The sequence below is a fragment of the Cetorhinus maximus genome, chromosome 15 (genome assembly GCF_964194155.1).
Source record: "Cetorhinus maximus chromosome 15, sCetMax3.hap1.1, whole genome shotgun sequence".
Classification (NCBI taxonomy): Eukaryota; Metazoa; Chordata; class Chondrichthyes; order Lamniformes; family Cetorhinidae; genus Cetorhinus; species Cetorhinus maximus.
Window position 1 is genome coordinate 82,362,088 of NC_135893.1, and position 144,179 is coordinate 82,506,266.

Here is a 144,179-nt window from a genome sequence, read left to right on the forward strand (position 1 = left end):
ACCTCTGTGTGCAGCATTGGCACTGACTCGCCTGTGCCACCGCCACCCAAGCCGGAGTGGTAAGACTGATAGGCCTTCTGCGGCCAGAGCAGCAGGTTGAGGATATCATGGCAGGCCTCCTCAGCGTCCAGAAGGCATCCCAGGGATGCGTCACTGAATTGGGGGGGGGCTGCACAATGGGCCAAATGGCCTCCTTCTGCACCGTAACAATTCTGTGATAAACGTATTGTTTCTGATGACTCCCTTCGTTCTGCCATTGAAAGCTGTTCTCTTCAGCTACCTGGTTTTTGGAGTTCCAGCTCTCTTATATTTTGCACACTTTGGCTTGCCATACACGTATAACGAGATGCTCAGATAGGGTGTGACCTGACATCAACGTAAAGGCTGTCGCCATTCATGCCCTGCAAGGAACAGCCTTGACACCCACCTCTGACCAAACTTCTGGTCGCCCCTCCTAATGTCTACTTCTTTGGTTCGGTGTAGACTTTTATTTGGTTAGTTTCTGTAGGACAGTGGAATCTTTCCCTATGTCACAGGCGCTATATTGTTATCAAGAAGGCAGCCGTTGTTGTGAAATCCTGCGGCCTGAGCCACATAAGGAAGCCACAGCAAGGCAGTGTTTGACGACATCTCAATGATATTTTCTTTAACACAGTCTGAAGTTGAATGGAACAGTCGAGTTGCGTTTAAAAAAGCTGTGGTGATGCAGCGCTCCAGCGGGGGCACTGCAGGGGGAGGACCAGACCGCGGCGGAGCCTCTTGCCTTCACTCCGAGCTCGTTATTTAACCGCTGTCTGAGGCGCGAGTAGGGCGAGTTTAAATAATGAAGGTGAAGGAGGCAATCGCGGCTCTGTGTAAAGTGTTGGTCGGGGTATGGGCAGGAGATGGGGCGGCTCCTGCTGCTCTCAGCCCGGAGATATTCCGTAAGGCCAAGTTCAACCGAAATGAAGCGGTGAGAGACTGTGCGGAAGGGCAGAGCCATGATTATTGATTGATGGCGGCAGTGACCAATTAGATCGTGAACCTGGTCACGGTTTTCTGTCTATCAAAGAGGGAAACCAATCAGCTTGGAGAGGGCGGGGCTTCTTATCTTGTATCAATGATATTGGAGCGATGCTGTCTGACTGCTGCTTATTAAAAGGGGCTTTTACAACCAGACCTGTCATGGAGGGGGGATCACGGAGGTGGGGAGGAGGGGGGAATCACGGGGGGAGGAGGGGGGAATCGCGGGGGAAGGAGGGGGGGATCGCGGGGGGAGGAGGGGGGAATCGCGGGGAGAGGAGGGGGGAATCGCGGGGAGAGGAGGGGGGAATCACGGGGGGAGGAGGGGGGAATCACGGGGGGAGGAGGGGGAATCATGGGGAAAGGAGGGGAGGATCGAGGAGGAGGAGGATCGAGGAGGGGGGAGGGGGGGATCGAGGAGGGGGGAGGGGGGGATCGAGGAGGGGGGAGGGGGGGATCGGGGAGGGGGGAGGGGGGGGATCGAGGAGGGGGGAGGGGGGGATCGAGGAGGGGGGAGGGGGGGGATCGAGGAGGGGGGAGGGGGGGGATCGAGGAGGGGGGAGGGGGGGATCGAGGAGGGGGGAGGGGGGGGATCGAGGAGGGGGGAGGGGGGGGATCGAGGAGGGGGGAGGGGGGGGATCGAGGAGGGGGGAGGGGGGGGATCGAGGAGGGGGGAGGGGGGGATCGAGGAGGGGGATCGAGGAGGGGGGAGGGGGGGGATCGAGGAGGGGGGGATCGAGGAGGGGGAGGGGGGGATCGAGGAGGGGGGAGGGGGGAGGGGGGGATCGAGGAGGGGGGAGGGGGGGGATCGAGGAGGGGGGGGGATCGGGAGGGGAGGATCCAGGGGGAGGGGGGATCGAGGGGAGATGGGGGAGGATCCAGGGGAGGGGGGGGATCCAGGGGGAGGGGGGATCAGGGGATGGGGGGGAATCGAGATGGGAGGGGGAGGGGCAAGGGGGGTGACGTGGGGGGGCGGGGGAGATCACGGGGGAGGGGAGAGGGGGATCATGGAGGTGGGGAAAGGGGAATCACGTAGGAAGGGAGGAGCATCATGGAGTGGGAGGGGATCACAGATGGGGGAGGGGGATTACAAAGGAAGGGAGGATCAGCAAGGTTGGGATAGGTGACAGGGGTCACACTGGTGAGGTGGGGGGGGAAACCATGGACCGAAGGGGAGGGGGAGGCAACCACGTAAGGGGAGAGGGGATCACGGAGGGTAGGGAGGAATCACGAAGTGGGGGAGTGAATCACAGAGGTGGGCGGAGGGATGTGGAAGCGGGGCTGGGAATCACAGAGTGGGGAGGGGGAATCAGGGAGAGGGGCAAGTGCAGGGGGTTGACGGAGGGTGGATCACCAAGGTGAGGAGAGGGGGGAATTGGAGTGGGGGAGGGGATCAGGGAGTGGGTTGGGGGATGGGGAGAGGGGGAATTGGCCGGGTGAGGAGAGGGTATGGGGGATGATGGAGGTGGGGAGGGGGGATCACGGAGGAGGAGAGGGGGATCACGGAGGTGGGGATAGGGGAGGGGGGGATCATGAAGGTTGGGAGAGGAGAGGGGGGATTACAGAGGAGGGAAAGGGAGATCGCGGAGTTGGGCAGGGGGGATCACAGAGGGGGTAAGGGGGCAATCAGGGAGGCAGGGTGGAGCGTAGGGGGAATCACGGAGGTGGGGAGGGGGATCCCGGAGTTGGTGAAGGGGGAGGAGCAATCACGGAGAGGAGAGTTGTGATCATGGAAGTGGGGAGAGGGGAGGGGGATCACTGAGCCGGGGAGAGGGAAGGGGGGACCACGGAGGCAGGGTGGAGTGATTCATGGAGGTGGGTAGGGGAGAGAGAGGATCCCGGAGGCAGAGAGGGGGATCCAGGAGGCAGGGGAGGGGGGCTCTCGAAAAGGGGGGAATCGCAGGGCCAGGGAGAAGGGAAGGGGAAGTCACGGGGTGGGGGAAGGGGGAGTCACGGATGGTGGGGGGGGAAATCACGAGATTGGGGGAAGGGGAATCATGGCGATTGGGGGAGAGGAATCAGAGGCGGTGATGGGGGAGGGGAAATCGGAGTTGGGAATGGGGGAGGAGGGGGAATCACCGATACGGGTAGGGGGGAGGGGGTGATCCCGGAGTTGGTGAGAGGGGAGGGGATATCCCCAAGGCGGATAGAGGGGAGGGGAGGGGGAACCCGGGGCGAGGAGGGATCACCAGGGGTGGTCACAGGGGAGAGAGAGGGAATCACGGAGGTGAGAGGAGGGGGAATCATGGACAGGAAGGGAGGGAGAGTCTTGGACGAGAGGGGAGAGGGCTTCATGGAGGGGGGATCACGCAAGGGTGGAGAGGGGATCATGGAAGGGAGGAGGATCGTGGAGAGGGTAGGGGTCAACAGAGGGCTCATGAATGTGAGCAACGGGGGGTCTCAGAGGGGGAGAGAGGGGTGTCATGGTGGGGTTAGGGACGAGAGGGATAACTGGGAGAATGTAGAGGGGGTCACGGGAGAGAGAAGGGGACATGGGGATGGTGGTGGGAGCACAGGTCACACAGGATGGAATGTGGGTCACACTAGTTTCTGTTTTTTTTTTTGCAGACTGCTGAGTTCTGGAAGTTGCTGTATTGGCTCCTGAAGCTGGTCAATGAGGACAGGCCCTGTGAGGTCACGGATTTGGGTAAGAAATAGTCCTTCTTTACAGTATTTTTTAACCTAGCAGAGACCTGAGAAATATTTATGGTGCAATTTGCATCTTTATTGCAAAAGAACTTCTCTAAATCCCCATCCCATGGCATTCATCCTTCCAATGCCACTCTCTCATCATGCAGCTCTCTTGTCTTCTTTTCTGGCAATAATGTCAGCGGTGATGATAATTCTTCAGTGTCTTTTCCATAAAGTTGCCTATTTCAGCTTCTCAAACTTGAATATATTAAAGAAAGACATACATGTGTGTAATGTCTTTCATGACTTCAGGATGTCCTAATAATGCACTTTTGAAGTGTAGTCACTGTAGGAAATAAAGAGGATTCGTACACATTCCACTCCCACATCTGGACCCAATGTTATACTTATCGACTATTATGTCCTTGCTGCTACTACAGCTTCCTGCTATTATCTGATTGCAAACTCTTGTGCTTAAAACTATTACTCTGATCATTTCACTGAACCCAACTGTTGTCTGTTGCTCTCCTAATCCTGATAACAGATACTGTGAAATAATCTGCTCGGGGTGGAAATTGGCCCTTTTTGTGGCCATTTTCTGGGTGGAAAATGTGTGGGGAAGGGAGAGAAAAAGGACCAAATTCAGGTGAAATGTTCAGTTCCCAATCTGGATCTGCTTTTACGGCAGTGTCATATTGGTAAAGGCGGCTTTTCAGACACCTTGGGAGGCTACCTAACATGGTCGTTAGGCATTACATCTACCTGAAGCCTTTTCAAGGTCCCATAACTGAAAGCATTTGGCCATCTGCGAAGCAGATGCTCATTCCAGTGACAGTAACACTTTCACTGACTTCTAACCATTTGGGAGTGTTAGAGGGGGTACAGGCTTGATTCTCCAGACTTGGGCTTAGACGGTTAGATAATGAGGCCAGGGTTTGTGTATTCTTTAAATTTAAGGATTGAGGGTGAATTGATGGAGCTTTTAAAACGATAAAGGGATTTGATGGGACAGATAGAGAGAAAATATTTCCTCTGGTGTGGGAATCCACAGCAAGAGACATAAATGTTAAAATTAGAACTGGGTTGTATAGGTGTAAAATTAGGAAACACTTTTTCGTAGAAAGGCTAGTGGAAATCTGGAACTTGTTCCAAGGCTGTGGACGCTGGGAGCAAATTGAATCTTTCAAGACTGAGGTTGATAGATTGATTTGTATTGGCTCAGAGTGTCAAGGGATTTAGTTTAAAGGTGAGTGGATAGAGCTTAAGACACTGGTCAGCAATTATCTAATGGAATGATGGAACAGGCTTTAGGAGCTGAATGGTCCTAACTAATGGAATGTTGGAACAGCTCGGGCTGAGTGGCCTTTTCCAGAGTCATTTACAAATTCAGGAAAAGGTTTGCATAGTATACCTGTAGAGTAGAGGCAGATCTGAAACCAAGGTTTGTTTAAACGATGCCAGCAATTAAGTGAAGGAGTGTACTGTGCAACAAGCTGCCTTTGATGGTTTGTTTTTCTCTCTCTCTCCCCCGCCTCGGCCTGGTACAGCTGAACAGATTGAATATGTGAAGGCTGCAGTTTGCTACTATGGTTATGGATTTATGGATTTCTACCAGCTGCCTGCAGACGGCACTCGGGGTAGCCAGGATCTTCTCCTGGCTTTCTCCTGGCTACTACAGAGAATCCACCTGTTGGAACAGCTGCTAAATCTGCAGAGGCTGCACGTGGAAGATGAGGCATCACTTTGCACGGTAAGGAGACCATGCATTACACAGCAGTGCACTCCTTAGTGGCAATGTTTACAGATATTGCCACTTGTTCTGTATCGATGGCGAGCATTTATCTATTTTTATTAAAGACTGGGACATGCCCAGGAATCACAGGAGATTATCTCTGTGTAAACAACACCTTTAACGTAATGAAATGTCCCAAGGTGCTTCACAGGAACATTCTATAACAAAGTACAACAATGAGCCATAAAAGGAGATATTGAGTCAGATGATCGAAGGCTTGGTCAAAAGGACAGATATTAAGAAGTGTTTTAAAGGAGGAAAGCAAGGTAGAGATGGGGAGAGGTGTAGGGAGGGAATTCCAGAGCTTGGGGCCTAGGCAACTGAAGTCACGGCTACCAATGGTAGAGCAATTATGATTGGAAATGCACAAGAGGCCAGAAGGAACGCAGATATCTCTGAGGGGTGTGGGGTTGGAGGAGATTACAGAGGTAGGGAGAGGCAAGGCTACTTCTGCAAACACCCATTGTCATTCTCTCTCTCACTCCCTTTGTCTCCATGCCTGTGGCTCTCTTTGCCTCTGCCCATCTCTCTGTTTCTGTCTCTTTCTTAGGCAGTCTTTGCTGTTTTCTTGCTTTCTCTTTCGGGTGCTTCCTTAAACACTCTCTCCCACACTATCTTTTGTGCTTTCCCTCTTGCATTGGTTTATACTGCTTCACTCTTCACTTTTTCTTGCGCGCTCTCTCACATTGTTTCTCTATATCTTGTGTCCTTGTTTTCTTGTGCTTACTGTTGCTTTCTCTGCCTGATTTCTGCTGCACATTCCCTTTTGCTGTCTCTGTCTCAATCAGGTGCTCTTTGACTTGCACTATCTCTAGCTCTTGCTTTCTCTCGCTCTCTTTTGCTTGCTGTTTCTCTCTTTCTCTCCCTCCATCTACTCTTCAATGAAAATATTCTTCAGAAAGATGGGATATTATTTTGGTTTGCTGTTTTTTAAGAACAGAAGGAGGCCATTTAGCCGCTCAAACCATTTAACGCGATCATGACTGATCTGCAACCTAACTCCATATGTCTTTGCCCCATATCCCTTATTATCTTAGGAGAACAAAAATCTATCAATCTCAGAACTAAAATTTACAACTGATTCAGTATCAATTGCTGTTTGTGGAAAAGAGTTCCAAACTTCTACCACCCTTTGTTTGTACAGCTATTCCCAAAATGCACCCTTGAAAAGTCTGGCTCTAATTTTCTCCAACCATCAGAATTTGTTTTTCTCTGTCTACCCTATCTGTTCCTCTTAATATTGAGCCATTACAGCACACAAGGAGGCCACTAGCCCCATCGAGTCCATGAAATCTTTGATAAAATCACCCTCCAACCTTCTAAATTCCAGGAAATACAATCCTAGTTTGTGTAATCCTCCTTATAATTTAACCATTGGAGTCCAGGTATCATTCTGGTGAATCTAGTGTGCAGTCCCTCCAAGGCCAATATATCCTTCCCAAGATGTAGTGCCCAGAACTGCTCACAGGTGTGATCTAAGCAGGGCTTTGTACAGTTGAAGCATGATTTGGATCCCCTGTTACTCTAGTACTGTAGATATAAAGGCCAGTCTTTTTAATTATTTTCTGTACCTGGACCTTGAAGACTCTTTGAACCTCCACTGTTTCTACTTGTTCAGCATTTAGAAAGTATGCTGTTCTATCTCTTTTAGGTTCAGATTGGGTGACCTGACATCTGCCTACATTGAAATTCATTTGCCACAGTTTTGCTCATTCACTTGAAAATTATCAACATGTCTGTAATCTTATGCTTGCATCCACACTACTTACGTAGGAACATAGGAGTAGGCCACCCAGCCTGATGAGCCTGCTCCGCCATTCAATTAGATCATGGCTGATCATCTACCCCAACAACACTTCCCTGCGCTATCCCCATATCCCTTGATGTCATTAGTATTCAGAAATCTATTGATTTCTGTCTTGAACATGCTCAATGATTGAGCTTCCATAGCCCTCTGGTGTAGAGAATTCCAAAGATTCACCACCTTCTGAGTGAAAAAATTCTCCATCTCAGTTCTAAATTGCCTAGAGGGATTGCAACGGAGTGCAATTTTCTAATGAGGAGAGGTTGCCTACCTTTTATTCTGAGAATGTGTACTCTGGTTCTAGCCTCCCAGCCAGAGAAAACATCCTTCCTACATTCTACCCTGTCACGCCCTGTAATAATTTTGTAAGTCTCAATGAGATCACCTCTCATTCTTTGACAATCTAGAGAACACAAATCCAGTTTCCTCGATCTCCCTACGTAAGGCAAATCCTGCTAACCCAGGATTAGTCTGGTGAACCTCCATTGCATTACCTCTATAGCAGGTATATCCTTCCCTAGATAAAGAGACCAGAACTGCACACAATACTCCAGGCGCAGTCTCACCAAGGCTCTATACAATTGCAGCAAGACATATTTACTCCTGTACTCAAATCCCCTTGCAATGAATGCCAACATACCATTTGCCTTCCTAATTGCTTTCTGCACCTGCAAGCTAGTTTTTAGTGACTCATGAATAAGGACACTCAGGTCCCTTTGGACGTCAACATTTCCCAACATCTCACTATTTAAGAAATACACTACCTTTTTGTTTTTTCTACCAAAGTGGATAACTTCACACTTATTCACATTATATTCCATCTGCCATGTTCTTGTCCATTCACTTAGCTTGTCCAAGTCTCCTTGCATGCTCTTCACAACTTATACTCCCACCTATTTTATGTCATTAGCAAATATGGAAATATTACAATTGGTCCCCACACCCAAATCATTTATATAGATTATGAACAGCTGTGGCCTCAGCACTGATCTTTGTGGTACCCCACTAGTAACAGCCTGCCATCCTGAAAATTACAATGTTGACTATCTTTTTGTCATCAGCAAACTTGACATGTGGTTTCCTATCCTATTATCCAAGTTGTTGCTAAATAGGGTGAATGGTTGAGCACCCTATATGATCCTTGTATGGCACCACGAGTCACAATTAGGGTACCTGCCATTATCCCTATTCTCTGTCTCTTGTCACTCTGCCAATTTCTTAAACAAGGTCAATAGTTTGTATTTAGTACCATGAGCCTGAACGTTAGCTCGCAGCTTCTAATGAGGGACTTTATCAAGTGCCTTCTGGAAATACATATATGATAAATAATATCCATAGACATTCCCCTGTCCACTAATTTAGTCGGCACTTCAAAATATTCAATCAGGTTTGTCAGGCATGTCTATCCTTTACAAATTCATGCTGGCTCTCTCTGACCAACTGAAAATTTTTAAGATGTTCAGTTGCTCTATCTTTAATTTTAGACTCTAGTAATTTCCTGACAACAAATGTTAGACCAACTGGTCTATAGTTCCCTGGCTCCCCTCTCTTACTTAAAGAACAGAGTTAACATGTGCAATTTTCCAATCTAAAAGAACAGATCCTGAAGCAAAAGAACTTTAGGACATCTGCAATGTTCTCACCTACTTCTTTTAAAACCCTGGCATGGAAACATTGGTCCTGATGATTTGTCATTCTTTAGGACCATTCTTCATTACTCTTATTTTGTTTTTGTTAATTTTGGTGTGCCCCTGTCCCTGATTCAATATTAGTTTTTCTAGGATGTCTGGCATGCTTTTTCTACTGTAAATACTGACACAAAGTAATTATTCAGCATGTACGCCATTTCCTTATTGACAGTCTCACTGATATCAGTTGTCATGGGGCCCACATTATTCCTGAATTGCTATTGATTGTAATAATTTTAAATGGCATTTCTAAAGTAATGCTTCAACATGCAGAAGCACAGGACAAACAGTGTTTGTGGCAATCTCAACAGCAATCACACCCAAGCCTGGCTATTAGTAAAGCATGATGGTTAGAGCGCACAGGTCCAATGTACTAAAACTATTTCAGCATTTCAAAGCAATCTCACAATAAGAACTTGTTTTTTTTAAAATCTGATATAGCATTGTGATAGAATGCTTGGACTGCATTGGCCAGCAGTAATTGTGATGGCAACTTTTGCTTTCAGTGCAGACAGACTATACCTGTCAGCTCCATGGAGAGATTGGATATTCAGGATAGCAGGCACCCAGTGGGAATGGATGTGCGATACCTGCAGTGTTTACAAGGGAAGCTACGGTTCCGCTGGCGAAGTCTTTACAGTGCTCAGCAGGAGAGGTGTTCAGCCCTCTACAAGGTACACAATACTAACCTTTATATTGGCATCACTCCCAACCCCTTCACCAGCATTAGGACCCACTGGGCCTGAGTTGTGCTCCATCAGATAAAGTGCAGGCTGAAGTCTGTAAGACAGTGACACATTGAGGTTTGATTAATGCTGTGAACCAAGCCATTGCAGATTATCGGTGCTGCCTCAACCCAGACGAGTGTTTATAGTATGTGCATTGTCAAGGTGTTATTCAGGGTGGCCAGGCTCCCACAATCAAATCTGCAATTTGAATTAATATGATAAATAATTCACTGCCTATTGGAAGGGAGGGGAGCTGGTTAGTTCAGTTGACTAGATGGCTAGCATGTGGTTCAGAATAATGCCACCAGTGGAGGTTCAATTCCCATTCTAGCTGAGGAAGACTTCGGACATACTCCCTTGTCCTGTCTCTGAGAGTGCAAGGCAATGGCAAACCACCATTGACAAAAACTGCCAAGAAAACAGCTTAGGATGAAGCATCAGCAGACAACGAACCAAGGATCTGCCTTTGAGCAGAGCACATATGATGATAATTGGAAGGGAACAGCAGTTAATAATCTTGTTCGTCCTCAAGGAGAAGATGACCATGTTCATCATCTAGGGTGCGTAGCATTCTGGTAAATACGTAAGTGACTGCTAAGGCTAATTTGCATCTGGAAGGTTCTGCTGCAAATAGGACAGGATACCACAGACGATTGGGCTTTGGACAAGCTGCTGGCTTAGGATTTCCTCTTCTTGAGTTTTCTCTCTTTCTCTGATCCTTGCTTGCTTACGAAGGAGGCTACACTGGGTGACCGCTTTGTGGAACACCTTTGGTCTGTTCGCAAGCATGACCCAGACCTCCCTGTCGCTTGCCATTTCAACACATCACCCTGCTCTCATGCCCACATGTCCGTCCTTGGCCTGCTGCAATGTTCCAGTGAAGCTCAACGCAAACTGGAGGAACAGCACCTCATCTTCTGACTAGGCACTTTACAGCCTTCCAGACTGAATATTGAGTTCATGAAGTCCCTCCTCCATCCCCACCCCCTTTCCGACCCCCCTTTTTCCAATAATTTATAATTTTTTTACACTACATTTTTTTCTTTTCCCTCCTATGTTTAAATTTATTTCGATCTATTGTTTCATCTCCACCTTTTAGCCCATTTTGATCCCCCCCCCCCCCCCACTCCCACTAGGGCCATCTGCCACTAGCTTGCATCCTTTAATGTCCCCATTAGCACATCCTTTAGATAATATCACCACCGTCAACACCCCTTTGTCCTTTTGTCTATGACATCTTTGGCAGTCTCTTCTTGGCCTCCACCTATCACTGGCCCTCTATCGAGCTCTCCTGTCCCACCCACTTCTACCAGCTTATATTTCATCTCATTTCTATATGTCTTAGTTCTGATGAAGTGTCATACGGACTCGAAACGTCAACTGTATGCCTCTCCACAGATGCTGTCAGATCTGCTGAGTTTTTCCAGGTATTTTTGTTTTTGTTCTACACTGTTTTTATTTGGTTGCATCAAGTGCAGCAATCCTGGGCAAGCTTCTCCCAGGGCTCAGGGTTGATATGAAAACTCCAAAGTGAAGCCTGCAGAGTATCCTTGTAGGCTTGCTTTGACTGCCATGAGACCGCATCCCAGACTCACTTGGAAGACTCACTTTGGTAAGTGAGTGTCAGGCATTCTGGCTACATGATCAGCCCAACTCAATTGTGACTGTCTCAATATGGTGTGGCTGCTTGGCATGCCAGCTCGGGTGAGCTCCTTGGTATCTGGTATTTTGTCCTGCCATCTCTGTTCAGAAGCTTCCGAAGGCAGCTCAAGTGAAAGTGGTTGAGCTTCTTGGCTTGACGCTGGTACACAGTCCAAGACTCTCGTGCGCAGAGCATAGCGGGCAGGACTATTGCTCTATAGACTTACAGTTTGGTAGGCAACAATTAGAAAACCCTGGGTGTAGCACAAAATCATACTCTGTTCCAGCACAGAAATGGGCTATACTGCCTATTGGGCCTGTGCCAATGTCTTTCTTCACATGAGCCACCTGGTTTCGGGGAGAATGCAGGAGAATGGGATTGTGTAAATTCGTCCTGGGAGAGGCTTAAATTCAGTGCAGGCAGCAAGGGACAAATGACCATCTCCTGTGTTGAAGCTTGTTTCTGTTTACAAGTCCATTACAAGGCTAGTGAAACAAATCTTATTCTGATCTGTGATGTTGGATTTCAGATCCATTTGTACACCAGAGGATGCGGCAGCAGCCAGAGCTTTGATCATTTGTCTGCGACTGAAATACGTCTGATCCAAGATCCCAAACAGTGTACTGAGGTGAGCTGGTTGTGGCCCAGACTGCATAAAACTCACCCTTTCTGAAGGAGTGGTACAGCGTAATCCTGTGACTTTCTTTTTATAGTTTGTTACAGTTGAGATGCAAATGCCTAGAACCTGGTCCCAGATAACTGACTGCCAGTGCTTTCTATATTCAGTTGATAATAACTGCCAAGCCAAGACTTTCCTTTACTCCATGAATGCAACTCACATCAGTTAGTGAACCTGTTACCATTGCTGCTCTCCGATGCTGAGTGGTAGCTACATTCTACACCACGTTGAGATGATTGTTCTTCAGGCATTGCACTGCCATTGAATGCCAACTCCTGAGGGTGTTGACTCTCTCTGATGGAGAATTCCATGGGAACAGTCTGGTAATTCACCCACCCAACCGTTCACACAGGAACACAAGAAATTGGCACTGGAAGGATATTTTAGTGTGGAAACATCACAACTGAGGCTGATTTTGGCCTCAACTAGCTTATGTACAGGGTACTTCAGCAGGGATGGCTGGATAGTGATAGGAGATGGAAATCCTGGACAGTTTTCCACTCTCTAACACGGATCTGAGGCCAGTTCTAACGGCTCTGTAGCCTCCCTGGCTAAGATCAATGAACAGCCCATACTAGGGCTCAAACCTAAGATAACTTTGTTTTTGTGGTGCAGTAACTCACTGCCTTAACCACCTGAAGCACTGGGGAATGCTGCTCAGACTATTAATCCAGTAGTGTTAATGCAGAATATAAAGATCCAGCAACTAGATTGTATCTTACAGCAATGGACAAACAATTTCTCCTGATTAGCTGTTTTTTTAGATCTCTCTTAATCGAATTTCTGATTTGCCTCCTCACTTTATGACATCTGCTAACTGTACCTGACTGTGTTATCTATGAGAATTCAGTTCATTTTGTCATTTAAGCAGTTCTGTCTTCTTTGCCTGCTATTCTCATACCCTACAGATATAACCACTGCTTCAAGTTATCAAAACAAGTCTCAGTCTCTTTCTGTTTCTTTGCTAATGTCATTTTCGATGCTTTAGTTTGTGCAGCACCTGGAGCTTGAGAACATGCAATTAGAGGCATACCTGGAGTGGAAGCAGCTGGAGCCCTTATACTGGCAGTGGATGGTAAGAGAACAATAGTGTTACTGAGCAGTGCAGGCAGAAACATTACTAATGCTAAATCCTGCACAGTATGCTCGTTGCAACAATACAGGCACAGTGTAACTCTGTGTTGTTGCACTTGTAGTTGAAATGAGTTTGTGTAGGTTTGCCCCACTGTATTAAAAATCAAAGGGCTGATTTGACTCAATTGATTTGAATGGTCAGAAGTTCATTGGGAGAGTGCCCAAGATTTCCTGACTATGAGCTCGCAGTGAGTGAGGTTCCTCGCCAGGAGCTCAAGTGTTCCAAAATCAACCCTGAACATATCCTGAGTAAGTTGGCAGGCTGTACAGAACTGTATGAGTAACCTGTAGAGAAGGGACAAAATTCACCCTCTGTTTTAAAGCTTGAAAGGCAGAGCAGCCATGTTTCACCTGCCATGTACCCCACACTATAGCTGTACCTGATGATGTAGAACCTGCACAAAGTACCAGCCACAATCTTGCAGACCCAGTCCTGCTGGAACCCACATTGAGGCTAAGGCTCATCACAAATGATATCTTCAAATGGAGGGCATTGCCTACACAATCAGGCCAACCAACGTTTCCACTATCAGCAGGAGTCCTATACAGGGGATCCCTATTGCTGCTTCTCTGCCCTTTTCCAGGAATTCCCAATACTTCTCTTGACAGAGAAAGTGAGAGATTGCTATGTAATTAGAATGCTCCCAGCATTCACAGTGATAGTAAATGTCCTCCATTAATATTACTGGGCTATGGTTTTAAGGGAGGACCTTTGGGACAGCGGGATTAATGGTCTCTTTAGCTTGGTCTTCTAGTGTAGAGGAAAGGATGAGATCAGATACACAGATTGAGATTAATAACGGATGTCTGTTCCTTCTCAGCAAAGTGTACTGTCTGCCAAGTTGCAGGATACCCAGGACCTGCTGAATGTAAATGTTGTAACAGTCACTGGTCACTCATTGGGCCAGAGAGGGAATTGCAGACAACCTGATACTTTCAGAGAAACAGACAAACTCTACGGTGAGCTGCTGAAGCTTCAGTTGGAGCTGCAGGACCGAAGAATGGCAAAAGATGAAAGGGTAACCATTTGTTGTACTTCGGAGTGAAACACTGCACCTGATTGTGTTTGGAGAGTCACCTCCAGTCAGGTGTATTGTCACCACAGCCAGATAACTCAGAGCAGCTGAAAAACTAACATAAATTCATGGTGTGATGAACACAAAGAAAATTTTATAAGTTTGTCGTAGGGAAGCGGGTAATGACCTCTGCCTTGACTGCTCCCGATGACAAAGCATCCTGCATTCCAATAACCTGTGTATAGAAGTGCTCCTAACCTTTCTCCTCACTTTTTTTAATGACAGTTTAAATTGATGACCCACATCACTGACTCTCAGACCAGAGGAAATAACCTGTTCCCCTTCACTCTATCAAAACTCGTCATTCTTATAAAATTCTTTATTGGGTTTCCTCTCAGCCTTATTTGCCACTAGAAATAGCTCCAGAATCTCAAGTTTCCCCTTGCACCAAGGTTTCTCTTCCTGGTGTAATCTTGGGGGTGAATCTATGCCCTGCTTTCTATAATAGGGGCTACACAATGTCAGCAGTTACAATATTCCACTCTTGGCCCTGAACCATCAAGCATTCAGATCCCAAACAATGCCTTCAGCCTCCTGCTACATCAGCAGGTTTAAATGAGTGACATGATTGCTTTCAGTGGGTTATGTGGTATGTCATTGTGCCTCAGGGTGGGACCCAGTCCCTTGTCGAGGCCTAAAACTATTTGCCTGTTAATAACTATGGTCAGTATGGCACCAACACTCTCTGCTCATTTTAACTTTGCCATGGAGGGTATGCAGTGTTGGAAGCCTAGGAATTCAAAACATTGACCCACTTACATCACTGGACAGTCAACAACTCCTCTTTTCACACAAGGAACAGGGCAAGTCAGTGTATGATCATTTCTTTCCTTTAGAAAAGAAGGTCTCTCCACAATTCTGCTGATCTTCAGGCTGCAACAGATCAAAACAGATAGGATGAAGGTTGTTCCAAAGTCAAGGAAGGGCACAAGATACAGGCACAAGCTGAAATACAGTAACAAGGGTTTTCTGCTCAATTACTGGACACAATACAAGTTAGATGCCAGCCTTGGCTCAGTTTCTGCTCTGAGCCAGAAGGTTGTTGGTTCAAGTCCCACCTCAGATTTGGGGACAAAATCCAAGCTGAAGGAGCGCGGCACTGCCAGGGTGGGGTTCGGTACTGAGGAAGCGCTGTACTTTTGATGCGGGTCAGTACTGAGGGAGCGCTGCATTGTCGGAGAGTCAGTACTGAGGGACTGCTGATCTAGTGGGACCTTTGAATTGAAGTCTACTTAACTGTGACGTATTGAGATTTGCATTGCAAATTCTGACATCTAGCTGCCTGCATTTCTGCAGATGAATGACCAGGAGCGAGGTATGGGAGATCCTACGGGACAACATGAAGCAGTGTTCCTGACGCAGCATGATCTGGAGCAGAAACTGGCAGAAGTGCAGGCCAGAGTGAACCATGGGAGAAGACAACACGGCCACGTCAGACTGGCATTGAGAGCCAACTCCACTCCCGTCAGGATTAAACCTCGCTCTGCCCAACAACACAACAGCTCTGGAAGTCTCACAGCATTAGAAGTGATCACACAACTAAAAGCTGAAGCAGTCACTTTAAAGAAAGAACTCCAAGAACTGCAGCAACTTTCCAAGGAGGCTCTTGGAGAAATTTTGGAAAGGCTGGATGGAGTGATATGTCTTCCTCCAATGCAACGATGAGACTGTGGGTATTTATGGACTGGTTGGTGACAGTAAAATGACTAATTGGGCAGGCCATTGTCATACGGGCCAATCCTGCTTACTGCAGTCATTCACTTATTTATTCTGTACAGTGAGTGACAAGGTTTGTCTAGTGAGATGTAATATCCATGAACATCTATCTGATCTTAGCTGTGCTATTGAGAAGGTGCTAAGAGGCAGAGAACAAGGTTACACTCTCACACCTCCTAGTGGCCTACCATATAGTGTTATTGATGATGGTCTGAGAGTGGATTGTCAGCCTGAATTCTGTTCAGGGGATATTGTGGAGCATGGGAGACCAGAGAGGGGACGACTTGTGCAATTTTCACTGTTTTAAAAGGTCAGATCAAGCATCCGTCAGTTATGGTGTGATTTTTAATCTCTCATTCACCCTAATGCATTGTTGAGGGAAGGTGTAATGATCTGCATGTTATCTACTGGGTGAATGGTCCTGGGTTTCTTTGCCTCCATTGTGTTAAGAATAAGAGGAGGCCTTTCAACCCCTCAAGCCTGTCCCACCATTGAATTAGATCTTGGCTGATTTGTACCTTAACTTCCTTTACCCAGCTTGGTTCGTAACCCTTAATACCCTTGGTTGGAAAATATCTATCCATCTCAGTTTTGAAATTTTTAATTGACCCCCAGCCTCAATGGACTTTGAGCGAGAGAGTTCCAGAATTCCACTACCCTAATGTGAAGAACTGCTTCTTGACATCACTTTGAATACCTTAGCTCTAATTTAAATGTTATGACCCCTCGTTCTGGACTTCTCCCATCAAAGGAAATATTTTTCTCCATACTGAATCCTTGAACCATCTTACAAAAATACACATTGGTTAACAATTTTATCTCCCTAATGGTTCTCAGTACAATGGAGTAGGTGTGGACTGTAAAGTTTTGTGGGCCCATAGAAGTTTTGATCCCTAGTTTCCACTAATTCCTGGATTGCTCCGGCCACTAATACGAACAGATCTGGTTGATATGGTTTGGAATTTATCCATCAATGAAGCAATAGAGCAGATAGAAGCTCCTTCCCAAATCTCCAGTCAGAAATGTAAGCACAAACAGGATCTCATTGCCTGGGTTTATGGATTTTGGATTGCCTGACCCAGGGGTTCCAGATCAGAGATGTCCCTCCTTCCCCTCCCCCCACAATACCCCGGCTCCCGTCCCACAACACTGCAGCCCTGTCTCGCCATACTGCTGGTCACCACTTCGGCATGGTTTTCATTCTGAGTCAATGTTGTCAAATCTTGAATTTTGTTCTGATTATTATTTTTTCTTTTGTTGATTCTGTACTTGTTAAATGTCACTAAATACAATGAAGATTCTTGACCAGGTGTCAGGTGAAAATCAATAAATATACTGTTGAAAAATAAATATATGTGATTCATATGTGTGATGTGCAACTGGCATAATTTGTTGCATCACAAGTCCACTTGTAAAAAACTCCTATTATTAAAAAAAAACCTTTCTCCAGTGCCTGCTTCATTTTTTTAGGGTCAGTTAAATGCCTTAATATGCTCATCATTAACCCACTGAACAGAACCTAAAGGATTTGAAGTGGTGTAAATCAGGCAAAGAGGAAGCTGCCTGCACTCACCATATAATGACCCTGATGAGCCTTAGCTTTCCTGATGCTGGTGTTATATATTCATGATCTAGACCTTGGTGTGCAGGATGCAATTTCAAAATTTGCATACGATATAAAACTTGGAAGTATTGTGAACTGTGAGGAGAATAGTGTAGAACGTCAAGAAGACATAGACAGGTTGATGGAATGGGTGAACAAGCAGCAGATTAAATTTAATACAGAGAAGGGCTCTGAAGAAGGGTCATACAGACTCGAAACATTAACTCTGTTTCTCTCTCCACAGATGCTGTTAGACCTGCTGAGTTTTTCCAGCATTTTCTGTTTTTGTTTATTAATAAGGGCATAGAGTACTAAAACAAGAAGGTTATGTTAAACTTATATAGAATAGCGGTACAGGGCTTTAAAAAAATCACAACTCCTGCTGTCAGTCAATGAGAGCAGGAATTGACTGCAGAGCTGTGATTGGAGGAGCAGTGAGTTTGAGAAAGACAATCTATGAAGAGCTGATCCTCCAGTCACAGTTTCTGTCCCCATGCTGGCTGCTTCAGCTCCTCCAATTAAAGGTTTCTTTTCTCCCTCCCTTGCTGTGCCAACAAACATAGATTCTGTCTCTGGAGAAATGGCAAGAACGGGAGGGAGGGAACCTGTGATTGGAGGAGCTGAAGCAGTTATTCTGGCTAGTCCCACTGCTACCATGCAGGAAACTTTAAGTTACACCAGGAGATCAAGGAGAAAAAGCAGAAAGTGAAAGGGTGGGGGAGTCTCTGCCAGTAATGAGGCCAGAGCAGGCCTGGGGGAGCCATTGCTCAGCCTCACGCCAGGCCCGACCTGGCTGCCGTCCACGTCCACAGCTTGAGCCACTCCCAGGGAACTGGAGAGCACTAATTTGGTCCCCTTCGCTTCTAGTGATATTGTGTTAAGCTACTGGTGAGTTATCATGAGCATGGTAAGTGCTGTGTTAATGTGAGGGGCAATTGAGAGCGGTCAAAAGGAGGACCCAGAGGCAGTAACCACCACCTAGAAGAGCTATCCAATCTAGTCCAGTCTGTGGCTGCAAGTGGAGTGGCCATGATCTGAGGGAAGTGTGACATCACAGGAAAACAGATAAGTGATTGGTTGGTGAATATTTTGCTTGTTTATCTTCAAAACCCATATAATTTATTAGTAATTGTAAGGTTATATTGGTTGTAGTAAGGTTTACTAGCAGTAGTAAAGGTTTTTGGGAGCAGCAGTGTTTTATTAATGTATTTATTATTTTATAGTTAATTAGCACACAAATAAAGATGGCAGGGCAGGTGATGTGTGGCGACTGCAGATAAGAGAGTTACTGCACATCAGGGTGATCCAAAGCAAACACGTCCGCATAAGTGTCTGTGGCTTGAGAAGCTTTGGCTCAGGGTCATTGAGCTGAAGGCTGGGCTGCAGACACTGCATTGCATCAGGGAGGGGAAAAGTTACCTGGACACTTTGTACCAGGAGGCAGTCACACCCCTTAGAATAGGGTCTTCTGATTTGGTCAGTGGTCAGGGACAGGAGGGTCTGACTGAGTGAGGCAGGTATGGGGACCAGAAGGTAGAATTGGAGGAGCCTCCTTTGCAATTGTCCAGCAGGTTTGAGTTTCTTGCAGCCTGTATGGTTTGAAGTGGTGGCTGCAGCGTGAATGAGCAAACTGACCATAGCACCATGGTACAGGAAGCTGTTCAAATGGGGGGAGTTAATAGGAATGTAGTGGTAGTTGGGGACAGTACAATTGTGGGGGGGGGTGGATAGACACAGTTCTCTGCAGCTGAGATCAGGAGTCCAGACAGCAGTGTGGCCTGCCTGGTGCTAGGGTTTGGGATATCTGCTCTGGGAGGAGGCAGATCCATTGATCGTGGTCCACATAGGTACCAACGACATAGGTAGAACAAGGAAAGAGGTTCTGCTGAGGGAGTATGAGCAGCTAGGGGCTAAATTAAAAAGCAGAACCTCAAAGGTAATAATCTCTGGATTATTACCTGAGCCACAAGCAAATTGACATAGGGTAAATCAAATTAGAAAGTTAAATTCATGACTCAAAGACTGGTGTGGGAGAAATGGGTTTTGATTCATGGGGCACTGGCACCACCACTGGGGAAAGTGGGAGCTGTATCCTTGGGACGGTCTTCACCTGAACCATGCTGGAACGACGGTTCTGGTGACTCGTATAATAGCTAGAGTGGTAGGGAGGGCTTTAAATTAAATAGTGTGGGGTAAGAGATCAAGTTTGGGAAGATGTGATAAATTAAGTAGAAAAGACAAGGCAAAAGAGCAAATTAGGAATAAGGAAAATGATGATCAGAGCATGGCAGGAAGGGACAGAGTGTACAAACCTAAGAGCGCACTAGCAGATAAGGCCAGAGGTTACCAAAAAAAGTAAAAAGACAGAACTAAAGGCTCTGTACCTGAATGGATGCAGCATCTGTAACAAAACAGATGAATTGACAGCACAAATAGAAATAAATATGTATGATCTGATAGCCATTACAGAAACATGACTACAGGATGACAAAAGTTGGGTACTGCATATTCAATGATACATGGCATTTAGGAAATACGGGAAGGTCAGAAAAGGTGGAGGGGTATCTCTGTTCATTAAGAATGTCATTGGTGCAATAGAGAGAGATGACCTTAATTCTGGAGATCAAGATGCAGAATCAGTTTGGGTAGAGATGAGAAATAGTAAAGATAAGTCACTTGTGGGAGGGGTTTATAGGCCCCCTAACAGTAACCACACTGTAGGATGGGATACCCAGGAAGAAATAATGGAGGTTTGTGAGAAAGGTACAACAATAATCATGGGTGATTTTAATCTACATAAATAAATCAGATTGGCAGAGGTAGCTCGGATGATGAGTTCATAGTGTTTTTGGGACTGTTTCTTGGAGCAGCATGTTTTAGCAACAACCAGAAAGCAGGCTATACAAGATCTGGTAATGTGCAATAAGACAGGACTAATTAATGACCTCATAGTGAAGGCTACCCCTAAGTAGCAGTGATCATAAAATGATTGGATTTCACATTCCGTTTGAGGGAGAGAGCAGTGGATGCAAGACTAGGGTTTTAAACTTAAATAAGGACAATTATCAGGGCATGAAGTTAGAGCTGACTAACAGGCATTTAAAAAGAAAAGAGTAACTGAAGTGAGCGTTGGTCCTCCAGAAAATAAGAATGGGGAATTAATAATGGCAATTAAGGAAGTGGCGGATGAATTGAACAGATATTTTGTGTCTGTCTTCACTGTAGAGGATACAAATAACATCCCAGAAATAATTGTGAATCAGGAAGTGAAAGGGAGGGAGGAGCTTAAGACAATTACATACACCAGGAAAAGGGTACTGAGAAAATTGTTAGAACTAAAAGCTGATAAGTCGACAGATCCTGATGGACTTCATCCTTGGGTCTTAGAAGAAGTGATTGCTGAGTTAATGCATTGGTTTAATTTTCCAAACTTCCCTAGATTCTGGAAAGGTCCCATCAGATTGGAAAATAGCGAAAGTGACTCGTCTATTCAAGAAAGGAAGGAAAGAGAAAGCAGGAAACTATAGGCCACTAAGCTTAACATCTGCCATTGGAAAATTGCTGGAGGGCAAAATCTTCCATGCCCACTGGTGTTGGTGTGCTCAGTGGTGTGAGTGGACAATATGGTGAGAAGGCCAAAAATCAGTTTCATAACGTCGTGACACTAGTTTGTGGTTGTCCACTCAGCCCATCGATGGCGGGCCATGTTTACATCTGCATATCATTTTAAGGCCGGCCCGCCACAAACATTTCCCACGTCGATCATCCGCCTATGTCGGTGTGATTGCAAGCCGACGTGTTTCACAACAGCTTATATAAGGCGTGCACTTGGTGAGCTGTACTTTGAGGGGAACTCGGAGGTGAGCACACAGTAATGTTGTGCAGCGCTCGCCCGTGTTTCCTGTTAGACTTCAAGGTTTGGGTGTGTTGGAGGCGTGGGGGCAAGGGCCGCCCTGCGGTTGAAGCAACTTGGGGGTGGTGGCAAGGGCTGCCCTGCGGATGAGGCAACTTGGGGGTGGGGGCAAGGGTTGCCCTGCGGATTAGGTGACTTGGGGGTGAGGGCAATTTGGGGGTGGGGCAAGGGCTGCCCTGTGGTTGAGGTGCGTTTGGGGGAAGGGGGGGGCAAGGACTGCCCTGCGGTTGAAGGTAGTGCACAAGCACATGCAGGGTGGTGGGGAGGGAAGCGGTCACACATTAGGGTGACCATTCACCTGTACCTAAGACAGTTGAGATACAGCCACATTGCTATGTGTGGAGTTGGGCCTCTTGCTTATCTGCCCATTCAAGCAACACAGAGGCATGCAAGTGCCACCAACTGCTCCAGAGCTTTTCACCCCTTGGGCACAGACTGCAAACTAATGAGCACCCTAGTGGACTGCGGAACAGTTGGACAATTGGGCACATTGTACAATCTTCTTGCTACAATCTCCTTGCTAAAACTGGTCATGGAGCAGTCACTGATGGAGGCGCTCACAGCCCCTTGCAATGTCATCATCCCGGTTTGGACCAGATTCAAGCGAACAGTGCAGACTTGCAGAGTGGTTTAGGAGAATGCCTGTGCCTAAGCTGAGAGCACAGCATGTAGTCCAATGGGCAGGGCTCCCACCAATTGGTCAGGTGGAGTGGGTTGGGGTTTCGGGCAGCCATGCAGTGCACTAAACTCTGGCCATCCAAATGGTGGCCAGAATTCTCCGGGATGCATTAAGGAACCTTCAGACTTAACCAAGAGAGGTTCTTAGTATAGCCAATCGTGTTTCTCTTTCATCCTGCAGGAGGAGTACATCAGGAGGAGCATGGAACCTGGTGAACTAGCTGTATGCCTCGTGGCGTACAGAGAGCCAAGATGACGGAGAAGAGAGTAACGGAAGGGCCTGAATGCAGAGGGAGGAGTAGCATCCTCAGGAAAAGGGGCGGCTGGGGCTCCTGCACACACTGTTGAAGTGCCACAGCAAGCCATCATTGGTAGGTGCCTAGGTAGACTCAATGTCTATAGATGCCGTCTTTCATTCCTGCAGATGACCAAGAACCAGTGTTGCCGAAGATTGCGTATGTCTAGGGAACTGATCGGTCATCTACCAGCTACTGCAGGATTTGGCGTCATGGGGACATGGAGGGCATCCACTGCCAGTGGCCATGAGAGTGACTGCAGTGCTCAATTTTTATGCAAGTGGCTCCTTTCAGGGCTCCACAGGTGACCTCTGTGGGATATCACAAGCCTCCACCTACAAATGCAACCATGAGGTCACGAATGCCATCTTCAGAAGGGCACTCAACTTTGTGCATTTCACCCGGGACCAAGAGAGCCAGGAAGCAAGAGCGATTGGATTTGCCCAGGTCTCAAGTTTTCCATAGGTGCAGGGTGCAATCGACTGCACTCACGTGGCGCTCAGATCTCCGTTGCAACAAGGGGTCAACTATGTCAACTGCAAGGGCTTCCATTCACTGAATGTGCAGCTGGTGTGTGACCACCACAAAGACACCCTGTAGGTCTGCGCACGTTTTCCAGGGAGTGTCCACAACTCCTACATTCTCAGTCGGTCACAGATATCTGACGTCTTCCAGGATCCACAGAGGCTGCAGGGTTGGCTCCTAGGGGACAAGGGCCACCCTCAGAGGACATGGCTGATGACACCCATACGACGGCCTCAGACTGCAGCAGACCGAAGGTATAACGAGGCTTATGCGACAACTCACAACTTGGTGGAGCAAACCATCGGGATGCTGAAAATGAGGTTCCGGTGCCTGGACCGGTCTGGTGGAGCCCTGCAATATAGGCCACAGCGTGTGTCATGCATTGTCGTCGCCTGCTTTGCCCCTCACAACTTGGCGCTGCAATGGGTAGAGGAGCTGGCTGAAGAGGAGATGCAGGAGCTGGAGGTCTCCTTCAATGAGGGTGACGTCAACGACAATGTGGGTGAGGAGGTCCCCTAAGGCGACGATGATGGCGATAGGGCCCTCGCACTAGCCAGACAAGGCAGGCACGCTCGGGAGGCCCTCATAGTTACTAGATTTGTGGAGGATGATGACGACATACAGTGAGGAGACACCATAGATCCTCACATTGCATTTGTGAATGTTTGACTCCAGTCTGGCTTATGGCAGCGCATATACCCTCTATGATAATGCTCCTGTCATGGAGACACAGTGGAGGTCCTAATAGTTATTCAATTGCAGGAGGATGATGACGACATGTAGTGAGGACACTCCATAGATCTCCCACTCCATAGTCTCTGAGGATGTCTGACTCCTGTCTGGCCAAGGACAGCTCGCTTGCACTCTATAATTAGGATTAGATAGAGACGCAGCGTTAAAACTTTAAAAGCATCTGATCCTTTGTCCGACTTCACCTGACTCTCTTCAGGAGCACAGCGTCACTGGTCACAGATGCTGAAGAGATAGGGGCCAGCCCCACCTTAAAAGTGCTGAGAGCACACAGAGAGAATGACGGAACTCTGTGACGCCTGCTCACGACATTCTGGCAACAATGACGAGCACTATCGAGATGCAGGCATCACTAATTTGTCCAGGGAGTGTGAGGCCGGACCATCACTTTGGTCTGAAGGCTGCACAGGGAAGAGTCCCTGGACTGAGACACCTGCCTTTAATTTGTGCAGAGAGGTTTCACATCTGAGTGACACGAACACTGCTCATCAGAACAAGGAGCCATAGCCAGGGAGACATTCTTGGAAGTTTATTTGCAATAGTGAACAGTATGTACAAGTGATTAACACCAGTGGCCAGGTTGTGCAACTGCACCTTCTTAACTGTCCTAACTCTGTCACTACATCTTGGTGCCCCTCAGACATCCACTGTGGAGGTGGAGGCAGCCTGCTGACTGCTAGGTCCAGTCTGTGATGACCTTGGCAGGCATCTTCCGGAGGGCTGAGACCTGGAGGGCCCTGGCCTGCTTTCGAGGTCCTGCTGTGTGCTAGTGGCATCCTCCTCGGCCCATGGAGCTGGAGTTGCTGAGGTCACAGGAAGAGGGGATTTGGATGGGCTGGACACTCCCGAGGTCACCTGGATTGATGGCCCAAATGATACACCTGCTGATCCTCCTCTTTGTGAGTGCCCAAGTGCCTCTGGCTCACTCCTTGAGGAGAAGGGGTAGCTGGAGTGAGGTTGGGCTGCCCCACACCCTTCTCATTTATGCACTGTTGGACTCCAACTATGGCATCGGAAATGGAGTTCAGCCCGCGCAGCAGTGCTGGAACGATGTCCTGGACCAAGGTCTCCATGGTGGCTGCCATCCTACTGGTGTTGACCTTGGTGCATTGGCATGCCGACACTATCACAGCCTGAAGATGGACGGACTCTTCCATCATGCCTTGCAATCTGAGGAGGGCAGCGGACATCCCTTCCTGATGTTCCCGAGCTTGCCTTTGCAACTGCAGCAATCGTGACATGACCGAGTCCAGAGGCTCGTCATCTGACTCAGAGTCAGCAAATTTCTGGCCTCCAGCAGTTCTCTGAATGCCTTCACCTGGGAAGTTCCTGCCACCGTCTGCTGTGGATCAGAAAGTGCGATGTGCTCACCAGATTGTGATCCCGAGGCAACTCGAAAGCTAGGTCCCATTGAGGTGTTTGTCTCTGTGCTGGTGGAGGGTGTCAGTGAACGCTGTGAAGAGTCTTCGGTGGGAGGGGGTTTCAGCGGATTCCTCTTCAGAGCTTCCCTCAGGGCTTGATTGGAGGCCCTGGGCCGTGGACTTTCTTGGCAGTTTCCCAGATGTGCCTGCGAAAGCAAGGAGAGATAATTAGTGGATGGCAGGGGCCTGTGAAACAAGACACATCACTCACAGCATGGTTGTCTGATGAATGTTGCACTGCTGGATCCTCACTTGGTAGAGCACCGCCAACCTCACCGTCAGCACAGGAACGGTCCAGATTCTCGCCGGCCAGCTGGATGGCTCATTTTCAAAGTCAATGAGGACCATGATTTCAGGCATTCCTCCACCAATCTGCGACCTCTCCCTCTTGTTGTGTGCCAGCTTGACCTGCATGAATAGAGATGGAGACAGAGTAAGCAGGATGTCTGCCAGACCAGATGATAAGTATGCCTGGTATGTGTGGGTGATGGATGGTCCCGTGGATGGGATGAGGACAAAGAAGGTATGTGTGAGAGAATGAATGGTGATGTCCCTTGAACTGACAGTGAGTGAGATCCCTGTGGATGTGTGATGAATTTGTGAGTGCGTGAGTTTATAGTGATGAGAAGAGTGACTTAACCTGGCGGAACGGAGGAGAGCATTCATCCTCATGTGGCACTGGGTGGCTGTCCTCCTTTTGAAGGGCATTGCGTTGACCACCGCTGTCACCGCCTCCCAAGCCGGAATAGTGGTGTTACTGCCTATCCTGCGGCCAGAGCGGGGATAGAGGATATCACGGCCACCTCCACTGCGTCCAAAAGGCGCTCGAGGGATTTGTCATTGAACCTGGGCGCTGCAGTCTCCTTGCTTTTTGGGGCCATGTGTTCTGTGCAGCAGTCCTAGGCTGGAATCACTAAGAGGTGTGCATGCAGCTGCACTTTAAATATGGTGGCCAGCGTGATGAAGCGGCGAGGTGATGGCGTGGAGGGTGAACAAGAGCCCGCCCGCCATGGAAACGGCGTGCTTCCTGGGAATACATAATTTAATGCAGCAGGTTTGGGACGATACGGCGTGAAAAGTTGCCGTTGCAGCTGGGACAATTCCACCTGGAATCTATTATTAAGGAGGTTATAGCTGGCACTTAAAAAATCTCAGTGCAATCAAGCAGAGTCAACATGGCTTTGTGAACGGGAAATCATGTTTGACTATTGGAGTTCTTTGGGGAAGTAACAAGCAACATGGATAAAGGAGAACCTGTGGATGTGCATAGACTTCCAGAAGGCATTTGACAAGTTGCCGCATCAAAGGTTATTATGCAAAATCAGAGCTCAAGGTGGAGGGGGTAACATATGACTATGGATAGAGGATTGGTTAGCTAAGGGGAAACAGAGAGTAGGGTAAGTGGGTCTTTTTCAGATTGGCAAGATGTGACGAGTGCCACAGGGATTAGTACTGGGACCTCAACTATTTACAATTTATATCAATGACTTGGATAAAGGGCCTGAATGAGTGGATACTAAATTTCCTCATGACACAAAGATGGGTAGGAAAGTAAGTTGTGAATAGGTCATAAGGAGTCTCCCATTTAAGACAGAGATGAGAAGAAATTTTTTTCTCTAAAAGGGTTGTGAATCTTTGGATAACTCTTCTACAGGAAGCAGAGGTAGATAGATCCTTGACTAACAAAGGGGAGGGGGTTGACGGAATGTGGAGTTGAGACCACAATCAGATCAGCCATGATCTTATTGCTGGTGGAGCAGGCTTGAGGGGCCAAATGGCCTACTCCTGCTTCTACTTCCTATGTTCGTATTCACAGCTTAATACAGGGTCAGCCATGTAGACTTGGGGTGGGGGTGGTGGGGAGCAATGGGAGGAAGGGTGTTGTTTTTCCCAACTCTATTCTGTAAATTACTCTTTTTTTTGCAAAAATATACTTTATTCATAAAATATTTAAAAGAGCAGAACCAAACATATCAAAATGGTCATTACAGAAGGTGCAATGATGTTCAAATTTTCTACATAGTTCATGTTGCACTCTGATGTGCTCCAATACAATTTTGATTTTTTTTTCTTTCATGGGATGTGGGCATCACTGGCAAGACCAGAATTTGTTGCCCATCCCAATTGCACCTGAACTGTGTGGCTTGCTAGGCCATTTCAGAGGGTGGTTGAGAGTCAACCACATTGCTGTGGGTCTGGAGTCACATGCAGGCCAGACCAGGTAAGGTTGGCAGATTTCCTTCCCTAAAGGGTATTAATGAACCAGATGGGTGTTTACAACAAAAAATGATAGTTTCATGGTCACCATTACTGAGACTAGCTTTATATTCCAGATTTATTAATTGAATTCAAATTCTACCAGCTGCCTCACTGGGATTTGAACTGATGTCCCCAGAGCATTAGCTGGGTCTTTAGATTATGAGTCAAGCAACATTACCACTATACCACCATATCCCCTGATACATGTAATGTTTACTGTACACATTTAATGTGTCATACAGCCCGAGGGGTTCGATACAATTTCCAGAACCTTGGTGCATTATAGATGAAAGGCCTTAGACAGTGACCTTTCACCATTGAGCCTTTGCGGTGGCTGCCCCAAGCTTTAGTCCGTCCCTCAGCACGTAGTCCTGGACCTTGGAATGTGCTAGTCTGCAACACTCAATCTTTGCAATGGAGAACCAACAAGATTTGGGCAGACCAAAGAGCATCTTTCACTGAGTTGATGATTCCACTGCCGCAATTGATGTTTGTCTTGGTGTGTATTCCTGGAAACAGCCAGTAGAGCACAGAGGCCTGTGTCACAGAGCTGCTCGGGTTGAACCTTGACAAAAACCACTGCATCTCTTTCCAGACCTTCTTTGCAAAGGTACATTCCAGAAGGAGGTGGACAATAGTCTCTTTCCCACCACAGCAACCTCGAGGGTGACAAACGGAGCGGGTGAGACTCTGGGTCTGTAGTAAGTATCTGATGGGGAGGGCCTTTCTCACTAACAGCCAAGCTACACCTTGATACTTGTTGGAAAGTTCTAGCAAAGCGGCATTCTGCCAAATGGTTTCGACAGTCTGCTCAGGGAACCATCGGACAGGATCCACCATCTCCTTTTCCTGCGGGGCCTCTAGGACATTATGTGCAGATCTCTACCTGAACTTGTGCTCAAAGGTGTTTTCTGCATAAACTACTTGGAGGAGTCCGCGGCAACATAGCCACTTCACAACACCGGGTACAGGTAGAACCTCAGCACGTAGTGACACTTGGCATTTGCGTACTGAGGGTCCACGCATAGCTTGATGCAGCTACATACAAAGGTGGTCATCAGGATGAGGGCAGTGTTGGGCACATGTCTTTGCACCCTTTATCTACATGTTTGTATATCGTGTCCCTGTGAACACAGTCCATTTTCAACCTTCAGATAAAACGGAAGATGGCTCAGGTATGCCATGACACGGGTGAGGAATGGGCCAGACCTGTGCCATGTACAGCAATGCCGAGAGCATCTCACACCTGATGACCAGGTTCTTACTTGCAATGGAGAGGGAGCTCCCACATACCCGGTTTTTGTTTAACTAAAGCTAATCACTCATTCCAGTTTCTAGCGCATGCCCTGGTCCCTCTGAATCATATCCCCAGCACCTGCAGCCAGTGTGACCTGATGGTAAAGGGGACAAAGGATCGATCAGCCCAGTTCCCAAAGAAAGTGGCTTTGCTCTTTCTGCGATTTACTTTGGCTGCCGGGCCCAGTTCAAACTGGTTGCAGATGCTAATCAGTCTGCCCACTGTGGATCTGAGCAGAAGATGGCGATGTTGTACAGGGAGGCTTTGAGCTGAGTGCTTCCACTGCCTGGGATCGTCAGTCCTCTTGTGTCCGGATCTTTCCGGAAGGATTCAACAAAGGGTTCTATGCAACACACGAAATAAACTCTGCTGTTTCTCCTAAATATGCTAAGGCAGGACCAACCTAACGGCCTTCCCGAAGCACATCCTACTTTAATTTTACCATGGAATGGATTGCTAGCGGGTATAAAGTAGACAATGGCCACGATAATAACTGTGAGGCAGGGTGCAAGATTTAGTGTCTCCAAAGTTTCCTCGAGGTTCTGCAGAATTTAACAGTAGGGCCCGATTTAATTTTTTATATATTGGTTTCCCAGCTTCAGACAAATAGATTGTGATATCGAAGTAAAACGAAAGCAAAATACAACAAATGCTGGAAATTTGATGTAAGAACAGAAAGTCCTGGAAATAGATAGCAGGGCAGACAGAGGTGTCCAGAGCTGCTGAGTATTTCCAGCATTCTCTGTTCTTATTTGACGTTTGAAGTGATTTGCTGTCACCGGAGCAATGGCAGCTGCCGGAAGTGTGCCATGGACGTCATTGGAAAGTGGTCTATCACCGGCACTGGGGGGATGAGGCCAGCGGCGGACACGGACAGACTTCCGGCGGTGGCTGCGTGGGAACACAGACCGTGAGGAATATTTGGGGGGAGGGAAGGTAAAAGAGGAATATTTTGGGGGGTAAAAGAGGAATATTTGGGGGGAGGGTATGAGGAATATTTGGTGGGGAGAGGGTATATGAGGAATATTTGGTGGGGAGAGGGTATATGAGGAATATTTGGTGGGGAGAGGGTATATCAGGAATATTTGGTGGGGGGAGGGTATAAGAGGAATATTTGGTGGGGGGAGGGTATAAGAGGAATATTTGGGGGGGAGGATATCAGAGGAATATTTGGGGGGGAGGATATCAGAGGAATATTTGGGGGGGAGGGTAAAAGGAATATTTGGGGGAGAGGGTAAAAGAGGAATATTTGGGGGGGGAGGGTAAAAGAGGAATATTGGGGGGGAGGGTATAAGAGGAATATTTGGGGGGAGGGTAAAAGAGGAATATTTGGAGGGGAGGGTAAAAAGGGAATATTTGGGGGAGGGTAAAAGAGGAATATTTGGAGGGGAGGGTAAAAAGGGAATATTTGGGGGAGGGTAAAAGAGGAATATTTGGGGGGGGAGGGTAAAAGAGGAATATTTGGAGGAAGGGTATAAGAGGAATATTTGGGGGGAGGGTAAAAGAGGAATATTTGGAGAGGAGGGTAAAAGGGGAATATTCGGGGGGGAGGGTAAAAGAGGAATATTTGGAGGGAGGGTATAAGAGGAATATTGGGGGGAGGGTATAAGAGGAATATTTGGGGGGAGGGTAAAAGAGGAATATTTGGGGGGAGGGTAAAAGAGGAATATTTGGAGGGGAGGGTAAAAGGGGAATATTTGGGGGGAGGGTAAAAGGGGAATATTTGGGGTGGATGGTAAAAGGGGAATATTTGGGGGGGAGGGTAAAAGAGGAACATTTGGGGGGGTAAAAGAGGAACATTTGGGGGGGTAAAAGAGGAACATTTGAGAGCGGATTTTAGTAAAATAAGGCAGGATCTGGCCAAGATAGACTGGGAACAGCTACTTGTGGCGAAATCTACAGAGAAACAGCGGGGGGGGGCATTCAAAAAGGAAATGGGGAGGGTACAGGCTCAACATGTTCCCTCTAGGGTGATAGGAAGGAGTAACATGACCAGAGATATTCAGGATACGATGAGAAGGAAGAGAGAGGCTTTTAGCAGGTACAAGGGAAGTAAATCAGCAGAGGCATTAATGGAGTACAGAAAGTGCAGGGTGGAGCTTAAGAAAGCAATTAGGAGAGCAAAGAGGGGATATGAGAAAGCTCTGGCTGGTAAAAGTAGGGAAAATTCCAAGATATTCTATTAGTATATCAATGGGAACAGGATAACCAGGGAAAGAGTAGGGCCCATAAGGGTCCAAGGTGGGCAATCTATGGGTGGAGCCAGAGGACATCACTAGAGTGTTGAACGAATACTTCAGATCCATCTTCACCCAAGAGAATGAGGCTGAAGGTATTGAACTCGGGGAGAGAGACTGCGAGGTTCTTAAGCAAATTGATATAGGGAGTGACAAGGTATTGGAGGTGTTGGCAGGCTTAAGAGTGGACAAATCTCCAGGTCCGGATAATTTGTGTCCCAGACTGCTGAAGGAGGCAAGGGAGGAGATCGCAGGGGCTCTGACCCAAATTTTTAATTCCTCTCTGGCCACGGGGGAGGTGCCAGAGGACTGGAGAACAGCTAATGTGGTTCCGCTATTTAAGAAGGGATGTAGAGCTAAGCCACGGAACTACAAGCCAGTGAGTCTCACGTCAGTGGTAGGGAAACTTGGAAAAAATTTTGATGGAGAGAATCCCTCTCCACTCGGAGAGGCAAGGTTTGATCAGGGATAGTCAGCATGGCTTTTTCAGAGGGAGGTCATGCCTAACAAATTTGATTGAATTTTTTGAGGAGGTGACCAGGTGTGTAGATGAGGGTAGTGCAGTTGATGTAGTTTATATGGATTTCAGCAAAGCCTTTGACAAGGACTGAGGGGTGACCTGATCAAGGTGTACAAGATTATGAGGGGCATGGACAGGGTGGCTAGGGAGCAACTGATCCCTTTAGTTGAAGGGTCAGTCACAAGGGGACATAAGTTCAAGGCGAGGGGCAGGAGGTTTAGGGGGGATGTGCGGAAAAGCTTTTTTACCCAGAAGGTGGTGACGGTCTGGAATGTGCTGCCTGGGAGGGTGGTGGAGGCGGGTTGCCTCACATCCTTTAAAAAGTACCTGGATGAGCACTTGGCACATTCAAGGTATGGGCCAAGTGCTGGTAAATGGGATTAGGTAGGTGGGTCAGGCGTTTCTTATGTGTCGGTGCAGACTCGATGGGCCGAAGGGCCTCTTCTGCACTGTGAGATTCTGTGATTCTGTAGGGGGGGGGGAGTGTAAAAGAGGAATATTTGAGGGGGGAGGGTAAAAGAGGAATATTTGGCGGGGGGGGGGAGGGTAAAAGAGGAATGTTTGGGGGAGGATAAAAGAGGAATATTTGGGGGAGGGTAAAAGAGGAATATTTGGGGGAGGGTAAAAGAGGAATATGGGGGGCAGGGTAAAAGAGGATATGGGGGGAGTGTAAAAGGAATTTGGGGGGAGGGTATAAGAGGAGTGGAAGAGGAATGTGGAAGGGGTAAAAGAATGGGGGAGGGGTGGAAGAGGAATGGTGGAGGGGTGGAAAGGAATGGGGGAATGGTAGGGGTAGAGGGTCTGGGTGGTAGGAGTAGGGGTGGCGAGGGGGGAGAGGATGGGGGTAGGGGGAGAGGTTGTAGGGTAGGGGTAGGGGGAGAGGGTGTAGGGTAGGGGTGGGGGGAGAGGTGGTGGGGTTGGGGTGGCAGGAGGGAGAGGTGGGGGGGGAGGGAAGAATGGAAGAGGGAGATAAGAGGAACGGCTGAGATGCAAAAAAGGAATGGGGTAGGGATGGTGGGCGAGGGGGTAGGGGTGACGGGGTGGGGGTGGCATGGGTTGGTGGGGTAGGGGTGGCAGGGGGAGGGTGTGGGGATAGGGGTGGCAGGGGAGAGGGTGGGGGTAGGTAGGAGACAGGGTGTGGAGAGGGCTGGGGGTGGGAGGGGATAGGTGGGGTGTGGGGGTAGGTAGGAGACAGGGTCAGGAGAGGGCTAGGGGGAGGGGATTGGTGAGGGGGGGTGGGACATTCCTCTTCCCGCTCTCAGCTTCCCCCTCTCAGCTTCCCTCGCACCTTCCTGTCTGCCAATTTCCATTCCCTTCCCCTGACCCCTCCCCTCCCTTCCCCTCCCCTGACCCCTCCCTTCCCCTCCCCTGACCCCTCCCTTCCCCTCCCCTGACCCCTCCCTTCCCCTCCCCAGACCCCACCCTTCCCCTCTTCTGACCCCCCCACACCTCCTCCATCTTTCCCCTTCTCTCTTCTCCCCCTCCCTCTTCCCCCACCCTCTTCCCCCCATCTGGCCTGCCCCCTCCCCCTCCCGACATGCCACCTCCTCCCCCTCAAGGCCCGCCTCCTCCCCCTCCCAACCCACCGCTTCCTCCCCCTCCTGGCCCACCATCTCTCTCCTGAACCCTTGTGTGAGCGAGGCGTTCAAGATAGGGAATTGGGAAGGCAAGTGGGAGGAAGTAAGCAAGGTGGCAAGGGGGCGCTTCCAGTCGAAGAGAGAAAAGCGGCAAATGGGAGGCTTGGGAGAGGGAAGTGGGAAGCAGACGAGGGGGAGGTCAGGAGAGAGAAGTGGCAAGTGGGTGGGTTGGGAGAGGTAAGTGGCAAGCGGGCGACAGCAAGTGAGAGGGAATTGGTGAGCAGGAGGTAAGTTGCGAGTGGTAAGTAGGAAGAAGATTTTTGGGCCAGTTAGATTCAAGGCAGCCAATAGATTTTTAATGTAAAAATTACAGGTCAGGAACATAACCCACTGTATTTACTTTCTTATGGGAAAGTGATTTTTGTTTAGCACACCATTTAGGAACATATTAGGAGTGTTAAATGAGGGATAGTTTTATTCTAAGGTCACAGCACACAGATTATGTTTACCATTACTGATTGCTCAGGTTGAATGTCGGTTGTGATTTTTAAAAAGTCCTTTAGGATGTGGGTATCGCTCGCGAGGCCAGCATTTGTTGCTCATCCCTAATTGCCCTTGAGCTCATTGACTTGCTAGGCCATTCCAGAGGGCAGTTAAGAGTCAACCACATTGCCGTGGGTCTGGGGTCACATGTAGGCCAGACCCAGATGGCAGAATTTCTTCCCTAAAAGACATAAGTGAACCCGATGGGTTTTCGTGACAATTGATGAAAGTTTCATGGTCACCATTACTGAGACTAGCTTTCAATTCCAGATTTTATTCATTGAATTTAAAGTCCACCAGCTTCCAAATCCCCAGGGCATTAGTCTTTCTCTGGATGTCCAGTGACATTACCACTACACCATCATCTCCTGATGTGATGTTATGCCTCTGACATTACGCATTCACGGCCCAATACTAACCATCTGTGGGTAATGGGTTAGGCCTTTCACCCAGGACCTGTGGTCATATCCAGCCCAGCATGATGGGAGGAAATCTCCCCAGGCCATAATGATCCTTTGTGAAATGAGTTTGCAGAGTCACAGTCAAATGCCCATGGGTAGGAGTCTGGCTCTCACTAGCTCTCTCTCTTGCCAGTTCTCCTATGGGTCCCGCAAAGCTGCTGCTCAGGTTGGTGAGAGTAACTGAGGTGAACAGTCTCTCCTTTCAGCTCCATTCTACTTGTTGCCCACAGCTTGGTTTGCTAAAGCTTTTCTGTCTGTTACAGGCCCTCAACAGGACCATGCAGGAGGAGCTGGATTGCGGTGTCCAGCAGATGCAGACTGGGGTCTTCCAGCTCAAATTGTCACCAGGACAAGGTAAGCAGTCAGGGCCGTGGGCCTGGCATACAGCCCAGGGCTAGTGAGTGGTGAGAGGGCCTTGGCATTGATACTTCAGCAACAGATCCTGTTCATGGGGTGTGTCATTGATCACCTACCTGCCCTTCTTCAATTCCACCTACACCCCCTCCCCCATTAACCTCAACCCCTGGCACGATCCTGGATGTTGTCTCTTGTGTAAGATCTGTGCTAAAATCTTGTGACGTTGCAGCAGGTGAACAGTACAATATGGTATGGAGGAGATCCAATCTTTAGAATTTTGTGTTGCTTTCACCTGCTGTATGCACTTTGGACAATCATTTTAGTGTTGGATTCTCTGTCTCGAATGCAGTGGAAGAAATGAGTGAGATTCCGCAGTCTAGGAACGTACCGGCAATGCAGAAAAGACAGATGACCAAGCATGTGTTTGGTGATTACCATAATGAGAGAGTGAATAAACAGGAGACGCTACAGGCAACAGGTACATGGTGAGAAGTAGCGGTATGGCCACTGGGAAGGAATCTCCCAGAGAGTAGGTGAGGGACATAGCTGGCTACTGAGAGACCAGAGGCTCTACCCTGAGTACAGGGCTCCTCGTGTTGTTCATCACTCTCTGCATCGCAGTATTTCCCCATTTGTCCTCGTGAGTTCTGTTCCCCCCCGCCCCAAGTCCACCCTTGCGTGTTCCATTTCCTCCCCCTTCACCAGATCCGCCCTGGCGCGTTCTGTCCCCCTCCGGTCCACCCTCGCGTGCCCCGTTCCGCCCTCGCACACTCTGTTCCCCTCCAGACCACCCTCTTGTGCCCCTTTCCCCCCCCTGCCCAACACCCTGGTCCACCCTCGTGCACCCTATCCCCTCGGTCCACCCTTGTGCACCCTGTTCCCTCCCAGTCCATCCTCAGGTGCCCTGTTCCCCCCCCGAACCCGGTCCGCCCTCCGTGCCTCCCTGGTCTGCCCTCCGTTCTTCCCCCCCCAGTCGGCCCTTGTGTTGCCCCACCCGGTCCAGCTTCGCATCCCCCCGTTCACCCTCATGGGGGGGGGGGGGGGGGGGTGCGGGTGAAGAGCAGGATCAGCCATTCAGCCCATCAATCCTGTACTGCCATTCACAAAGTTCATGGCTGATCTGACTGTGGCCTTAACACCACTTTTCCTGCCTGACCCTTATAACCCTTGACTCCCTTGTCAATTAAGAATCTATCTAACTCAGCTTGAATATGTTCATTGAACCAGCCTTCACTGCTCTCTGTGGAAGAGAATTCCAAACACGTAATGTTCCTTTTCGAAATATTGAAGGGAATTGAAAAAGCTCATCGAGGGAGAGGGCGTATTCCCTCTGCTGGAGGGTTTAACCACGGGGTGGATTTTAATAAATCGGGAACTCGGAATATTATTTCACAAAAAATGTGTTAGACAAATGGAGTAATTTACTAGAAAATGAGATTTAGAGATAATTGAAAATAAATGCAGGATAAATGTGGCATTGTTTCTGGGACAAGTTTTCCTTTTTAAAATATCTTGTAGCTAAATGACCAATTGTTTTTATTACAACAGCTCTGAACCTGACCCCAGCAGCAATTCAGCAAACTAATTCCACAGACTGTGGGCACGTAGCACATGAGGAATGTTCCAGGAGCTTCAATCAGTCACAGAGTTTCACTGTACCCAAGGGAATGAGTGATGATCCCACTGAAAAACATCCAGTTTGTGGCCACCTGAATTTTGACACCTCCAACTCCAGCCGTCAGCCACAAGCTGGGAGTGGTGATGTTGTAAATGAAGATTCTGATCGCGTTGTGGAGAAGGAGAAGCTAAAAATCTTTGCAGGAGCTAAAAGCCAAGAGTCTGATTTTAAGTTTAATTTTGCAATCCCTGAGGCAGACGCTGAACTGCAGCAGGCAAACTGTACAGGACGACCTGTGTCTGTAGTTCAGAATGCAGAGGCAAAGGCAGATCCCATCCTGCTAAGCCATCAAAAGGCCAAACAGGTCATGGCTTCCAAACCCTCACAGAGAAAAAAAAATAAAGTGCGGAGCAGTAAACACACAGCTGAACCTGTGAGAGGTGGAGAGAGGCAGAGCGGGGAGAGCGATGGAAGAGAGAGGAACTCTGCAGCTCATGGAGAAGGACAGTGCCTGGTAAGGAGAGACAGGCAACTCTGGGGGAACACTGATCATTGATAGGCCAAGGGTTACAGGTTGTGGGGAGGGAGGCACATTCTGATTTCCAGGTTGAAATCACATACTGAACAATCAGATCAGTGAGTTAGTTCAGCATGGCCTGAGCCTATTGCTTCATAGAACAGAAGCCCCACAGCGTAAAATAGCTCCTCAACAGGCATTCTCATTTTGTTGTGAGAAATGTTAGTACAATAGGGGTACTTCTTGACTAGAGTTCAGATGGATTGATGGGACAGTGTAGAGGGAGCCACCTGTATCTAACCTATGCTGTATCTTCCCTGGGAGTGTTTGATGGATAAGCTCATAAGAAATAGGAGCAGGATTAGGCCATTCGGCCTATTGAGCCTGCCGCACCATTCAATAAGATCATGGCTGATCTGATTGTGGCCATAACTCTACTTTCCTGCCTGCTCCCCATAACCCTTGACTTCCCTAAAGTTCTAAAATCTGTCTTAACTCAGCCTTGAATATATTCAATGACTCAGCCTCCACTGCTCTCTGTGGAAGAGAATTCCAAAGACTAACAACTCTGAGATAAGAAGCCTACCTATATCCCTTTGTAGACTTTGTATCCTCATAACTTGCTCTCCTACCTATCTTTGCATCATCAGCAAATTTGGGTACAATACATCTGGTCCCCTCGTCCAAGTCAGTAATATAGATTGTAAATAGTTGAGACCCGAGCACTAATCCCAATTGCACTCTACTCATTACAGTTTGTCAACCTGAAAATTAGCCCGACTCTATTACCTGTCAGTTAACCAATCCATTATCCATGCTAATAAACCACACCCAACGCCATGAGCTCTTATCTTGTGCAGTAACCTTTAAGTTGCACCTTATTGAATGCCTTTTGAAAATCCAAATACACTACATCTACTGGTATCCCTTTATCCACCCTGCTTGTTAAATCCTGAGAACTCTAATAAATTTGTCAAAGACGATTTCGCTTTCACAAAACCATGTTGACTCTGATTGTATTATCATTTTCTAAATGTCCTGCTCCCACCTCCTTAATGATGGATTCTAGCATTTTCTCAATGACAGATGTTAAGCTAACTGACCCATAGTTTCCTGCTTTCTGTCTCCTTTTCTTGAATAGAGGTGTTGCATTTGCAGTTTTCCAATCCATTGGGACCTTTTCAGAATCTAGGAAATTTTTGATAGTGTAGACAGAGCTTTACTCTGTACCTGCCCTGGGAGTGTTTGGTGCAGTGTAGAGAGTGTTTTTTTACCATTCTTTCATGGAATGTGGGTGTTACTGGCAAGGCCAGCATTTGTTGCCCATCCCTATTTGCCCTTGAGAAGGTAGTGGTAAGCCGTCTTCTTGAATTGCTACAGTCCATGTGGTGCAAATATGTCAACAACGCTGTTAGAGTTTAGGATTTTGATCCAGTGACAGTGAAGGAACAGTGATACCGTTCCAAGTCAGGGATGATATGTGGCTTGGAGGGGAACCTGCAGATGATGGTGTTCCCATGCATCTGTTGCCCTTGTTTTTCTAGGTGGTAGAGGTTCCAGATTTGGAAGGTGCTGATGAAGGAAGCTTGGCTAGTTGCTGCAGTGCGTCTTGAATATGATATACACTTTTGCCACTGTGCATCGGTGGTGGAGGGCATGAATGTTTAAGGTGTGATGGGGTGCTGATCATGCGGGTTGCTTTGCCTGGATGGTGTTGAACTTCTTGAGTTTTGTTGGAGCCACACTCATCCAGGCAAGTGGAGAGGATTTGATCACATTTCTGACTTGTGCCTTATGGTGGACAGACTTTGGGGAGGTGAGTTACTCAATGCAAGACTCCTAGCCTCTGACCTGCTCTTGTAGCCACAGTATTTATATAGCTGGTCCAGCTCAGTTTCTGGTCAGTGGTAACCCCAGGATGTTGATTGTGGGGGGTTCAGCAATGTTAATGCCATTGAATGTCAAGGGGAGATGTTTAGATTCCCTCTTTTTGTTGATGGCCATTACCTGGCACTTGTGGCATGAATGTTACTTGCCACTTATCAGCAAATATTGATCAGGTCTTGCTACATGTGGACCTGGACTGCTTCAGTATCTGAGGAGTTGTGAATGGTACCGAACATTATATGCAATCATTAGTGAGCAACCCCACTCTGACCTTTGTGGAGGGAACATGGACAAAAGAGCTGAACTCCAGAGGTGAGGTAAGAGTGGCTGTCCATGACATCAGGGAGCATTTGACCAAGTGTAACATCAAGGAGCCCTAGCAAAACTGGAGTCAATGGGAATTAGGGGGAAACCTCTCCACTGGTTTGAGTCATACCTAGCACAAAGGAAGATGGTTGTGGTTGCTGGAGGTCAATCATCTCAGTTCCAGGACATCACTGCAGGAGTTCTTCATGGTAGTGTCCTAGGCCCAACCATCAACTGCATCATCAATGACCTTGCTTCCATCATAAGGTCAGAAGTGGAAATGTTTGCTGGTGATCGCACATTGTTCAGCACATTCATGACTCCTCAGATACTGAAGCAGTCCATGTCCAAATGCAGCAAGACCAGGACAATATCCAGGCTTGGATTGACAAGTGGCAGTAACATTCGTGCCACACAAGTGCCAGGCAATGACCATTTCCAACAAAAGAGAACCTAACAATCACCCCTTGACATTCAATGGCATTACCATCACTGAACCCCCACTCTCAACAGCCTGGGGATTACCATTGACCAGAAACTGAACTGGACTAGCCATATAACTACTGTGGCTACAAGAGCAGGTAAGAGGCTAGGAATCTTGTGGCAAGTAAGTCACCTCCTGACTCCCCAAAGCCTGTCCACCATCTACAAGGCACAAGTCAGGAGTGGGATGGAATGCTCTCCATTTGCTTGAATGAGTACAGCTCCAACAACACTCAAGTACTCAAAAAGCTTAACACCATCCAGGATAAAGCAGTCTGCTTGATTGACACCCTTTCCACAAACATTCACTCCCTCCACCACTGACGGACAATGACAGCAGTGTGTACCATCTACGAGATGCACTTCAGAAACTCACCAAGGCTCCTTAGGCATCATGTTCCAAACCCAGGACTACTACCTTCTAGAAGGACAAGGGGAGCAAACATAGGGGAACACCACCATCTGGAAGTTCCCCTCCAAGTAACTCACCATCCTGACTTGGAAATATATCACCGTCCCTTCACTGTCACTGGGTCAAAATCCTGGAACTCTCTTCCTAACAGCACTATGGGCGTACCTACACCACAGGGACAGCAGTGGTTCAAGAAGGCAGCTCACCACCACTTCTCAAGGGCAATTAGGGATGTACAATAAGTGCTGACCTAGCCAGCGAAGCCCACATCCTGTAAATGAATAAAAAAAAGTAATTGAAGCAGCTGAAGATGCTGGGGCCTAGGACACTACTGAGGAACTCCTGAGGGAATGACCTGGGATTGAGATGATTGGCCTCCAACAGACATAACAATCTTCCTTTGTGCTAGGTATGACCCCAGGCAGTGGAGAGTTTTCCCCCTAACTCCCATTTACTTCAATTTTGCTAGGGCTCCTTGATGTGTCACTCGGTCAAATGATGCTGCCTTGATGTCAAGAGGAGAAACTCCCACCTCACCTCATGACGTCAACTCTTTTGACCATGTTTGGACTAAGGCTGTAATGAGGTCAGGAGCCAAGTGCCCTGGCAGAACCTAAACTGAGCATCATTGAGTGTGTTATTGCTGTACCAAATGATAGCACAGTCAACGACACCTTCCATCACTTTGCTGATCATCGAGAGTAGACTGATGGGGTGGCAATTAGCTGGATTGGATTTGTCCTTTTTGTGGACAGGTCTTACCTGAGCGATTTTCCACATTGTGGGCTAGATGCCAATGTTGTAGCTGGAACAGCTGTAACAAGACCTGATCAATATTTGGGCTTGAGCTGATAAGTGGCAAGCATAAGTCTTCAGTGCTGTTGCGGGGGATGTTGCCACAGCCCCTAGCTTTTGCTGTATCCAGTGCTTTCAGCCGTTTCATTACTCTGGATCTAACATGCGGGAGAGGAACAGCTACCAGGAGTTCAGAGCCGGTGCAGTGGATAAAAGAAGCACTCTGGTATCTCACACAACCTTTGCCACACAGTGACTTTGCTCCATATGTAGGTTGTACCATTTGTCTTGACGTACATGCTTATTGGCGCATTCCTTGTTAGGATGTCTCAGCCTGAGTTCAGTGTGTCGCTTTAACTTGCTAATATCTTCTCCTCCAGTCTTCAGAAGAACAACTGCGGCGGGAAGTGGATTGGTGCGTTGAGCAGCTGGAACTTGGGCTGCGCACTCAGAAAGTCAAACAGAAACAAGGTGTGTTGTAGGGGCTGCAGTACTCTGAATGGGATTTTGGTGTCAGTGGCCTTTTCCAATTCCTTTCTTCATCTGTAAACTGCCCTCTAAGGGGTGAGGTATCCAACTAAAATCATGTACATTACCCAACAGTACAGGCTGTTACTGACATGCAGCAGGATAGATACAATAATGCAATGATACAGCACAGAAAGAGGCCATTTGGCCCATCAAGTCTACACCAACTTTCAAAGAGCAACCCCTCCCTCTCCATATCTACAATTCTTTCTCCTTCCAGTATTTATCCAATTTCCTTTTGATGGTTACTATTGAATCTGTTTCCATCACCCTATCAGTCTGCATTCTGAAATTAACCACTCGTTGCATAAAAAAGTTTCTCATGTCGCCTCTGGTTCTTTCGCCAATCACCTTAAATTTGTGCCCTATGGATATTGGAACTTCAGCTATTGGAAACATTTTCACTTTATTTACTCTACCTAAACTCTTCATCATTTTAAACACCGCTGTCAAAACTCCTCTTAGCCTTCTCTGCTCTATGTGTAATACTGGGTTTATTCCTCTTTCAAATGCTCCTGTCATGATAGAGAGCAATTTCTCATTGTTAGTGGAGCCTTCAGATAAAGGATACCAGATAGCAAGGGTTCCATGTTGGAGAGAGGTACACAGCCACCTTGCCTGTTGACCAGTCAAAGAACAACACAGATAGCAGTTGTATACAAATCATCCTTTAGCTTGGTCACTTCCTCATTCCTTTCTGCTGCTCTCATTCTCCAAAGGTGCAACACAGAGTAAAAATTAGACTGATGATTTGTCAGGTAACCATCTGCATCACAGGCCGCTTATTGTACTGGGTAGAATAGACAATGGTGATGTGTATGGGCAGAGAATGGATACTGTGATGCTTTTTGTATTACAGCTGATGGGGCCCTTCACGCACTGAGAACTCTCCGCAGTGAGAAAGCACCACTTGTGAAGAAGCGGCAGGTGATGAGGTCCATCTTTGGAGACTACAGGAAAAAGATGGAGGAGGAGAGGCAGAAACAGTTCAGATTGATGCTTGCAGGTCAGAGGGGCTACCCAGGTGCAGTCAGGAGATGTGGTCACACAGCTCCAATGGGAAGGGTAATGAGTAAGTGGGAGAAATGAGCAGATTTGTGCGGGCCAGGGAGTGGGGGGTGGGGGGGGTGCTAATGGTTGAGTTGGATTGCATGTGCTGTGTGTATGAGACCGACCGTGGATTGCATAGTGTGATGGTATTGACTGAGATTGAGGGATAGGATTGACTATGATTGGGCTGTTCATTGGGCTAATAGTAACTTGCTTTTCTCACTTCTTCCAGCTACAAAATCTGCCAAAATCAAACCAGTTGGAAGGCAGACAAAGAGCAAAATCTTCCGAAAATCAATGAGCAAATTGACGAAGGATGGGGATTTCCCTGAATCTGACTCCATGAATTTGGAGAGGAGCACAATTCAATGTGTGAGCGAGTGTGACCAAGACCACCAAAATCACTTCCGATTTAATTTCTTCTGAGTCATGGTATGGTATTTGAAGTGTGAGTGATGAAAATCTCTGCGTCACGGACCTGGGCTGGGAAGCCTGCACCTGAGTATCCCTTTCATGGAGTTTTCTGCTCAAACCTCGGGCTGAAAACTCTCCTCGCAAATGGACACATCTATTCCCCTTTGTCAGATGCTCTTGGGCTGCAGATTTGGGTAGGTCCAGGAATCTGATTGTGTGGCTTTGAACTGATCAATCTCTAGTTAGCAAATGACGTGTTGGGATATTGCCACTCTCCCAGTTAAGCAGCCTTGTTAAAAGCTTTGATGAATGGGTTCCGCCTCAGTTTCTGCCAGATCACTTAAATGAGAGTTAGGGGATGTATTTGGAAACTGGTCTTTCCGGACAGTGTCTCTCCTGACCCCCACTCTCCTTAAGCTCCAAGTGCTGTCCAGTCTAAGCTACTGTCACCATTTATATTTAGAGAGAATTAGTGAGGGTAGGGGTGTTGAGAAGGTTGCTGTAGAACCCAGGTTTACTGTTCATTTTCTCCACATGCTGCCATTGCTGTTGATTTCCATTTGCTCTGTTAACAGTTACCACATTCTCAGTGTTAAGGAGCAGGTTTAACAGGCAGGAATGTGACTGTTTCTGCAATAAAGTGAACTCAAGCTGGAACCTTGTTTTAACCATATAGCTGTAGTAAGGACATAAAAGGATGTTGCACTTGAAGCCCTTATTTTTAAGTTGTTTTGAGTTGAGCGGTGTGTTCACTCCTGTGGCAGCCCAGAAGCCTCTGCCTGTCTGTATTTATGTGCTAAAGATGAATAAATGAACATTTTTTGTCCTGTAAAGTTAATTCCGGTGCATTCACTGCACTCCATCTTATGCGTGGCACAAATCTGAGCAGCCAAATCTGAAGCACTGCAACCTTGTGGATCAGATGCTTATCACCTTTAACATAGGGCATCACCCACTCCCAGGGCACCAACAGCACAGGTTAGATACACAATAAAGCTCCCACTGTACTGTCCCATAAAACACTCAGCGTGGGTTACATACAGAGTGAAGCTCTCTCTACATCAGCGGTGGACAAACTTTTCGGTTCGAGGGCCACATCTGAATATGGAAATTGTACAGGGGAAGAGTGGCTATAAACACTCAAGAAACCAACAATTATAAAGATAAATTTTGGTACAAATAAGCATATACCTTTATTCTAATTATGCCATCATAATGATACAATACAATCACAAAACCAAACTCTTGCACCCTTTCTTGGCTTAATGTGAACAATGCAGTTGGTCATCCCTCTTTACAAGGGCATCAAAGTCCAATTCATTCTTTTTCTCTCTCCATAGATGCTGCCTGACCGGAGTGCTCCCAGCATTTTCTGTTTTTAGTTCAGATTTCCAGTATCTGGAGTTTTAAAAAATTCGTTTATGGGATGTGGGCATTGCTGCCTAGACTGGCATTTATTGCCCATCCCTAACTGCCCTTGTTTAGAGGGCATTTAAGAATCAACCACATTGCTGTGGGTCTAGAGTCACATGCAGGCTAGGTAAGGATGGCACATTAGTGAACCAGATGGCAGTGGTTTCATGGTCATCATCAGACTTTTAATTCCAGATTTTTATTGAATTCAGATCTGACCATCTGCCATGGTGGGATTGAAACCTGGATCCCCAGAACATTACCCTGGGTCTCTGGAATACTGGTCCAGTGACGACAACACAATGTCACCGCCTCCCTGCATTTGCTTTTGATTTGCTAATGAGGCTGCTGCAGAAACCGGGTTTACTGTTCACTTTCTCCACATGCTATTGATTTCCATTTGCTCTGTTATCAGTTACATTTTCATATTCTCACTGATAAGGAGGATGTTAGTGAGATAGTTATGCTTTGGCTTTAATTTTCCAAAATTCCCTAGATTTGAGGAAAATAGTGAATGGAACTACTTTATTCAAAAATGGAGACAGAAAGCAGGAAACTACAGGCCAGTTAGCTTAACATCTGTCATAAGGAAAATGTTAGAAGTTATTATTAAAGATGTTATGGCAGGCCACTTAGAAAAATTCAAGGCAATCAGGCAGAGTCAACATGGTTTTGTGAAAGGGAAATCACGTTTAAACAATTTAATGGAGTTTTTTGAAGGAGTCACACGTGCTGTGGATAAAGGGCAACCGATGGATGTACTGTACTTAGATTTCCAGAAGGCATTTGATAAGGTGCCACATCAAAGATTATTGCAGAAGATAAAAGCTCATGGTGTAGGGGTTAACTTATTGGCATGGGTAGAAGATTGGCTAGCTAACAGGAAACAGTAGGTATAACTGGGTCTTTTACTGGTTGGCAGGATATAATGAGTGATGTGTCACAGGAATCACTGCTGGGGCCTCAACTTTCACAATTTATAGAAATGACTTTGATGAAGGGACCGAAGTTATGGTTGCTAAATTTGCTGATGACACAAAGATAAGTAGGAAAGTAAGTTGTGAAGAGTACATAAAGAGGCTACAAAGGTTAAGTGAATGGACAAAGATCTGGCAAATGTAATATAATGTGAAATTGTCCATTTTGGCAGGAAGAATAAAAAAGCATATTATCTAAATCGTGAATGATTGCAGAGCTCTGGGATTCAGAGGGATCTGGGTGTCCTAGTGCATGAATCACAAAAGGCTAGTATGCAGGTACAGCAAATAATTAGGAAAACAAACAGAATTTTATTGTTTATTGCGATGGGAGTTGAATACAAAAGTAGGGAGGTTATGCTTCAGTTGCACAGGGCACTGCTAAGACCACATCTGGAGTACTGTGTACAGTATTGGTCTCCTTATTTAAGGAAGGATGTAAATGCATTAGAAGTAGTTCAGAGAAAGTTTACTAGACTAATACCAGGAACGGGTGGGTTGTCTTATGAGGAAAGGTTGGACAGGCTAGACTTCTATCCACTGGAGTTTAGAAGAATAAGAGATGACTTGACTGAGACCTTTAAAATCCTGAGGGGTCTTGACAGGATGGATGTAGAGAGGATGTTTCCTCTTGTGGGAGAATCTAGACCTAGGGGTTACGAATTTGCTGGGTTACAAATTTGTTACCATCTGGTTCTTTTGCCAGTTACCTTAAATCTGTATCCTCTAGTTAACAAACCTTCTGCACCAGAAACAGTTTCTTCTTATTTACCTAATCAATACCCTTCAAGATTTTGAACACCTCTAAAACAAAACCAGCTATTCTCATCTCCCCATTTAACTGAAAGTCCACCTCTCTGGTACCAATATATGGCTATAGGAATTCATAGTGTAAAAAGTTGAAAGGACATACACACGGATGCAAATTTTCTCAATAAATTATAGATATATAACTATTCTAATGGGTGAAAGCACTCTTCAGTGTATTACTATGCCAGTGCACACCTGAAGGTTCCTAGGTTCAAATCCTGGACTGCCAGCACCCATGACACCAGACCTTAGCAAGGATCAGTCCCTTCAGTGAGGGAATGAGAAAAATGGGGAAACAAAACAATATGAGTTGACTTGACTTTTCATAAAGTGTATTAATACTTAATTGTAAAATAATTTGAAGTTCAGAAATTAGTGTACATACTTGCAAATCCAAAATGAAAATAAAAACTGCAGTAATCTAATAGTACCTTTAATGCTCACTTACCTTGTGTTGCTCTCATTGCTGCTGCATGTACCTTCGTCTATCTTAGCATGGCGGCCACACATGCTCCCCAAGAAAAGCCTGCCTCCGGCCTCCAGTCCATTGGCCAACTCCAACTTACCCTGAAGTACTCTCATTGTCCTTGAGGACGTCCCTTGAAGCTCTGCAGGATCTGCAACTCCTGGTGCCAGGAAGTTGCACATGTGCACTCAGCTCACACTGTGTACCTTGTGTGCTTTCCCTGGCGCAGCTGCAGTGGGCTGTGTGTTATTGTTTGCCCCGGTCTGTTCTACACCATCTCTATCGAGGGATAGAGTAAAGCTCCTTCTGAAATGTTTCGTCAAACATTCCCAGGAGAGGTACAGACCAGTATCCACCCAGCCAACCACCCAGAGATCAAAAGCTGCTTAAAAGAAAAGACTGGGTAAACACTTGATTTTTTTTTTTATTTCCTTTCAGATTAATCATCCATCTTGATTTATTTTTACACATACACAGGCTCAGAAGAGATGCAAGTTCACTTTTAAGAGTCACACCTGGACTGTGGTTTGGTCACGCTCTGTCCTCTGGCTTCCATTCAGGACAGGGCGAGTTTTCAAACACTGGACCTCTCTCCAGAGTTCTGTCTCATTCAGTTCACTGATTTAACCATTGCAATCCTTCCCTTTTCCAACCTTTAGTTATGGTGTAAGAAAATAGAACTCATTGCATAGTTAGAAAAACATTAATGACACACTGCTCAGCTTGCTATGAGGATGATTCAGTCACCCAGCCAAATCCCCACACTGACCCTGTACACACTGAATAGAGTTCTTAACAAAGGCATCAGGTCAGTACCCCACCTACTGTGGCAGTGGAAGATTTAGAATTCATTTGATCTTCTGTCCACCTTGACAAAAATTAAAACTAGGTGCAATCTTCATCTGTTGCCACGTTATGTTATGTCCTAAGAAGGGTATCTAATCCTTTTCCCTATGGATGCCCAGTCCCTCTACACCTCCATCCTCCACCACGATGGTCTAAGCCTTTCTGCTTCTTCCTTGAACAGAGGCCGCCTGCCTGAACTTGTTCTCTCATTGAACAATTTTTCCTTTAACTTGTCTCACTTTCTCCAAATGAAAGCTGTGGCTATAGATACCTGCATGGGTCCCAGTTATGCCTGTCTTTTTGTGGATTATGTGGAACATTCCTAGTTCTAGTCCTACTCAGGCCCCCTCCCACAACACTCTTTTCAGTACATCAATGACTGTATCAGTGCTGCTTCATGCTCTTGTCTGGACCTGGACAAATTTGTCGATTTTGCTTCCAATTTCCACACACCGTTTATCTTCACATGGTCCATCTCTGACACTCCCTTCGTTGACACCAATGTCTCCATTTCTGGTGATACTGTAACCAATATCCATTACAATCCCACCGACTCCCACAGCTTCCTTGACCACAGCTCCTCACACCCTGCTTCCTGTAAGGACCCCATCCCATTCTCCCAGTTCCTCCACCTCCATTGCATCCGTTCCAATGATGCTAACTTCCAGAACAGTGCTTCTGACATGTCTTCCATTTTCCTTAACTGAGGTTTTCCCCCCACTGTGGTTGACAGGATCTTCAACCGTGTCCGACCCATCTCCCGCACCTCTGCCCTCACCCCTTCCCCTCCCAGAACCACGATAGGGTCCCCCTTGTCCTCACTTTTCACCCTACCAGCCTTCGCATTGCAAGGATCATGCTCTGCCAACTCCAGCATGATGCCACCATCAAACACACCCTCCCCTTCATCCTCCCTCCACCCCCGTCCCATCAGCATTCTGTAGGGATCACTCCCTTTGTGACACCCTGGTCCACTCCTCATTCCCTTCCCACAACACCTTCCCATGCAATCACAGAGGGTGTAACACCTGCCCTTTTAACTCCTCCCTCCTCACCTTCCAAGGCCCCAAACACTCCTTTTAGATGAAGCAACACTCAGTTTGGTCTACTGTATTCGCTGTTCTCAATGCAGTCTCCTCTACATTGGGGAGACCAAATGCAGACTGAGTGACCGCTTTGCGGAACACCTTCGCTCAGTCTGCAAGCATGACCCAGACTTTCCTGTCGCTTGCCATGTCAACACACCATCTTGCTCTGATGCCCACATGTCCATCCTTGGCCTGCTGTAATGTTCCAGTGAAGCCCAACGCAAACTGGAGGAACAGCACCTCATCTTCCGATTAGGCACTTTACAGCCTTCTGGACTTAACATTGAGTTCAACAACTTTAGACCATGAACTCTGTCCTCCATCTTTATCCTTTTTTTAATCCAATTTTAAAAGTTTTATTTTTTAAATATTTTTTATTTTTTTAAAAATCCTTTTTCCCCAAACAGGACCATCTGTTACTTGTTTCTAAGTTGTGCTTTCACAGTGTTGACCCTTGTTCTGCTATTAACACATTCTGCTATCTTACCTTTATGCCACTATCAGCACCTTCTTTAGTCATTAACACTCCCTTTGTCTTGTGTCCATGACATCTTTGTCAATCTCTGAGCTGTCACCTATCCCTGACCTATTTTGCTCCACCTGCTGTACCCCCTCTTAGACAGTATTAAATTAATCACATTTCTACATCTCTTTAGCTATGAAGAGATATATGGACTCGAAACGTTAACTCTCTCTCCACAGATGCTGCCAGGCCTGCTGACTTTTTCCAACATTTTCTGTTTGTGTCCAATCCGACATGGTTAAGGGAACACCATCCATCCCACAGACACATTTAAGGGATCCTGTACTGTATTTGACAGAGCATCTATTAAGCAAATGAAAATCCCAATTAAAATGATGCCCTGTTTCTTTTGTGAAGAGATATCTCATCACACCGTAGTGTGGACAAGTGGTAACATGGGGGGTTTCTGCATCATTTTCTACAGTTTAGCTCCTTTGGTTCAGAGCTGGGATTCTTCCTGTTAGGCAGCCCAGTGCCAGGAATGCTAAAGGCAACAGGCCATACATCCCAGTTAATGATCATCTCATAGGGCAGTGGTGATGAAGCAAAACCCTGAACTGAACCCAGCTGAAGTGGATTAGTGTCATTGGTGTGGGCTGGGGCTGTGCATTCAACCCCAGGCTTTAAAGGCAAAACTTCAGGGCTGGAAACAGAGATGTCAAAGAAATTGAATAGCTTGACTAGGATTCTAGAAAAATCACACTCATTCCCCCAGCACAGCAGAGCACCCCATTGGAGGTTGTTTTAGAAAGTGAAAATGTAAATATTATCTAAACAGAGGCCTGCTTGCAGCTACTTTCTGTTCAATCAGGAAGACTACAGAAATAAAGCAGGAGGCTAATGGAAGGAAAGCAAGAAACATCCTGAGGAGGTGGCATTACTTGGGGTAAGCGGGCTGTTTAAATATTCTCTTTGTTAAGTACAACATGCTAAGAAGCTCATCAGGCCCATATGCAAGGGGACATCTAAAATCTAAAAATAAACCCCCTATGGGTGGGGCTGAGCCACCACTTCCCTTGATTGGTCTGCAGTCTAATGAATGCTATCAGAAAGCCATGTTGTGATTGGTAGTTTGAAGTGCTGGTCGAGCTGTCTACCCAGAATGCTGTCTGTCATTGGCTCCTCATTGGGCATTAAGGCAGGGGTGAATAAGGTGATATTAGTACATCAAAAAGTGTTTGCCACAGCAGGTGCCTTTTACCACCCTCATTTACTAACATTGGAACTCCCAGAATACTGTAAACATCTCCCAAATATAGCTTCAGTTGCGTGGAGCAACTGAATAATCAACTTAAATCTGTACATTAAAATGAAGGAAAAGTGAGACCTGAGAGAGACCAAGATCTGATTAAGCTCATACTGCACTAGATAATGGATGATCTGTCTGCATTTACAATCAGCAACAAACTGACACTGCCTCGTTAACTGAGGCTTCAAGAGTTTTAACATTCCTAAATAGTTTCTGACGAGTCCACCAGTGCTTCTGAATCATTTTATCAATGATAGGTGTCCTTTTAAACAGCCCCTGCCTGTCTGCTCAGTGTCACCCACCCTCTGCATAGCAAGTGCCAGCACCACACAGGACAAAACCCTCCTATCTGATAATGCTCTTCCTGTATCATCAGGAATAATAAGGTGGCCCCCCCATTCTTGCCCCCAGCGGGGGCCTTGTTTGAATACAGATCCTTGTGAAGAACAGGTACCTGTTCGAGTGTGTGCTGTTCACTAATGCTTCTTGATGCTTCTTACAAGCATGCAAAAGGCCTGCTTATAGCTCACATTTGAGACCCGTTCGAGGGTGACTACTAACTGACTGACAGCTACTTCTATATGGACTGGCATTGGAGAGGTTAACCACCACCCCCCATCCCCAACCCTCCACCCTGGAGACAGACAGGTCCTTCTGCTCCCCCCTCCCCATAGACACTGCCCCCAAGGAATTGAGGTGACAGAAGAAGGTTGTTCTGCTGGAGCAGGGATGAAGGGTGACCAACTGCCACTACTTCAATTCCAGTCCTCAACGTCTTGATAACAAGATAGTAGTGAGAGAGGAGTGTGAAACCCCTTGTCACAGAGGAAGCTGTTACCATGGCAAGGGTGGGCTGCAAATCTGCTCTCACCTCTGTAGCGACACAGGCAGTGTGTTTAAAACCACCTGATGCTCGCTGAATGTGTATTGGGGGAGGGGGTGACAGGAGAAGTAAACATGATTCATTCAAAACACTTCCCATTTCAAAACCACTCTAAACTGTAGCATAAGCAAAACTGGCATTTCTTGCTTGCTGCTGATAGCATAAAACAGGTTGGAAAATGAAAACTAAATTCCTGTAGAGGAAGGATGAATTTTAGTGGCATGTCGTCTCCTTGGGGGAGGGGTGTAGTTTTTAAGTAGCTGCTGTTCCTTGATCTGCCCTGAGTGGGATGGGAGCATGCATTCCCAATCAAGGGCCCCTGTGAGATAACCAATTAATGGCCCCGGGCACGTTTTTTTGGTGCTTTTCTCCATTCCACTCAAGTCACAAGGTGAGTAGCTGTAACTTGGGCCTAGATACTCCAGGATGTCATTCGATGTATGCTGGTACAGACAGAGCACATAATGACCCTTTAAGAATAAAATGAGAAAAATCTTCTGAAACATTATGTAAAGACATTTCTGGTGGTCTTGCTTACAGACTTGCTGCTTTATTGCTCAAAGGTGAGAGAATTTCATCCATTCGAAGCTGAGAAGTCAAAGGTCAACGGTCACTGTAGAGAGTCCCAGTTGATCCAGATTTTACAAAAAAATGTCTTCACTGTGCACGAATCACAGAGTAGGGAGAGATCTGAAGAAGTCCGAGTGTTAACTGGCTGCTGACGATCTGCCCTGTAAAAGGAGGCCGTTCCTGACTGACTTTAGGACGAGTTCTGGATATTGGCCAAGAACTGCTTTGCCCACCACTCTTCGAGATCGATCGGGACAAAGTCTGGGAAACAAAGCGGGCAACATTTTAACGCAGAGCACCTCCTGAAACAGTGCAGGGATCCCAGGAGACTTCTGTGCACAAGTAACCCCTCACTTACACTTTCATGATATTTTTTCATTTATATCAACACTCCCAGGGCAGGTACAGCACGGATTAGATAGCAGCGCTCTGATCACTAATAATTCATCACAATCACCATTCTTCACTTGTAAGCTCCATGGGTCATCAATTCAGCGAATTGCCCACAGAGGGCAGCAAAGCCACACCTGATTCAGTGCAGTGGCTTTGCACATGCGCACTCCCAGCCAGGGCCACTATCACGATCAGGATTGATTACCCTAACCAGCATTTACCCTCTCCACCCCAGAGGCAATTGAAGCCTCTACTGCAACCCCAGCTCAGATCAACTAATTCAGCACAGACTGCAGACTTCAACCAGGGTGGTCCTGGGCTATGTTTCAGCTACAGGCTGGATAAACTAGCTGAGCTAAGGGGCCACTAACTCTCAATGGAATTATTCCTCAAGATTTTATTACATGACCTCATCTTGTTATTTAAGCTGTCTCCAATAGTTTTATAACTAATAAACATTAAGTGTTAAAACAAATTGGAATAAAACACAATCCATTTTAATTCTTGTGCCAGTCATGGCCCAATGGGTAGCACTCTCATCCGAGTCAGAAGGTTGTATTCAAGTCCCACTCTCGACATTTGAGCCCATAATCCAGGCTGACACTTCCAGTGCAGTACTGAAGGAGTCCTGCACTGTTGGAGGTGCCGTCTTTAGATCAGATGTTAGGGACCAGGAGATGAATCTTTAAAGGACCGCCACCTGCAAGTTTCCCTCCAAGTCACACACCACGCTGACTTGGAACTATATCGCCATTCCTTCACTGTCGCTGGGTCAAAATCCTGGAACTCCTGCCCTAACAGCACAGTGGGTGTAGCTGCACCACATGGACCGCAGCAATTCAAGGCAGCAGCTCGCCGCCACCACCACCTCAGGGGAAATTAGAGATCAGTGATAAATGCTGGCCTTACCAGTGATGCTCACAATGCTCAGGAATATTTTTATAAACCCTGGATATTCCAGGACCATCCTGGAGGGTTGGCAAAGCCTAGACCAACATCCACCCCCTCTATAAAAAGGTCTATATATTCAAAGTTACCACTAGAACCTACTCTTCAAGTTCTGGTTTGGTGTTTTCTCCACGTACTGCACCGGCCCATGAGCGCACTGCCCATTCTCCAGTTGCTGGCTGGCTCCAAGCTCCTCTTCCACCTGCTGCCATGCTGGGAAAAAGAAAAAGACAGATTTCAATCACTAAGAATTACGCACAAATGGTAGGAGGCAATATTACTGGAAACAGAAGTGGGATATCTATATACCCAGGATACATGACATAGCTGTGATCCACAGGACAAAGAAAGGAAGAAAAAAAACTTGGATTTAAATAGCACCCTTCACCATCCCAAAGACTTTAGAGCTAATTAAGTAGTTTTTGAGGTGCAGTCACTGTTGCAGGAGCCAATTTTCACACACAAAGCTCCACAAACAGCAACAAGATAAGCATTCTGATTTCATGATGTTGGCTGAGGGATAAATATAGGTCAAAGCACCATGGAGAACTTCCCTGCTGTTTTTTTAAATATTGCCATGGGATCTTTTTCATCCATCTGAAAGGGAAGATGGGACTTTGGTTTAACGTCTCATCCAAAAAACGGCACTTTTAGGCAGTGTAGCATTCTCTTCGTACCGCACTGAAGTATCCGCGTCGATTTGATGCTCATGTGAGTGTTACTGACTGAGCCAAGGCTGACACTGAAGTAAAGCACCGAGGAGAGAGGACGGGAGAGAGAGAGAGAGAGAGAGACTGACTTGAGCACTCTCAAATCAGAGCAGCTCCCAAAAATGACAACCATGCAAATGTCCAGATAATTAGAATGACACAGCAGAGGAGGCCATTCAGCCCATCATGCCAGCTCTTTGGCAGATCTATTCAGCTAGTCCCACTCTCCCAATAGTCCTGCAAGTTCCACAGGCTCTGTTTATTTCTCACTTGTGCATTCAAGTCTCCTAACTGTAATGTCTTTTAGTGATATCTGGAACCTTCCAATGTTGTAAAAGATCCTTCAAGGACAGCCAACTTCTGGGACTTTTGAGAATCAGACTTCCAAGGGCAGTGCACCACACCTTAGTAAGGATATATTGGCATTGAAAGCGTGGCACAGGTTTACCAGAATGATATCTGGATTCCAAGGGTTAAATTATGAGAAGAGATTTTACAATATAGGGTCGTATTCCTTGGAATTTATAAGGTTAAGAGGTGATTTGGTAAATTTTCAAGATATTGAAGGGGAACTGTTAGGGTGGATAGGAACTATTTCTGCTGGTTGGGGAATCTAGGACCAGGGCACACAAGTCTAAAAATTGGAGCCAGATCATTCAGGAGTGAAATTTGGAAAGACTTCTACACACAAAGGGTGATAGAAGTTTGGAACACTCTTCTGCAAATGGCAATGGATGATGATCAATTGTAAATTTCAATCTGAGATTGATAGACTTTTGTTATTCAAAGGTATCAGAGGATACGAGGCAAAGGCGTGCACATGGAGTTGGAATGCAGGTCAGCCATGATCTCACCAAATGGCGGAGAGGCTTGAGGGGTTAATTGGCCTCTTCCTGTTGCTATGTCCCAGTCTGTTCTGAATTTGCTGCTCCGGTTGCAATAACCAGAGATGCTCCCAAATACTTGGACTCCTCCCTATCAGTGAGCTGTTCAGGACAGGTAGCCCCAGGCTGGCTCTGTAACAGAGAATTTTTTAAGTCAGTATTTTCATATCTATCTTCCAGTATAAAACAATCAGCACTCTAAACGAAAAAAACCCACATGACTTTCCTCTACTGATAAAGCTTAGAATCACAAGTGACCTATTAAACTTCTAAATAAAATTATTTATTGCTCAAGGTTTAATAATTAAACTGAGAATCTGTAATTAATGACACAGGTGCTCTAGTTCAATTGCTTGACTGTAAATTTTTCTTAAATCAAATGTTCTCCTCAAGTTCAGCGTCACTGATCACTCCCATAAGCAGACCTCATGTCCCTTACAAACCTGCCCAATATCCAATTGGTCAGTCCAGGAATCAGACAGAGAAACCTTGTCATAAAAACAGAAAATGCTGGAAAAACCCAGCAGGCCTGACAGGCCTCTTGGGTGTGACTTCCTATTGAATGAACCATAATGTTGTTAACCAGCCTCTTATGTGGTACTTTGTCAAATGCTTTCTTAAAATCTATAGAGACAACATCCATCACATTTCCTTTATCAACCTTTTCTGTTACTTCAAAAAATTCAATTAGATCGTGCTTGATAAATCTGGCCTTTTCAAATCCGTGCTGGCTATCCTTAATTAATCAAACTTCTCTAAGTGCCTGTTGATTTTTTCCCCGATTATTGTTTCTAAACTTTATCCACCACGTAAAAGCGGTGCCAGCAGCAAGAATGAGAAAGACCAACCAACAGGGAGGATAAAAGAGCACTGACATAGAAACTAGGAGCAGCAGTAGGCCATTCGGCCCTTCGAACCTGCTCCCCCATTCAATATGATCATGGCTGATCCTCTATCTCAATGCTATATTCCCACTTTCTCTCTATACCCCCTGATGCCCCTAATATCCAAAAATTTATCAATTTCTTTCTTGAATATACTCAGTGACCCAGCCTCCACAGCCTTCTGTGGCAGAGAATTTCACCCTCTGAGTGAAGAAATTTTTCCTCATCTCATTCCTAAATGGCCTGCCCCATATCCTGAGACTGTGGCCCTTGGTTCTAGACTCCTCAACCAGTGGAAACATCCTCCCTGCATCCAGTCTGTCTAGCCCTGTTAGAATTTTATACGTTTCAATCAGATCCCCTCTCATTCTTCTGAACTCTAGTGAATACAGGCCCAGCTGAACCAATCTCTCCTCATATGACAGTCTTGCCATTCCCAGTATCGGTCTAGCGAACCTTCGCTGCACTCCCTATCTGGCAAGTATATCCTTTCTTAGGTAGGGAGACTAAAACTGCATGCAGTACTCCAGGTGTGGTCTCATCAAGGCCCTGTATAACTGCAGTAAGACATCCCTACTTCTGAACTCAAATCCTCTCGCAATGAAGGCCAACATACCATTTGCCTTCCTAATTGCTTGCTGCACCTGCCTATTTACTTTCATTGACTGGTGTACAAGGACACCCAGATCCCTTTGTACATCCACATTTCCCAATATATCACCATTTGAATAATACTCTGCCTTTCTGTTTTTCACACCGAAGCATATAACTTCACATTTATCCACGTTATAGTGCATCTGCCATTTGTTTGCCCCCACATACAATTTGTCTAAATCATCCTGAAGCTTTCTTGCATCCTCCTCACAACCCTGCCCAGTTTTGTGTCATCAGCAAACTTGGAAATATTTGGTTCCCTCATCCAAGTCATTTATATATATCATGAATAGCTGGGGCCCAAGCACTGATCCCTGCGGTACATCACTAGTCACTGCCTGCCACCGGGAAAAAGACTCATTTATTCCCACTCTGTGTTTCTGGTCTGTCAACCAATTCTCAATCCATGTCAGTATATTACCCCCAATCCTCTGTGCTTTAATTTTGCCCACTAGCCTCTTATGTGGGACCTTATCAAAAGCCTTCTTGAAATCCAAATACACCACATCCACTGGTTCTCCCTTATCTATTCTACTAGTTACATCCTCAAAAAACTCCAGTAGATTAGTTAAGCATGATTTCCCTTTCATAAACCCATGCTGACTTTGTCTAATCCCGTTAATGCTTTCCAAATGTTCTATTACCACGTCTTTTATTATAGACTCTAGCATTTTCCTCACTACTGATGTTAGGCTAACTGGTCTGTAATTCTCTGTTTTTTCTCTCCGTCCTTTTTTAAATAGTGAGGTTACATTTGCCACCCTCCAATTTGTAGGAACTGCTCCAGAGTCTATAGAATTTTGGAAGATAACCACCAATGCATCCAATATTTCCAGGGCCACTTCCTTTAGTATTCTGGGATGTAGATTATCAGGCCCTGGGGATTTTTCAGCCTTTAATTTCTCTAGCACCATGTTTTTTTCCTAATACTGATTTTCTTCAACTCCTCCCTCTCACTAGACCCTTGGTTCCCTAACATTTCTGGGAAATTATTTGTGTCCTCTTTTGTGAAGACAGAACCAAAATATGTGTTCAATTCTTCTGCCGTTTCTTTGTTCCCCATTATAATTTCCCCTGTTTCTGACTGTAAGGGACCTACATTTGTCTTTGCTAATCTTTTTCTCTTCACATATTTATAGAAGCTTTACAGTCAGTTTTTATGTTCCCTGCAAGCTTACTCTCATACTCCATTTTCCCCCTCTTGATCAATCTATATGTCCACTTTTGCTGAATACTAAATTGCTTCCAATCCTCAGACTTGCTGCTTTTTCTGGCAATTTTATATGTCTCTTCTTTGGATCTAATACCATCCCTAATTTCTTTTGTAAGCCAAGGTTGAGCCACCTTTCCTGTTTTATTTTTGCGCCAGACAGGAATGAATAATTGTTGTAATTCATGCATACGTTCCTTAAATATTGGCCATTGCCTATCCACTGTCAACCCTTTTAGTAGGGTTCCCCAATCCATCATTGCCAACTTGTACCTCATACCCTCGAAGTTCCCTTTATTTAGATTTAGAACCCTAGTTTCGGATTCAACTTCTTCACTCCCCATCCTAATGAACAATTCTATCATTTTATGGTCGCTCTTCCTCAAGGGACCCTGCACAACACGACTGTAATTAATCCTTTCTCATTGCACAATACCCAGTCTAGGATAGCCTGCTCTCCAGTTGGTTCCTCAACGTATTGGTCTAAGAAACCATCACGTATACACTCCAGGAAATCCTCCCCCACAGTATTATTGCTATTTTGGTTTGTCCAATTAATATGTAGATTAAAGTTTGTACTGGTCCCACCTTCCCCAGAACTGGTCCCAATGTCCCAGAAATCTGAATCCCTCCCCGCTACACCATTGCTTCAGCCACATATTCATCTGATATATCCTATTGTTTCTACTCCCACTCGCATGTGGCACTAGTAGTAATCCTGAGATTACTACCTTTGATTTCCTACTTTTTAATCTATGTCCTAACTCCTTACATTCAGCTCCTAGGACCTCATCCTTTTTTTTTACCTATGTTGTTGTACCAATATGTACCACGACCACCGACTGTTCACCCTTTCCCTTCAGAATGCCCTGCAGCCTCTCTGAGACATCCTTGACCCTAACACCAGGAAGGCAACATACCATCCTGGAGTCTCTTTTGCGGCTGCAGAAACGCCTCTCTGTTCCCCTAACTATTTAGTCCCCTATCACTATAGCCCTGCCACTCTTCTTCCTCCCCTCTTGTGCAGCAGAGCCACCAGTAGTGCCATGGACTTGGCTCCTGCTGTTTTCCCCCCGAGAAGTTGGCTTCCCCCAACAGTATCCAATACGGTATATCTGTTAGAGAGGGGGACGGCCACAGGGAGCTCCTGTCTTGCCTGCCTTCCTCTACTCTGCCTGGTGGTCACCCTTCTGCCTGTTCAGTCTTTACCTGCGATGTGACCACCTCATTGAATGTGCTGTCGACGATAATATCAGCATCGCAGATGCTCCACTGTGAATCCACCCACAGCTTCAGCTCCGAAATGCGGTTATCCAGTAGCTGCAGCTGGACACACTTCCTGCACACATGGTCGCCAGTAACACTGGAACTGTCCATGACTTCCCACATAGCACAGGAGGAGCATATAATGGGTGCGAGCTCTGCTTCCATGACTTTTCTTTAGATTAAGCTCGTTAGTTACTCCCTTTAAAGAATACTAATTACGCTATGGGTCTTATTCCACTCCAAACACTCCCACTACAGTCCTAAGTCCTCACCTTATGTTGTTTAAGCTAATGGACTGCAGCAATTTAATTAGTAGAAAAAATAGTAGTAGAAGTACTCACCTGACCCTACTTACCAATCAGCTGCCTCCCCTGCATCACGTCACTTTTTGAACCGTGACGTCTTCGCACCACTTTCAGCCCCTAGCCCAGCTCCCGCTCTTTTTAAATCTCCACTCTGACTTTCAGCTCCCGCTCTTTTTAAATCTTACCAAGGCCGCCGCTCCTCTCACACTGCCTCCCGGTCCCGCTCTGGGGGACCACTGGGCGACAGCAGGTGCGCAGGTTTGGAGCCCACTGGCTGCGTTCGAAAAAATCTTAATGCGACGCCAAAGTAGGTAAATGATTGGTTGGTGAGCATTTTTCTCTTTACTCTCTCTAAATTAAGTATTCATTCAAATTAGGTGCCAGGAGATTAAAAATATTCAGTCAGGGTTCATATAACAGTAAGTAAATTAATAAGTGTATAAACATCGAGTAGGTCTAGAGGTATTCATTAAAATTAAGAGTTTATGCAGGGTACTAACTAGGAACAGAGTTTATTTTAAACATCATGGATGGGCATCTGAGACCTATTGCTTGAGATTCCTGTGCCATGTGGGAACTTCAGGACACTTGATGCCTCTTGCTCCAGTTGCTCCAGCACAAGCTCAGAATTTCCAAGCTTGAAGGGAAGATGCAGTCACTGCAGAACATCAGGGATGTTACGCTGATGACTTTTACCCAAATGTTCCCCCACAGAAATTTGGTCCAACCTCGTTTCCCAGCATCAGATCCAGCAGTGCTCCTTTCTAGTTGGCCAAGAACGTACTAATCTAGGAAGTTCTCCTTTACACATTTCACAAATTCTTCTCCCTCCTTACCCTTTACTCTAACATTATCTCAAATCGATATTTGAGGAGGAGTGGGTCCTATTAGGGAAAAAGAGGGTGATATATGCTTAGGGGCACAGGGCTAGGCTAGAATACTTATCGGCACTTACTAAGGAAGAGGGTTCTGACAAAATATTGGTAGAAGCAGAGATAGTGGAGGCAATTAATAATGTAAGAAATTGAAAGGGAGGAGGTAAGGCTGGCTATGCATAAGGTAGATATGTCACCTGGTCTGGATGACTCGCATTCCCAGTTGCTAAAAGAAGTGGGGGTGGAAATAGCGGAATGCCTTGAATTTGTGTTTCAATCTTCCCCAGATATGGGGGAGGTGCCAGAGGATTTGAGTGTGGTAAATATGTAACCCTTATTCAAGAAAGGGACAGTCCCAGCAACTACAGGCCGGTTAGTTTATCAGTGGTGGGTAAGGCTTTGGAAACTATAATCAGGGAAAAATCAATCAGCACTTGGAGAGGTTTGATTAGAGAGACAGCATGGATTTAAAAAAGGCAGATTGTGCTTGACAAATATAATTGATTTATTTGTTGCAGTAACAGAAGGTTGAAGGGAATACAGTGGATGCCAACTCTGTGGATTTTAGGAAAGTGACAAAGTACCACATAAAAGGCTGGTTAATAAAACTGAAGTTTATGGAATAGGAGGGTCAGTATCCAATTGGATAAAAAATTGGCTTAAGGGTAGAAAACGGTGAGTCGTGATAGATGGTTGCTTTTTGGACTGCATGGTGGTAGACAGCAGTGTTCCCCAGGGGTCAATACTAGGACTACTGCTTTTTTCTGCTATATATAAATGACTTGGATCTGAAAATACAGGGTAACTTTCAAAATTTGCTGATGATACCAAACTTGGAGCAGAGACAAACAGCAGGACAATACAAATCACATGCAACAGGACATAGTTAGGCTAGCAGAATGGGCAGACAGGTGGCAGATGGAATGGAGAAGCATGAAGTGATACATTTGCATAGGAGGTATAGGGAGAGGCAATATACACCTAATCGCACAATTTTAAAGAGTGTGCAGGAACAGAGGGAGCTGGGGGTACATGCGCATCAATCTTTGAAGATGGTAGGCTGAATTCAGGGAGTTAGGAAAGAGATTAGCAAGCAGGACATCTCCAGATTACTTCCAAGGCCACGTGCTAGTGAGTATGGAAATAGGAGAAGACACCAGATGAATGCATGGCCAGAGGGGTGGTGCAGGAGGGAGGGTTTCAGATTTTTGCTGCATTGGAACCAGTTCTGGGGAAGATGGGATCTGTATAAGCCGGGTGGTCTACACCTGAATAGGACTGGGACGAATGTCCTTGCAGGAGATTTGCTACTGCTGTTGGGGAGGTTTTAAACTAGATTGGTGGGGAATGGGAACCTGAGGGCAGATTCAGATAAGACAAATTCATAGCAGGGAGCAGGAGACAGAAAATTAGCAAGTAACTCAATGACAGAAGAAGCAAAGGTTAAAAGGTTTGCAGCACAGGAATTTGGCCATGTTAAAAGTATTTATTTAAATACAAAGAGTATAGCAAACAAAGCCAATGAGCTGAGGGCACAGAGACACATAGTAGCATGATATCATTGCTATAACGAAAACTTGGCTTAAAGAGGGGCAAAAATGGCAGCTCAACATCCCTGGATGTAGGGTTTTCAGGCAGGATAGAGAGGGAGCCAAAAAGGTGGGGGTGTAGCATTATTGGTTAAAGAACCAATTACAGCTGTAAGGAGGAATGATATACTAAATTAATCATCAAATAAGGCTAGAACAAAAACAAAAATACCTGGAAAAACTCAGCAGGTCTGACAGCATCTGCGGAGAGGAACACAGTTAACGTTTCAAGTCCGAATGACTCCTCATCAGAACTAAGGAAAAATAGAAAAGAGGTGAAATGTAGGCTGGTTTGGGGGGAGGGTGGGGGCGTTGGTGGGACAGGTAGAGCTGGATAGAGGGCCAGTGATAGGTGGAGATAACCAAAAGATGTCATAGACAAAAGAACAAAGAGGTATTGACGGTGGTGATATTATCTAAGGAATGTGCTAAAGGGGACATTAAGGGTAGTAAGAGGACGAGCAAGTTACAGATAACAGATAGTCCTAGTGGGGGTGGGGGCAGAGAAATCGAAATAGGCTAAAAGGTAGAGATAAAACAATGGATGGAAATACATTTAAAAATAATGAAAATAGGTGGGAAAAGAAAAATATATATAAATTATTGCAAAAGGGGGGGGTTGGAAAGGGGGTGGGGATGGAGGAGAGAGTTCATGATCTAAAGTTGTTCAACTCAATATTCAGTCCGGAAGGCTGTAAAGTGCCTAGTCGGAAGATGAGGTGCTGTTCCTCCAGTTTGCGTTGAGCTTCACTGGAACAATGCAGCAGGCCAAGGACAGACATGTGGGCAAGAGAGCAGGGTGGAGTGTTGAAATGGCAAGCGGCAGGGAGGTCTGGGTCATGCTTGCGGACAGACCGAAGGTGTTCCGCAAAGCGGTCACCCAGTCTGCGTTTGGTCTCTCCAATGTAGAGGAGACCGCATTGGGAGCAGCGAATGCAGTAGACTAAATTGAGGGAAGTGCAAGTAAAATGCTGCTTCACTTGAAAGGAGTGTTTGGGCTCTTGGACGGTGAGGACGAGGGAAGCAAAGGGGCAGGTGTTGCGCCTTCTGTGGTTGCATGGGAAGGCGCCGTGGGATGGGGGTTGAGGTGTAGGGGGTAATGGAGGAGTGGACCAGGGTGTCCCGGAGAGAACGATCCCTGCGGAATGCCGCCAGGGGGGGTGAAGGGAAGATGTGTTTGGTGGTGGCGTCATGCTGGAGTTGACGGAAATGGTGGAGGATGATCCTTTGAATGCGGAGGCTGGTGGGGTGATAAGTGAGGACAAGGGGGACCCTATCGTGGTTCTGAGGAGAGGAAGGTGTGAGGGCAGATGCGCGGGAGATGGGCCGGACACGGTTGAGGGCCCTGTCAACCACCGTGGGTGGAAAACCTCGGTTAAGGAAAAAGGAGGACATGTCAGAGGAACTGTTTTTGAAAGTGGCATCATCAGAACAGATGCGACGGAGGCAAAGGAACTGAGAGCATGGGATGGAGTCCTTACAGGAAGCGGGGTGTGAGGAGCTGTAGTCGAGGTAGCTGTGGGAGTCGGTAGGCTTGTAATGAATATTGGTGGACAGTCTATCACCAGAAATAGAGACAGAGAGGTCAAGGAAGGGAAGGGAAGTGTCAGTGATGGACCATGTGAAAATGATGGAGGGGTGGAAACTGGAAGCAAAATTAATAAGTTTTTCCAGATCCAGACAAGAGCATGAAGCAGCACCGCCTATTTCGGTTTCACCCACCCCCCCACCACCCCCACTAGGACTATCTGTTATCTGTAACTTGCTCGTCCTGCTTTCTACCCTTAATGTCCCCTTCAGCACATTTCTTAGATAATATCACCACTGTCAACACCTCTTTGTTCCTTTGTCTATGACATCTTTTGGTTATCTCCACCTATCACTGGCCCTCTATCCAGCTCTACTTGTCCCACTCCCCTTTAAACCAGCTTATATTTCACCTCTTTTCTATTTTTCCTTAGTTCTGATGAGGAGTCATTCAGACTCGAAACGTTAATTTTGTTCCTCTCTGCAGATACTGTCAGACCTGCTGAGTTTTTCCAGGTATTTTTGTTTTTGTTCTAGATTTCCAGCAATCGCAGTATTTTGCTTTTTATCAAATAAGGCTATATGGATTGAGCTCAGAAATAAAAAGGGGGCAGCTACACTATTAGGAGTCTACTATGGATCCCCAAATAGTGAGAGGGAGATAGAAGAGCAAAAAGTAGGCAAATTTCCAAGTCCAAAAACAAGAGGGCAATAATAGTTAGGGACTTCAACTACCTAACATCAACTGGGATACGAATAGTGTAATAAGCACAGAGGGCACAACATTTTTGAACTGTGTTCAAGGGAACTTTTTTAGCCAGTACGTAACAAGCCCAACAAGAGGGGTTGTAATTCTAGATTTAGTTGAAATGAAGCTGGGCAAGTGGATGAAGTAACAGTGGGTGACCTTTATGGAGATAGTGACCATAATATAGATAGATTTAGCATCATTATGGAAAAGGATACAGATAGAATAGAAGTAAAAGTTCTAATTTGGGGAAAGACAAACTTTACAAAGCAGCAAAGTGATCTGGTGAAAGAGGACTGGTTACAGCTACTTGAAGAGACCAGTGAGAGGCATTCAAAAGCGAGATTGTACAGGGACAGTGTAGACATGTTCCCACAAAGAAAAAGGGTGGCACTGCCAAATCTAGAAACCCCTGGTTATCTAGAAGCATACCAGGTAAGGTAAAGCAGAAAAAGAAAGCTTATGGCAGTCACAAAAATCTTAATGCTGTAGAAAGCCTAGAGGAGTATGGAAAGTACAGGGGTGAAGTAAAAAAGGTAATTAGGAAAGCTAAGAGAGGATATGAGAAAATATTGGGAAGTAAAACCAAGGAAAATCCAAAGATGTTTTACCAGGACAATAAGAGCAAGAGAATAAATAAGGAAATGGTAGGGCTTTTCTGAGATGTACATGGTAACTTGTGCACTGATGCTGAAGATGTGGGCAGGGTTCTCAATGAGTACTTTGTCTCTGTCTTCACTAAGGAGAGGGATGATGCAAGTATTCTAAAGAGGAGGAGTGTGAAATATTTGATATAAGCAACATAGTGAGAGATGATGTGCTGGAGGGACTGACATCCTTGAAGGTGGATAAATCACCAGGACCGGATGGATTGTATCCCAAGTTGCTAATGGAAGCCAGGGAGGAAATAGCGGATGCTCTGAGGATCATTTTCCCATTCTCACTAGATACAGGCAAGATACCAGAGGATTGGAGGTCTGCAAACATTGTACCAATATTTAAGAAGTATGTGAGGGTTAGGCCAAATAATTATAGGCCGGTCAGTCTGACTTCGGTGGTGGGCAAATTATTAGAATCAATTCTGAGAGACAGGATAAACTGTCACCAAGAAAGGAACAGATTAATCAGGGTTAGTCAGCTTGGTTTTGTTAGGGAAAGGTCATGTCTTAATAATTTAATCGAATTTTTTGAGGAAGTGTAAGGTAATGCATTTGGTGAGGGCAAACAAAGCTAGAAAATACACAATAAATGGGAGGAGATTGGGAGGGGTACAGGAAGTGAAAGACCTTGGAGTGCATGTCCACAGGCCCCTGAAGGTGGCAGGACAGGTGGATAACAGAATCGCAGAATTGTTACAGTCCAGGAGGCCATTCAGCCCATCATGTCTGCACCGGCTCATGTACAAACATCATGACTTAGTGCCATTCTCCTGCCTTTTCCCCGAAACCCTGCACATTAGATGATTGTTTCTATTCAAATAATGTCCTCTTGAATGCCTCAATTGAACTTGCCTCCACCATACCCCCAGGCAGTGCATTCCAGACCTGAACCACTCGCTGTGTGAAAATGTTTTTTCTCACATCACATTTGCTTCTTTTGCAAATTACTTTAAATCTGTGCCCTCTCTTTCTGGATCATTTTATGAGTGGGAACAGTTTCTTTCTATCTGCTCTGTCCAGCCCCCTCATGATTTTGAACACCTCTATCAAATCTCCTCTTAGCCTTCTCTTCTCCAAGGAGAACAGTCCCAACTTCTCCAATCTATCTTCATAACTGAAGTTTCTCATCCCTGGAACCATTCTTGTAAACCTCTCCTGCACTCTCTTCAATGTGTTCACATCCTTCCTAAAAAGCATATGGAATGCTTTCCTTTATTGGATGAGGTATAGAATACAAAAGCAGGGATGTAAGGATGGAACTGTATAAAATGCTAGTTAGGCCACAGCTGGAATTTTGTGTACAGTTCTGGAGAGAGTACAGAGGAGATTTACAAAAATGTTGCCAGGGCTTGAAAATTGCAGGAAAGATTGAATAGGCTGGGTTTGTTTTTCTTGGAACTGAGGATGCTGAGGGGTGACCTGATTGAGGTGTACAAGATTACAAGGGGCCTAAAGTAGACAGGGATACCCTGTTTCCTCTACCGGGGACATAGATTTAAGGTGATTGGTAGAAGGATTAACGGGAACATGAGGAAAAACTTCTTCACCCAGAGGGTGGTGGGTGTTTGGAATTCGCTGCCTAAATTGGTGGCGGAGGCAGAAACTCTCAACTCATTTAAAAGGTATCTGGATCTGCACCTAAAGTGCTATAACTGCAAGGCTGTGAACGATGCCCTGGAAATTGGGATTAGAATGGACAGCTAGTTTTCTTTTTTGGCCGGCACAGACTTAATTAGCTCAATGGCCTCTTTCTGTGCCATAACCTTTCTATGGTTCTATGGCAGGACACATTGAGAGAGTGGTTAGCAAACCATATGGGGTCCTGGATTTCATAATTAGAAGCACTGAGTACAAAAGCAGGGAAGTTATGCTGAACCTTTATAAAGCTCTAGTTAGGCCCCAGTTAGAGGATTGCATCCAGCTCTGGTCGCTACACTTTAGGAAAGCTGCAAAGGTCTTTGTGAGGGTGCAGAGGGGATTTATCAGAATGGTTCCATGGATGGTGGGGTTATAGCTACAAGGTTAGGCTGGAAAGGCTGGGGTTGTTTTCCTTGGAGTAAAGGAGTTTGAGGGGCAATTTGATACAGGTGTAAAAGATTATGACCGGTTTAGATAAGGAAGACAAGAAAAAAAAACTCTTCCCATTAGCTGATGTTACAAGGACTGGGGGGGGACACAGATTTAAGATTCTAAGCAAGAGATGCAGAGGGGAAATGTCAGGAAGAACTTTTTATTTTATTGCTGACAAAAAGAGACATGTCTAAGCTTTTCATCTTGCACTCATCAGGACACTTCACAAGAATAACAAAATCAGGGGAAAACAACGATTTATACTGTATGTGAAGAGAGTACTGATTCGTTGGCAAGTGGTGTTGCCATGGAGAATGCACCAGTGATGGTAACTGACAGTTAACTACCAAGCATTGTTTGAAATTTAAACCAGGCAGCTTGACCCTGATTGGTCAAGACATTGCCTTGAGGAATGAGTCAGCAAATGGCTGTCACTTATTTTGTTTAGCTGAAACAGGCGCAACGTGTGTACGTGTTCTTTCTGTCTGCAAAGAACAGAGCCCTGTGTATTAATATATGCAGCTTCCAGTACATGTAAATGTGCCACAAGGCGAGTCCGACTGACAATCTTAAATTGGTCGTCAGCGTAATTTAGACGCAGTGAGTGGTAATGATCTGGAACTCACTGTTTCCTCTTCCACCACCCTCGTGGACAATCAACAATTTCAAAAGGAAATTGGATGGGGACTTGAAGGAAATAAGCTTGCAGGGATACAGGGATTGGACGGGGTGTGGCACTAACTGAATTGCTCCGCAGGGAGCAGGCATGGATTTGATGAGTCAAATGGTCTCCCTCTGTGCCATAAAATGACTCTATGGTGTTAAACTAACTTGCCTGTAGTTACTAGGATAGTCCTGCACCCTTGAATTTGAATTTCACATTTGCCACTCTCCAATCCTCTGGCACCACCCCTGTCTCTAGGGAAGATTGGAAGATTATGACAAGTCCATCCATTATTTCCAACCACACTTCCTTTTGCATCCTGGGATGAAACCCATCTGAATCAGGTAACTGGTTCAATCTAAGCATGGCCAGTCTTTCAATACCTCCTGTCTCTCAATTTTCACCCATCCATCCATTACCTCTACCATCTCTGTTTCTACTGATATTTTGTCAGCTTTCTCTTCCTTAGTAAACATTGATACAAAGTACTCATCAAGTATTCCAGCCTTGTCCTGTGCCCCCAAGCATATATCATACTCTTTCCCCCTAATAGGACCCATTCCACCTCTTACTACCCATTTAATAGTTACATGCCAGAAGAGATTTTTGGGTTCCCTTTTATATTAACTGCCATGCAATTCTCATTTTCTTCCTATGCCAGTCTTATTTTCCTCTTAATTTCCCCTCTCAACCTACTTTATTTCAGCCAGTTCTCACTTGAAGAATTCAGCCGACAGACATCATACATCCTCTTCTTTTTGTTTCATTATATATTCTATCTCCCTCATCATCCAATGAGCCCTGGCTTTGGTTCCCCTACCTTCCACCCTTGTTGAAATGTAACTTTCCTGTACTTGAAGCATCTCCTCTTCCAATTTAAGCATTCTACTTGAGCTTGTTCCTTGCTCTTTTGCATTACTAGTCTAAACGTTATGATACAATGGTCACTCTTACCAACGTGTTCCCCCACAGACACTTGGCCCACTTCATTCCCTAGCACCAGAACCATCAATGCTTCCTTTCAACACACCCTTGAACTGAGAATATACTGGTCAAGGAAATTCTCTTGAACACATTTCAGAAATTCCTCTCCCTCATTACCCCTTACTCTAACACCATTCCAATCAATATTTGGGTAATTAAAGTCCCCAATTTCACCACTCTATAGTTCTTGCACATCCCTGTGATTTCTCTGCAGAGTGCTCTTCTATATCTCTCACTATTTGGAGGTCTATAGAATACCCCCAGAAGTGTAATTATACCCTTTTTGTTTCTCAGCTCTAACCAAACAAATGTTGTCCTTGCCCCCTCAAGGGCGTCCTCTCTTTCCAACACTACAATGTCCTCCCTAATCAGTACTACAACCCACCTCCCTTCCAGTGTCAAATCTTGTTTTATAACACTCCTGTGAAATGTTTTGGGACATTTTACTATGTTAAAGGCACTATATAAATACAAGTCATTGCTGTTGAGACCTATGCCAGTTTGTGTTTTGGCCTTGGTGCAAGTATTAGCCAGACTGTCATGTTGCAGAGAACAGCTGGCAATAACTGACCTTAACCCTGTGCATGTACTGCAGCCGGAAGACAGGCTCGCCCCTTTAATGTCCAAACAGCAGCTAACCTTCAGATGTACTTGGCAGCACTGACTGGAACACACTGTCAAACATTTTCTTAGATGAGGCAGTGTGGGGCTGGGGCAGGGAGGAGGATCAGGTGCTGCTGAAGGTCAAGCACTACCCTCTCATCTACTGAACTTGGGCAACTTCAGACTCATCACCCTGATTTCCATTTCACGTAAAGTATTGGAACTGATCATCAGATTTATGGATTATCCCTGTACAACAATAACCTAGTTAGAACAGTCAGCGCAGGACTCACACAGGGGGAAATCCTGCCTGACCTTCCTCTCTGCTTTTTCGAGGAAGTGACAACCCAAGTTAGATTGCTGCAAACCCCATGATGAGATGCACCTCAATTTGCAAAATACTTTTCATAAAGTTCCACATGAAAGGTGATTCATTAAACTCAAATTTGTGAAGGATTCAGGCTGAACAATGGGATTGGTTGAATGGTAGGAAACAGCAAGTACTTGTTTAAAGTAGTTACATGTGAGTGGGGAGAAGTACCCAATGGGGTACTTTAGAGCTCGTGTTGGAACCATTGTTGTTTCTAATTTATATACATTACTTGGATTCAGACACTCAATACAATGTGATCAAGTTTGCTCATGATTCCAAACTAGTATAAAGAGTTGAATCAGCAGAGACAATTCATAAATTGCAAAGTTAGACAGACAAAATATGCAAGCGACATGGCAAAGGCAGGTGGGATTTAATGTAGAAAAGTGTAAAGTGCAGCGCATTGGAACAAAAACAGACAACATGTAAATCATGATGGGCCAAAAAGCTTTCGTCTTGTGACCTTGTGAAATGAGGGAGAGTTGGAAGGTTTGTGAAGATCAAACGGATAAAACAACTGGCAAAACTTTCACAATGAATCAGCTCAAGTTGATAAGACACAGTCAAAATGGTTAATGATTAAAGTCTGTAACAACCACAAATATAAAACAACCCTGAAAGTCAGAAAGGGCGAAACACTCGCATATCACTGGAAAACACAAACAAGATCCACCCTCTACTACACAATCAACCTCAACACATTTGACTGGATAGAACCAGTGTCAGCCCACAGTAATGACCAATCATACATTTTGGGATATCACTCTAATCCCACATTAGATATCATTAAGGGGATGGGCTCATGCGCACACTGTACAGAATCTCACTGAAAATCATTGAACAGCTTGTCCTTGTGAATAAGTAAGTATTCAAGTGACAAACTAATATACAACAGGTATTCTCAGCTCCCTGAGGCGCCAGCTCTAGGAGTCTCGCTGTCACATGTCTTAGCACAAGATTAAGACTGGAATACCTCATCCATGAGACCCATCTCCTGTTCTCTCAACCCTATTCCCAATAAACTGCTGGCTAGACAACTTCCCTTACTAGCCACCACACTAGCTAACATTGTAAATGGTTCTCTTTTATCAGGTACTGGAGCCATTGCATCCAAAACCGATATCATTACACGCCTGTGAGTGTGCATCAGTATACTGGCAACAGTGGGGGAAGGGGAGAATGGGGTGCTGGAGTCCGTGGAACTCTAACCCACCCAGAGTTCACACCAGCAGAGATGAGCATGAGACGGCGCATTGAGAAGCAACAACCTACTGCAAGCCCCTTCATGAAATCACAATGCAGAGACTGAGTCCCACACATTAACCTCGTGCTTCTCTTTTTCACAAGCTTCAAACCTGCTGCGTATTTCCAGCATTTCTGTTGGAATAAAGTTCCCTGCCTGCAGATTTGCTTTCTGCAGTACAGACAGGCTGATCAAAGGTTACTGTGAGCACCACTGAAATACTGCTCAGCATTTTGCAGATGTGGGGGTTTGGAGATGGAGCAGAAACAGACACAGATGACCACACAGAATGTGAGAGAGAGAAAGAGAGAGAGCAAGAGAGCGAGAGACAGGCAGCTAGCCAGCCAGACAGGACAACATTTGGGCTGGGGGGTGGGGGGGGGGGGGGGGGGGGGGGGGGGGAGAAATAGGTTGAGGGGTGGGGGGAGGGGTTGGTGGAGAGGAGAGGCAGGGGCAATGGCAGAGGGGGAAACAGGGAGAGACAGGCAGATAGAGAGAGAAAGAAAAAGAGAAAAAAAATTCCTCTCATCTGCACAGCATACAATGCCCTAGGTCCTGACTTGGGTCAACCCCTTACCTTCATAAACAAACCGGACATTCTCCTCATGAGCTGGTGTGTGCTCCTCATCCCGAGTGTCAGTGATTCCTGGTGTTGGACAGCGTTTCCCATTCACTCGGTTAAACACCAGCTTCGGTGCTGGGCAACTGGAAAAAAGGAAGACAGACTGTACAAACTGTGTGCGACACCAGGCAAATAATGGGCCTCTACACCAGTCCTAGAAGAGTAGTGCCACAGCAATGTGTCACAGACAGGAAGGGATGGAGGACAGAGTAATCAACTTCATCAGAGGCCACATGGAATGATCCGGGAGGGTGGAGCTATTGCAATCGCACAGAGTACAGTTGGTGACCATGACCCAGGCACATTCAGTGCAGCGAGCTAGAGGAATTCATACTGGAGGTAACGGGAGAGCTAGGCAAGGAGTGAAGACAATGGGGTGCTCCAGAAATATGAAGGTTGGTCTGGGAAGAGAGAGAGAGAGAGAGCGGGGCTAGATATGAGGCAGTAATTGGTGGGCAGATTCAGAACAATTAGTCTGCCAAGTTTCCAAAATTAACTATAATCTCAGATTTACCAAATACTGTGCATTCACACTAGAATTTGAATCTTTCAAAACACCAACCCTCCTTCGCACACAATCTCATTTGAAAGCCCAATCCAGCAGGAGAAAGGACATTTTCCCAGAGAGCTAAAATAAGATCATCCAGGGTTCCCAGCTACTCATATGGGCTCAGCATCAAAGTGTATCTGTTAATATGAAAACCTCCTCAACCCGAGGGAGGGAGGTTCAATCAACACAGCTGGAGAAGCCCACCTAATGTCAAGTCTCCTGCTGATCCTGTTTGCTGTCATGAGCCCAATATCTAACTGAATTTAGGTCCAGAGTTACAAGCAGCTCACAACCTCTCCTCTGCTCCCCCACTCCTTCAACAAACTGATTTAGTCACCTACTCATCAATACTTAATAGCCTAACCTGTGCTTGGACTTTGAATATGTCACCATAGCTGTGATGTTGGAGGGACTAAAATATCAGTAACAATCCCTCACCCATTACCCATTCAGCAACCCGTGCACACCCAATAACCAGCCAGGTTATAAGTCGAGAATCCATTGGGAGGCAGATAGCTGCCTGATGGAAAAGTTAGGCCCAGGAGCCAATGCGCACCTGACAAACACTGAGGAGTAGGGCAAGTGCTGACTCTCATTGCCCAAACTACTGCAAGAACATGGAAAAACTTCTGATTCTGATTTTTAAAGAAATAATTCTAGCAGCAGCTCCTCCAAGAGCAGAGAGCTTGGACTACAAGCAGCTGGGCCTAGTACAGTACTCTTCAAGGTGATCTGAATAAATCAATTGGACTTGGCTGTTCAGTTGTCACAGTTGTTTACAGAGCCTGTCAGCCTTTGCCCAAATACATCCTCCAACCCCACATGCTCCTAGATCCAGATCAAAATATAAACTGTTTGCAAATCCCCAAAGTCTCAAGTATTCAATTTTCTGGAAATATCCCTATTCAGACACTGCTCTGGCTAAAGATCCACAAGCAGTCACACTAATCTAAATCAGAATGGGGCTACTAAACATCAACACCACCAAGCAATTAACCAGTTACCAAATGAGCCAATGAATCAAGGAGTGAGTTGAGGAGTGAACTGGTTCCTCTGAGCCAGTGAATCAGAGAGTGGGTCAACGACATAGACACAAAGCCAACCAGTCAATGAGTGAGCCAGCCATTGAGTTAATCAGGAAATGCTGGAAAAAGACTCAGTAGGTCTGACAGCATCTGTGCAGAGAGAAACAGAGTTAACACTTCTCGAGTCCATATGTCTCTTCTTCAGAGCTAAAGAGAAGTAGAAATGTGATGGAATGTATACTGTTTAAGTGGAGGTGGAGTAGGTAAAGCAGGATAGGTCAGCGATAGATGGGGGCTAAGGTGATATTGACAAAGATGTCATGGACACAAGACAAAGGGAATGTTAATGGTAGTTAAGACTAAAGAAGGTGCTTACAGTGGCATAATGGTATACCTTCTTTAGTCTTCACCAATACCATTAACACTCCCTTTTGTCTTGTGTCCATGACGTCTTTGTCAATCTCTCCTTAGCCTCCACCTATCACTGACCCTCTATCCTACTTTACCTGCTCCTCAGTTCATAGCACCCTCGCCTTTGAATCAGAGGGTTGTGGGTTCGTGTCCCACTCCCGGAAAACCAAGAACTGTGATTGTACTCGAAAGAAGTTGCAATCTGTGACAGTTGGTAACTCGAAAGAGTTTCCCCCCTTAAACAGTATAAATTCCATCACATTTCTACTTCTCTTTAGCTCTGAAGAAGAGACATAAGGGCTCGAAGTTAACTCTGTTTCTCTCTCCACAGATGCTGTCAGACCTGCTGAGCTTTTCCAGCATTTTCTGTTTTTATTTCAGATTTCCAGCTTCTGCGATATTTTGCTTTTATTTTATTGAGCTAATCAGTCAGTGAATGAGTGCACCAATGAATGAGCTGATGAGTGAGCCAACCAGTGAATGAATCAGTAAATCAGTAAATGAATGAATGAGTCAGAAAATCAGTCACATACATTCAATTAGTTAGCAAATCAGTGTGTGTGTCACCATGGATATTAAGTCTTTGAAAAAGTGGGTCATAAGTTATTGGTCTGCAGTTAGGGTTTTTATACCAACCTCAGCATATCTGCTAATTAATATTACTCCTACAGAATGACATTGTAATGGTACATAACATGCACTTCAATCTGTGATCATATTTGCCGATTATAATATTTCTTTTGGGAGACTATTTGGCGATTTTGCTAACGGATTTTCTGATTGTGAGAACAGATACATTTTGTTCCTCCATGAAGCAATTTTTTTTTTAATAAGTAAACTTCTCCAGCCCACTTCTGGATTAGAGGTGGCCAAACAATCCAGGAATTTTTCAGGGGATGGGATTAAACCAGGGAAGATAACATTAGAAAATGCTTTACTCTGTACCTAAACCTGCGATGTACCTGCCCTGTGAGTGTTTGATGGGACAGTATAGTGGGAGCTTTACTCTGTATCTAACCCATGCTATGCTGTATCTGTCCCGGGAATGTTTGACCTACGTCCTTTCCCAATCAAGCACCTTGTACCTTGCAACAGCTGAAGATCCAAGTTAATAAAACAAAATATTCTGCAAAAGGCAGCAGGTAAAGCTAACACGGATTTCATGAGTTTCTACAATCCAGGAGTCAATCATTTTCCACAAGCATTTGCGCCAACAGATGCAATCAAATTTTTTAAAAAGTAAGAAAGCTACCAGTGCCAACCAAGGAATTACTGATTAATCACCAAGTCAAGAAAGCAGAGATGGCTCAATGAAACGTCTGGGATGGTGACAATGAGGCAGCGGTAGGCTGACAGGCAATAGGAACAGCCAAATACCAGCTGACACTCGGAAATTAGACTGTTACTTGAGACTTATGGAGAGCTCTGTTCCCCAACTCATGTCCTTCCCGTGTTTACTGGTTTGAAGGCCAGTCCTGTTGTTGAAAATTCCAGCTGGAGCCAGTGTTACGCAGCTGAATTGATACCACCTGTAATTTAGCACAGGCTGGTTCTGGTTAGTTTGTAGCCCTTGTCCCACCAGTTCCGATATTGTTGTTTTGTAGTGGCAAAATAGTGAGGAGTGGATCTCAAAATACCATCAAACTGGAGAGATCGCGGGCCATTGTGAAAGAGTTCCAAGAAGTCCCCGACATAAAACATAAATCAAAGCAGAAGCCAATAGTTCAAAGAGCATGGCACTACCAATATTGTATTGGGTCATAAGGTAATAAACTACAGAATATCAAACTCCTGAATGAACAGTTTTAAACATGGGCCATATGGCTCCTTCTATGGTTCAATAGTACATCTCTGACGCCATGATTTAACTCTGATTAACCAAGATACAGATTTACTGACTGCAAGTGCTGCTCCCCTCTCTTAGTGGCTAGCTAGAAACAGCCAGCATGTGTGATCTAACCGAGGAAAGTATCAGAACACCAAAAAAGTCAGATACGGCAATCTGACCACACGGAGCTAAAACCTAACCACAATGTGAGCCTCTGTAGGTGCACATCTTCATATCTGCTAAGCAATTCCACTTATGTCAGGGCTGCTCTCTGATTCATTGAAGGTTACCACACATGAGGCCATTTGGCCCGTCGGGTCCGTGCCAGCTCTCTGCAAGAACAATCCAACTAATTCCACTCCCCTGTCCTTTCATCATAACTGTGCAAGTTTTTTTCCCCTCAAGTACTTACCAAATTTCCTTCTGAAAGCCACAAAATAATCTTCCCCTACCACACTTTCAGGCAGTGCATTCCAGATCTTAACCACTCACTACATTTTTCCTAATGTTGCCTTTGGTTCTTTCGTCAATCACCTTAAATTGGTGTCGCTAGTTCTCAATCCCTCCACCCATGGGAACTGTTGCTCTCTATCTGCTCTGTCTAGACTGCTCATGATGTTGAACACCTCTATCAAATCTCCTCTCAACCATCTCTGCCCTAAGGAGAGCAACCTATGCTTCTCCTATCTATCCAAGTAACTGAAGTCCCTCAAGCCTGGGACCAATCTTGTAAATATTTCCTGCACCCTCTCTGAGGCAGTGATTCCAAAACTGTGGGTGAGGACCGGAAAGAGCAATTGGGATGAGCAGACTAACGGCTCCGAAGCCATGAGACTGGTGACTGTCCTTTTGCTACCTCTGCATGGTGCACGTTGAGGGGTTTCTGCAAATGTTAGAGTCGGGGGAGGGGGAGGAATGTAGGCGGGCTGCGCAGGGGTCATGCAGGCCATGTAGGTCAATCAAAATCGACTGGCAGGAGACCTATGATTGGAGGACCCATGACTGGGGGGAGGGGTGTGGAGGGTGAAGCTGTGATTGAGAAAAAGCCACTGTAGAAAATTCCAGAGCTTCTGATTCACCTAGTCTTCCACTGTTCTGCAGCCTTACTGACTGTCATTTTGATAATTAACAGCAACTTGCTTCGAAAACCACGGCTTTCACAAGTATTTTTGCCAAATCCGAAGAAAAGCCAAAATGTCCCATTTGTCTCCAAGTGCTGTCCAGCGAGGGTATGAAGCCAAATGAGATTAAGCGATACTTGGATATTGCTTGAGTTGGATACAACTCAAAGAGTATCTTCTGAGGTGAGCTATCAGATTGCACAAGCAAAGAGGTTTGCAGAAACTTTGATTTTACCTACTGCAACAGTTAAAATAACTGCAGGGAGGCGGAGGCAAATAAACTTACAGATACACCCCTCTCAAAACAACATGATGAAGCAAAGAAGTTTTTTTGTTAGCATCTAGGGTCATGTTAATTTTCAAGCATGAAAATGGGATCACATTGGACGTCTTGGATCTTTCCTGAAATGTGGTGCCCTGCATTGGACACAATACTCCAGTTGTAGCTGAACCAGTTGTTCTATAAAGGTTCATCGTGACTTCCTTGCTTTTGTATTCTATGCCTATCTTTATTAAGCCCAGGATCCCATATCCCTTTTTTTTAAAAAAAACATTTTCCCAAGCTGCTCTGTCATCTTCAATGGTTATTAAACATATACCCCCATGTCTCTCTGTTCTTGCATTCCATTTGAAAAGTACCTTTTAGATTATAGTGCCTCTTCTTTCTACCAAAATGTATCACTTTGCACTTCTCCACATTAAATTTCAACTACCATGTGTCTGCCCATTCCACCAGCTTATCTATGTCCTCTTGAAGTCAATGAGCATCCTCCTCACAGTTCACAACACTTCCAAGTTTTGTGTCATTTGAAAATTTTGAAATTGTGCTCTATACACCCAAATCTAAGTCATTGATACATATCACAAAATGCAGTTATCCTCATACCGACCCCTATATAACTTCTTTCATCCGAGAAGCAACTGTGCACCACTACTCTCTATTTCCTGTCATTCAGGCAACTGGTATCCATGCTCCCACTGTCCCTTTTATTCCATGGCCTTCAACTTTGCCAACAAATCTATTATGTGGAACTTTATCAAATGCCTTTTAGAAGTCTATTAACACCTCATCAACTACATTACCCTCATCAACCCTCTCTGTTACCTCATCAAAAAACTCAATCAAGTTAGTTAAACACAATTTGCCTTTAACAAATCCATACTGGTTTTCTTTAATTAATCCACACTTGTCCAAATGTTAATTTTGTCCCAGATTATCATTTCTAAAAGCTCCTCAACTCTGCTTTCACTCTTGAGCAACATGCGCTGGCAGACCCAGGTTCAAATCCCGCCATGGCAGATGGTGGGATTTGAATTCAATAAAAATCTGGAATTAAAAGTCTCATGACCATGAAACCATAGTCAATTGTTGTAGAGTGAACCATCTGGTTCACTAATGTCCTTTAGGGAAGGAAACATAGGGAAGGAAACCTCCTGCTGATGACCACGTACCACCCTCCCTCAGCTGATGAATCAGTGCTCCTCTATGTTGAACACCAGATGGAGGAAGCACTGAGAGTGGCAAGGGCACAGAATGTACTCTGGATGGGGGACTTCAATGTCCATCACCAAGAGTGGCTCGGTAGCACCACTGCTGACCGAACTGGCCGAGTCCTGAATGACATAGCTGCTAGACTGGGTCTGTGGCAGGTGGAGAGAGAACCAACAAGAGGGGAAACATACTTGACCTCATCCTCACCAACCTGCCTGCCGCAGATGCATCTGCCCATGACAGTGTCGGTAGGAGTGACCACCGCACAGTCAGTGTGGAGACAAAGTCCCGCCCTCACATTGAGGATACCCTCCACCACCACCACAGTGCTAAATGGGATAGATTTCAAACAGATCTAGCGACTCGAGACTGGGCATTCATGAGGCACTGTGGGCCATCAGCAGAATTGTACTCAAACACAATCTGTAACCTCATGGCCCAGCATATACCCGACTCTACCATTACCATCAAGCCAGGGGATCAACCCTTGTTCAATGAAGAATGCAGGAGGGCATGCCAGGAGCAGCATCAGGCATACCTATAAATGAGGTGTCAACCTGGTGAAGCTATAACACAGGACTATTTGTGTGCCAAACAGCATCAGCAGCAAGTGATAGACAGAGCTAAGCGATCCCACGCAACCAATGGCTCAGATCTAAGCTCTGCAATCCTGCCACATCCAGTCATGAATGGTGGTGGACAATTAAACAACTCACTTGAGGAGGAGGCACCACAAATATCCCCATGCTCAATGATGGAGGAGCCCAGCACATCAGTGCAAAAGATAAGGCTGAAGCATTTGCTACAATCTTCAGCTAGAAGTGCTGAGTTGACGATCCACCTCAGCCTCCTCCGGAGGTCCCCAGCGTCTTCAGCCAATTCAATTCAGTCCATGCGATATCAAGAAATGGCTGAAGGCACTGGATAATGCAAAGTCTATGGGTCCTGACAATATTCTGGCAATAGTACTGAAGACTTGTGCCCTGGAACTTGCTGCACTCCTGGTCAAACTGTTCCAGTACAGCTATAATACTGGCATCTACCAGGCTATGTGGAAAATTGCCCAGGTACGTCCTGTACACAAAAAGCAGGACAAATCCAACCCGGCCAATTACCGCCCCATCATGTCTACTCTCGATGATCTGTAAAGTAATGGAAGGGGTCATCAACAGTGTTATCAAGCAGAACTTGCTCACTGACACCCAGTTTGGGTTCCACCTGGGCCACTCAGCTCCTGACCTCATTACAGCCTTGGTTCAAACATGGACAAAAGAGCTGAACCCCAAGAGGTGAGGTGAGTGACTACCCTTGAAGTCAAGGCTGTATTTGACCGTGTGGCATCAACGAGCTCTAACAAAACTGGAGTCAATGGGAATCAGGGGGTAAAATCTCCACTGGTTGGATTCATATATATAACACAAAGGAAGATGGCTGTGGTTGTTGGAGGTCAGTCTTCTTAGCTTCAGGATATCACTGCAGGAGTTCCTCAGGGTCATGTCCTCAGCCCAATCATCTTCAGCTGTTTCATTAATGACCTTCCTTCCATCATAAGGTCACAAGTGGGTATGTTCGCTGATGATTGCACAATGTTCAGCACCATTTTGACTCCTCAGATACTGAAACAGTCCATATCCAACAAGACCTGGACAATATCCAGGCTTGGGCTGACAATTGGCAAGTAACATTCGCACCACACAAGTACCAAGTAATGACCATCTCGAACAAGAGAGAACCTGACCATCGCCCCTCGATGTTCCGGTTACCACTGACCAAAAACTGAACCGGATTAGCCATATAAATACTGTGGCTACAAGAGCAGGTCAGAGGCTAGGAATCCTGCAGCGAGTAACTCACCTCCTGACTCCCCAAAGCCTGTCCACCATCTACAAGGCACAAGTCAGGAGCATGATGGAATACTCCCCGCTTGCCTGGATAAGTGCAGCTCCCACAACACTCAAGACGTTTGACACCATTCAGGACAAAGCAGCCCGCTTGATTGGCACCACATCCACACACATTCACTCCTTCCAACACCAATGCACAGTAGCAGCAGTGTGTACCATCTACAAGATGCGCTGCAGGAATTCACCAAAGCTCCTTCGACTGCACCTTCCAAGCCCATGACCACTACCATCTAGAAAGACAAGGGCAGCAGATAGATAGGAACACCGCCGCCTGGAAGTTCCCCTCCAAGTCACTCACCATCCTGACTTGGAAATATTTTGCTGTTCCTTCACTGTCGCTGGGTCAAAATCCTGGAACTCCCTTCCTAACAGCACTGTGGGTGTACCTACACCACATGGACTGCAGCAGTTCAATGCAGCTCACCACCACCTTCTCAAGGGCAACTAGGGATGGGCAATAAATGCTGGCCCAGCCAGCGAAGCTCACATCCCATGAATGAATTTTTTTTAATTGCTGAAGGGAGGAGAGGAAACTGTGGTCTGAGTGAGGACACCAGCATCGCTGAACTCAGCCTCAGATCTTTTGAAATTACACATCAAACAAAAGGAAAAACAACCTGAGTGCTGGAACAAGGCTTCAGGTCTCTCGGTATCTTAAAGAGAACAGTAAAATAAAAGCAAAATATTGCGGATGTTAGAAATTCGAAATAAAAACAGAAAATGCTGGGAAAACTCAGCAGGTCTGGCAGCATCTGTGGAGAGAGAAACAGAGTTAACATTTCGAGTCCGTATGACTCTTTTTCAGGGCTCTGAGGAAGTCATACAGACTCAAAACGTTAACTCTGTTTCTCTCTCCACAGATGCTGCCAGATCTGCTGAGTTTTACTAGCATTTTCTGTTTTTATTTCTTAAAGAGAACAGCTGGTTTGTCTTTTGGACAAAATCCAATAGTCATGTTTCCCCAAACCTTTGACCTGTATTTCAGATGCACACTGACCCACTGATCATATAATTCTGCCACTTCTGTTTTCCATTTTTTATAAACAGAGTCACAGAGTGCAGAAGAGGCCCTTCGGCCCATCGGGTCTGCACCGACACTTGAGAAACACCTGACCTACCTACCTAATCCCATTTACCAGCACTTGGCCCATAGCCTTGAACGTTATGACATGCCAAGTGCTCATCCAAGTACTTTTTAAAGGATGTGAGGCAACCCACCTCCACCATCCTCCCGGGCAGCGCATTCCAGACCATCACCATCCTCTGGGTAAAAGGTTTTTCCTCACATTCCCCCTAAACCTCCTGCCCCTCACCTTGAACTTATGTCCCCTTGTGACTGACCTTTCAACTAAGGGGAACAGCAGCTCCCTATCCATCCTGTCCATGCCCCTCGTAATCTTGTACACCTCGATCATGTCGCCCTTCAGTCTTCTCTGCTCCAACGAAAACAACCCAAGTCTATCCAACCTCTCATCATAACTTAAATGTTTCATACCAGGCAACATCCTAGTGAATCTCCTCTGCACCCCCTCCAGTGCAATCACATCCTTTCTATAATGTGGTGACCAGAACTGCACACAGTACTCCAGTTGTGGCCTCACTAAGGTTCTATACAACTCCAACATGACCTCCCTACTTTTGTAATCTATGCCTCGATTGATAAAGGCAAGTGTCCCATATGCCTTTTTCACCACTCCACTAAAATGCCCCTCCGCCTTCAGAGATCTATGGACACACACGCCAAGGTCCCTTTGTTCCTCAGAACTTCCTAGTGTCATGCCGTTCATTGAATACTTCCTTGTCAAATTACTCCTACCAAAGTGTATCACCTTTTCAGGGTTAAATTCCATCTGCCACTTAACTGCCCATTTGACCATCCCATCTATATCTTCTTGTAGCCCAAGACACTCAACCTCACTGTTAACCACCCGGCCAATCTTTGTGTCATCTGCAAACTTACTAATCCTACCCCCCACATAGTCATCTATGTCGTTTATATAAATGACGAATAATAAGGGACCCAGCACAGATCCCTGTGGTACGCCACTGGACACTGGCTTCCAGTCACTGAAGCATCCTTCTATCATCACCCTCTGTCTCCTGCAACTAAGCCAATTTTGAATCCACCTTATCAAATTACCCTGTATCCCACATGCATTTACCTTCTTTATAAGTCTCCCATGTGGAGCCTTGTCAAAGGCTTTGCTGAAATCCATATAAACTACATCAACTGCACTACCCTCATCTATACACCTGGTCACCACCTCAAAAAATTCAATCAAATTTGTTTGGCATGACCTCCCTGACAAAGCCATGCTGGCTATCCCTGATCAAACCTTGCCACTCCAAGTGGAGGTAGATTCTCTCCTTCAGAATTTTCTCCAATAGTTTCCCTACTGGTCTGTAGTTCCCTGGCTTATCTCTACAACCCTTCTTAAATAGCGGAAACACATTAGCTGTTCTCCAGTCCTCTGGCACCTCCCCCGTGGCCAGAGAGGAATTAAAAATTTGGGTCAGAGCCCCTGCGATCTCCTCCCTTGCCTCCCTCAGCAGTCTGGGACACAAATCATCTGGACCTGGAGATTTGTCCACTTTTAAGCCTGCCAACACCTCCAATACCTTGTCACTCCCTATATCAATTTGCTTAAGAACCTTGCAGTCTGTCTCCCCGAGTTCGATACCTTCAGCCTCATTCTCTTGGGTGAAGGCGGATGTGAAGTATTCATTCAACACTCTAGCAATGTCCTCTGGCTCCACCCATAGATTGCCCCTTTGGTCCCTTATGGGCCCTACTCTTTCCCTGGTTATCCTGTTCCCATTGATATACTTATGGAATATCTTGGGATTTTCCCTATTTTTACCAGCCAGAGCTTTCTCACATCCCCTCTTTGCTCTCCTAATCGCTTTCTTAAGCTCCACCCTGCACTTTCTGTACTCCACTAGCGCCTCCGCTGATTTGTTTCCCTTGTACCTGCTAAAAGCCTCTCTTTTCCTTCTCATCGTACCCTGAATATCTCTGGTCATCCATAGTTCTCTGGGCTTGTTACTCCTTCCTATCACCCTAGAGGGAACATGTTGAGCCTGTACCCTCCCCATTTCCTTTTTGAACACCCCCCACTGCTCCTCTGCAGATTTCCCCACAAGTAGCTGTTCCCAGTCTACCTTGGCCAGATCCTGCCTTATTTTACTGAAATCCGCTCTCCTCCAATCCAAAGCATTTTTTTGCAACTTGTCTATTTCTTTGTCCATAACATGGTATAATTTAAGCTTGTTATGGTCGGTATCACTAAAATGTTCCCCCACACCCACCTGTCTGACTTCATTACCCAGAATTAGGTCTAGCAATGCACCGTCCCTTGTTGGACCCTCTAAATATTGACCTAAAAATTTCTCCTGTACACATTTCAAGAAATCCACTCCATCCAAGCTCTTAACACTATGTCTATCCCAATTAAGGTTGCGAAAGTTGAAATCACCTAATATAATTACCCTATTTTTAGGTGTTTTTACACACCTCTGCAAATTGTGCACATATTTGCTCCTCAATTTTCCGCTGACTATCTGGGGGTCTATAATAAATGCCTAACAATATGACTGCCCCTTTTTTATTCCTAAACTCTACCCACAAAGCTTCATTCAATGCCCCCTCCAAGATACCATCTCTCCTTACTGCAGTAAATGACTCCTTAACTAATAATGCAATGCGTCCTCCTCTTTTACCCCTCCCCGTCTTACCTGAAGATTCTATATCCTGGAATGTTGAGCTGCCAATCCTGCCCCTCCCTCAACCATGTTTCAGTGATGGCTAATATATCACAATTCCACGTGTCAATCCTCAACTTTAACTCATCCGTTGTACCTGTAATACTCCTGGCATTAAAGTAGAGGCCATCCAGCCTAGCCTTACTCCCTTGAAACTTAATGCAGCTGTGCTCCCTCTGACTTGATTGTTTTACTGTTTTATGACGTGTCCCTATTCTGCTAACATTCTGTGTCCCCTCCCCCTGCCGAATTAGTTTAAAATCCTTCCCACAGCACTAGCAAACACGCCCACAAGGATGTTAGTCCCACTCTGGTTCAGATGTAGACCGTCCCGCTTGTACAGGTCCCACCTTCCCCAGAAACGGTCCTAGTGATCCAGGAATCTAAAACCATCCCTCCTGCACCAACTCTTAAGCCATGTATTCATCTGCGCTATTTTCCTATTTCTGAGCTCACTAGCACGTGGCACTGGGAGTAATCCAGAGATTACAACCCGAGAGGTCTTGCTTTTTAGTCTACTGCCTAACTCCCTGAATTCTTGATGCTAAACCTCATCCCTCTTTCTACCAATGTTATTGGTACCAACATGTACCATGACCTCTTCCTTATCACCCTCTCCTTTCAGGATGCCCCGGAAGATGCACAGCAGACAACTCAAACATAAGGGGGCTCATCAGTTTATGAGCAACTTTTCATTGCATATGTTTTTAAAAACCAAAACAGTCCCTTTATCTCCCACTCACTCCTGTGTTTTGAGAGATATGGGTGGAGTTTTTTATAATGTGGAGCAGGAGAAAACATTGAGATTTTCCCTGTTCAGCGTGTACAGATCAGTGAAGCCCAAACCTTTAACCCAACAGACCAACAGCAGCCTGCCTGCTGGACTTGAAGTCAGGCGGCTGGCAGTCATGTCCACGAGCAGCAAAGAGGGGTCCACACTTTACAATGTTAGTAATATGAGCTTCGGCTGCCAGGATCGAGAACCTGGATCTGAGGCAGACCGACAGGGGCCTTTCTATGAGCAGAATACAGTTGGCAGCAGACATCCAGGCCTTCCAGTGTCAGCCAAACTCTCCACCACGAATATCCCAATGTGCAAAAGGCCTTCAGCATTACGGCGGTGGGAATGGCTTAAGGGTGGCATTTTCAGTATTCATCAGTGAATCACAGAATTTTAACGGCACAGGAGGCCATTCAGCCCATCGTGTCTGCACTGGATCTCGAAATGAGCATTATGATCTAGTGCTGTTGCCCTGCCTTTTCCCCGTACCCCTGCACATTATTTGATTAGAAATAATCACCTAATGCCCTCTTGAATGCCTCGATTGAACCTGCCTCCACCACACTTCCAAGCAGTGCATTCCAGGCCTGAACTACTCGTTGTGTGAAAAAGTGCCCCTCAGTCAGCATTGAATTTGGAATTCAGTCACCATTGAGAAATCCAACTTAACCAGTATGTGAGCAAAAGGTAAAGGACATAGAGTGACATGCAGTTGTCATTGTACCTCCACAAGAACAGTGAGAAATCAGCAGTGTGAAGGCAAGTTATTCTTTATCACTTATTGCTCAAACAGTTCAATGATAAAGACATAATTTGAAAGAAAAGATTGTGAAGTGCTTTAAATATTATAAAAGCGCCTCTGAGTATAGTCTCATGTTTTCAAATCTTCCCAAATTATCTGTTTGCATGGAAAAATATTTGCCTTTCAAAAGAGAAATCTACAGCTTGGGTGTACCCCACAATGGGGCTAACTAGCTCCCTCTCTCCCCTCTACTCACTGACTCACTTAGAAACATATTGCATGCAGTAACATGTTGCAATCTTCTATTTTCCAGCATGCACAGTTTGCCCGTGAGCAGCAGCAATTGTGAAGGTCAAATTATTCACATTATACAACCAAATCACTGAGCACACTACTCTGTGTTACACACACACCAAGCATCTTGCTCCACATTATAGACATGCAGGTAAGCATTGAGCACACTGCACCACGTTATCAAAACACATGCACACCCAAAGCACACTGCTCCACATTATACAACACACACACCCCGAGCACACCGCTCCACATTATACACACCCCGAGCATACCGCTCCACATTATACACACCCCGAGCACACCGCTCCACATTATACAACACACACGCACACCGAGCACACCGCTCCACATTATACAACACACACACACCCCGAGCACACCGCTCCACATTATACAACACACACACCCCGAGCACACCGCTCCACATTATACAACACACACACACCCCGAGCACACCGCTCCACATCATACACACCCCGAGCACACCGCTCCACATTATACACACCCCGAGCACACCGCTCCACATTATACAACACACACGCACCCCGAGCACACCGCTCCACATTATACAACACACACGCACCCCGAGCACACCGCTCCACATTATACAACACACACACACCCCGAGCACACCGCTCCACATTATACAACACACACACACCCCGAGCACACCGCTCCACATTACACAACACACACACATCCCGAGCACACCGCTCCACATTATACACACCCCGAGCACACCGCTCCACATTATACACACCCCGAGCACACCGCTCCACATTATACACCACACACACACACCCCGAGCACACCGCTCCACATTATACAACACACACACACCCCGAGCACACCGCTCCACATTATACACACCCCGAGCACACCGCTCCACATTATACACACACCGAGCACACCGCTCCACATTATACAACACACACACACCCCGAGCACACCGCTCCACATTATACACACCCCGAGCACACCGCTCCACATTATACAACACACACACCCCGAGCACACCGCTCCACATTATACACACCCCGAGCACACCGCTCCACATTATACAACACACACACCCCGAGCACACCGCTCCACATTATACAACACACACACACCCCGAGCACACCGCTCCACATTATACAACACACACACCCCGAGCACACCGCTCCACATTATACACACCCCGAGCACACCGCTCCACATTATACACACCCCGAGCACACTGCTCCACATTATACAACACACACACACCCCGAGCACACCGCTCCACATTGTACACACCCCGAGCACACCGCTCCACATTATACAACACACACACACCCCGAGCACACCGCTCCACATTATACAATACACACACCCCGAGCACACCGCTCCACATTACACAACACACACACACCCCGAGCACATCGCTCCACATTATACACCACACACACCCCGAGCACACCGCTCCACATTATACACACCCCGAGCACACCGCTCCACATTATACAACACACACACCCCGAGCACACCGCTCCACATTATACAACACACACACCCCGAGCACACCGCTCCACATTATACACACCCCGAGCACACCGCTCCACATTATACAACACACACACACCCCGAGCACACCGCTCCACATTATACAACACACACACACCCCGAGCACACCGCTCCACATTATACAACACACACACACCCCGAGCACACTGCTCCACATTATACACACCCCGAGCACACCGCTCCACATTATACACACCCCGAGCACACCGCTCCACATTATACAACACACACACACCCCGAGCACACCGCTCCACATTATACAACACACACACACCCCGAGCACACCGCTCCACATTATACAACACACACACACCCGAGCACACCGCTCCACATTATACAACACACACACCCCGAGCACACCGCTCCACATTATACAACACACACACCCCGCGCACACCGCTCCACATTATACACCACACACACCCCGAGCACACCGCTCCACATTATACACACCCCGAGCACACCGCTCCACATTATACAACACACACACCCCGAGCACACCGCTCCACATTATACAACACACACACCCCGAGCACACCGCTCCACATTATACACACACACACCCCGAGCACACCGCTCCACATTATACAACACACACACCCCGAGCACACCGCTCCACATTATACAACACACACACACCCCGAGCACACCGCTCCACATTATACAACATTCACACACCCCGAGCACACCGCTCCACATTATACAACACACACACACCCCGAGCACACCGCTCCACATCATACACCATACACACCCCGAGCACACCGCTCCACATTATACACACACCGAGCACACCGCTCCACATTATACACAGACCGAGCACACCGCTCCACATTATACAACACACACACCCCGAGCACACCGCTCCACATTATACAACACACACACCCCGAGCACATCGCTCCACATTATACACACACACACCCCGAGCACACCGCTCCACATTATACAACACACACACCCCGAGCACACCGCTCCACATTATACAACACACACACACCCCGAGCACACCGCTCCACATTATACAACATTCACACACCCCGAGCACACCGCTCCACATTATACAACACACACACACACCCCGAGCACACCGCTCCACATCATACACCATACACACCCCGAGCACACCGCTCCACATTATACACACACCGAGCACACCGCTCCACATTATACACAGACCGAGCACACCGCTCCACATTATACACACACCAAGCACACCGCTCCACATTATACAACACACACACACCCCGAGCACACCGCTCCACATTATACAACACACACACACCCCGAGCACACCGCTCCACATTATACAACACACACACACCCTGAGCACACCGCTCCACATTATACACCATACACACCCCGAGCACACCGCTCCACATTATACACACACCGAGCACACCGCTCCACATTATACAACACACACACCCTGAGCACACCGCTCCACATTATACAACACACACACACCCCGAGCACACCGCTCCACATTATACACACCCCGAGCACACCGCTCCACATTATACACACCCCGAGCACACCGCTCCACATTATACACACCCCGAGCACACCGCTCCACATTATACAACACACACACCCTGAGCACACCGCTCCACATTATACAACACACACACACCCCGAGCACACCGCTCCACATTATACACACCCCGAGCACACCGGTCCACATTATACACACCCCGAGCACACCGCTCCACATTATACAACACACACACACCCCGAGCACACCGCTCCACATTATACAACACACACACACCCCGAGCACACCGCTCCACATTATACACACCCCGAGCACACCGCTCCACATTATACAACACACACACCCCGAGCACACCGCTCCACATTATACAACACACACACACCCCGAGCACACCGCTCCACATTATACACCATACACACCCCGAGCACACCGCTCCACATTATACACACACCGAGCACACCGCTCCACATTATACAACACACACACACCCCGAGCACACCGCTCCACATTATACACACGCACACACCCCAAGCACACCGCTCCACATTATACACCATACACACCCCGAGCACACCGCTCCACATTATACACACACCGAGCACACCGCTCCACATTATACACACCCCGAGCACACCGCTCCACATTATACACCATACACACCCCGAGCACACCGCTCCACATTATACACACACCGAGCACACCGCTCCACATTATACAACACACACACACCCCGAGCACACCGCTCCACATTATACAACACACACACACCCCGAGCACACCGCTCCACATTATACACACACACACCCCGAGCACACCGCTCCACATTATACACACCCCGAGCACACCGCTCCACATTATACACACCCCGAGCACACCGCTCCACATTATACACACACACACACCCCGAGCACACCGCTCCACATTATACACACCCCGAGCACACCGCTCCACATTATACACCATACACACACACCCCGAGCACACCGCTCCACATTATACAACACACACACACCCCGAGCACACCGCTCCACATTATACACCATACACACCCCGAGCACACCGCTCCACATTATACACACACCGAGCACACCGCTCCACATTATACAACACACACACACCCCGAGCACACCGCTCCACATTATACACACGCACACACCCCAAGCACACCGCTCCACATTATACACCATACACACCCCGAGCACACCGCTCCACATTATACACACACCGAGCACACCGCTCCACATTATACACACCCCGAGCACACCGCTCCACATTATACACCATACACACCCCGAGCACACCGCTCCACATTATACACACACCGAGCACACCGCTCCACATTATACAACACACACACACCCCGAGCACACCGCTCCACATTATACAACACACACACACCCCGAGCACACCGCTCCACATTATACACACACACACCCCGAGCACACCGCTCCACATTATACACACCCCGAGCACACCGCTCCACATTATACACACCCCGAGCACACCGCTCCACATTATACACACACACACACCCCGAGCACACCGCTCCACATTATACACACCCCGAGCACACCGCTCCACATTATACAACACACACACACCCCGAGCACACCGCTCCACATTATACACACACACACACACCGAGCACACCGCTCCACATTATACACACACACACCCCGAGCACACCGCTCCACATTATACAACACACACACCCCGAGCACACTGCTCCACATTATACAACACACACACACCCCGAGCACACCGCTCCACATTATACACACCCCGAGCACACCGCTCCACATTATACACACCCCGAGCACACCGCTCCACATTATACAACACACACACACCCCGAGCACACCGCTCCACATTATACAACACACACACACCCCGAGCACACCGCTCCACATTATACACACCCCGAGCACACCGCTCCACATTATACAACACACACACCCCGAGCACACCGCTCCACATTATACAACACACACACACCCCGAGCACACCGCTCCACATTATACACCATACACACCCCGAGCACACCGCTCCACATTATACACACACCGAGCACACCGCTCCACATTATACAACACACACACACCCCGAGCACACCGCTCCACATTATACACACGCACACACCCCAAGCACACCGCTCCACATTATACACCATACACACCCCGAGCACACCGCTCCACATTATACACACACCGAGCACACCGCTCCACATTATACACACCCCGAGCACACCGCTCCACATTATACACCATACACACCCCGAGCACACCGCTCCACATTATACACACACCGAGCACACCGCTCCACATTATACAACACACACACACCCCGAGCACACCGCTCCACATTATACAACACACACACACCCCGAGCACACCGCTCCACATTATACACACACACACCCCGAGCACACCGCTCCACATTATACACACCCCGAGCACACCGCTCCACATTATACACACCCCGAGCACACCGCTCCACATTATACACACACACACACCCCGAGCACACCGCTCCACATTATACACACCCCGAGCACACCGCTCCACATTATACACCATACACACACACCCCGAGCACACCGCTCCACATTATACAACACACACACACCCCGAGCACACCGCTCCACATTATACACCATACACACCCCGAGCACACCGCTCCACATTATACACACACCGAGCACACCGCTCCACATTATACAACACACACACACCCCGAGCACACCGCTCCACATTATACACACGCACACACCCCAAGCACACCGCTCCACATTATACACCATACACACCCCGAGCACACCGCTCCACATTATACACACACCGAGCACACCGCTCCACATTATACACACCCCGAGCACACCGCTCCACATTATACACCATACACACCCCGAGCACACCGCTCCACATTATACACACACCGAGCACACCGCTCCACATTATACAACACACACACACCCCGAGCACACCGCTCCACATTATACAACACACACACACCCCGAGCACACCGCTCCACATTATACACACACACACCCCGAGCACACCGCTCCACATTATACACACCCCGAGCACACCGCTCCACATTATACACACCCCGAGCACACCGCTCCACATTATACACACACACACACCCCGAGCACACCGCTCCACATTATACACACCCCGAGCACACCGCTCCACATTATACAACACACACACACCCCGAGCACACCGCTCCACATTATACACACACACACACACCGAGCACACCGCTCCACATTATACACACACACACCCCGAGCACACCGCTCCACATTATACAACACACACACCCCGAGCACACTGCTCCACATTATACAACACACACACCCCGAGCACACCGCTCCACATTATACACACCCCGAGCACACCGCTTCACATTATACACCATACACACCCCGAGCACACCGCTCCACATTATACACACACACACACCCCGACACCGCTGTTCACATCTGGCTGGGTGATGGTCTGTGATGTGCGATGTTCCCCAGCCCGGGAATGGGAAGCTGAGGCGGGGCTGCCGGCTCTCCCGGTGCCGCGCTCCCCAGTCCGAGTCTCACCTTCACCGCAAGGTCACGGAGCCGGACAGTCAGCGCCCGGCCGCCCGCCCACACCCCGCACCCCAGCCCCCAGCTCCACTCACCTCCCCGCCGGCTTCTGCTTGAGGTCGCAGCTGGATTTGGCTTCGATCTGCTGGGATGGACCTGCGGAGAGGGAGAGAGTGAGACGGAGCCGGACCCTATGAGCTGGGCCGAGCGCTGCGCGACCTCTTACCGGTCCGGCGCTGTGTTGCCAGCCTGCTGGGTCCCCGGGTAATGGTGTACATGGTCAGCGTCAGCCTCTCTACTGCAACGCAGTCCGGGCCCCGGACAGAGTCACCACCTCCCCGGCTGACAGGGACCCACCCCCTGACCAGCCTCCCCGAGACCCGCCCCTACAGCCAGCTCTCGGCAACTCGCAACGTCAACCCAAGGATCACCCAACCCCAGCTCAATTCAACTCCCCGAGACCACCCAACCCATCAGCCCGAGAACACCATCAACCCAGACCACCCAACCCAACCCAACCCATCATTCCGGGACCCCCAAACTCCAGCCCAATCCAACGCCGAGGACCCACCCAACCCATCATTCCGGGACCCCCAAACTCCAGCCCAATCCAACGCTGAGGACCACCCAACCCATCATTCCGGGACCCCCAAACTCCAACCCAATCCAACGCCGAGGACCCACCCAACCCATCAGCCCGAGACCCCCCAAACTCCAGCCCAATCCAACGCCAAGGACCACCCAACCCATCATTCCAGGACCCCCAAACTCCAGCCCAATCCAACGCCGAGGACCACCCAACCCATCATTCCGGGACCCCCAAACTCCAGCCCAATCCAATGCCGAGGACCACCCAACCCATCAGCCCGAGAACACCATCAACCCAGACCACCCAACCCAACCCAACCCATCATTCTGGGACACCCAAACTCCAGCTCAATCCAACTCCCCGAGATCACCCAACCCATCATTCCGGGACCCCCAAACTCCAGCCCAATCCAACGCCGAGGACCCACCCAACCCATCATTCCGAGACCCTCAAACTCAAACCCAACCCAACTTCCCCCAGACCACCCAACCCATCAGCCCGAGACCCCCAAACTCCAGCCCAATCCAACGCCGAGGACCACCCAACCCATCAGCCCGAGAACACCATCAACCCAGACCACCCAACCCAACCCATCATTCCGGGACCCCCAAACTCCAGCCCAATCCAACGCCGAGGACCCACCCAACCCATCATTCCGGGACCCCCAAACTCCAGCCCAATCCAACGCCGAGGACCACCCAACCCCTCATTCCGGGACCCCCAAACTCCAGCCCAATCCAACGCCGAGGACCCACCCAACCCATCATTCCGGGATCCCCAAACTCCAGCCCAATCCAACGCCGAGGACCACCCAACCCATCATTCCGGGACCCCCAAACTCCAACCCAATCCAACGCCGAGGACCCACCCAACCCATCAGCCCGAGACCCCCCAAACTCCAGCCCAATCCAACGCCGAGGACCCACCCAACCCATCATTCCAGGACCCCCAAACTCCAGCCCAATCCAACGCCGAGGACCACCCAACCCATCATTCCGGGACCCCCAAACTCCAACCCAATCCAACGCCGAGGACCCACCCAACCCATCAGCCCGAGACCCCCCAAACTCCAGCCCAATCCAACGCCGAGGACCACCCAACCCATCATTCAGGGACCCCCAAACTCCAGCCCAATCCAACGCCGAGGACCACCCAACCCATCATTCCGGGACCCCCAAACTCCAGCCCAATCCAACGCCGAGGACCACCCAACCCATCAGCCCGAGAACACCATCAACCCGGACCACCCAACCCAACCCATTATTCCGGGACCACCCAATCCAATCCAAGGTTCTGGAACCATTTAATTTGTCACCCTAGGACCACCCAATCCAACCCCCAGAACCACCAACCCCAATCCTCATTCCTGGGCACCACCCAACCCAATCAAACCCATCACCTCGGCACAACCCAACCCATCAGTCCAGGACCATTTGTCCATGACAGTATTGGTAGGAATGACCACCGCACAGCCCTTATGGAGACAAAGTCCTGTCTTCACACTGACGATACACTCCAGTGTGTTGTATGGTACTATCACTAAATGGGATACATTCAGAACAGGTCTAGCAGCAGCAGAATTGCATCCCACCACAATCTGTAACCTCAAGACCTGGCATATTCCTCATTCTACCATTACCATCAAAGTGGGGGACTAACGCTGTTTCAATGAGAAGAGTTGGGGGGGTATGCCAGGAGCAGCACAAGGCATACCTAAAAAATGAGAACCCAGCCTGGTGAAGCCACAACTCAGGATTACATGCATGTTGAACAGTGGAAGCAGCATGTCACAGACAAAACTAAGTGATCCCACGACCAACTGATTAGATCAAAGCTCTGCAGTGCTGCCATATTCTGTCGTGAATGGTGTTGGACAATTAACCAACCAATGGCAGAAGGGTCCACGAACAATCCCATCGTCAATGATGGTAGAATCTAGCACAAGTTAAAGAAACAATGCAGAAGTGTCTGCAGCCATCTTCAGCCAGAAGTGTGTGTGTGTGTGTGATCCATCTTAGCCACCTCCTCAAAACCCCGACATCACAAATGATACTCTTCAGCCAATTAGATCCACTCCATGTGATATTGTGATGGTCTTTGACCCAGAAGCAGTAACAATGAGGAAAATTTGTAATGATTTTAAAATGCCTTGTGAATCTAATTGTTTAAAAAAATGTTTGAAAAGGACTATTAAGAGTTTGCATCACTTGTAAAGGTATCAGTTATAATTTTTGAATAACAGTCGCTTGGTAGGACAGAACTTGAATATTGTTGGAAAGGGAGACATGTTACCAAAGCTTTTCATCTTGCACTCATCAGGACAAATGCAAGAATGCCAAACTTCAAACTATCACAACAATTTATACTGCAGGATAAAAGGGTGCTGATTGGTTGGGAAGTCAACTCTGATTAGCCAAGGCATTACCATGGAGAATGCAATAGAGAACTATAGACTTCCCAAGCTCCTGGGTAATTCAAAACAAAAGATACATGGCTTGAGCATATTTCTTTTCTTTGCAGAGAACAGGTCTCTGCACATGAATATATGCCACTTCTAGCAAACGTCAGCAAGCCGCATTACAAGCTATATATGACTCTTCTTCGAAACCTGAGTCCTGAAGAACAGTCATAATGGACTCAAAATGTTAACTTTATTTCTCTCTCCACAGATGCTGTCAGACCTGCTGAGTTTTTCCAGTTCTTTCTGTTTTTATCTCAGATCTCCTGCATCCACAGTATTTTGCTTTTGTTTCATGTTACAAACTCGATTGATTGTTTTAAAGTGGTTCTTAGTGTAGCTATTAGCACACTCAGGATTGTTCAGCATGTACTGCTCAATTGCAGTAACAGTAGACATTTTGTTTTGGGTTTTGCAAGCACAGGCTGATTGAGTACAGTCTGCACTCTGCCTATTTTGGACAACCAAAGAAACATATTGCTCAGCAAATTGTTGGGACATACAACCTAAATACCTGGCATCACACCAGCACTGGAATTCATACTCAATTGTATGGTAGGCAGAATGTCTTTTTGGGCTGATGGTAGCATCCTGTTAGTAGAAAATATCACTCGCCTCACCATTGCACAGTAACAGCATGAAACAGCTTGCTTAACCTGTTGTTCAAATTTTTGAGATACTTTGCCTTTCCAGGGTACTTTGAGGTAGATTGGGCACTTTTTAGGTCCGAAAGTGATGGCCTTTGGCCCATTTATGAGTTTGTGCGATACACAGTGAACAATATTCTTATCACAATGGCCATTGTCCCACAGGATAGCTTTGATGCACTTTAATTCTGTGTCAGGATTGCAAAGTGCACAAATGGCTAGGGCCCTATTTAAAAGATTGCTGATAAGGCCAATATTATAGCGCATGGAGCTACCCCAATGACTATATTGAATGGTGAAGGTCGGCTTGCGTTAGACAGTAGTGGAGAATCCATTAGCAGATTTCTCAGCTAGCACATAGAGGAAAGGGAGTGTGTTAGACTGCTAGCAGGACGTTGCCATCAGGCCAAAAAGGCCACACAATTGAGCAACATCATGTATGAATTTCAGTGCCGGTGTAGCTCTAGGTACATAGGCCGTATGTCCCAATGATTGGCTGATCGAATCAAACAGCATGTTCCTTCGATTGTTCATAATAGGCAGAGTACAGACCGTACTCAACCAGCCTGCACTTGCAAACCCCAAAATAAAACATCTACAGTTAGATGTGATTCCTAATTGGGCAGCACTTGCTGAACAATCCTGAGTGTGCTAATAGTTACACTAACAACCAATTTAAGATAATCAGTAGAGCTCGTAACATGGCTCATTTACGCTTGCTAGAAATGATATACATTCATACAAAAGGACCCATTCTCTGCAAACAAAAACAAAATGTTCAAGCTGTACGGCTTTTTAAAAAATTACAGTATGTCATCATTTAAAGTTGTGGTTGTGTTCTTGAAAGTCATGACTTTAAGTGAAACGGCTTTAAGTGAATCATGGGTTCCCAGAGGAATCAATGTTAAAGCCAGAGTTAGGTTTCTTTGGATATTTCTTGTTAAATGTATACATTGACCTACTTTGTTAACAATGTTAAACTGAAACAATGTTAAGTGAGTCAATTTTAAGTGAGGACCTACTGTACCCTGGAGTTTGGGAAGCCTATTTACTTGTTGCTTTCTCCGTGGCAATGCCTCAGCCAATCAGAGTCAACATGCCAACTATCAACACTCCTTTCTCCTGTAATAGTAATTGTTGTGATTGTTTGAAATTTGGCATTCTTGCATTTGTCCTGATAAGTGCAAGACAAAAAGCTTCAGCAATATGTATCTTTTTCAGCAATATTCAAAGTTTTTGACAATAACAGTTCTGATCCCTATGACCTGGTGACCCCTGACCTGGGAGCAAAATCAAAAGGAAGGAAGTTAAAACAGGGAGGCTGCTTGGCAGACGGAAAAAGAGGAAAGAAAATATCTGGAGAGAGGAGGGGGGTCAACATGCTGTGTCAAAGAACTGCATTCCTGAGTGGTCAGAAAGGATGTTTAGAACTGCTGCTGCTGCTTCTTTCACTTCTGAGTGATTGAATGCCCATAATTGGCCATACTGGGTGATATAAATGGCAGTTCTGGTAGATCCACAGTACCACGACCAGCCGGAGCCTAGAAGGTTATTGAAAGAAGTGCACCATGTGTAGAAGATTGTATGGGCGGAACCCTGTAGGGGAGGAGTATGAAGCAGGTCAGCATCACTGTGAAGAGACCAGGAGGTGTATGAAGCAGGTCAGCATCACTGTGAAGAGACCAGGAGGTGTGTGAAGCAGGTCAGCAACACTGTGATGCAGATCAGGAGGAGTGCAAAGCAGGTCAGCACCACTGTGAAGAGACCGGGAGGAGTGTGAACAGTGGCTGATTTACCATTAGTGGGGCACTGTGTTCAGCTTCATTTTTGGTCCCCCCCGCCACCCTTCCCCCCCTCAATGACCTGAAAGCCAAAGCCAAGAATATAGACAAATTGATTTGTGCTTCTTCACTTGTAAAAACATGCCTGTATGAATAATTGCCTTATTGAAATCCAAGCTTACCTCTTGTCTGAATGCAAGATGGCAAAAATTGTGACACAAGGTGAGCAAACATGGAACTTGCTGATGAGAAACCAGATGGGAGAATCAGCTCCAAGGCGGCGAGGCCAATTTCTTAACGGAAAAATGGTACCTCAGGAATCTGGAAATGTACTTATTTTTTCACAGTTTATTTTATATGCGCTTTTTATGATTTATGAGGAAATAAAAACTGTGGCTATGCATATAGAAGCATTTTGAATGTGTGTGTGTGTCTTGACTGAATTAAAGGCAGCTGGTCTGAAGGCTTTGAAATAATAGAAGATAAGCTAGATTTCAGATATTAAGTAGGTAAACAAAGGTGTAAAGAGAACATTTGCATTTTTAAATAAACCAGACTAGATTGCTTTCAAAAGAGACTGTGAAATATTGCAACTAGCCAGGTTAAAAATAAGTGGGCGGAATTTTGACCTTGGCAGGCGGGCTCAGTGGTGGCAGTCAGGAAGCTGACCGCCACCCGCAATAGAGGCCAGAAGGCTGGCTGGAGAACCCCCAAAAGGGGCAAAGGGCTGCTGTCCGCCGGGTCCAATGGTGACCTGGCAGCTGATTCAAAAGCAGCGCAGGCAGCCCCAGGGAGGCTGCCTGCACCGGAGTTGCAATAGCGACTTGGCTGAGACCCAGGAAGGTGAACCCATGCAGTGCTCCACTCCTCCATCACCCCCTACACCTCAACCCCCTCCCACGGCACCTTCCCATTCAACCGCAGAAGGTGCAACACCTGCCCCTTTACTTCCCCTCTCCTCACCATCCAAGGGCCCAAACACTCCTTTCAAGTGAAGCAGCACCTCCCTCAATTTAGTCTACTGCATTCTCTGCTCCCAATACGCTTTCCTCTACATTGGAGAGACCAAACGCAGACTGGGTGACTGCTTTGTGGAACACCTTCGGTCTGTCCACAAGCATGACCCAGACCTCCTTGTCGCTTGCCATTTCAACACACCACCCTGCTCTCATGCCCACATGTCTGTCCTTGGCTTGCTGCATTGTTCCAGTGAAGCTCAACGCAAACTGGAGGAACAGCACCTCATCTTCCGACTAGGCACTTTATAGCCTTCCAGACTGAATATTGAGTTCAACAAGTTTAGATTATGAACTCTCTCCTCCATCCCCACGCCCTTTCCGATTCCCGCCCCTTTTCTTTCCAATAATTTATATAGATTTTTCTTTTCCCACTTACTTCCATTATTTTTCAATGTATTTCCATCCATTGTTTTATCTTTACCTTTTAGCCTTTTTTTATTCCTTCACCCCACCCCACCCCCACTGGGGCTATCTGTACCTTGCTCGTCCTGCTTTCTACCCTTAATTAACACATTCCATAGATAATATCACCACCTTCAATACCTCTTTATGATCTTTTGTCTGTGACATCTTTTGGTTATCTCCACCTATCACTGGCCCTCTATCCAGCTCTACTTGTCCCACTCCCCCTTAAACCAGCTTACATTTCACCTCTCTTCTATTTTTACTTAGTTCTGTTGAGGGGTCATTCGGACTCAAAACGTTAACTGTGCTCCTCTCCGCAGATGCTGCCAGACCTGCTGAGTTTTTCCAGGTATTTTTGTGTTTGTTTTGGATTTCCAGCATCCGCAGTTTTTTGCTTTTATCTTAGAATCTTCCAGGCCTGACAGCATCTGCGGAGAGGAACACAGTTAACATTTCGAGTCCGTATGACTCTTCAACAGAACTAAGGAAAAATAGAAGAGAGGTGAAATATAAGCTGGTTTAAGGGGGTGGGGGGTGGGACAGGTAGAACTGGTTAGAGGGCCAGTGATAGGTGGAGATTGCCATAAGATGTCATAGACAAAAAGACAAAGAGGTGTTGACGGTGATGATATTATCTAAGAAATGTGCTAATGGTGACATTAAGGGTAGAAAGCAGGACGAGCAAGGTACAGATAGCCCTAGTGGGGGTGGGGTGGGGGGAAGGGATCGAAATAAGCTAAAAGGTAGAGATAAAACAATGGATGGAAATACATTTAAAAATAATTGAAATAGGTGGGAAAAGAAAAATATATATAAATTATTGGAAAAAGGGGGATCGGAAAGGGGGTGGGGATGGAGGAGAGAGTTCATGATCTAAAGTTGTTGAGCTCAATATCAGTCCGAAAGGCTGTAAAGTGCCTAGTCGGAAGATGAGGTGCTGTTCCTCCAGTTTGCGTTGAGCTTCACTGGAACAGTGCAGCAGGCCAAGGACAGACATGTGGGCATGAAAGCAGGGTGGTGTGTTGAAATGGCAAGCGACAGGGAGGTCTGGGTCATGCTTACGGACAGACTGAAGGTGTTCCGCAAAGCCTGCGTTTGGTCTCTCCAGTGTAGAGGAAACCGCATTGGGAGCAGTGAATGCAGTAAGGCCATAAGACCATAAGACATAGGAGCAGAAATTAGGCTATTCAGCCCATTGAGTCTGCTCCGCCATTCAATCATAGCTGATAGGCTTCTCAACCCCATTCTCCCGCCTTCTCCCTGTAACCTTTGATCCCCTTACCAATCAAGAACCTATCTATCTTGGTTTTAAATACACTCAATGACCTGGCCTCCACAGCCTTCTGTGGCAATGAATTCCATAGATTCACCACTCTCTGGCTAACTCTGAGGCTGTGCCCTTGGGTCCTAGTCTCTCCTACTAATGGAAACATCATCCCCACGTCCACTTTATCCTGGCCTCTCAGTATTCTGTAAGTTTCAATCAGATCCCCCCTCATCCTCCTAAACTCCATCGAGTATAGACCCAGAGTCCTCAAACGTTCCTCGTATGTTAAGCCTTTCATTCCAGGGGTCGTTCTCGTGAACCTCCTCTGGACCCTCTCCAGGGCCAGAACTTCCTTTCTGAGATACGGGGCCCAAAACTGCTCACAATATTCTAAATGTGGTCTGACCAGAGCCTTATAAAGCCTCAGCAGCACATCCCTGCTTTTATATTCTAGTCCTCTTGAAATAAATGCCAACATTGCATTTGCCTTCCTAACTACCGACTCAACCTGCAAGTTAACCTTAAGAGAATCCTGGACTAGGACTCCCAAGTCCCTTTGCACTCCAGATTTCTGAATTCTCTCCACATTTAGAAAATAGTCTATGCCTCTATTCTTCCTACCAAAGTGCATGACCTCACACTTCCCCAGGTTGTATTCCATCTGCCACTTCTTTGCCCATTCTCCTAACCTGTCCAAATCCTTCTGCAGCCTCCCCTCCTCCTCAATACTACCTGTCCCTCCACCTATCTTTGTATCATCTGTAAACTTAGCCAGGATGCCCTCAGTTCCTTCATCTAGATCATTAATGTATAAAGTGAAAAGTTGTGGTCCCAACACTGACCCCTGCGGCACTCCACTGGTCATCGGCCGCCATCCTGAGAAGGACCCGATTATCCCCACTCTCTGCCTCCTGCCAGACAGCCAATCTTCTATCCATGCTAGTACCTTGCCTCTAACACCATGGGCTCTTATCTTACTGAGCAGCCTCCTGTGCGGCACCTTGTCAAAGGCCTTCTGGAAGTCCAAGTAGATAACATCCATTGGCTCTCCTTTGTCTAACCTACTCGTTACCTCCTCAAAGAATTCTAACAGATTTGTCAGGCATGACCTCCCCTTGATGAAACCATGCTGACTTTGCCCGATTTTACCATGCACTTCCAAGTATTCTGAAATCTCATCCTTAATAATGGACTCTAAAATCTTACCAACGACCGAGGTCAGGCTAATCGGCCTGTAATTTCCCGTCTTTTGCCTCACTCCCTTCTTAAACAGGTGGGTTACATTAACAATTTTCCAGTCCTCTGGGATCCTCCCTGACTCCAGTGATTCCTGAAAGATCACCACTAACGCCTCCACTATCTCTTCAGCTATCTCCTTCAGAACTCTGGAGTGTAATCCATCTGGTCCAGGTGATTTATCCACCTTCAGACCTTTCAGTTTTCCTAGCACCTTCTCCTTGGTAATTGCCACCATACTCACCTCTGCCCCCCCGACCCTCTTGAACTTTGGGGATGTTACTGATGTCTTCCACCGTGAAGGCTGACGCAAAATACCTATTCAGTTCCTCCGCCATTTCTTTGTTCCCCATTACTACTTCTCCAGCATCATTTTCCAGCGGCCCAATGTCCACTTTTGCCTCTCTCTTACCCTTTATACATCTAAAAAAACTCTTGCAATCTTCTTTTATATTACTTGCTAGTTTACCCTCATATTTAATCTTCTCCCTCCTTATTTCTTTTTTAGTTGTCCTCTGTTGGTCTTTGTAGGCTTCCCAATCCCCTGGTTTCCCACTGCACTTCGCCACATTGTATACTTTCTCTTTAGCTTTTATGCTGTCCCTGACTTCCCTTGTCAGCCATGGTTGCCTCGTCCTCCCTTTAGTATGCTACTTCTTCCTCGGGATGAATTTTTGCTGTGTCTCCCAAATTGCTCCCAGAAACTCCTGCCATTGGTGTTCCACTGTCTTTCCTGCTAGGCTCATCTCCCAGTCAATTCTGGCCAGCTCCTCCCTCATGCCTCTGTAGTTGCCTTTATTCAACTGTAATACCGTTACATCTGATTCCAGCTTTTTCCTCTCAAATTGCAGGGTAAATTCTATCATATTATGGTCACTTCCTCCTAAGGGTTCCTTTACCTTAAGCTCCCTTATCAAATCTGCCTCATTACACATCACTAAATCTAGAATTACCTGTTCCCTAGTGGGCTCCACCACAAGCTGCTCTAAAAAGCCATCTCGTATACATTCCACAAATTCCTTTTCTTGGGATCCATTACCAACCTGATTTTCCCAGTCTACCTGCATATTGAAATCCCCCATGATCACTGTAACCTTGCCTTTCTTACACGCCTTTTCTATCTCCTGGTGTATCTTGTGCCCCACATCCTGACTACTGTTCGGATGCCTGTACATAACTCCCATTATGGTTTTTTTACCTTTGCGGTTCCTCAACTCTACCCACACAGATTCTACATCATCTGACCCTACGTCATTTCTTGCTATCGATTTAATTTCATTTCTTACTAACAAAGCAACCCCACCCCCTCTTCCCACCTGCCTATCTTTTCGATAGGATGTATATCCTTGGATATTTAGCTCCCAGTCCTGATCCCTTTGCAGCCATGTCTCCGTGATGCCCACCACATCATACCTGCCAATTTCAATCTGCGCCACAAGCTCATTTACCTTATTTCATATACTGCGTGCATTCAGATACAATACCTTCAGTCCTGTATTTCCCGTCCCCTTTCTCATTGTCGTCCCTTTATCTGATGTGCTTGAAGTTAGATTCCTAGCCCTTTCCAAACACTCTGTCCTATTTTGTGTTCAGGAGACTTTAATAACCTCCCCTGGGCTCTCCTTTCTTTTCAGTTGTTTCATAATTTTCCATGAAGTTGAATCCACCTCCCCGCACACTAACCTACTGCTTTGTTTCCCATTAGTCATACTTCTTGGTGTTTTACCCTTCTCTCCCCTCCCCACTTTCTAGTTTAAAGTCCTGTTGACCACCCTATTTACCCTTTTTGCTAGAACATTGGTCCCAGATCGGTTCAGGTGGAGACCGTCCCAACGGTACAGATCTCTCCTGTTCCAATACTGATGCCAGTGCCCCATGAAATGGAACCCCTCTTTCCCGCACCACTCCTTTAGCCACGTGTTTACTTTCCTTATTCTCGCGTCCCTATGCCAATTTGCACGTGGCTCGGGTAGTAATCCAGTGATTATAACCCTTGAGTACCTGTTCTTTAATTTAGTTCCTAGTTCCTGATAATCCCCAGACAGGTCCTCTTTCCTAGTCTAACCTATGTTATTTGTCCCGACCTGGACCACAACAACTGGATCCTCCCCCTCCCTGTCCAATATCCTTTCAAGCCGGTCAGAGATGTCCCTCACCCTGGCACCGGGCAGGCAACATACCATGCGGGACTCTCGATCCTGCTTACAAAGGATGCTATTAATTCCCCTAATTATAGAAGCCCCTACAACTACCACTTGTCTTTTTGCTCCCCCCTCTTGAATGGCCTCCTGTGCCATGGTGCCGTGGTCAGCTAGCTCATCCTCCCTACAACCCTGTTCCTCATCCACACAGGGAGCAAGTACCTCTTACCTGTTGGACAAGGTCAAGAGCTGAGGCTCCTCTGTTCCTGAACACAGGATCCCTCTACCTGCCTCACTTGCAGTCACACCATGCTGACCCTGACCACTGACTGAACTTGAGGTACTTAATCTACCGGGAGTGACCGCCTCCTGAAACAAAGTGCCCAGGTAACTCTCCCCCTCTCGGATGTGCCGCAGCATCCGGAGCTCGGACTCCAGATCATCAATTCTGAGCCAGAGTTCCTCCAGCAACCAACGCTTGCTGCAGATGTCGTCACAGTGGCTCGCAATGGGATCTGCCAGCTCCCACATCATATGGCTACAGCACATCACCTGCCCAGCCATCTCTACTTAGATAATTAATTTATTAATTAGTTTTGCAGTGTTTCTTTTTTTCAAATTTGGTACAGGTTTCCTACCAACCAATCAGATTACAGCTTTCCTATAATGTCACTTTTTCAGTTTTGGCATCAGTTACTCTGTGCGCCGAGGTCACCACTCTGGTGCTCCTCCCTCCGAGTCTGCTCCCTGGAGACAAGGCCGCGAATCCCTGAGGTTTTTTTTTGAAAAATATACTTTATTTATAAAATATCTGGAAGAACATTCCAAAACATTTCAAAATCACCATCACAAAAGTACAATCAGATTCAACTTTTACACATGGATCACGAGGTGCATCAATACAATCAATGAATATTACAATCATTTCAATCTGGTCAATGCAGACAATGGTATTGGAGTTATCAACATACATCATGTTGCACTCTGATGTGCTTCAATACAATTATAATACAATTAGTATTCAATGCATACATTCATTTTGAGCTGTACAGCCCGAGGGGCTCTCAACAGTTCCCAGCCCCTCGGTGCACTGTGGCAGAAAGGTCTTAGTCAGCGACCTTTCCCCATTGCGCCTTTGCGGCGGCTGCCCCAAGCTTTAGTGCGTCCCTCAGCACGTGGTCCTGGACTTTGGAATGTGCCAGTCTGCAACACTCGGTCGGAGACAACTCTTTGCGCTGGAAGACCAACAAGTTTCGGGCAGACCAAAGAGTGTCTTTCACCGAGCTGATGATCCTCCAGCTGCAGTTGATGTTCGTCTCGGTGTGTGTCCCTGGGAACAGCCAGTAGAGCACAGAATCCTGTGTCACAGAACTGCTCGGGACGAACCTCAACAGAAACCACTGCATCTCTCTCCAGACCTTCTTTGCAAAGCCACAATCCACAAGGAGGTGAACAACGGTCTCATCCCCACCACAGCCACCTCGAGGGCAACGTGCCGAGGGGGTGAGGCTCCTGGCGTGTAGGAAGGATCTGACGGGGAGGGCCTTTCTCACCACCATCCAAGCTACATCTTGGTGCTTGTTGGAAAGTTCTGGCGATGAGGCATTCTGCCAAATGACTTTGACAGTCTGCTCGGGGAACCATCCCACAGGATCCACCCTCTCCTTTTCCCTCAGGGCCTCTAAGATGTTACGTGCCGACCACTGCCTGATGGACTTGTGGTCAAAGGTGTTTCTCTGCATAAATTTTTCCACCAGGGACAGGTGGTACGGCATGGTCCAACTACTTGGAGCATTCTGCGGCAGCATGGCCAGACCCATCCTTCGCAACACCGGGGATAGGTAGAACCTCGGCATATAGTGACACTTGGTGTTTGCATACCGAGGGTCTACGCACAGCTTGATGCAGCCACACACAAAGGTGGCCATCAGTATGAGGGCGATGTTGGGCACATTTTCTCCCCCTTTATCTAGAGGCTTGTACATCGCGTCCCTGCGGACACGATCCATTTTCGACCTCCAGATAAAGCGAAAGCTGGCTCGGGTGATCGCCATCGCGCAGGAGTCTGGAATGGGCCAGACCTGCGCCACGTACAGCAACAGCGAGAGTACCTCACACCTGATGACCAGGTTCTTACCCGCAATGGAGAGGGAGCGTCGCTCCCACATGCCCAGTTTTCTTTCCACCATAGACGCTCGCTCCTTCCAGTTTCTAATGCGTGCCCCGGTCTCTCCGAACCATATCCTCAGCACCTTCAGGCCGTCAGCCCTGACGGTGAAGGGGACAAAGGATCGGTCAGCCCAGTTCCCAAAGAACATGGCCTCGCTCTTCCCACGATTTACCTTGGCTCCCGAGGCCAGTTCGAACTGGTCGCAGATGTGGATCAGTCTGCGCACCGACAGCGGATCCGAGCAGAAGACGGCGACATCGTCCGTGTACAGGGAGGCTTTGACCTGAGTGCCTCCACTGCCTGGGATTGTCACTCCTCTTATGCCCAGATCCTTCTTGATGGACTCAGCAAAGGGTTTCTATGCAACACACAAACAGGACAGGGGAGAGACGGCAGCCCTGCTTGACTCCAGATTTAATTGAAAAGCTTTCTGATTCCCACCCATTGATTGAAACTGCACTATTGATGTTGGTGTAGAGCAGTTGGATCCAATTGTGAATTCCCTCCCCAAACCCCATTTTGGAGAGCACATCCACCATGTATGTGTGTGATATTCTGTCAAAGGCCTTCTCCTGATCCAGGCTGATGAGGCAGGTGTCCACACCCCTGTCCTGCACATAGGCAATCGTATCCCTGAGCAGCGCGAGGCTGTCAGAGATCTTCCTGCCAGGCACAGTGCATGTCTGGTCAGGGTGAATCACCAATTCCAGAGCGGATTTGACCTGATTGGCGATGACCTTGGACAGAATCTTATAGTCCACATTCAACAGTGAAATGGGTCGCCAATTTCTAACTTCCTCCCTTTCCCCCTTGTGCTTGTAGATGAGGGTGATGATGCCTTTCCTCATGGATTCTGACATGCTGCCGGCCAGAAGCATGCTCTCGTACACCTCTAGCAGGTCTGGATCTATCCAGTCCCACAGAGCCGAATACAACTCTGCCGGCAAGCCGTCGCTTTCAGGAGTTTTACTCTTCTCGAAGGACTCAAGGGCCTTAGTCAATTCGTCAGGAGTTAGCGGTTTGTCCAGGCTCTCCCATGTACTGTCGTCTAAGACCTCCGTGATAGAGGACAGGAAGCCCGTGCTGTCTGCGGGCTTCATGTCATACAATCCGGCATAAAAGGATTTGCTGATCCTCAAAATGTCAGACTGCGATGACTTTACTGAGCTGTCGTCTTCCTTCAGGTTGCTGATCACAGAGCTCTCTCTGTGTACCTTTTGGAAGAAGAAACGTGAGCACGTCTCATCCTGCTCCACGGAGCGGACTCTGGACCAGAAGATGATCTTGGAGGCCTCCGAGGCAAAGAGCGAGGCTTGCTGGCTCTTCACCTCTTGAAGCTTCTCCTTGACATCGACCCCCATCGACTGCAGCCGGAGCAGATTCTGCATGTTTTTCTGGAGTCGGGACATTTCCCTCTGTTCCTTTCTAGCTTTCTGGGTGCCTTTGAGAATGAAAAGCCTCTTGATGTTTCCCTTGACCGCTTCCCACCAGTGTGTCAGGGACTCAAAGAGGGGTTTCACAGTTCTCCAACCTTTGTAATCCCTCTTGAATTCCTCAATGTTCTCTGGGGTCAGCAGTTGCACATTTAGCTTCCATGCCCCCCTGCCCACCCTCTGGTCTTCCTCTAAGTGACAGTCAGCCAGTAGGAGGCAGTGGTCAGAGAAGAACATCGGCTTGACGTCGGTGGATCTGACTGTGAACGCATGGGACACAAACAGGAAGTCTATCCTGGAACGGATGGACCCATCTGGCCGCGACCAGGTGTATCTACACTGCGCTCCATCTGCAGGGTTGCTGAAGACATCGTGCAGCTTGGCATCCTTAACTGTTTCCATCAGGGATCTGGACGTAGCGTCCAATCTGCTGTCGGCCCTGCCGGATCGTCCAGTCGCATCGATGACGCAGTTGAAGTCACCGCCCAGAACGACTGGCCTGAAGGTCGCCAGCAGCAGTGGGAGCTGCTGAAAAACCGCCAGCTGCTCGGCCTTTTGTGTCGGGGAGTACATGTTAATTAACCGGAGTGGAGCATTCTTGTACATTACGTCTGCTACGAGGAGGCACCCGCCCACCACCTCCTTAACCTCGGAGACGGTGAGGTTGCCTCCCCGCAGCAGAATACCCAGGCCAGAGGAACGAGAGTCGTTTCCTCCCGACCAGATCGATGGCCCATGGGACCACCATCGTGACCATTGCCTGTAGGAGCTGAGGTGCGGTACCACACACTCCTGCAGAAACAACAGGTTAGCTTTGACCTTGGCAAGGTAGTCCAAGGTCGCAACACATCGCGTAGTAGATTTAATGCTACGCACATTTATGGATACAATCTTTACACCCATTTTAAAGCATTTAGTCTCTTACCAAACCTGTTGTCTCTGAGGGTCCCAGACCTTTGGTCTGCTCCTGCATACCCGTAGTGTTCACAAATTGCCTCACTTTGGATGGGCTGAGGAAACTGTCCTGAACCTCCTCGTTGGAGATGTTCTGCTCAGGTGGCCTCTGGGGGTTCGTGTAGAGAACGGGATTTGAAATGTCCTCTGTTGGAGAAGCTTCTCCAATTCTCTCCCCCTCTGGGGTGTTGCTGCTCCTGGCTTCCCGGAGCTGGGGTGCGTTGATTGCCTCACCGCTCCCAGATTCCTTGGGCTGGGGTGCGCTGGCCTCTTCGGGTTGTGGGCAAAGTTGGGGTGCGCTGGTCTCCTCATTGTTTCCAATGTTCTGGAGCTCGGGTGTCTCGTCCTCCAACTCCCTAGAGCTTTGCTGCTTCTTCTGTAGGTGCCTCCCTTGCACTTCTTCGTCCGAAGAGCAGCTGCCCTTGTCATCCGTGTCGGATGGGAGACGCCTCTTGCCACTTGTCTGGGAAGTGGCTTGGTCCCTTCTTAGCCCCTTCTTCCTTTTGGCTCTCTTCACCAGCTGCCACTCCCCCTGCTGATTTTCCGCTGCTTCCTCCACCTCCATTGATTCGCTCTCCTGAGGAGTGGGAGGTTCAGGGAGCAGTGCTGTTGATTGGCTGTCTGCTGCCTCAATCTTTTCCTCCACCTTGTCTCTCTCCCTGTCCTCCTTTGACCCGTTGTTCTCACTAGGGCCCATGGTGGTTGGAGTGTTGCAAGTGTCCTTGGTAGTAGTGACACAAAGCATTTCTTCTGCTTCCCCCTCGTTGGCTTTGGTTGCCTGTGCATAAGTGAGGCAGCGTTTGGGGCAGGTCCTGTAGAGGTGGCCTGCCTCGCCACACAGGTTGCAGCACTTAGTCTGTTTGCAGTCCTTTGTCTGGTGCCCTTCCTGTTTGCAGTTCTTGCAGAGGGCGGCGCTGCAGTTGGCCACCACATGACCAGACTTGCCGCATGAGCAACAAAGTTTGGGTTGCCCAGCGTAGACAAGGTAGCCACGGCTTTCCCCGATAGTGAAGCTGGAAGGAGGGTGGAAGATGACTCCCTTACCATCAGTCTTGAGCGTGACCTTAACCTGGCGTTTGCATGTCCAAATCCCAAAGGCATCTCTAACCTCGGTGCAGCTCCCAACCTTGTCGACGTACCTGGCGAGGAAGGTGAACACGTCGGCAACAGGGACGTGGGGGTTGTAGAGATGCACCGTCACCACACGGTCTCGTTGCAACGGCAGAGCAAAGAGTGGCTCCACCGTCAGGATCTTCATCTCCGGCTGGTCTCTCTTCTCCTCGAACACCTTCAGGAACTTGACACAAGCTGCCACACACTTGAAAGTCACGTTGCATCCAGCGCTGGGGAAGTCTTGCAGGGAGTAGATCTCCTCCACTTCAAATCCACACGCCTTCAACAGGATCCGCTTGATGAAGAATGCCCGATCCATGGGTGCTCCTCCTTCACTGTCTTTCACCGTCACCTGGATGGTGTTAAGTACCCCATGGTATGGGGCTCGACTGGTTATAGCCATCGCTTCACAACTACAATTGATCTTAGCCAAAAGGCCGAGAAGCAATCACCTGGGTAAAGAAGTAAGCTAGATTTATACCCGCCGCTCTGGTGCTCTCTGTTGGATGCTCTTCCTTCTGTTGAGTGCAAGAGTCCTTCTCCGCGATTCCCTCCTGAGTCACGGTGGCTGCGGTGACTTCTCACAGAATGCTTCAGTCACTTCTCATCAGCGCCCTCTGTTGGAGTAGACTAAATTGAGGGAAGTGCAAGTGAAATGCTGCTTCACTTGAAAGGAGCGTTTGGGCCCTTGGACGGCGAGGAGGGGGGAAGTAATGGGGCAGGTGTTGCATCTTCTGCAGTTGCATGGGCAGGTGCCCTGGGAGGGGGTAGAGGTGTAGGGGGTGATGGAGGAGTGGACCAGGGTGTCCCGGAGGGAACGATTCCTGTGGAATGCCGCCAGGGGGCGTGAAGGGAAGATGTGTTTGGTGGTGGCATCATGCTGGAGTTGGCAGAAATGGCGGAGGATGATCCTTTGAATGCGGAGGCTGGTGGGGTGATAAGTGAGGACAAGGGGGACCCTATCATGGTTCTGGGAGGGAGAGGAAGGTGTGAGGGCGGATGCGCGGGAGATGGGCCGGACACGGTTGAGGGGCCTGTCAACCAACGTGGGTGGAAAACCTCGGTTAAGAAAGAAGGAAGACATGTCAGAGGAACTGTTTTTGAAAGCGGCATCATCAGAACAGATGCGACGGAGGCGAAGGAACTGAGAGAATGGGATGGAGTCCTTACAGGAAGTGGGGTGTGAGGCGCTGTAGTCAAGGTAGCTGTGGGAGTCGGTGGGCTTTAAATGAATATTGGTGCCAGTCTATCACCAGAAATTGAGACAGAGAGGTCAAGGAAGGGAAGGGAAGTGTCAGAGATGAACCATGTGAAAATGATGGAGGGGTGGAAATTGGAAGCAAAATTAATAACTTTTTCCAGGTCCAGACGAGAGCATGAAGCAGCACCGAAGCAGTCATCGATGTACTGGAGAAAGAGTTGTGGGAGGGGGCCGGAGTAGGACTGGAACAAGGAATGTTCCACATGCCCCATAAAGAGACAGGCATAGCTGGGGCCCATGCGGGTGCCCATAGCCACACCTTTTATTTGGAGGAAGTGAGAGGAGTTTAAGGAGAAATTGTTCAGTGAGAGAACAAGTTCAGCCAGACAAAGGAGAGTAGTGGTGGATGGGGACTGTTCGGGCCTTTGTTCGAGGAAGAAGCAGAGAACCCTCAGGCCATCCTGGTGGGGGACAGAGGTGTAGAGAGATTGGACGTCCATGGTGAAGAGGAGCGGTTGGGGCCAGGGACCTGGAAGGTGCAACACCCGCTCCTTTACTTTGCCCCTCCTCACCGTCCAAGGGCCCAAACTTGACTCCTTTCAAGTGAAGCAGCATTTCACTTGCACTTCCCTCAATTTAGTCTACTGCATTCGCTGCTCCCAATGTGGTTTCCTCTACATTGGAGAGGCCAAACGCAGACTGGGTGACCGCTTTGCGGAACACCTTCGGTCTGACCTCCCTGTCGCTTGCCATTTCAACACACCACCCTGCTCTCATGCCCACTTGTCTGTCCTTGGCCTGCTGCAATGTTCCAGTGAAGCTCAAAGCAAACTGGAGGAACAACACCTCATCTTCCGACTAGGCACTTTACAGCCTTCCAGACTGAATATTGAGTTCAACAAGATTAGATCATGAACTCTCTCCTCCATCCCCACCCCCCTTCCGATCCCCCTTTTTCCAATAATTTATATATATATTTCTTTTCCCAATATTTCCATTATTTTTAAATGTATTTCCATCCATTGTTTTATCTCTACCTTTTAGCCTATTTCGATCCCTTCTCCCCACTCCCACCCCCACTAGGGCTATCTGTACCTTGCTCGTCCTGCTTTCTACCCTTTATGTCACCATTAGCACATTTTTTAGCTAATATCACCAGCTTCAACACCTCGTTGTCCTTTTGTCTGTGACATCTTTTGGCTATCTCCACCTATCACTGGCCCTCTATCCAGCTCTACCTGTCCCAACCTCCCCCCGACCTTAAACCAGCTTATATTTCACCTCTTTTCTAGTTTTTCTTAGTTCTGTTGAAGAGTCATACGGACTCGAAACGTTAACTGTGTTCCTCTCCACAGATGCTGTCGACCTGCTGAATTTTTCCAGGTATTTTTGTTTTTGTTTTGGATTTCCAGCATCTGTTGTTTTTTGCTTTTATCTTAGAATCTTCCAGAACTACCAACATGTGACCAGCTGCAGCCATTTTATCAGCCCAGCAATTATCCATTTTGAAAAACAGAATTTAAACAAGAAAATATGGAAGAGAAACAGGTTTTTAAGATTTTTTTCTTCATGCCTTGTTGGCATGACAATGTAGCTTTTTTTCTACACTCCTTTATTATTACTTACAATGACATAATTGACGATTTTGTAAACAGGCACTTTCAAATGTCAATATCACTGAACTTGTCAAATATTCCTGACTCATTGTTCTTGTAAATAATTTTTAACTTGTTTCAATACAGAAAAAGAATGTTCACCAGAAGCATTTGTGACTGGTATTGTTAAAAATATTTTCAGAATGGTTTCTACATTTTGGAAAGGTTGCCTGCAAACCATCACGTACAAGTCTATACAAGTCAACTGTTTATCTCGAAGCACAGACCTCATCGTTATCGATAGAACGAATGAAATGTTTCACTTAATCTTCAAAAAGATATGTGTCTATGTCCTCCCGGTAGAATTCACTTAATTTCTTATTGTAGTGGAATTTAGCCCTTTTGTCAAAATACATACAAAATAAATCAACAGCTTTCTTTAGAGGTTCACCTCTACTCTGCAATTGCACCATTATTGTGTCGCAAAGAACATTGATGACCTTCTCTTTCCCTTTTAAATCGATTTCATTGTCTCTAGTTTCGGTGAAAAATAATTTCCTGCTTTTCTTACGCTTCTCATCAGATATATCAGAGGGACCTATATTTTCTGTTAATGTTAGTGCCTCTGCTTCCACCGAGCTATGGTCATTTCGAACTTCCATGATAAAACTTTTAACTGAAGTTAACAATTGTGCAGCATTCAATAAACTTATATCAACCTTTTGCGGTGATTTGCTCATGACATTAATTCTTTGAAGTAAATGGTTCCACAAAAGAGTAAAAACAGCAGTATCGTCCTTTTGAAACTTTTCTGCTAAGGATTTTGCTTCAGGTTTTGCATGCGGTTTTTTCTGAATTTGATGCAGCTCTTGCCTAATAAGGTTTTCTTTATATCATCATAGCTTATTTTCAAAGCCAAAACAGCATCTGCACGAACAGTCCACCTGGTGTCACAAATCGTTTGACTGTCAAATGTTTTTAATTTGCCTGCTCCAAGCCAATGCATGGAAACCAAAGAAAAGGCATACATATTTTGAACAAAGTAAAATAAAACGTGTAGCCCCCTCACAAGATTCAGCTGCAGCATTGCAGGCTGAATTTGGACGGCTAGAACATGGTATGAAAAAGCAGAGGGGCTTGCATTGTTCAGCCTTGCTTGTGGACCTGAATGTATTCCTGCTATGTTTGCAGCATCATCAAAACTCTGCCCACGGCAACTTTTGATGTCCAAACCTAAATTTGCAATGATCTCCAAAACAGTTGTCTCCAGACATTCGGAAGTGTGGGATTTTAACGGGACAAAACCGGGACAAAAGAAATCGCTCCACAGCTTCACCATTGCTGGTCACATATCTTAAAATTAACGTTAATTGGTCTACATGACTCACATCTGCTGTTGAATTGGCTATTATGGAATAGTACTTGGCATCCTTTACTTCACCTGTCAATTGGTTTCTGAGCCACTCCGCCATTATCGTGATGAGCTCATCGTAGGTTTGGTGCATTAAAAAGTTGGTCTTCCCTGCTGGTCTTCAGTCCACAATACTGATAACTTTTCAAATGCTCTTTGAGAAAATCATCAAATTCACTAAGATATTCAAAGCAGGCTAAAAAATTACCTTTCCGATTTGACAATGATGACTCATCATGTCCTCTTAAAGGTAGCCCCAGAGAAGACAGCAGTTTGACCATGGCAACAACACATCTCATCGTTTTCCTCCAATAAGAACACTCTTATTCAAGTTGAGCCAGTAACACAGAATCAATTCTTCCAGATAATTTACATCTTTGACCGAACTTACACAGAGCATTAATATGAATTTTGGAAGTTTCATGATGAGCACTATTGCTGCTAATGCTTCTCCAATTAGAGTGCCCAGCAACGAATGTTTGTTTTCCTTTACTAGGGTCAGGAAATAATTTGCAAACATAACAGTAGACTGCTTTCGTGGTTTCTGAAAAAAATCAACCAATTCTCATTTCTGTCATCCCATTAATCTTCATCCTCAGAAAATGGGACTCATGAAGACCTCTAAATTGCTTTTGGCCTCTAACCTCATACTCTTTTCTCAAATTTTCCATATTACCTATGTTTTTTGGTTTATTTAGCAAGAAATATTCTATCATATCCAATGAAACAGATTTTGGATATAATGCAATGTCTTCAAGGTAGGTTTCTTCCCTAACTTCAACTAAATTACCAATATTTTGTAGTGCCATTGTTAATTCAGAGTCCACTCGTTCAACTTTGCAGTCGTTGTGGTATCTCCACACCTCAGCAAGTGATCAGATAATTCAGATCATTCCTCACCCATACTTTTTGATGAATGTCCACTATTCAACACTTCAAGCTTTTAAAAATAAGATGACAAACTGTCTTTTTGCTTAGCTTCATCTTCTTGCCTCACCTTCAATTTTATGGGGTTTTTGACTGCCAGGCACATAGGGCGGAATTTTCCGTGCCCGCTGCCAGCAGGCGTGATAGGTGGCATGTGCGGACAATATGGCACAATCACGACAGTGGGAAGGCAGGTCACAATCGTCTGCTCAGTCGGGCCATGTTTCCCGCCAATGGTCATCAGGGAGCTCATTGTAATACATCAGCATATCATTAAAAGGCCATCCCGCCAGGATCTTGGACTCCCGCCGGATCATCCATCCATGTTGCCGGGAAAGCACGTTGACATGTTTCACAACGGCACACAGGTGATGTGCACTTGGCGGCCTTCACTTTGGGGGAGCTGGAAGTGAGTGAACAGCATCAGTCTGCAGGCTTCAGGGGCGCTGGGGTGAAGTGCTGCCCAGCTGCGGAGGTGACTGTTGTCACCAGGGTGGGGGGGGCAACTGCTGCCCTGGCGTTGGATCCCACGCACAAGAAATCGAGGTTGGGGGCAGGGTAGGCGATGGAAGTGGCCATGCAGTAGGGACACCTGTATAAACTGACCATTCCTCTGCAACTGAGGCAGTTCAGGCACAGCCGCAGTGATATGATTGAAGTTGGGCTCCTAGACTGCCCGCCCACACAAGCAATACAGAGGCACCAAAGTGCCACCAAATGCTCCTCCCACCCATCCCACCCCCGGCACATACTGTGAGTCCGTGACCACTTTACTGGACTGCGGAGCAGTTGGACTGCACACATTGCCAACTGCCAACATTGGCCATGTAGCAGTCACTGCTGAAGGCGCTCACAGCCCCTTGCAATCTCAGCAACATGGCTCGGAGCAGTCTCCCCCATGTCGCAGGCTGTCAGGACGGCCATACAGCGCACTCATCTGTGGCCATCCAAGGGGTGGCCAGCATTCTCCAGGAAGTGTTAAGGGGCTGTCACACAGGGCCAGGAAAGGTGTTAAGTACAACCATGCTAACCACATCTCTCTCTCTTTTATGCCGCAGGAGGACCACATCAGGAGCATGGAGCCTGGTGACCTAGCTGTATGCCTGATGGCCGACAGAGAGTGGAGAAGACAGAGGAGAGAGTGACTGAGGCTCCCAGCCATGCAAAGGCAGGAGCAGCAACCTCAGGAAGAAGGGGCAGCAGGGGCTCCCGCATACACTGCCCAGGAGCGACAGTAAGCAGTGGCTGGTCGGTGCCTAGTGACACCCAGGGTCTATAGACGCTGCCTGCCATTCCTGCAGATGACCCAGAACCAGTGTCGCTGATGACTGCACATGTCTAGGGACCTGGTCGCTCACATCTGCCACTTACTGCAGGACTTGGCACCAAGGGGACATGGAGGGCATCCACTGCCAGTGGCTGTGAAAGATTTCAGGCATTCCTCCACTGGTCTGCGACCTCGCTCTCTTGTGTTTCAGCCTGACCTGCATGAATAGAGATGGAGAGAGTGTAAGTGTAAGCAGGACAGTTGCCAGGCCAGATGGTAAGTATGCCTGGCCTGTGTTGATAGTGAATGGTCCCATGGATGGGATGAGGACAATGAAGGTGAGTGTGAGAGATTAAATGGTGATGTCCTTTGAACTGGCAGTGAGTGACGTCCCTGTGGATGTGTGATGGGTTTGTGAGTGTGTGAGTTGAGAATGATGAGAAGAGTGACCTACCCTGGCGGAACGGAGAAGATTATTCATCCTCTTGCGGCACTGGGTGGCTGTCCTCTTCTAAAGGGCGTTGCACTGACCACTGCTGCCACTGCCTCCCAAGCTGGATTGGCCATGTTGCTGCCCATCCTGCGGCCACAGTGGGGGTACAGGACATCCTGGTGGGTCTCCATGGCACCCAGCAGTCGGTCATTGAAGCCGGGGGGCTGCGGTCTTTTTTTACCTTTGCTGGACATGTCTCCCGGGCAGCAGTGGTGAGCTGGAAGCGATGAGCGCTGTGCTTTTGGCTGGACTTTAAACATTGCGCCTGGCGTGGTGTGGTGGTGGGGTGATGGCCAGCGGGCGAATGAGAGCCTGCTGCCATGGAAACAGCGTGTTTCCCAGGAGTGCATAAATAATGTGGCGGGTTTGGGATGATATGGCGTGAAAAGCCGCCATCGCGGCCGGCGGGTAAAACAACGTTTGACCCTCCCACTACCGCACTTAGTGTAAATCTGGGAAAACTCCACCCATTGTGTCACTTCATACTGCTAAAAAACTGACCTTGATTTTAGGATTAGAAATACCTGGCAGAGCAGGGACACAGAGACAGACACAGAGACTGACACAGAGACAGAGCAGGGACACAGAGACTGACACAGAGACAGAGCAGGGACACAGAGACTGACACAGAGACAGAGCAGGGACACAGAGACAGAGCAGGGACACAGAGACTGACACAGAGACAGAGCAGGGACACAGAGACAGAGCAGGGACACAGAGACTGACACAGAGACAGAGCAGGGACACAGAGACACAGAGACTGACACAGAGACAGAGCAGGGACACAGAGACAGAGCAGGGACACAGAGACTGACACAGAGACAGAGCAGGGACACAGAGACTGACACAGAGACAGAGCAGGGACACAGAGACAGAGCAGGGACACAGAGACTGACACAGAGACTGAGCAGGGACACAGAGACTGACACAGAGACTGAGCAGGGACACAGAGACAGAGCAGGGACACAGAGACTGACACAGAGACTGACACAGAGACAGAGCAGGGACACAGAGACTGACACAGAGACTGACACAGAGACAGAGCAGGGACACAGAGACAGAGCAGGGACACAGAGACAGACACCGTCAATCCCACATTTTTATCCCATTCTTCAAAAACGGGATTTATATTTTAACTATTATTCTGATCTCCCCCCACACTCAACTCCCTCACACACTCTCTCTCCAACCACCCCCCTCACTTACACACACTCTCTCCCCCCCACAACTCTCACATTCTCTCCCTCCCGCCCACCCCCATCACCCTCACGCTCTCTCTCACCTCGCCTCGCCTCGGATCCACTGCCTCACCTGGGATCCACCCACTGCCTCACCTGGTATCCACCCACTGCCTCACCTGGGATCCACCCACTGCCTCGCCTGGGATCCACCCACTGCCTCGCCTGGGATCCACCCACTGCCTCCCCTGGGGTCCGTGGCTTCCTGCTGTGCCATCTGGGGTCCACTGCATCGCTTGGGGTCCGCTGCCTCGCCTGGAGTCCACTGCTCCCTGCTGCCTCACCTGGGGTCTGCTGCCTCGCCTGGGGTCTGCTGCCTCACCTGGGGTCCACTGCTCCCTGCTGCCTCACCTGGAGTCTGCTGCCTCGCCTGGGGTCCGCTGCCTTGCCTGGGGTCCACTGCTCCCTGCTGCCTCACCTGGGGTCTGCTGCCTCGCCTGGGGTCTGCTGCCTCACCTGGGGTCCACTGCTCCCTGCTGCCTCACCTGGAGTCTGCTGCCTCGCCTGGGGTCCGCTGCCTTGCCTGGAGTCTGCTGCCTCGCCTGGGGTCCGCTGCCTCGCCTGGGGTCCACTGCTCCCTGCTGCCTCGCCTGGGGTCCGCTGCCTCGCCTGGGGTCCACTGCTCCCTGCTGCCTCGCCTGGGGTCCGCTGCTCCCTGCTGCCTCGCCTGGGGTCCGCTGCCTCGCCTGGGGTCTGCTGTCTTGCCTGGAGTCTGCTGCCTCGCCTGGGGTCTGCTGCCTCGCCTGGAGTCTGCTGCCTCGCCTGGAGTCTGCTGCCTCGCCTGGAGTCTGCTGCCTCGCCTGGGGTCCACTGCTCCCTGCTGCCTCACCTGGAGTCCGCTGCCTCGCCTGGAGTCCGCTGCCTCGCCTGGGGTCCGCTGCCTCGCCTGGGGTCTGCTGCTCGCCTGGAGTCTGCTGCCTCGCCTGGAGTCTGCTGCTCGCCTGGGGTCCACTGCCTCGCTTGGGGTCTGCTGCTCCCTGCTGCCTTGCCGGGGGTCCGCTGCTCCCTGCTGCCTTGCCTGGGGTCCGCTGCTCCCTGCTGCCTCGCCTGGAGTCCGCTGCTCCCTGCTGCCTTGCCGGGGGTCCGCTGCTCCCTGCTGCCTTGCCTGGGGTCTGCTGCTCCCTGCTGCCTCATCTGGGGCTGAGGAATCAGTCTGTGATTGGATGAGCAGCTTTATTGATTTTTCAAAAATCAGTCAGTCTATCCAATGTCCAGCAGTCTGGTGGATCGCATACAAGACTGCTTGAAGATGCCGGAGCGATGTTCCGGCGGGCTCCGGCACTATCATGCATTTTGGGGCACCCTTGTAGTTTGGGGGCCCCATGACACAGTACAGTGTGTTTCTTTGTAAATGCACCCCCTGAGTGTGAAGCAGGTCAGCATCACTGTGAAGCGACTGGGAGAAGTGTGAAGCAGCTTAGCATCACTGTGAAGCAGACCGGGAGGAGCGTGAAGCAGGTTAGCACCACTGTGAAGAGACTGGGAGGGTGTGAAGCAGGTTAGCATTACTGTGAAGGGACTGGGGAGGAGTGTGAAGCAAGTATCACTGTGAAGGGACCAGGAGTCTTGGAGTCATAGAGGCCTAGAGCACAGAAAAATGCCCTTCGGCCCATTGAGTCTGCACCAGTCAAACAAGTACCTAACTATTCTAATCCCATTTTCCAGCACTAGGCCCATAGCCTTGTGAGCCATGGCATTGCAAGTGCACATCCAAATACTTCTCAAATGTCATGAGGGTTTCTGCCTCTACCACCCTTTCAGGCAATGAGTTCCAGATTCCTACCACCCTCTGGGTGAAAAAATTCTTCCTCACATCCCCTCTAAACCTCCTGCCCCTTACCTTAAATCTTTGCCCCCTGGTTATTGATCCCTCCACCAAGGGGAAAAGTTCCTTCCTGTCTACCTTATCTATGCCCCTCATGATTGGATACACCTCAATCTCCTCTGCTGCAGGGAAAATAACCCCAGTCTATCCAATCTCTCCTCATAACTAAAACTCTCCAGCCCAGGCAACATCCTGGTAAATCTCCTCTGCACTCTCTCAAGTGCAATCACATCCTTCCTATAATGCGGATTCCAGAACTGCACACAATACTCTAGCTGTGGCCTAACCAGCATTTTATACAGTTCCAGTATAACTTCCCTGCTTTTATATTCTGTGCCTCGGCTAATAAAGGCAAATATCCTATATGCCGCCTTAACCACCTTATCTACCTGTCCCGCTACCTTAAGGGACCGGTGGATATGCACACCAAGGTCTCTCTGATCCTCGGTACTTTCCAGGGTCCTACCATTCATCATGTATTCCCGTGCCTTGTTTATCCTTCCCAAGTGCATCACCTCAAACTTATCTAGATTAAATTCCATTTGCCACTGATCAGCCCATCTGACCAGCCCGTCTATATCCTCCTGTAATCTAAGGCTATCCTCCTTACTATTTATCACTCCACCAATTTTCGTGTCATCCACGAACTTATTGATCAACCCTCCTACATTCAAGTCTAAATAGTTTATGTATACCACAAACAGCAAGAGACCCAACACTGATCCCTGTGGAACCCCACTGGACACAAGCATCCAGTGACAAAAACACCCTTCGACCATCACCCTCTGCTTCCTGCCACTCAGACAATTCTGGATCCAATCTGCCAAATTGCCTTGGATCCCATGGGCTCTTACCTTTGTTATCAGTTTCCCATGTGGGACCTTATCAAAAGCATTGCTGAAGTCCAAGTACACTATGTCAAATGCTTTGCCCTCATTACACACCTGGTCACCTCTTCAAAAAATTCAATCAAATTGGTCAGACATAACCTCTCCTTAACAAAACCATGCTGACTGTCCTCGATAAATTCCTGCCTCTCCAAGTGTAGATTAATTCTGTCCCTCAGAATTGCTTCCAATAGTTTCCCCACCACTGAGGTTAGACTGACTGGCCTGTAGTTCCCTGGTTTATCCCTTCCTCCCTTCTTGAATAACGGTACCACATTGGCTGTCCTCCAGTCCTCTGGCACCTCTTCTGTGGCCTGAGAGGTCTGAAAATTATTGCCAGCGGCCCTGCTATCTCCTCCCTTGCCTCACTCAACAGCCTGGGATACATTTCATCCGGGCCTGGAGATTTATCTACTTTTAAGCCTGCCAGACCACTTAGAACCTCCTCCCTTTCTATGCTAATTTCTTTAATTATATCACAGTCCTTCTGCCTGATTTCCAAACCCACGACATCCCTCTCACCTGTGAACACTGACACAAAGTATTCAATTAGAACCCTACTTACGTCTTCCGGCTCCCCACACAAATTACCACTATGTTCCTTAATGGGCCCTACTCTTTCCCTAGTTATCCTCTTACTCTTAATGTACTTGTAAAATAACTTTGGATTTTCCTTTATTTTACCAGCCAATGTTTTTTCATGCCCCCTTTTTGCTCTCCTAATTTCCTTTTTAAATTCCTCCCTACACATTCTATATTCCTCTAGGCCTTCTACTGTTTTGAGCCCTCGGTATCTGCCATATGCCTCCCTTTTTCTCTTTATCCAATCCTGTATATCCCTCGACATCCTGGGTTCCCTGGATTTGTTGGTCCCACCCTTTGTCTTTACTGTAATATGTGGGCCCTGTACTCTCCCTATTTCCTTCTTGAATGAGTCCCACTGCTCTGATGCAGATTTACCTAAAAGTAGCTGCTCCCAGTCCACTCTGGCCAAATCATATCTGAACTTATTAAAATCAGCCTTCCCCCAATTTAGAACTTTGATTTCTGGTCCATCCTTGTCCTTATCCATAACAACCTTGAACCTAACGGAGTTATGAACACTGCAAAATGCCGCCCCACTGATACCTGTACCACTTGCCCGGCTTCATTCCCTAAAATTAAGTCCAGGACCGTCCCCTCTCTTGTAGGACCTTCTACGTACTGGCTTAAAAAGCTCTCCTGGATGCATTTTAAGAATTCTGCTCCATCTAAACCTATCACACTATGACTAACCCAATTATTGTTACGGAAGTTGAAATCCCCCATTATTACTACCCTATTATTTTTACACTTCTCTGAAGTTTGCCTACATATCTGCTCTTCTAAATCTCTCTGATTGTTTGGGGGCCTATAGTACACTCCCAGCAATGTGATTGCTCCTTTTTTGTTTTTATGTTCTACCCATATGACTTCATTTGAGGAGCCTTCTAAGATGTCATCCCTCCTTACTGCTGTAATTGATTCCTTGATCAATATTGCGATACCCGCTCCTCTTTTACCTCCTTCCCTGTCTCACCTGAAGACCCTATATCCTGGAATATTGAGCTGTCAATCCTGCCACTCTCTCAACCATGTCTCTGTTACAGCAATGACATCATACTTCCATGTGTTAATTTGTGCCCTCAACTCATCTGCCTTGTTTGTCAGACTCCTTGCATTAAAATAAATACCATCCAACCTTGCCAAACTCCCTTGTGCCTTAACTGGCCTATAATTTTTATGCCTTTGTGACTCACTTGCTCTCCCTTCTAATTTTGGCTGTGCATCTCCCTCTGATGAACCTCCTGTCAGGATCCCATTCCCCTGCCAAGTTAGTTTAAACCCTCCCCAACAGCACGAGATAACCTCCCCACAAAGATGTTGGTCCCATTCCGGTTCAAGTGCAGCCCGTCCGCCTTGTACAGGTCCCACCGCCCCCAGAAACGGTCCCAATGTCCCAGAAATCTAAAGCCCTCCCTCCTGCACCATCTCTTCAGCCACACATTCATCTGGACTAACCTCCTATTTCTATACTCACTAGCGCGTGGCATCGGAAGTAATCCAGAGATTACTACCTTTGAGGTCCTGTTTTTTAATCTGTTTCCTAGCTCCCTAAATTCAGCTTGCAGGACCTCATCCCTCTTTCTACCTATGTTGTTGGTACCAATATGTACCACGATCTCTGTCTGTTTGCCCTCCCCCTTTAGAATGCCCTGCAGCCATTCAGTGATATCCGTGACCCTGGCACCAGGGAGGCAACATATCATCGTGGAGTCACATCTACAGCCACAGAAACACCTGTCTTTTCCCCTTACTATCGAGTTTCCTACCACTATTGCTCTTTCCCTCTTGTTCCTCCCCCACGGTGCAGCTGAGCCACTCACAGTGCCATGAGTGTGGCTGCACTCCCCAGATGAACTGTCACTCTCACCATTTTCCAACACAGAAAAACAATTCTTGAGCGAGATGCACCCTGGGGATTTCCTGACTACCTGCCTGACACCCTTCGTCTGACTGATGGTCACCAGTTCCCTCTCTGTCTGCACTCCCATAAGCTGGGTGACCATGTCTAAAAACGTGCTATCCGTGAAACTCTCAGCCTCGCAGATACACCTCAGTGCCTCCAGCTGCCGCTCAAGCTCCGAAACTCGGAGTTCAAGTAGTTGCAGCTGGTGGCACTTGCTGCACACGTGGTTGGTCAGAGCGCAAGGAGTGTCTAGGATTTCCCACATGTTGCAGGTGGTACATAACACAGGACTGAGCTGCCCTGCCATGCCTCTAGTTGAAAAAAGAACCCTTACTTTAAGTTAAATACAGTAAAAAAAGTTAAATTATTTATGTACTTTAAAAAAAATCTAGAACTCCTACCTTTCCTTAGCTTCATCTATTTTAAACTGGAGAAAAACTGGAGAAAAAACTGGAGAGAAACACTTACCCACTACTCACCAATCAGCTCTCGCCTTTGTGCTGGCGTCACTTTTTGAAGCTTCCCGCACTCACGCTGGTTCTGATCTCTCCGCCACACTCTCGCGCTGTCTTGTAATGTCACTTTTGTTATTTTCAACAAGGACTGACTGCAGGACACTCTTCCCAGAGGAGTGTGAAGCAGGTTAGTATCACTATGAAGAGACCGGGAGGAGTGTGAAGCAGGTTAGCATCGCTGTGAAGAGACTGGGAGGAGTGTGAAGCAGGTTAGTATCGCTGTGAAGAGACCGGGAGGAGTGTGAAGCAGGTTAGTGTCACTGTGAAGAGACCGGGAGGAGTGTGAAGCAGATTAGCATTACAGTGAAGAGACTGGGAAGAGTGTGAAGCAGGTTAGCATCGCTGTGAAGAGACTGGGAGGAGTGTAAAGCAGGTTAGTGTCACTGTGAAGAGACCAGAAGGAGTGTGAAGCAGGTTAGTGTCACTGTGAAGAGACCAGGAGGGGTGTGAAGCAGGTTAGCATCATTGAAGTGAGAAAGATAACAAAAAAATCAAATATAAAATCACAGGAAAGCCATGCATTGATTGGCTAATATGTATTGCTGCTACTTTTCCTTTTTCCAAAATTAAACTGCTGAGCGTTGGTAAACAACAAGTGCGAATGGTGCTTAAAACAGCATGCAGAGATCGAGACTTCACTTGGTGGCAGTGGGAAACAGTGAGAACAGGGCTTGCTACTGCCACCAGGAGCCAATATGTGGGTTCAGAGTCCAGAAATATTGAGGTGTGGCATCGTAGACAAGCAGGTAGATGATTGGCTGATGAGTTTTCCTACTTATCTTATCTAAACGAGGGACTAAGTTGCTGAGTCTTATCTTTCTTTTTCTTAAAGTAAGGTTTACTACTACTGGTAACATGTATTAATTGTTATTAGGGTTTATCGGTATTAATAAGGTTTATTAGTATTGGTAAGGTTTTTTAATAGTAGTAAGTTTTATTAGTATTGGTAAAGGTTTATTATCAGTAGTATGGTTATTAACTAACAGATAAAGGAATGGCAAGCTGCTCCAATATCTAGACAGCACATCCTGTGCTCTGTGGGAACTCCAGGACACTTCCCATGTCCTGGATAACCATTTGTGCAGGTAGTGTTGTCAGTTGTAGCAGCTTGAGCTCCAGGTTTTGGAACTTGAGTGGCAGCTGGCGTCACTGCAGTGCATCGTGTGGTTGTGAGCTTTATGGCTAGCACATTGATAGCTGTGGTCACCATGCAGCTTAAGAGTGTGCAGCGAGAGAGGGAATGGGTGACCACCAGGTGGCCAAGTAGAAACAGGCAAGTAGTGCAGGAGTCCCCTAAATGCATCCCACTCTTCAATCATTATTCAGTTCTGAGTACTGATGAAAGTGATGGTTCATCTGAGGAGTGCAGCCAGAGCCAAATCCATAGCACATTGGGTGGCTCAGCTGTACAGTGAGATACAAGGAAGACTGGAAGAGCAATAGTAATAAGTGATTCAATGGTTAGGGGAATAGACAGGTGTTTCTGTGGCCACAAATGTGAATCCAGGATGGTGTGTTGCATCCCTGGTGCCAGGTCAAGGATGTCACTGAACAACTACAAAGCACCCTGAAGCAGGGAGGGTGAACGGCCAGCAGTCATAGTCCACATCGGTACGAACGCCATAGGCAGAAAGAGGGATGTGGCCCTGCAGTCAGAATTCGGGGAGTTAGGTCGGAAATTAGAAAGCAGTGCCTCATAAGTAGTAACCTCCAGATTACTCCCAGTGCCACATGCAAGTGAGTATAAAAATAGCAAGATAAAGTAGATGAATGTGTTGCTGGAGAGATGATGCAGGATGGAGGGCTTTAGATTCTTCAGACATTGGGATCTCTACATGATGGAATGAGCTCCTTGGAGGGCGATTTGTTAATGTTATTGGGGAGGGTTTAAACTAACTTGGCAGGGGTGTGGGAACCAGGAGGTAATATCAGAGATCAATATGGAGGTGCATAGAATACAGGGAGAGATCAATAGCAGTGGAGAAGGGAATAGTAAGTTATTAGGTGGGGGTCAGAGTAAGGGAAAAATAATAAATTCTAAATCAGGGTTAATATGCATTTATGTGATTGCACAGAGTGTGGTTAAATAAGGTTGACGAGTTATAGATGTAGATTGACGTGGAAACATGATGTTGTGGCTATAATAGAGACCTGGCTCAAAGAAAGGCAGGACTGGGTGTTAAATATTCCTAGACACAAGGTGTTCAGGAAAGGAAGAAAAGAGGGAGCAGTGGCAATATTGATTAAGAAACACATTACAGTGCTGGAGAGAGAGGATATCTCAGAGGGGTCAATATTAGAATCTATTTGGCTAGAGCTAAGGAACAAAAAAGGTGCAGTTATATCACTCAGTATAGTTTATAGGCCACCAACTAGTGGAATGGATTTAGAGGATTGTAACAATATCAAGAAATTGCTGAGTGCTTTGGAAACAGCAAAAGCTATGGGCCTCAATAACATCATGGCTGCTGTGCTAAAGACTTGTGTTTCAGAACTTGCTCCACCTCTGGCCAAGCTTCCATACAGCGACAACACTGGCACCTACCCAACAAAGCGAAAATTGGCCAGCTGTGTCTTGGCCTCAAAAAAGACAAATCCAATCCAGCCAATTACTGCCCCATGTGTCTACCCTCAATCATCACCAAAATGATGGTGAATGCTCGGCTTGGGTTCCACCATTACCATTTGGCTCCAGATTCATTATTGTCTTGTTCCAAAACATGGACTAAAGAGCTGAATTCCAAAAGTGAGGTGAGAGTGACAGCCCTTGACATCAAGGCAGCATTTGACTGAGAGTATGATCAAGGAACCCTAGTAAAATTGAAGCCGATGGAACTCACCACTGGTTGGATTCATACCTAGCACAAAGGAAGATGGTTGTGGCCGTCGGAAGCCAATCATTTCAGTCCCAGGCCATTGCTGCAGGAGTTGCTCAGCAGGATGCCCTAGGCCCAACCATTTCCAGCTGCCACATCAGTGATCTTTCCTTCATCATAAGGTCATAAATAGAGATGTTTATTGATGATTACACAGTGTTCAGTTCCATTCGCAACACCCCAGATAATAAAACAGTCTGTGTCACATACAGCAGGCTATGAACAGGATTCAAACTTGGGCTGATAAGTGGTGAGTGTAATGATGCAGCAGTTGGTAAAGCTGAGTTATTTAAAAATCCCAGATGGAAACTTTAGACTTTAAACAACTGTCATAACCTATATTTTTAAGTGGTATGTTTGAGATGCAGCTCTAAATTCAGGAATCAGACCATCAGTTCTCGGGAGGTTTTTATATCAAACTGCATGAAACATTTATTAATTTACATAAGTTAAATATATACACATGGCCACAAATTACTACTATCATAGCTTTTAACAAATTCCCAAACTAATCTCCCTTAAGGCAACAGCAACCCATAGACTTTAAGCAGACACCAGGCAAAGCATTTTCACCTTACAAATTCAAAATGAGGTTCCTTTCACTTTGGTTCTTTTGCAGACAGTTGTAGGCTTACAGGCTTTGATGTTACATGCCTTTGCCCTGCACACACAAAACTGCTATCTGTTATACCCAGCACATCTCATTGAACGTAAATTCTCATTGTATCACCAGCCCCTTTGAACTCCACCTCTTCCAACAATAACATCCCTTTCATAATACCAATTTTATTAGTAATATAAACATTGCTTGATCTCTACTAGCTTGGTGCCAGATTTCACTCCACATCTTCAATGCTCTATTCAACAAAATGCAAATGTACCTCTATCTCTCCGCATCTCAAAACTAGTATATATCAAAGCACCCAGACTCGCTGGCTTTAATCCAATTAAGACACATCCACAGACTAAACCTTTATTTTAAAAAAACATCCAATAATATTATATACATTAATAGCTTCATGACAGCGAGTAACATATGCGCCACACATTGCCATGCAATAGTAATCTTCAGCTATGTAAATGTAAGAGAGAGAATGTAAATATCTCATCTTGACATTCAACAGCATTAGCCACATTGCTCAAGCACACATCATCAACATGCTAAGGATCAATGTTGACCATAAACTTAACTGGGCCAGCCACATAAATACCATGGCTGCAAGGAGAGGTCAGAGGCTGGGAATTCTGAGGTGAGTAATGCACCTCCTCACACTGCACCATCTACAAGGTACAAGTCAGGAGTGTGATGGAATATTCCACACTTGCCTGGATGATTAAAGCTCCAACTACACTCTAGAAACTTGACACCTTCCATGACAAAGCAGTTCACTTGTCTGTCACTCATCCACTGTTAATATTAATGGCAATTACATTGTTAAGGTTTAATAGCAATTGCATTGTTAAGGTTTAATGGCAATTATAGTGTTAAACAGCTGATGGGTATTTGTACATCCATAATTGGGGATAGCTGGGACACTATTGGGGTGGAGGAATGGCTTTCAATATTAAGTCAATAAACCCTCCACAAGTAAAGACTCAGGGCAGAATTTTATGGCCCCACTGTGGCTGGGGTGATGCTGTAAAATGCGGCAAACTGTTCAAAAGTCCATTGACTTCGGTGGGACTGGAAAATCCCGCCAGCAGGAGGGGCTGCAAAATTCTGTCCTCTGTCTCAGTTTTGACTTCACCAACTGGCTTGGACTCGTATAACATGGTAGCAGAGAATGGTTGCCTAAAGGTGAAGAGTTCCTCAGGGTAGTGTCCTTGGCCCAACCATCTTCAGCTGCTTCATCAATGACCTTCCTACCATCATAAGGTCAGAAGTGGGGATGTTCGCTGATGATTGCACAATGTTCAGCACCATTCGCAACTCCTCAGATACTGAAGCAGTCCATGTCCAAATGCAGCAAGATCTGGACAATATTCATGCTTGGGCTGACAAGTGGCAAGTAACATTCGCACCAGACAAGTGTCAGGCAATGACCATCTCCTAAATAGAAAATCCAACCATTGCTCCTTGATGTTCAGTGGCATTACCATCACTGAATCCCCAACTATCAACATCCTGGGGGTTACCATTGGCCAGAAACTGAACTGGACTAGCCATATTAATACAGTGGCTACAAAAGCAGGTCAGAAGCTAGGTATTGTGCGATGAGTAACCCACCTCCTGGCTCCCCAAAGCCTGTCCACCTCCTTCAAGGCACAAGTCAGGAGCATGATGGAATACTCCCCACTTGCCTGGATGAGTGCAGCTTCCACAACACTCAAGAAGCTTGACACCATCCAGGACAAAGCAGCCCACTTGATTGGCACCACATCCACAAACATTCACTCCCGCCACCACCAACGGATAGTAGCAGTGTGTACTATCTACAAGATGTGCTGCAGGAATTCACCAAGGTTTCTTCGACAGCATCTTCCAAATCCAGAACCACTACAATCTAGGAGGACAAGGGCAGCAGATAGATGGGAACACCACCACCTGGAATTTCCCCTCCAAGTCACTCACCATTCTGACTTGGAAATATATCGCCGTTCCTTCATTGTCGCTGGGTCAAATTCCTGGAACTCCCTTCCTAACAGCACTGTGGGTGTACCTACACCACATGGACTGCAGCAGCTCAAGAGGGCACTTCACCACCACCTTCTGAATGGCAATTAGGGATGGGCAATAAATGCTGGCACAGCCAGCGAAGCCCACATCCCATGGATGAATAAAAGAAAATTGGAAACTAGGAAGAATATTCTTTCAGACAGGAGATTGTTATCGGAATTACTTTTGAGAAGAATGGCTGAAACCGAGTGTAAATTAGGTGGGTATGATTTTCCACTGTTGTTTTGTGAAGCTGAACCTTATGACCAATGGAAGAATGAAGTGGATATATGCACACAGATTACGTGCTTACCAAAGAAAAAGCAAGGTATGGTCTTGGCACTTTCACTTCACACCAGGTGCAAAGTATTTTCAGAGCTAGAGCCATTTGGACACTGAGGAAAGTTTGAATAATCTCTTAAAATTTATGGACAAAATTTATAAGAAAGGTGATCTGTTAAATGCTTGTGAGGCATAGTCAGACTTTGATAAATTTATTTGGATAGTTATTCCATAGAAGAATGTATTAAGGAATTTAACAGGTTATACAACAGATTGTAGAAATTCTATCTGGAGATCCCTAAATTAGTGCTTGCTTTCAAGTTGTTGGATTGTGCTAAAGTATCAAACATGGATAGGTTCCTGGTCTTGGCTGGAGTTAGATTCTCAGAAAGAGATACACTTTTGGCACAGATGTCTGAAGCCTTAAAAAAATTTCTGCAGAAACATTCGTTTCCAACCACTTTCATTGCATCAATTGGACATTCAACAGTAATACGAAAGATGGAGGATTCAATGCTGGCAGCATGTCGAGACTGTTTAGGTACCGGGCGCAAACATCAATATATAAAGAAGGAACATGAACAAAAGAAATGGAGATAGAGAACCCTTTGGTAGCTCTAACAGACGACAGGAATTGGGTATCTATGGCAGGAGAATAAAGCCCAGAAATAGCTGAGGAATAGTAAACTGATGTTTCAGGTGTGACTTGAAACATCATTATGTGATGAATTGTCCAAAACGGACTAACAGGGTTTTTGAAATGACACGTGACAAGGAATAATCGGAAGGGGAAGATGACGATACTGATCAGTCAGAAGGAATTGTACTGGTCACCAGAAGCTTTAGCCCAGTAATGGGTGTTCTAGTTGCCGACTCATTCAATTATGCTGTGTTAGACAGTGGGTACACATCCACAGTATGTCGATAAAAGCAAAAAACTGCAGATGCAGGAAATCCAAAATAAAAACAAAAATACCTGGAAAAACTCAGCAGGTCTGACAGCATCTGCGGAGAGGAACACAGTTAACGTTTCGAGTCCGTATGACTCTTCAACAGAACTAAGAAAAAATAGAAAAGAGGTGAAATATAAGCTGGTTTAAGGGGGTGGGGTGGGACAGGTAGAGCTGGATAGAGGGCCAGTCAGTGATAGGTGGAGATTGCCAAAAGATGTCATAGACAAAAGGGCAAAGAGGTGTTGACGGTAGTGATATTATCTAAGAAATGTGCTAATGGTGACATTAAGGGTAGAAAGCAGGACAAGCAAGGTACAGATAGCCCTAGTGGGGGTGGGGTAGGGGGAAGAGATCGAAATAGGCTAAAAGGTAGAGATAAAACAATGGATGGAAATACATTTAAAAATAATGGAAATAGGTGGGGAAAGAAAAATATATATAAATTATTGGAAAATGGGGGATCGGAAAGGGGTGGGGATGGAAGAGAGAGTTCATGATCTAAAGTTGTTGAACTCAATATTCAGTACGGAAGGCTTGTTTTATCTCTACCTTTTAGTCTATTTCGATCCCTTCCCCCCCACCCCACCCCCACTAGGGCTGTCTGTACCTTGCTCATCCTGCTTTCTACCCTTAATGTCACCATTAGCACACTTCTTAGCTAATATCACCGCCGTCAACACCTCTTTGTCCTTTTGCCTATGACATCTTTTGGCAATCTCCACCTATCACTGGCCCTCCATCCAGCTCTACCTGTCCCATCCCCCTTAAACCAGCTTATATTTCACCTCTTTTCTATTTTTCCTTAGTTCTGTTGAAGAGTCATATGGACTCAAAATGTTAACTGTGTTCATCTCTGCAGATGCTGTCGGAACTGCTGAGTTTTTCCAGGTATTTTTGTTTTTGTTCCACAGTATGTAGAGTGGATTGGTTAAAGTGGATTCTCTAAAGACCAAAGTAAGATTAAGGGATATGAAAGATCTACTTACTCCAGGCTCAGGGACGATAACACGTTAAAATCACTAAAGAGAGTGGTGATTCAGTGTAAATTAGCTACGTAAAATCAGCACACATGTAGCATCCAGTGAAATACCCTTATTGTTGAGTAAGCCTACTATGAAAAAGGCTCAAATAGATATGGAAAACAATAAGGCAATTGTTTTGGGAAATGTGGAGATCTCGAGTTTACACAATCAGGACATTATTGTATCCCTTTAACAAGACATAACATTTCTAATCACGATGTTAAAGAAGTCTTGGTGACATCAGGGGGTAGGAGTTTAAAAGTAAAAAGGCAAATTGTTTTAAAACTACACTGGTAGTTTGCCCATCCATCTTGTCATAGATTAAAAATTCTACTGAAGGATGCAGGGGTAATGGATGATGAATATACTAAACTTATAGAAGAGATCATTGAGAAATGCGATATGTGTAAAAAATATAGGAGGACACCATCACGGCCCATAGTTAGTCTCCCATTAGCAAAAGACATTAATGAAATTGTAGCAATGGGCTTGAAGGTATGGGAAAAGGATAAAAATGTTTTTCTCTTACACTTCAAAGACATGGCAACTAAATTCAGTCTTTGAACAGTAATATACAGTAAAGACGAAAAGGTAACTGTGAACAAGATAATGGAAAAATGGATAGGAACTGGACTGGGAACACCAGCTAAATTCCTAACTGGCAATGGAGGGGAATTTGCCAACAATGAATTTAAAAGTATGTGTAAAAATATGAATATTGTAGTAATGAACACAGCAGTGGAAAATCCCTTTAGGAATGGGATTTGTGAAAGAAATCATGCAATAATTGATGAGATGCTTCACAAAGTCTTAGCTGACTAACTGAGCTGTAAACTGACATCTTCCCTAGCATGGGCAGTCCGTGCGAAGAATTTGCTTCAAATGGTTTGGGGTTACAGTCCCTATCAATTAGTTTATGGGAGAAATCCAAAAATACCTTGGTGATGTGGGATCATCCCCTGGCCTTGGAAGGTGCTATGATTAGTTCATAGAGCACTTGAATGCCCAGCATGCAGGGAGAAAGGTATTTATCGGCTTCAGAGAAAATTTGGTGAGCCTCCCAGCACTGCACAACGCCATCAGAAATAAATTTTAATCCATGGGACAAGGCAGTGATGGAAAAACTGTAATTTTGCAACATTGCAATCAAACTGTTAGGGTACATTCCTCAAGGCTAATTGGCACTGATTATACATTTTCAGAATCTGAGCAGGGGATAGAAAGTGAAGACACACCATGCATCTCACATAGGCACATGTTGGACTATTATGAGGAGCAGATTGCAGCAGATAAAGGGATGACTGAATATGAACAAAGTGACACTGAAGCGCAGGATAAGGTTATTTATCCCAAAGGATAACTACCCAAAGTTGGCACTAGAGTAACATATATGCCAATAGGGGCCAGTGTATGGAGGGATGCCAACATTATAGGGAGAGCAGGAAAAGCCACTGGCAAATACAAACATTGGCTCAACGTGCAAGATGAGGGATAGGAGATAGGACCCATGGATTGGCAAAATGAGGTAAAGACGTAGAAGGCCAGAAAACACAGTGTGAGTTCTGAAAAGCGACCAGGAAGTGATTACGGCCCTAGGAAAAGGTCATGGACTTGCAAAAGGGACTCTGATCATAGCAGTCATGTAGCAGTAGTCTAGAAAGAGATAGGAAGGCAAGTGGAGGTCGGAGTTTGACAAGAACAAAGGTGATAGAATAGGCTAGGAATGCCACTAGGAGTAGAAGACCTTATGATTGATAAGTTTTAGTGCCTACTAACAAATTAGAAGATAAGTTATAAAGGATGCCAAGCAAAAAGATTTGGAAAGAATATGGTGTATACACTGAAATACCAGGCAGGGGATAGCCAACTTTATCACACAGGTGGATATGCACAGTAAAGGTACTTCCTGATGGCACGCATAAAGCTAAAACTAGGCTAGTAGCTTGGGGTTTCGAAGAAAATCTTGGTGATTAAGATGTCAGAGAGAATTCCACTCCTGCAGGCAAAGTGAGGTTGAAGATTTTCTTAGCCCTTTTAGCGACATTTTCCAGGGAATGTAAATCGATTGTTAGAAAAACTGCATTTTTGCAGTGTGAAAAATTTCAAAGGGAAGTATTTTTGAAACAAACTGAAGGAGCTGGCGATATAGAATGGAAACTGTGGAAATTAAACAAGTGTATTTATGGGTTGAATGATGCATCCAGGGCATGGTATTTCTCAGTTAGATCTGTCCTGCTGAAAACGGAGTGTATTCAGCTAAAGGCAGCCCCAGCAATATTCTATTGGTATAAGGAGAAACTAGCAGGCACCTTTATAATGCATGTTGATGATTTTTTGTGGGGTGGGTGGTGGTTCTGCAGAGTTTGAGCAGTGGGTGACAGATAAAATAAAGAAGGAATTTAACATTAGAAGTCAGGCTTCAGGGGCTTTTAAATATATAGGGTCAGTCATTAAGCAGAATAAGTCATGACTGACCTTGTGTTATAGACTTGATTGACAGGTTTCTCATATAAACAATGAACTTTATTTACAGGGCTTCAGCAGCAGTTACATGCTTCCATCAAGGACCACAACAAGACACAGAACGCCACCCCTAAGGTTCCCCGTGCTTCAGACTGATTTGTTCACACTGTCACATGATACTACACAGTCTTAAAGCTACAGTCACTACATTCCTTAAAGCTACAGTTACTACATTCCTCCCCCTTTAAATTTTTTTTTTACAATTTGTATTTACAAGAACAACTACATTCATGACATTACAAATGTATACACAGGTTATGACGTTATATGTTCAGTCTCTCAGATGGTTTCCTGATCTGAATGGAACGTCATAGCTCCACGACTTTAGAATCTCTGACTGAATTTTCATTTTCTGGAACTGCAGCAACATCAGGTACCTCCTTAGGCACAGGTAGTTCAGTGTTATCCACTCGGACAGAGACATCTGGTATATCTATCCTTGGTTGATCAATCACATCGGGGACCACAGGTTCTACAATGGTTACAGGTAGAACATTGGTTTGTTGGGGTATTTCCCTTCTTCTCAAATGATCCACATGTTTTTGGGTAATCTGGCCCTCCACTTCTACGCGGTATGACAATGATCTGATCACAGAAACTATTACACCAGGTAACCAACTTGATCCAAAAATTTGTACAATTACTGTTTCACTGACAGTAAATTCTCACTCTCAACTATGCAAATCATGAGTCACTTTTTGATTGCCTTGACTGTTCTCTGCCTTCCCCATCAAATTGGGGAGTACCAGGCTTAATCTTGTACGAATGCAGCACTTCACAAGTAATTCTGAAGATGTTGAACCTGTAGTAGTGTGGGGGGTCGTTCTATAGTGAAACAGGAATCATCAAAGTTTAGTTTCCAATGATCCTTCCGATAATTTTTTCATCCCAACTTTAAAAGTTTGTACTGCTCTCTTGGCCAACCCGTTAGATGATGGATGATACAGTGCTGTCTTTAAATGTTTGATACCATTTAGGCTCACAAATCTTTGAAATTCAGCACTAGTAAATGCAGTACCATTGTCTGAGACAATGACTTCTGGCAATCCATGTATAGAAAATGTTTAGCGTAACCTTTCTATAGCCGCAGCTGACATTGGTGATCTAACTTCATACGCGTCTAACCATTTGGAATATGCACCAATTATTAGTAGAAACATGGTGCCTAGAAATGGACATACATAATCTATCTGCAATCTCACCCAGGGTCGACCAGTCCATTCCCACGGGTGCAGTGGACCTGCAACAGGCATCTTCTGTTGTTGCTGGCACTGGAGACAGTGTTAAACCATTTTTTCTATATCACTGTCTATACCTGGCCACCAGGTATAGCTCCTTGCAAGCATTTTCATTTTGGAAATTCCAGGATGCATGCTATGCAACTCAGTAAAGAGCGGCTCCCTTCCTTGTGAAGGGACGATGACTTGTGCACCCCATAATAGGATACCATCCTGACTACTCAATTCATTCCTTCGAGTGAAGAATGGCTTCAATTCTTCGGGGACTGGTTCCTGGGACCATCCTTTCAATACTTGGTCTCATACTCTAGACAAGACTGGATCACGGTGCGTCCAGTTTCTTATCTGTCTTCCACAGATTGGTGAAGAATCCAGGAAATTCATCACCAATACCATCTCTTGGAGAGTTGGAGCATGTTCAATGCTCTCCTGCAAAGGAAGGTGACTTAGGACATCTGCATTGGCTATATACATCCCTGGGCTGTGCATAAAAGTATATTCATATGCTGATAAAATCAAAGCCCATCTTTGAATTCTTGCGAAAGCTACAGGATGGATAGCTTTTTCTTCGCTCAACAGGCCCAAGAGCAGTTTTTGATCAGACACCATAGTAAAGCATTGGCCATGTACATACTGATGGAATTTTTTAACTCCAAAAATAATCGATAATCCTTCTTTCTCGATTTGTGAATAACCCCTCTCAGCCGTAGAGAGGGTTCTGGGTACATAGCCTATAGGCCTTTCTGAACCGCCGCCCATCTTGTGAGATAGTACCACTCCCATGCCATAGAGGGAGGCATCACAAGTTAGCACCAATTCTTTTGTTGGGCCGTGGTGTACTAAAAAGTTCGAAGAGCGCAAGAGTTGTTTAACTTTCATGAAGGCTTCTTCATGAAGTGACTTCCAAGACCAATGTCGGTTTTTCTTTAATAATGAGTGTAAAGGGGCTAGGACCATTGCTAAGTTGGGTGGGAATCAACCATAGTAATTTACCATACCCAAAAATGACTTGAGCTCTGAGACATTTGTAGGCAAGGGTGCCTCCTTAATAGCTTTAACTTTGTCTTGGGCATCCACCCGGGGGCCCAAGTAAACGACTTCACTTGCCTGAAAGGTACACGTTTCCTTTTTCAAGCACACCCCTGCTTGCACGAATCATTTTAAGACTTCTTCCAAGTTAGCCAAGTGTTCCGCTTCTGTTGACCCAGTTATTAGGATGTCATCCAGGTAGACCACAACTTGAAGTAATCCTTGCAGCAAACTCACCATCGTCCTCTGGAAAATCACGCAGGCCGAAGAAACACCAAAAGGCAGGCGCATGTATTGATACAACCCTTTGTGTGTGTGTATGGTTACAAATCCTCTGTATGTATCATCCAGTTCCAGCTGCTGATCTGAATGACTCATATCGAGTTTAGTGTAAGTTCTTCCTCCTGATAATTTCGCATACAGATCCTCGATCCTGGGGATAGGGTACTTGTCCAACTTGGCAGCCTTGTTTACTGTTAACTTGTAATCCCCACAGATACAGATGGTTTGATTCGGTTTCAAGGCAGGGACTATGGGAGCTGCCCATTCCGAAAATTGAACTGGCTGAATAATACCCAGCTTCTCTAAACAGTTTAATTGGTGCCAACCTTCTCTCTCAGGGCATAAGGCACAGGCCTGACATTAAAAAAAATACGATGAGTTGCTTCAGAGTCAACATAGATCATAGCCTGCAGGCCATTGATTTTCCCCAGTTCCTCTCGAAAGACCTTGTTATATTTCTTTAGCAGTCCTCCAGCTCTCAGCTGGAAAATTTCAGGCCAGTTTAGCTTAATTTCTTTTAACTAATCATGACCTAGAAGGCTTGGTCCTTTACCTTCCACTGCAATCACAGGGAGCTGTGCTGTTTGGTGCTTGTAATAAACAGGTACAGCGATGATACCTTTCACTTGTATGGCTTCACCAGTGTACATTTTCTATTTGGCTGAAGTCTGCCCCATATTCAATCACTGAGTGCCCTTATTTAAATATTTGAATGTGTGCTCCCCCACTATAGTGGTTGATGCACCGGTATCCACTTCCATAATTAAAGGTTTTCCATTGACCTGCAGAGTAACAGTGATTGGCCCTGTTTTCCCTACTTTCACATTAAATAGAGAATAAACATTGGAATTATTGGCTTCTGGTTCTTTCACATTATGTACTTCGATCAGTTTAGTTTTCTGCCTGGGGGGTCTGAAACAATCTTGCTTTACATTGCTTCAGCATGTGCCCTCTTTTATGACAATAATGGCACTCCACCTCTTTAAAATTACAAGTTTCAGAGATATGGTTACTTCCACATAGGTAACAATTCATTTTCAGATTTGCTACTGAGCTGTCTCCTGTATATTTTTAAAACATTTTTGGGTAGCAGGGACCGTCTCCCTCTTTGTGGTTGACTCCCTGGATTTTGCGCCACGCCCAGCGGTCTGTTCCTGCCCCAACTGGAAAATGGCGCCATTTTGTACACCCTTTAAGGCCTGCGAATCCAGCTCGGCGCTTTCCATCACAAATGCTATTTCCAAAGTTCTTTTAAACTCGATATTTACTTCAGCTGAATGGCATCATCGTGCACACTACAGACCAAACGATCCCTTAACACATCGTTTAGGGTCTCCCCAAAGTCACAACGTGCCGTTACCTGTTTCAACTTCGCTATGTATGTTGCTATGGTCTCTCCTGGGGCTCTTACTCTCAAATTAAATTTGAACCTCTGCATGGTTACGGAAGCTTTGGGTTGAAAATGACCCTTTACGAGGTCTGCCAATTCACTGAAGGTCTTCAAATCAGGAACATTCAGGCCTGTCAAACTATGAATTAGATTATAAATTTTACTCTCACAGATGCTTAGGAGAATTTCCTTTTTCCCTCCACCGTTATTTCATTTGCTTGGAAAAAGAAACCGAGGCATTCTATCTATTGACTCCAATTCTCTGTGGATGAGTCGGAGGGGTCAATCCTGCCAAAAAGTGACATACCTGGTGAGTATATTTTCCCTTTCTTCTGTTTTAAACAAGGTACTCACATTCACTGGGGGAGGGATAGCGCCAGAACCAATTTATCCTTGTCGCCAGTTGTTATAGACTTGATTTCCCAGACAGGTTTCTCATAAGAAACAGTGAACTTTATTTACAGGGCTTCAGCAGCAGTTACATGCTTCCATCAAGAACCACAACTAGACACAAAACTCACCACTTGCTTCGGGCTGATTCGTTCACACTGTCACATGATACTACACAGTAAAATAAGTCTTAAAGTTACAGTCATTATATTCCTTAAAGCTACACTTACTATGTTCCTTAAAGTTACAGTTACTGTACCTTGTTTCAACAATCTGACTTAGAAAATGTCAGTCGCATTCTAATAAATTGGGCCCGGTCCTCCCAAAAAGAGGATCTTGCGTCCAAAGAAGAAACAGACCAATTAAGAAATTTGATTGGACAGTTGAACTGGTTGGGCACTCAGACTAGACCTGGTGTGAGTGATGACATATTGGAACAGAGTACTATTATGAAACATGCTGCAGCTGAGGAAGTTCTGAGGGTAAATAAAACATTAAAGCAATTAAGTTCAGAGAAATGCGCACTCGGGGTTCCAGCCTTGGGTGATCCAGAAGATACGAGGTTAGTCATTTTTACCAATGCATCACATGCCAATCTTCCAGATGGATATTCTAGCACAGCAGGGTTGATCATATTCTTGGTGGGAAAGAATAATAAATGTTGTTCATTGGTCTGGGAAGCGAAGAAAATAAAAAGGGTAGTTAAAAACACCTTAGCTGCTGAAACACTGGCGTTAGTAGAAACAGTAGATATGGGGGTATACTCATCTAATATACTGAAGGAAATCCTATACAAGGAGCAATTTGAGAAAAGTTTGTCTATAGAATGCTATGTGGATAAACATTCTCTTTGGGGCAATGTTCATTCTACCAAGGGCGTCACTGAAAATTTTTTAAGATTGACCTTGCTAGCATAAAGGAAATGTTGGAAAGAAGAGAGATTTCTGAAATAAAATAGGTGGATGCAAGTCACCAATTGTCAAACTGTTTTACGAAGTGAGGTGCTTGCTCCAAGAAATTATCAGATGTATTGGAAGAGGGACGCCTTGTGTTATAATGAGGATATGGAAAACCGATACTTTGTTTGATTGCTTTGTAATTACTTATATATGCTAAAGAAGGAAAAAAGGTTTCATTTAAAGAAGGGAGGATTCGGGATCTACTAATGGCTGTTTGTACTATAATGTGAGACATAGAAGGTGAAAAACATATTTAGATACAATTTTGTTTCTTTTTGATTAGTTTGAAAGATTATTCTCATGTTTCCATTAAAAAGATGTTTCAATTTAAAGAGGGGAATCTGTCAATATTAATGGCAATTACATTGTTAAGGTTTAATGGCAATTGCATTGTTAAACAGGTGATGGGTATTTGTACACCTATAAATGGGGATAGCTGGGACTCTGGTGGGGTGGAGGAGTGTTGTCTCTATACTAAGTCAATAAACTCACTCGGCAAGGAAAGACTCTCCGTCTCAGTTTTTGACTTCACCAACTGACTTGGATCTGTATAACATCCACCACCCTAAACATTCACTCTGTCATCACTGGCACATAAAATGCATTCTATGCAACACTTCTATTTATCAGCATTGACAATATGATGCTGGAGGTTCTTGATAGTTTCACATATCTAGGCTCCACAATCACCAGCAATCTGTCACTTGATGCTGATATCAATGCACGCATCACAAAAGCTGCAGCTGATTTGTGCAAGCTGAGTAAGAGTGTGTGGATAAACAGCAACTTGACTGAGAACACCCAGACTGCAAGTCTATCCAGCCTGCGTCCTAAGTGCTCCCTTTACAGTGATGAGAGCTGGAACAACATATTCTAGGCAGGAGAAAAAGCTGAACAGTTTCCATCTTCACTGTCTCAGACATATTGTCAGCACCTCTTGGCAGAAAAAGGTCACCAACTCAGAGATCCTAGAGTGTACTAATTCCATCAACATACAGTCATTGCTAAGTCAACAACATATGCACTGGCTCACCATGTTCATTGCATGGATGACGACCCAAAGACCTTTTGTACAGTGAATTGGCCACGGGGTCATGACCTCCTGGGCATCCATACCTCCACCATAAGGACACCTGCAAGTGAGATATGAAAATGGCATACATTGACAATGACAACTGGGGGACAGTCGCTAATGGCTGTGACTTCTGGAGGCTGACTGTATGGAAGGGCTGACCTGGAACTATATTGCCGTTCCTTCATTTTGCCTGGTCAAAATTCTGGAACTCCCTTCCTAACAGCACTGTGGGTGTACCTACACCATGTGTACTGCAGCGGTTCAAGAAGGCAGCTCACCACCACCTTCTGAAGGGCAATTAGGGGTGGCCCAGTGATGCCCGCATTCCATGAAAGAATATTTTTAAAAAGGGCATTGGAAGACGTGAGCAGAAACAAAGAGTTCAGCTGGCCCAGAAGATTGCCCAGAGAAAACAGGCCAGCAAATCATGCACCAGGTCAGCCACATTGTCTCCAACACCAATGGCCCGAAGAGACCTTGTGCTGTGTGCCATTATCCACTTGACTTGCAGTGTAATGCCCTGGTGTGCCACCTTCCTTGCACGTCTGGGTGGATGAAATTCTTCATCAGATTTCGGGTCATCTGTAGTGGATGATCCAGAGGCCTGCTTAGGGTCATTCATGGAGGATTGATCCCAGGGATGTCTCAAGATTGTCCATGTTGGGTGGTCCAGGGGCCAACTCAGGGTCATCAGTGGTGAATTGCTCTGGGACCCAGTCAGGATCTTCCACATTGAATGGTCCAGGGGCTGACTCAGAGTCGCCTGTGGTGGATGGTTCTGGGCCCAGCTTCAAATTGTCCATAGAGGATGGTCCAGGAGCCAGTTCAGGATCAGGATTTTCCATGTTCTCATCAAGAAGTCTTTCCAGTTCTTCTTTTTCAATGGTTGTGGAGATTCTGTTGAGGAACTCATCTGGCATCTTTGATCTGAGGCTGTACTGTGGTTTGTTTCCAGTAAGTGCTTTATAGCCTCATGGTAACTGTTGTTCATTGCCAACTGAATGAAATGAAAACCATAGCCCCACTGAGCACAGTTGTTGTCACGCATTCAGGACATTAGCTTCAGGGTGTTGCTAGTTTGTGGGTGACCTGTGCCGTGAACTCCCTTCCATTAACTGACTGAAGAATATGTGGAGCTCCAGTGTCTAGAAATATGAGAAGCAGCTCATGGGCAACCTTAGTTGCTGTCTTGGATTTCAGAAGACAAGTGATGTGGAACTTGGTCAGGTGCTCCATGTAATGCAGTATGAAATGATAACTTCCATCCTTCATAGTCTGCATGTCAACCAGGTCTACTTGTCCATGTTTATTCAAGTAGTTGACAGACAGAGGTCTCACAAACACTCCTGTTGCTGTCTCCTGCCTGTGATGCTTTTCTATGCATCTCTCACAGTGACTGATGTACTGTCCTATAAGAGACTATGGGATGTTTGCATACTTTTCAGAAAGTTTCTTGTGTGTCTTCTTTTCACGACTTTGGCCAGTTTCAATATGGGCTTGTTGCACGATGTCTATGACTGCTGCCTTGATAGCCATGTACTTATCATTGCTCTAGGTAACCATATCCACACCACCTAGAGATGTATTTCACACCTTCCATCACTTGCTGCTTGAGCCTTTGAAGTCAAATAGGCAGATGTTAACTGGCCCTTTTAAAACTTATATTAAATTTTACACCTTCCACCAACCACCATTTGTGCCTTTGTAGACATGATGTTAATATTGTACACTGAAACAGCTTGTGCAACAAGTCTATGAATAAGATTTAAAAACTGCCTATTTCATGATCTGTGTAATGGGTTTGCCCAGTTCATGAAATGGGTTTTACCAGGACCATTTCATAAAATGGGCAGTTTCACAAATTGGGTGTAACATGCAAAATGAGTTTAAATGACCGAGATATAATCTCCAATTGTGGATGGAATTAAGAAACAATATTCTGAGGTCTTCAAGTTTTGCCTCCATTTAGTGTTATGTTTTCTGCTAGAAATTCTCCAGCTCACTGAAGTGGTATTTCGCAGACAGAAGAGCCCTCGAGTAGTATAAGGGTGCATGACAGAGCAAGGGTTAATGTGGGACTGGATAATAGTACCACCCATGGTATGATGTAGAGAGTCACAAGATAGTAGACTGTGTGTGTGTATAGAGTCTGGAAGGAGCCAGTATGGAGACAGTACCCATGAATGGCAGTACCTTGGATATATATATAGTTATGAGTTACCAATGAACGGTTTATGTTCAATCATACAAGCCTCCAGACCTCTTAGTGAGACACCAAACAATCTCACAATGTGATGGCAGTAAAGGATGGACCCTGAAATCCTAGAGAAGCTGGAGAAGGAACCCAGATTCTCAAAGCATGAAAAACTAAAGAAATTGAAGCTTTCCTTGAGCAAAGAGTGCCTAAATTGACACTACAGTTAGAGATTGCCTAAAAAAAAAACCTCCATTGCAGATGTGGAGGCTGAAGGGCTCAACCTGGGCATCTGGAGGTCCATTGCCAGACCTGATTGAACTCAGAACCAAGGGACCTGGATGGATAAAAAAAAAGCTGAGCAAACTTCAAAAAGAGGAAAAAGGCTGAAAAGCTGAAGAATCTACTATGCAGATGAAAGGAAGAACCTAAGTGAAGGCAGAGTCAAGAGACCTAGCCAAATCACAGGAAGAGTGAGCAAGATACAGTAAAAAAGCTGAGATTGCCTTTTAAAATAGGTAGCAGTCTGGATCTGCACATCGAGAGTGCTGCTGCAAGAAAGCTGCAGCAACAAGTCCTCAGCTAGCACCACAACATGAGGTGGCCAAGCTGGACTGTTGGGAAAAAAAGTTTTAGAAATGGCAGGCAGAGTTCAAAACTACTTCCCAGTTGATTCCCAGGCCTGGAGGGGCAGGTAGCTGGTCCAAACCACTTGTTTTGGTGTTTCCTGAAGAATCGATTAGTTTGGAAAAAAATGGCTCCATCAGCGCAGCAGGAGCCCGGCAAAACTGAAAAGCGCAGGAAGACCAGAGAGAGAAAAATAAATGGCAGCTGCGGAGCCATTTTTAAGGGAAAAAAATTTAAAGAGGTACTCACCTGTTTAAAAAACAGCCATGGGTAGTAAATTGAAACTATCAGACCAGTTTACACTAAGGCAATGGCCCAAGCAGACCCAAAATTGGGAGTCTTGGAGAAGAATTTTTTTAGACTACAGGAGCACATCAGGATTAAGTAAGAAATCAGAAGAAGTACAAGTTAATATGACCCAGACCTCCCTGTCGCTTGCCATTTCAACACTCCACCCTGCTCTCATGCCCACATGTCTGCCCTTGGCCTGCTGCAATGTTCCAGTGAAGCTCAACACAAACTGGAGGAACAGCACCTCATCTTCCAACTAGGCACTTTACAAGAAAACTCAAGTTGAAGCAATTGAGCTTTGCAAAGAAAAGGAAAACCTGTTGAAGGATCTTCCCATGCTACTAGGATCCATCAGGTCAAAGTCTGTTTCTCTGGAAAATTACGAAGAGAAGCAAGATGAATTTAATGTCACTCTGAACAAACTGAAGAACCAGTTGGTAGAGAAGACTCAGCAATGTTCTAAATTCCAGGAGGAAGCCAAGAGGTACAAGAAAGAGACTGAAGAGCTGAAGAACAGGCTGAATGGAAAAGAGGAGGAAAGGTCATAGAGCTTTCCAAGCTGCGAGCAGATAATGAAGCCATGAATAGCATAATTACAGGACTGAAACAAGTAAAGACTTTGCCAGAGACAGACTTGGCTAACAATGAAACCAAAATGAAGGACAAGGACAAAGCTCAGCTACAGATAGAGAAAGAAAAGACAGAAATAAAATCGGTAAATCCGATGCTGAAGATCAAGGAACTAGAAGAAGAAGCACTAGATGCCTCAAATTTACTGAGGACTGTTGAATTGTTGAAAAATGAAATGGCTGAAATGAAAATTGAGAACTGAGAATGCCAAGAAAAAGTTGCACAGTTGCAAGAAAAAGTAGAAGTTCTCACAAAGGACTGTGAAGAGTCTCAGAAACAAGTATCAGAAGTGAAATTAAAGAATATGAGCTTTAAGGATAGCACACAGGAATTAGGCTCTGCTAAGGAAAAACTGTTCAGTGCAGAAAACCAACTTTCATGTCCGTAAGAGGAGTTTGATGAAATGTTGGAACATCATTGTGAAAAGAGCAATGGAATTCTTGAACTCCAATCCAATCTGAAGAATGCGTAATGTGAGATGCACAGTACGGAAGAGCAAATCCAGACTTCAAAAGCAGACAACTCTGAAACAAAAACAACTGAATTCACCAGAGTAGTTGCTGAGCTGAATGAAAAGATTCATGTGTTTGAAAAAGGATTGGAAAATAAGAGAGTAACAAATATTTGGTTGAAATTGTGAAACAATTAGAAAGGTTCCATTTTTGAAACATCAGCATCCAGCAAGAACATGGCAGACCCCACGGAAAAAGAAAATCTGAGTCCACTCTAGGAATGAACAGAGTGAACATTCCCTTCGGAAGGAGCGGGACAAACCCATGATGTCCAAATGAAGCAGACAGGTTGTCGATAAAGAAGAACACAACTCAAAGGAGCACAAAAAAAAAATCAAATGGAGATAACCAAGTGCAGAAACACAGAGCACTACAATTTCAACACCAAACTAACAATGTCAACCCAAAACAACTGCGACTACCATTCTGCCAAATGGAACAAGAGCGAGATCTGGAAGAATTGTCAAACTTACAGATCGTCTGAATTTGTAAAGTCAGAGAATTGGGTAGGGGTGAGTAGTGGAGAAGAGGTAGCAAGTAAAGATTGTATTGTCAATATATTTGGGTAAGGACTGGGGGAGGTGTAGCATAAGGATATTCGGCAGAACAAGGGTTAACGTGGGACTGGAGAACAGTACTGCCTACAGTATGATGTAGAGAGTCACATGATGGCATTCCGTATGTATAGAGTCTCGAAGGAGCCATCATGGAGATAGCACCCATGCATGGCAGTATCTGGATATATATATAGTCATGAGTTACCAATAAATGGTTTATTTTCAACCATACAAGCCTCCAGACCTCTTAGTGAGACATCAAACAACATTACAACAGTAACCAGTCCTTTTCAAGAAACTGTCTGATTAGAACTCTGGCAGGTGTTAGCTGTTGCAGTCGATTAGCTTACTGTCGTTTCACCTTGTGGACTTAGCTTCATATCCAGCTCACGTAGGTTGGTGGAAATCTTTCTACTGGTGGTGAATTCAACCTGAAATCAGGTTGCAAAGCCTCAATTTAATCCCTAATGGACAAATTAAATTAGCAATCTCACTTTGCAAGGCCACAAGAATGATAAGGTGGGAAATGGAAATGTCCTACTTCTGGGAGTGTTTGTTTGAGATGCAGTAACTGGTTGGATGTTACTGGCTGTATGTCTCTATCCTCTGCCTGCTTGTACCTTTGGCCTATCCAGCTCCTTGAGTGTAGTCGTACATAATTTAGTTGATGCATGGGCAATTTAATAACTACAGAACTCTCATTTCACATATTCAAAAACTAC

The 144,179-nt window shown here is 46.4% G+C and overlaps 3 protein-coding genes across 8 annotated transcripts; 2 read left to right on the forward strand and 1 right to left on the reverse strand.

Annotated features, from left to right (window-relative positions):
• Positions 1-653: 653 nt before the first annotated feature.
• On the forward strand, positions 654-17,257 carry tedc1 (tubulin epsilon and delta complex 1). Of its 2 annotated transcripts, none has more exons than XM_078558721.1 (8): positions 654-829; positions 3,571-3,649; positions 5,181-5,383; positions 9,424-9,591; positions 11,817-11,915; positions 12,955-13,041; positions 13,922-14,119; positions 15,473-17,257. In XM_078558721.1, exons 1-8 carry the CDS (start codon positions 824-826, stop codon positions 15,839-15,841), a joined length of 1,209 nt encoding a protein of 402 aa, XP_078414847.1. In that variant the 5' UTR covers positions 654-823; the 3' UTR covers positions 15,842-17,257. The 2 variants fall into 2 exon arrangements, with proteins under 2 accessions (XP_078414847.1, XP_078414846.1); XM_078558720.1 differs by having other exon boundaries at positions 824-952.
• Positions 17,258-29,432: 12,175 nt separating this feature from the next.
• c15h8orf33 (chromosome 15 C8orf33 homolog) lies at positions 29,433-45,969 on the forward strand. Of its 2 annotated transcripts, none has more exons than XM_078558723.1 (6): positions 29,433-29,570; positions 34,236-34,326; positions 35,878-36,461; positions 40,728-40,818; positions 41,735-41,881; positions 42,158-45,969. In XM_078558723.1, the coding sequence occupies exons 2-6, from the start codon at positions 34,251-34,253 to the stop codon at positions 42,349-42,351; spliced, it is 1,092 nt and encodes a 363-aa protein (XP_078414849.1). In that variant the 5' UTR covers positions 29,433-29,570; positions 34,236-34,250; the 3' UTR covers positions 42,352-45,969. The 2 variants fall into 2 exon arrangements, with proteins under 2 accessions (XP_078414849.1, XP_078414848.1); XM_078558722.1 differs by lacking the exon at positions 29,433-29,570 and adding an exon at positions 30,940-30,966.
• Positions 45,970-46,404: 435 nt separating this feature from the next.
• On the reverse strand, positions 46,405-91,329 carry mcrip2 (MAPK regulated corepressor interacting protein 2). 4 transcript variants are annotated; one of them, XM_078558746.1, is made up of 5 exons: positions 91,138-91,329; positions 91,007-91,067; positions 70,331-70,458; positions 52,608-52,718; positions 46,405-46,658 (listed from the first exon to the last, which is right to left on the reverse strand). In XM_078558746.1, the coding sequence occupies exons 1-5, from the start codon at positions 91,187-91,189 to the stop codon at positions 46,621-46,623; spliced, it is 390 nt and encodes a 129-aa protein (XP_078414872.1). In that variant the 5' UTR covers positions 91,190-91,329; the 3' UTR covers positions 46,405-46,620. The 4 variants fall into 4 exon arrangements, with proteins under 4 accessions (XP_078414872.1, XP_078414873.1, XP_078414871.1 ...); XM_078558747.1 differs by lacking the exon at positions 46,405-46,658 and adding an exon at positions 48,634-48,749 and having other exon boundaries at positions 52,591-52,718; positions 91,138-91,328; XM_078558745.1 differs by lacking the exon at positions 46,405-46,658 and adding an exon at positions 51,120-51,425 and having other exon boundaries at positions 91,138-91,315.
• Between the last annotated feature and the right edge of the window lie 52,850 nt (positions 91,330-144,179).

Bases quoted from the DNA above. Each gene is read 5' to 3' on its own strand.
- c15h8orf33 (XM_078558722.1), top strand. The intron at 34,327-35,877 runs GTAAGCAGTCAG...TTATTACAACAG, and splicing joins CAAATTGTCACCAGGACAAG to CTCTGAACCTGACCCCAGCA. The intron at 40,819-41,734 runs GTGTGTTGTAGG...TTTGTATTACAG, and splicing joins GAAAGTCAAACAGAAACAAG to CTGATGGGGCCCTTCACGCA.
- mcrip2 (XM_078558745.1), bottom strand. From the start codon at position 91,189: ATGTACACCATTACCCGGGGACCCAGCAGGCTGGCAACACAGCGCCGG. The intron at 91,068-91,137 runs GTAAGAGGTCGC...CCCTCTCCGCAG, and splicing joins GGCAACACAGCGCCGGACCG to GTCCATCCCAGCAGATCGAA. The intron at 51,426-52,607 runs GTAGGTTCTAGT...TTTGTTTCCCAG, and splicing joins ACCAAACCAGAACTTGAAGA to ACTTTGTCCCGATCGATCTC.
- tedc1 (XM_078558720.1), top strand. From the start codon at position 824: ATGAAGGTGAAGGAGGCAATCGCGGCTCTGTGTAAAGTGTTGGTCGGG. The intron at 9,592-11,816 runs GTACACAATACT...GTTGGATTTCAG, and splicing joins GGTGTTCAGCCCTCTACAAG to ATCCATTTGTACACCAGAGG. The intron at 11,916-12,954 runs GTGAGCTGGTTG...TCGATGCTTTAG, and splicing joins ATCCCAAACAGTGTACTGAG to TTTGTGCAGCACCTGGAGCT.